The sequence below is a fragment of the Girardinichthys multiradiatus genome, chromosome 5, assembly GCF_021462225.1.
Source record: "Girardinichthys multiradiatus isolate DD_20200921_A chromosome 5, DD_fGirMul_XY1, whole genome shotgun sequence".
NCBI lineage: Eukaryota > Metazoa > Chordata > Actinopteri > Cyprinodontiformes > Goodeidae > Girardinichthys > Girardinichthys multiradiatus.
This window is the reverse complement of record NC_061798.1, coordinates 11,334,980-11,479,158: the sequence shown is the minus strand read 5'-3', so window position 1 is coordinate 11,479,158 and position 144,179 is coordinate 11,334,980. Positions and strand designations below refer to the sequence as shown.

The following is a 144,179-nucleotide window of genomic DNA, read 5'->3' as shown; positions in this document are numbered from 1 at the left end:
AAAACGTAAAGTGTAAATGTGAAAAGATATCCACATCTACCTTTAGACATCAATAGATGTCTAAAGGTAGATGAAGAGCTGTTAAGGGGGTGAAATTGGCCAGCAGACTTTGGACAAAAAAGTAAAAACAAAACAAAACGTGTCAACATGTTTTTTCTGGGCCAATGGCTGGAAAATTTTAAATAAAAAGAAGACAAAATAGCACATCCACTGTTTTGTGGACTGTGTGGCTGAATGTGTTTCAAATGTCCAACAATTGTCTAATAGGAATCACCAACAAACCAGGGATTTGAGAAGAAAAAGATCTCTGCGTTAGACAAATAAAATCATCATCATATACAGCATTTATATCTCACAACAAGTGTAGAATTGGTTCTACTCTAAGCTCCAATGGTGTAGATGGAGCCCCTCACCATGTAGGCTGAGTTTAGCCAATTGAACCAGGAATATTGCTCTTTCAGTCACGAATCACATATTTCATGACCATAGGTTAAGGTCAGAATGTAGACACAACAGTAAAGCTAAAGCTTTTTCTTCACCTCAACAGACCAGACAATTCCCATCCATCTAAACATCTCGTATTCCACCCTAACATTATGAACAAGAAAGTTGTATGGTTAAACTCCTTTGCTTGAGGTGGAGAATGAACTCAGAAGCAGAGAGAGAAGCTCAACTTTGCCTGACCCAGAAGCATGGTTTCGGACTTAGAGAAGCTTACTCTCATACCGGCCGCTTCACAAGCGTCTTACCAGATGCTGAAGGTAATGGCTTGAGTTGCAAATAGGACCACACATCTACAAAAAGCAGCGATACGAAGTTTCCTAACCAGACACCATCCTCTTTATGACTAAGCCTTGAGATCACATCTATGAACAGCACAAACAGTATTGAGGACAAGAGACAGCTTTGGTCAAACCAACATGGGAAATAAACTTGATCTTGTGCTGACAATGCAAATACAGCCCTAGCTTTAGGTATAGAAGAAGTAGACAGCCCTAAAACCGACTCAGATATCCCTTTGCTCCTGCCCTTCACAAAGTCCCTTGAGGGACACAATCGTTCCTCAAGTCTTCTCCAGATCCACAAAAGACATGGACAGGACCACCAAACACCAGCGACCCCTAAATGAATCATACCTTGGTTTGAGCCCCATGGGGGAAAAAACCTGATGGCAAAATACTTCTGAATGACATTCATGATGGGGCTTTATTAGGTCTCATCATGCCACCATGTTTTTGACCATGATACAAAAGCCCCTTCATCAGCATAAAAACGTGGTGTATCGTTCTGGCTGAAATATTTAGGCTTTAATCAATGTGGCTAGTTAACCAACAAGCAGACAGGCAGACATTCCGGCACTATCATCTCCTGAGGTCCTGTCACTAGCATTGCTCAAAAGATAACAAAGCAAGCTGTAAAAGAGGCGTGTAGTGCGTGCCACTGTCATACAGAACTGCACACTGGGCCAATGTAGCTTTAGTAATTAGCAGCAGTCCCTTGGAGAGTCTAAACGTCCAACTCTACAAAGTTTCAACACAGCTTTCCTACTGAAATCAGACAGAATTTTTAGACTGTTATGTTAGTTTATCTGTGGCAGTGGTTGCATCATGTGCAGACTGGTCCCTGAGTGATGCAACCCTTTCCCTTGGTGTGTAAAGATGACATACTTACAGGGTCGCAGAGAAGGGACACCAGAACTGTTTGAAACGGGGCAACAGTAAAGATAATATCCATTTTCCTTCAATATGTTTGAATGATGTGTAAATCATTCTCAGCTCCTAATTGGGTCCTGACCCAGATTCAAAACCAGATGCCTGAAGGCAACTGTGTAGCCCTACAATACAGCGTATAATGGCAGACCATTGTAAGAATAAGGTGTGGTGTGAACAGGAGCTGACATAAAGTATGAAGTCCTTCAAATTCAAACATGACTCAGTCTGGACCTGTTGCACCACACCCTCCCCCTGCCCTGCCCTGCCCTGCCGTCCCACCCATTCATTGACTCTCGGATTGGCTGAGGAAACCAAAAATTTTACCAAACCCCAGAGAAAAAGCCCACACCAACTCAGGCTGAGTCACCGAGGAATTTCCCGGATTGGTTTTTCACCAAAGACAGTAATTCTTACTTCCAGCTTCCTGTTGGAGATGTGTTGGAATCAACAAATCTAGGTCATTTGCACAGGGGCCTGCAGATTTCAGCATCGCTACAGTCACACCTTAAAACATGATTCATTTACACAACAACAGTTTGTTTTGTCTTGTGTTAGAATAACTATTGAATGTAATTTTCAAGTCAATCTGCTAATAAACTTCATTTATTTTCTTTATTAAATATTTATTATCTAATTGTGTAAATGTCTGCTATCATGAGTCCATATGCACAAACGTGTCATTCTTAATAACCAAGCAATCTGACTAACAAGACGACTGGTGAGAGTGTCCTGGAGGTGGACAGAACAGACAAATGTGGTGGAGGAAGTGAAGACAAAAGCATATCAGCAGCTGGAGGTTTGAAGTTTTTATCCGGGCGATATGTGAAGGATATCAGAATGGGAGCGTGGGTTCCTGAATGCATCTCATAAAGGAAGTTGAAGTCTGAGTTGTATGAGGATTGTGAAACTGTGTGTGCAAGTGTGTGATTACAGGCTGCAGGGCGATGAGTTGAGGTGGTGTTTGATGCTAGTTTCAGTAGCAGGCTTCAAACAAAATGTCAGTCAGCTTCTGTTTAAGTCATGCAAGCACTCTAAAACACACATACACATGCTTATCTGCCCACCCGCAAACAGTACACACACCGATGCACACACTTCCTGAGTCAGTGTGGTCTGCTTCTTCAGCTCCCACAAAATCCTGCCAGTACTGACCACTATCCAAAGTCCTCTGTGAGTGGAGACACAAATGCCAACCAATACATTAAACACGTGTGTGAATATATACATTAAACATATAACAATTATGTCTTCTATCTACCCCCCCTACCAAAATCTGCATTAATATATTGCATTAGCATCTTTTTTCCTGTGTTACTGTGTAACTTAGGAAAATTGCCCTTTCAAGTGTTCTCATTAGCCAAAATATTTTACTGTTAAGTACGCAGAGTATCATAATCACTAAAGTCAACTGGATGGAGACTTACTGTTTTGATGGCCAGCCTGTTTTTTTTAACACAGTGCATGAACACATGCACTTATCTTTTTTATTTTAACAATTGTGTCCTGGCATGTAGTAAATTTTAAGTCTGCAGTGACTTTATCTTTGAGTCCAGGTGGTACAAAACACATGAGTGGTTTGTGGACAGAACTAATAATTGTTTTGCCTTGTGTTTAGATTCGCCGGCTGAGGTGAAACACAACATACAGGAAGTGGAGGAAATACTTCAGCTTTGCACAGCTTTCTATACACTCTATTGTTGTATTTCCAAAGTCGAGTTGGTTGACCTGTTGTCATATATAACTGTCCAACTTTTATGTAAGATCACATGGTTTGCCATTGGTAGCCAATGGAAAAAAACTCAACTCTTATCCCAAGTCTTGTTCAAAAGCGTGTTTCAGAATCAGTTCAAGAATACAACTCGTAACAGTTTTGGGGGGTTAGGGTTAATGATGACTACTGTCTGATGCTGCCGCTTTCATTCCTACACCAAAGGCTGGCACCCAATCTCCAGCCTCAGCTCCCAGTATGTGAGACGTCCTTCATTTTATCAACCAGCTTTGTTTTTTCTTGAATTGTATACATTTTTTGTGGCCTTTTTCAGCTTTAAGGAATCTAAACGTGTTTTAGTGAAAGTTAAATTTAGTGACTGGTAAAAGGGGTGTCCAGATGTCCAGGTTTCATCCACCAACAGTATCTCGTTGGACCTCTGGATGAAAAACACAAATAGCCCGAATGCTGCCTGCGAATGATGCAACCCCTGAGTTTCTTTAGTAATCAATATTGGTGGTGTTTGTATTTACAGTGCATACTTACAGAGTCTGGAGCAGGCAGCACCCTCTGGTGTACAGCCATCCAAATTACCCACAGGTTTTACCCACATCATTTTGCTCCTACTTCAGCGGTACAATTGGGGCAAAACTGAAAGCGCACCAAAAAGAAGTTGTAACTTGTAAAGCAACATTTGTGACTCACGTATTCACTGATTTGTGTTTGTGTTAAAGGAAAAATAATTGATAAAACAAATTGTGAGAAGGTGTGTGAATTTATTTCGCACAATTTGTTTCAGAATATCTGGAGCAAAACTGTGAATGTAACAGTCTTTTGTGTGTAACTCAAAGAATACAATTTGTGCACTTATACTTAAGAAACTGAAGAGGTGTTTTGTATTTGTGAAAGACAAAAAACAGTCTACAATGACAAGAAAGTTTTACAAATTGTAAATCTACGTTTTCACCTGCTAACTTATTGCAGAACCAAAACCTGAAAAGGGTTTTGTCTTTGATCGGGGTCCCTATTTCTTTCAAAATGTTAAATGAATCAAGTAAATGCAGACTTGGGTGCACCGAGGTCTGCTTTTGAGTAAAAGTTTACAATTGTGGTCCTATTTACTATAAAATTAAAAAGAAATGATTATTAAAAAAAGGTATTAAGGTGAACTACAGTTGGCAAGCTACGTGCAGGATGTCTGTGAAGATACTCACTGCAATTTACCAGAGCAGATAGCCCAACAAATATAGTCTGTCACAGGTAAACACACAGGACAAAGAGCCATGCACACACACACTCACTCCCAATGGTAATCTAGAGAGACCTAGTTAGATCATGTTATAAAAAATACATACCTAAAATAAAAAATTTAAAGGACAAAATATAAAAGTCAAAGACACAACAGATGATATTCCAGAATAAAACGTGTAAAGGCCAATGTCTTAACCCTGTGGAACTCCACTATAATGCAAGTTTAGAGCAGTGGCTTCTAATCTGTTTCCTCCCATTTTTGTCCTTCGCGCACCACCCCCGAACTGACAACTTTCTCGGTTGTATACTTCTGCATGTGCGCATAAATTCATACAAGCTCTCATAAGCAGATGAACCATTTAAGAATGACTTGCTAACACATTGATTTCTCATACCTCAGTCCAAGGATTAAATGTCAGATGTGTTTTGTTGCTCATTACAGAAGACAATTTTTTTCTGTTACAAGAAGCTCAATACTCCACCATGCATGCAGTGAAGATGAGAATAAGCTCAAAACTCCATGTGGGGTCAGTCTGAGTGCATAAGCTTGGGTTTGGTGAATCCAAAACCTTTTGAAATCTTTCTTACAGAACATTTTCCCTCTCTGAATCCACATAAAAACAGATGAGTTGATCTCAGCTGAGGCTTGGTGTAGCCTCTATGATGAGATTTAAAACACATGTGGTTCCTTTAAAAAAATAGATAATCTGTCTTAGTGATAAAATGGATCCTAATTTCCTTGCAAATTACTATTATTAGTAGTATTTTGTACATGTTCGGGGCAGTCTCTTTACCACTGAAACCCCCGACTGGGATCTTTGGTGCACTGCTTATAGGTGTACAACGCCCACAGGTTGCTTTAAAGCACCCACCACAGCAGTCCAACACCATTCTAGCTAAAGGTGTAATCTAACCCACAAAGGTGCTGCCGAGAAACTCTACCATGCTTGTATGGACAAATAAGCCATTTCTGTTTCACTACACTTCTCATTCACAACAGTGAACTAATCAAACCTTTGCAGAACCTGGGTGCTGTGATAAGGAGGTTGTTTTTTTTACACAACCATCAGGAACTTTTAATGAATGTTGTGTGTGATCACTTATAGTCAGAGGTGTGTGGTGCATAAAGAAGAGACAAAGTCAGATGAGATATTCCACAAAGTGTTAATAATTATTTTAAAGACAGACAGCAGAACTTCTGCAAAACAAAGATAGGAAAAAGGACATCTGAAAAAAGAGGTGAAAACCAGTGATCAGAGTAAAGAAGAACTATAGATATTTCAAGTTACCGACAGCAAGCTATTATAGATCTACTGAGGCAAAGAGAAACAATTTTTTTCAGAGGACAGAGCAGAAATACAGAAGCAGCCTATTTAAGGGGCACAAAAAACAAGAATAAAGAAGTTGTCACCAAAGAAGCAGCAAACTGACATGCTGAAACTTTTGATTTGTTTTCCACAGTAAATCATTTTGGACCTGCAGCTCAGCACTTTATTTTCTTCTGTCAAACAAAAATACCTTTAAACTCAAGCAAAAAAAGTCCTCATAATTTCATTTGCTATTAAAGTACTTTTGATTTCAGGCCTTTAATTTTTTTTTATATGTTTTCAAAATAATCTTACTATAAAATCTTTTGACAATTAACATATAAATATTTAAAGTAAATATAAACTGAATAAAATGTTTTAAATTATCATATATTGTTTTTTTAAAGCCTAAAATGTACCTTTAAATATAGTCTAAAACGCAACAAAGTAAAAAAGATTAGTAACGATAAATTAGCCAAATTTGTGTGTGTGTGTGTGTGTGTGTGTATTTATGCATGTGTGGGTGCAGACCAGTTATTAGCCTAACATTTTGATTTACAGTTCTTTTTTACATTTTACTAACAGTAACAGAACAAAGTTTGTCAGTTTAAGTGTTTGATAAAAATTAAAAACTACTTCTGCAAATAAAAACAAAAACAATTGTTTAATAATTACTACTAATAAATAAAGTTAATGTTTCATGTATTCTGCGTATTTTCATTATAATTTTTCAAAAATATAAGACTGAAATTAGTATAATTTACTAACCTAATTGTTCTTTGATTTCAAATAACTTTTATCTTCAATACCATTTAATATAACTTTATTTGGTTTTCTAAAACATATTTTAACTACTAGCATAATTTCAAAAATTATTTAAAATGTTTACTCAAAAAAACTGATAATTTGAGCAATTTATTAAAACTAATAAGATCAATGTCAGTGTCTACAGTTAAACTAAAAGAAAACAAATGCATTCCAGGTTTATACTGAGAGCACAAGTCAACATTATCCTGAATTAGATCCTTCTTTATTTTCCAAGAAATGTCCTTTCTATCAACTGTTGCACTTTGTAACTGTACTTGGCAGAAACTGGCTGCTCTCAATCGATTCCAACAGGATGACACAGCACAGGTTAAGGAACATGGATCTGTTTTCCCTATCTTCAACTTATCTTTGTCTTAATGGACTTAACGGAGCTTGCACATCTGAAAATACTTACACTCTTAATCCAGTCAAATTTTTCGAGAGGACTCTTCAGCCAGTTTCATTCCGTTTTTATCAAACTTGGGCTTGCGCTTTGGCCACAGGAAATGGCGCCAAGCACATTTCTCTGAGTCACCCGGAGGGGGAAGAGAGGGCGGAGGGGGAAGAGGTGAAAGATGAAGAAGAAGAAGAAGGAGGGGGAGGAGAGACAGGAGGTGGCAAGTCCAGAGCTTCCCTCCTGCTCTTCCAGGCAAAGGGCCTACACTGAGCAGCAACAGGCTGAGAAAACCGTGCTCTATTGTTTCAGGGCCGCTGGCAACAAGAGCCTTCCTGAAACTCAGCAAACAGTGATCACACACATATGGGAGACATGCCAAAACACTGCTCCGTCACTCAGCTGCCAGGACGGTGGGGAACTATTGTGTGGGAAGTTTAGAAGGGCTTTAGGAGGAAATGTTGTTTCTCTGCCTGAAGGCAGAAAAAAATATTTTCTAAGTAGAAAAGGTAAAAAGTGTTTGAAAGGTATTAATTTATGGTATATCCCCAGCAAACTGATTAATGTGTCAACAAATATTAAACTCTAGAAAGTGGTGGAATTCATTAGCAAACAAACTTAGATTCATTTGTCCTGAGTCAAATATGGACAGATGCAGCCCTGGGCTCATTGAAGGGAATAGCCTGGATAACCAGGCTCACTAAAGTACAGTGCCTTGCAAAAGTATTATTACCCCTGTTACAACCATAAATGTGTTTTACTGAGATTTGATGTGATTGACAGATAGTACTGTACAACTGTCATGTGAAAGGAACATGGTTTTCAATATTGTTTAGAAATCGAAATTCGAAAAGTAAGGTGTAGATTTCTCTTAAATGTATACCCTTAAATGCAGTACAACCAACTGCCTTCATCTGCTGGAGTCCACTTTGTGTAATTTAATCTCAGTATATTTAGAGAACAAACAGCATCATGAAGACCAAGAGATACAGACAGATCAGGGATACAATTGTCAAAGTTTAAAGCCAGATTAGGTTTTAAATTAATATAATGATGAATATAAATTAATAAACCAAGGCGTGAATGGCACAGCTGGAAACCCAACCAAGACACCTGAACTCACAAGCCAGGCAAGGGGTAAGGAGTCAGAGGAGCAGCCTGGAGAAACATGTTGACTCTAGAGGAGCTGCAGAGATCCCTAGCGCAGGTGGTTGAATCTGCTGACAGGGCAGCTAGTTTGGCACTACACAAATCTGGCTGTTTGGAAAAGGGGCAAGAAGAAAAGGACTACTGAAACAAAGGCATGCAGTTTAAAGATTGCTTAAAGACACGTATGGGACACAGCAAATATGGAAGAAGCTGCTCTGTTTGAACAAGAACAAACTTGCACTTTTTGGCAAATGCAAAACAGTGTGTATAGGGGAACATTTAATACCGCACATGGCACTGAATACAACATACCAAAGGTGGAATATGGTAGTGGCAGCATCATGCTGTTGGAAAGCTTTTCCTTAGTAGGGAAAGGAAAGCTGGTTGATGATGCTAAATGCATCGCAATCCTGATAGAAAACCTGTTACAGGCTGCAAAAGACTTGACACTGGTGTGGAGGTTCACGTTCCAGCAGGAAAACTATCCTAAAGACATTCATGTGTAGTTTGGCCTAGTCAAAGTCCTGATATTAAATCATATTAAGAATCAGTGGTAAGAATTGAAACTTGATGTTCAAAGATTCTTTCCATGGTATCTAAGTTTGGGCTTTGAAAAAAGAATGCAACAAACGATCAGTCTGTATATGTGCAAAATGGCAGAGACAAAACCCAAAAACGACTATGGGTTACGTCTCTGCTGTAATGGCAGTGAAAGGTGGTTCTACAAGTGGTTGATTCAGGAGGTCTGATTACAGATGCACAATCCACCTCTTTTATATTTTATTGATAAAACATTTTAAAGACTATATGCTACTTTGTGTTGGTTTATCATTATTATTATTAATTAATTATTAATTATTTATCATTATTATTAGATACTATGCGGTGTTCATGTTTTACTTCTTCAACTCCTTACAGTCCTCCTAAACGATGTCATTTTAGTTGCTGTCATTGCCGGAAATTCCTGCGCTCTTCTGTAGAGAGCTGTCAGGGAGGTTGGGCTCAAATCGGGGGGAAAAGATGAGACCTTGCAGCTAATGGTGCTACTTAGAAGACATTGCCATGTGGTTTCTGAGAAGCATCAAAGCATCGCTGTCCTTCGAAGAATCGGTCATAGCTTATTTTAGAGTTATTTTCAGCTACTTGACATCTTACAAACAGTAACTCTGTCAAATGCAGAAGGTGGTATAAATGACAGATACATAACCTGGCAGGAGATGGAGAACAGTATGAAATGCAGCAGTGCAGCTTGTAAGGTCTCTTTACTTCTTGTCTTGGACTCTGTTCAAAAAGCCTGCAGGTCCTCATGACTTCCCCCCCATGGACCTTTCAGGCAGCTCCAATGTTTGTTTTCTACTCCAGCATGGGGACAGACTTGGACAAGGGTGACAGCAGGGTCTATTTTCTTCACCTGGAAGCTCTGGATTGGAGGGGAGGGAAACGCAAGACTGGTTTTGCCTGTTTCCTGGAAACAGTAAAGCTAGCAGGAGGCCCTGCTGTCAGGAAAAGGGGCAGAGAGTGTAACAGGGAGCGCGCAGAGAGACCAAAGCCTCTGACCAGCAGATAAACAATGTGTGTTAATGCATGAGTTGCCGTGTTTATGCCCCGGCCTGCGTTTGTTTATATGCATGTGACGGAGAGGATAATAGAATGGTAAAGAGCACGTGCCAAAGCCATAGGATTTGTTGATGCCCACGAAGATCTGTTTACCCCCGATGACCCGCCCTCCCCCAGAGGATGTAGAAAGCAGTGCCAACGCTCAGATGTACACACAAACCCACACGGACGAACACATCATCCCAGGCACATATCTCAGCAGACATAGATACAGAGCATTTACAGGCACCTGTTAAAAAAATATGGGGAGGCGGGGATGGGGTGGGGGTCAATTTCAGACAAAGTGTGCATATACAGTACCTTGCAAAAAGTATTCCCATTCCCTGAACATTTTCATACTTTCTCACTTTACGACCACAAACTTTGATGCATTTTTATTGGATTTTAAGTGATTGACCAGCACAAATCATACAAATCTGAAAAGTGTGGCGTGTGGTTGTATTCAGCCCACCTGAATAAATATTTTTTAGAAGCAGCTTTCGCTGCATTTACACCCGTAAGAATGTATGTTTCCTTTTGCCCATTCTTCTATGCAAGTTGGCTAAAGCTCAGTCGAATTGGATGCTTAATCATTCCATTGTACCTCTGGCTGTATGTTTAGGGACATTCTCCTGCTGGACAGTGCACCTCCAACCGGTCTTAGTCTTTTGCAACGTCTGACAGGTTGTCTTCCAGGATTGGCCTTCCATCTTCCCTTCAACTCTGTCCAGCTTTCCTTTCCCTGCTGAAGACAAGGATCCCTAAAGAATAATGCCGCCACGACCATGCTCTACTGCTAGGAGGGTGTGTTCAAGGTGATGGGCATACTGTGTATATTTTCTCCTACAGTGTTCTGCGTGTATGCCAAAAAGTTAAAATTTTTCACATTGGCTGTGCCTCTTACATTTTTTGCCACACAATGATTTGGATTTAGGCCAAAAAGTATGGCTCTGGCAATGTAAATGTAATTTCTCCTGACATATTTTTCCCCTTATAAAAATCTGATTTGTGGAGCATACAACAAATAGCTGTCCTGTTGTCCAAACAGATTCTTCCACCTGAGCTGTGGATCTCTTCAGATCCTCCATGGGCCTCTTAGGCTTCAGTTCAGGTGAACGGCCACGTCTTGATAGGTTTCTGGTTGTGATGTACTCTTTCCTTGTTTGGATGATGGATTAAACAGTTCTCCAGTTCTCTTTGAGATGTTCAAAGCTTGGGATGTTGTTTTATAACCTAACCTACTTTAGGATTTATTTCAGTGTGCAACACTGAATCAAAATCAGCTTAATTGGCCAAGATTGTGTGTACAGACAAGGGATACGGTTTTGAGAGCTCACAGCGTACATACACCAACTATAAATATATAAACTTCAGAGGAAATACAAAAAAGAATAAAAGAGAACAGTATGTATATGTACATGTATGTGTATGTACAACAATTTTTGTTAGATAAAGAAAAAAAAAGAAAGGCTGGTTGTGGTAGTGCAAATAAAGTGAACTGAATACAAGTATAATTTTTGTTCCACTTCACAATTATGTACTACTTTGTGTTGGTCTGTCACATAAAATCCTATGAAAACCCCTTGAAGTTTGTGGTTATAACACAACAAAATGTGAAAACGTTCAAGGGATATGAATGATTTTGCAAGGGGCTGTACCTCCATTTTCACTAAAAACCCCAGTAAGACCTACTAGTGAATGAGTGAGAGTTATTGAGGCTTCTCAAATCAATTCAGGGATATTTAGGTGAATTGCATTTTTGGAGGCTGTGGATGAGGAAATGAAACAGTATCAACCCTTTTTCTCTGAGCAATGGAGGCCATAGATGAGAGCAGGTTCAGGACTTATTTAGGGATTTAAAAAAGACAAAAGGAGACAGCTACAAAAAGAGAAAAAGTTGCTTTACTGCCATACAACAGATCAGACAAGGTTGAATAATTATTAGAAACCAGGGAAACCAGCTGAGGCTACCATTACTGAAAAGCCCAGAAGAGGCTTACAGCAAAAAAAAAAGAAAAGAAAAATTGAGTTCTAACTGAATGGGTTCACGTAATTTCATATTTTAACCATAATTGCTCTCATTATCGCAGCAACTTTTGTAAAATCCCTTTAACTTCAATAGGAAACCCCTCAATGATGGTCAAAATCAAACAGGTTAACAACTCCTCAGTGCCAGCTCAGTTTTAAAAGAATGAGATTGGTTCCATTAGTTTACATGCATGTAGACACAACGTCCATGCAAATTAAAAGGAAGAAATCAATCCACTCTGTTTAAAAATCTCTCTGGAGTGCATCCAGTCAACAAAATCACACGCCAGCCTAGCACATATCTAAGACCAACTGTGTTTGTCTTCGCTGATGACATGTGACAGACTGCGCTCAGCAAAGCATGTTGGAAAACAATCATACATCAACTCTTAGCATATTAGTAGGAATGCTCCACTTATTTCCATACCTTGTGGAGGCATAAGCTTTCTATCAAGGTTGGAATTTAAATACTGTAAAAAAGGGTGGATAGATGGGCAAACAGATGGATAGATGGATTGATGGATAAATGACAAAGAACTGGATGGGTGGGTGGGTAGATCGGGGAGGGACCCAGGGAATGGGAAGGGGAACAAAATCTAGAAATAAAAGTTTCCATGTTCTTTTTTTCTATGCTTCTCCAGACCCTGGAAATCATTACACATTTTTCAAGACATGATCAGACTAAATAGGTCTATAACAATGCTTTGAGAGTGTTAATGGAGAAGAATATGGAGAAGCATCAAGAAGGTGTTGCACTGTTTTTATAGACCAACAGAAAGCATATAACAGGTTGCTAACTGAGAAACTGTGATACCAAAATAAGTACCCAGGGGTGGCGTAGAGGAATGTGATGGTGATGCTGCTCAAGACAGTAAGACAGTAGTGAGGTGTGAGGTAGGAGTAACTTATGGGTTCAGGGTGGTGGTGTGATTACATCAGGAATCCGTTTGGAGCTCCTTTTTGCTCATAAAGCTGATGGACAGGTTAACAGATGAGGTCAGGCAGGGGTCCTTGTGGATTATGATGTTCACAGAAGACATTGTGATCTGTAGCAAGAGTGAGAGCTCTGAGGAGAGCATGTAAAGGTTGAGGTATGCTTTGGGGAGAATAGGAAACTCGGTTGAAGCCAAATCTCTGTGAACCAGAGAGAGACAGGGGGAATAGCAAAGGTGTAAGGGGTAGTGCTACTGAAGGTGGATGTGTTTTTAGGCCCAGGGACAAACAGTATGGGACCTGAATTCCTAACCAACAGTGAGGCAGACTAAATGGCATACATTTAATAAGAAAGTGTTTATTGTAGTCCTGAGAGATATGAGACTTGACTCTGACTTAACTTCTCAAAGACCCGAGACTTCTCAAAAATGAGTTGTACATCTCTGACATGCAGAAGGGGGACAGTTAATATGGAGGATAAAAAATGCTAGAAATGGAGCAGCCAGAGGGGTGGAAATAAAAAGGACCGCAGAGAGGGTTAAAAGATGTAGTAAAGGGGGCAATGCAAATATATTTAGGTTACAGCTAACCTGCAACAAGGAATGTCAAATAAACAAGTAACTGACTAAAAAAAAGAGTACTAGTAAGTTAACTGAAATAAAGCTTGCTCTCCCAGACATGAAACTGCACACACAAGAATGTGGGAGGCTCTGACTTCATCTCATTTGTCTTGTGGGTGGACAAACCTGCCTTTTCAAAGCTCTACACTTGAAATTTACAGCACTGTTTAGTTTCGTTCACCATTACACACGCACAAAAAACAATGACACACACACACACACACACACAGACACACACACACACACACACACACACACACTCACACACAAGAAGGCATATAGAAAAAAAAAGCTGTACAGATGAGCACGAGACTAGAATGTTAACAATATAGTTACTGTCCAAAAAATACAATCCATCCCATTTTACCCAAGCAGCATCTATCACAACTGTCAGATTTTTACTAGAAGTTCCTCTCTGCAGGGGTACTATCTAAATAAATGCATCAATCAGCAAAAACAATCTGACGAATCTATTTACAGTGCAATGCTTTCTAGAAAAAAGAACTTGCATTCTGCCATTCAAACAGGTGCTATTTTTGTCAAATATCTAAAAATCTATGAAGTCTAATCCTATCCAGCCTGAGTTGCAACAGTGCTGTGCTACTGTAGCAAGAAATTTTTAATCCTGTTACTCTAAAGTTTGTAGGAACACACTGAGCTCTGCTGCAGCAAAGTGACAACTATTCCAGCGTAAAGTCACCTATATTGGCAGATCTCTCATGTTACAAGTCTTAAAATTAGAGGTGTAAAAGGGCTGCCATTTGTATCTTCATACTTGGCCTCCAGGCATGAAACCAATAGCCCGTTACCTGAGTCTCAGTAGATGGCTTACAAGAGCAAATAATTTAGTTCCTCGCTGCTCCCCACTCACCAGTTCTATTTACTTCTCACATCTGCACAGGTCTACACAGACAGGTTTTTTACCTTGACTGTTATTTTTCAGTCACAGACCCCTTTTAGATATGTGCATGCCCACTGACTTACCAACATGCTCATCTGTCACTGTAAAAAGGAACGATCCGCTTCTGATGGCAATCACTGTTAGGGTACAATAATATGGCCCATTATAAAGCCTGGGCCTCATGAAATGAGTGAGAAACACATTGTCCTACAAAAGTATTCACATCCCTTGAAAGTTTTTAAAATGTCCTCAGATTACAGGAGCTCATTAATGAAAGAAGCAGTCAAGACAACCATGGTAACTATGGAGGAGATGCAGAGATCCACAGCTTGAATCTGCTGATGGGACAACAATTATTGCAGTCCACAAATTTGACCTTTTTGGAAGAATTACAGGATTTATCCCCCTTTTAAAATAAAATAAAAAAACAAGCAATGTAGGGGAAACAGCAAACATGTGAAACAGGGTGGTCAGATTAAAAGAAAATCAAAATGAACTTTTCAGCCTATGTGGTGGCAAACTAACACATCCTGAACATGCCCTCCCCACTGAAACGTGGTAGTAGATGCACCATGTTGTGGGGATTCTTGCCTTCAGCAGGAAAAGGTGGTCACATTTAATTAGAATATGGATGGAGGTGAAGGCAGAACAATCCTGGAAGAGAACCTGTTAGAGCCTAAGGCTGGGCTATGGGCCAGTTGCAGGCCTTAAGGTATAACACGATTTAAGACAGTTACGGTTTATCATTTTCCACATGTTCTGCCCTAGCACTTCTATGGGTTAGAGTCTTTTTAATAAAACCCCAGAAAAAGATTTTTCAAGAGCCACTTAGTTTTCTCTGGCTGTATAGAGCAGCTCTGCATTCGCCCCTACTACACTGGTTTCAGTGCACCACCATCTCTCTCCTTCCTCTTGTTAACCAGGAAGCAAGTTGTCTGTTTGAAAAGCGAAAAAACAAGGTGCTCCTCTCCATACTGCCATTTAGATAATGCTTTTTGAAAGAACAGTTGGCAAGCTAACAGGCTAAACAGACAAGTTAAGTTAAACAGCAGACTGAACGCTTACTAACTGGGCTAATAGCTTAGCTATTAGCTTAACCGGGCTAATAGCTAGCTTAGCTAATACTAGCTTGTAAGGCTCCCAGTGTTACTATAAAAACAACAGAGATATAATTTTTTGTGCAATATGTTTACTGCAAATGTTCAACTAAATTCAGAGGATGTTTATTCCATATTTGGCTTTAGTCTTCCACCACTGTGTACAAGTGTTAATTAAATCTTTTAAATGATGTACCATTTAGCTGACACTGATATTTGTCTAAATATCTTTAGCTGAAGTTAAACTTATTTCTGACTATGTATTTTTTGTGAACCGCTACAGGAGATCCTTCCTGCCCATAGCCATGAGCATCTACAATGGTTCTTTGAAAAACATGTATAATGAGCTACAACATATAATTTCCCTTTGAGATTAATAAAGCATTTATGAACTGAATTGAAGTTGCATTGAATGATTGTCATGAGTGCATGAAACCACTGACGCTGATTTTTGAACAGTGGTTGCCAACACACCCAGCTGTGTTCTCTTGTTCTCTGAATGTGCTTATGTATCAAAATCAAAAACACCAATAAATAAATGATACTATAACCGTTATTATCAGCAGCGATGTAAGAGAATTTAAGTACACCCTTTCATCAAACTTTTTGACAGGTGGGTGGGACTTCCGGTGAGGGTGGGATTTCCGGTTGGCGCCATGTGGGCGCCATGTGGGTGCCATGTGGGCAGGAGGTCACGTGGTCAAGCAGGTGGTGTGTCCAAGGGGGCGTAACCGTGGATGCTGATTGCTTGTCGTCATTAGGGGCGATACCTTAAATGAGTCAATTAAAACACAGGGGTGTGTTTGTTATAAATAGAACAAGACAAATATGGTATTATCGGAAACTGGCATCAGCACCAATTAAAAATAGAGGGGGTGTGTTTGTAAGCATCGTTAAACCTTGAATAACCCAATGAAAACAATAAGGCGTGCTTTAGTGTTTACTTTAAATACAGAGATAAAACTCTGCACTTTACATGCAGCATTCGTTGGAAAAAAGAACACCCGTTCAACAATGGCTGGAGTTAAGAGAGTTTATCGTCAAGCGGAGGAGAAATGCAACGTGTGCCAAGATGATGATGATGAACAAGCAACTGCATCATATACTTCCTCAACGGAGATACCTATCGGAATTCCCGTCATGACATACTCTACCGATGATGAGGATCTAACATCAACTTCAACAACCATGGTTGAAAATCAGACCTCGGGTCGGCCAAGAGGTATGTCAGTTCTGTGCGAAACCCCAGTGACCGTCTACCAGTATTCATCCCGTGAATTGAATGCTCCTAAGAAATCAACATACTACATCTGCAGGGTACAAAGACCCCCGTTCGACACTCTGCAGGAAGAATGGTCTTTGGAGCCATATGGCCTGGTTGGCAGCTGGGGTTATATTTTCATGTATGAAATAGGAGAGCTTTGCCTGTATCAATTGGATCAAGATGAGGTATTTAATGGATCACTGGCTCTGTGTACTCTCACCCACAGCGACTGGGCTGTGTTAAGGCTTGCAATCCCGCACCTTAATGATAGCCCCGAAACAGTCTCAAGGCAGGAGAGGGAGGAAGAAGAAGAAGAAAATGAACTGTCTCCTCGACCTGTAAAACGGGCGAGAATGTTTCATATACCATCCGATGTTGAAATAGCTGAGAGAGAACCTCTCTTTAGCGTAGTGTGGGGGTCAAAAACCACAGCAAATGGCCGCTGGTCTTTTCGGGCAAGCAGACGCAAGAACAACCGGACGAGTCCCTCAGATCTGTTTGTGTTGGAGGCTTTCAATCAGGACTGCGGCGTATTCAAGACAATGCTGGCTCTGCCGTTTGAAGCTTGGGCAGAGAAGATGAGTGAAATTGGACATCGTCTTTCCGACCTTTTCCACAAGTCACGAAGTTGGATCGATGTCATGTCAGTGAAAAAAACGCTGACGTTTCCTGTTTTACGTTTAGAACGAACCCTCTTCTGAGGACACACCCCTTCCTATGATATATATACGGGGGGAAAACTGCAAGCTGAGAATCGTATCATGAGAATGAGTGGACCGACACCATGCAGGGATCTCTACAACCACCGGGCAGAGATCCACTTCTCTCCTGAGCACGATGAAAGCTTCAACATTGGACCATATCATCCGCCTTCCCCTGACCTCTTCTCACCATCCACCTCAACATCCTCATTCTCAGAGAACCACTTCAGTCCTGCATCACCTACAGGATACAACATGAAATATCTACCGCTTTCTCCAGACCTCTGCTCACCATCACCGCTATTCATGGCTGAGTCTGTAGACGCGAATGTCCTGCCTGAAGACATGAAGGTGGTCGTGGAGGAGGAGGTAGCCACCGGCTACTCACCCTCTACCGAAGCCCCTACACAAACCCTGGAACCGATGGAGGACCCTCAGCCTTCAGCAGAGGATGAGAGTAACCAGGAGGACGAAATTGACGGTTGGTTCTCAACCACCCTCATCAATACGGTGAAAACAGCGATACTTCATTTATTCAACATAACCTCTTTGAACTATCTCAGAGAAACCTGCTATGGATGTATAACGAACCACCCGAGCCAGCGTCAACACCATTGCCTGGAGGTATTGGGGGAGGATTATTACCAAGTCAACTTTCAACGCATCGTACGACGACTCGTAACCCCCAAACTCATTCCTGCTATTCAGAATCTTCTGGTACTTCGACGCATACAAGCGGATGACTTCAGAGTGAAGACGATTGCCAAGACGGTTTTATATGAACTGAAATCGGTACAAGGCATCCACAGTGCAATAGCGCACGTTTATGATCGCATGGTCGATGAGAAACATCTCAAACAACTTACTCTGTTTCAGAGTGCTATGGACTGACAAACTGATCTCACATGTTTGATGACTTGTTGTTTCATTTTTTTTTTTTTTCAGTATTCCAGTACTTTAATTAATCTGCATTATATGATTTTATTTCTTTATTCTTTTTACTATTAAATACAATTAAAGTAGGAACATAGTAACCTTTCCCAAAAGTGTTGTTTAAAAGCTAGTAGTGTTTGAATTCATCTGCATTAATCTGCATTTTATCTGATTTTGTTTTTTGGTTGTTTTTTTTAAATATTAAATACAAAAATAAAATAAAAAAATAAGGATAAATCTACCCTCCTGTGTGTTTTTTCTCATTATTTAACAAGTAATCGGCAGAGTGAGCATAAGGAAGAGATGGCAGGAAGACGGCTGATGAAGAAAGTATATTATAGCCCTTCAAATCTGGGAAGTTTTGGGGGTGTAGATAGGCTGAGGAGGGTTATGCAAGATGAAATGGGAAAGAAGGTTGCGGTTGAAAAAGTTAAAGATTTTTTATCAGGAGAAGATACCTATACTCTACATAAACCTGCAAGAATAAAGTTCCCGAGAAACAGAGTTTTTGTCACCAGACCATTGAGGCAGTTCCAGGCTGATCTCTGTGACATGCAAGCTCTGGCCATGGAAAATGATGGTTATAATTATTTATTAACAGTCATTGACATCTTTTCAAAAAGGGCGTATGTACGAGTTTTGAAGAGGAAAACAGCCGCTGAGGTGGTAAAGGCATTTGAATCAGTTTTTACAGAAAGTCAGATCCCCAAAAAACTTCAGACTGATGCCGGTAAATAATTTTTTAACAAGAAATTTAAGGTTTTAATGGAGAAACACGGTATTGAACATTTTGCCACAGCGAGTGAAGCAAAAGCTTCAGTGGTCGAGAGATTTAACCGCACATTAAAAACAAGGATGTGGAGATATTTTACAGCTAACAATACCCGGCGGTACGTCGATGTACTGCAAAACCTAGCTAGAAGCTACAACCATTCCTACCACTCCAGCATTAAAATGAGCCCTATGGAAGTGACCCCAGAAAATGCCTTTCAAGTGTTTCAGAATCTGTATGATGTCAAGTCCAACAGATATTGCAAGGACTCAGTGACAACGTTTAAACAAGGGGATCTTGTCAGAATATCCAAGGTCCGTGGAGTGTTTGACAAAAAATACGAACAGAGTTTTACGGATGAAGTGTTTACAGTGTATGAGCGGATACCCCGATCTCCTCCTGTATACAAACTCAAAGATTTGGATGGAGAACCTATCGAGGGTTCCTTTTACGCTGAGGACATTCAAAAAGTAAAAATATTTAACGACAAGATGTATCAAGTGGAAAAAATATTAAAACGACGTACGGTCAAGGGAGTCAAACAGGTTTTTGTAAGCTGGAAAAACTGGCCTGAGAAATTCAACAGTTGGATCAAGTTTGATGAACTTCGAAACGTATAAAAAAGGTTTGCACTAAACCTCACAGTTGACACAGCATCATGAACCGTCAGGTAGAGGATGATGGCTTTTACGTTACTCTTCCATCTAATGCTAGCATGGAAGTGTTTAAAAATAATACCAGTTCAAGTTTCCGTGTAAATTTAGCTCAACATATTGATTTAGAAGGCCAATGGATGGTTGCATTAGCCGAGATTTCATACCCTCATACATGGCATAATTTACCGGATTATGATGCCTACTTTGAATGGAGGAAGTTTGGTGATGTGGAGATCAATACGCAAAGGATCAGAAGTGGCTACTATAACAGCGTTATTCAACTCGAGACAGAGATGGAAATGTTTTTCAAAAAATTGAAATTGGGTTTACGCATTAAATTCAGCAAAGTTCAAAAGAGATTTGCATTTCAAGCAAACAGTCCATATGAAATACGCTTCTTCAACACTAGCTTATATGATGGGCGTGAAACCAGGGGAATGGATTCATGTTTCTGAACCAAAACTGGCTCCTTTTCTGGCGGATATAAAGGCTGGTTTCTATCACCTATACTGTTACAGCGACGTGGTCAGCCCACAAATAGTAGGCGACACTTTTGCACCTTTACTGCGGACCGTCAAAATACAAGGCAAATTCAGTGATATGATTACTCAGACGTTTAACCCCGCCCACTACCTTCCAGTCTCCAGAAGACATATTGAAAATATCAATATAGAAATTAAATCGGACCAAAATGTTCCTGTAAATTTCGTCTATGGAAAGACCGTCATAAGACTACACTTCAGACCGGTGATATCACAACGTAGCCTGAGATAAATTTTATTTGTATAAACTATTCCAGAGATATGTATATAACCTCTAAGACTGATTGGTTATCATTCATATTACGCTGGTCATTCAACACTGCATCAAGCAAGCAAGAGAGAACATGGCACAGCTAAGTCTGAGACGTGATCCAAATCGCTTTGTAAATTACTATGTAAGTCAATCAGGCGGTAATCTGCCAGGGTTTTATGGGGCCCCGGTCATGTACGGACGCGGAATTGGATCATTATTTCCACAATTATTCCGCTTCGTATCCCCTCTGGTTAAAAAAGGATTTGCAATTGCAAAACCCCATCTTAAAACGGCTGCATCAAATATCGCTTCGGATGTCATCGGTAGAGCCGTGAGTAAAATGAGTGGTTCTACACACATCGACGGTCAAGAAGGTTCAGGAATTATGGTTTTATCCAAAAGACCCAGAACAAGACCCCCTGGTGATCGTTTAAGGACGGTTAAAAAACAACGACAAACGCAAAAAAGGAGATCAGTCGCAGCTGACAAACGAAGAGGAAGGAAGTCATCCGCAAGTTTTGATATATTTAAATAATGGCTCTTTTACATAACAAATCATCAGAGTGCACGCTGGCAGAGTTGGACTTATTTTCTGCCCCGATGACGCAGCTATCGATCGAAGATAAAATTTACACCGAGATCCAGCCTTTATCAGCAATCACTGATGGAGGCCCGATCGAGTTTTTCATTCCGGGAGACGGAGAAAAGTATCTGGATCTCAACGATACGCTGTTGCATCTCAGAGTGAAAATTACTAACGAGAATGGAACAAACCTGCCAGATGATGCACCTGTAGGGCTCATCAACTACCCGTTAAACACCATCTTCAGTCAGTGTGACGTCACTCTCGGAGATTGAATGATTTCACAATCCAGCGCTACACATCCATATAGAGCCATGATTGAGACATTGTTAAACTTTTCTGAGGATTCTTTAAAAATCCAGTTTAGCTCTGGTCTTTTTTATAAAGACACTGCAGGTGCTCTGAACTCTATTGTTACAACTAACGGCCCTAACCAAGGTCTTAACAGCAGAGCAGGCTTTACGGCAAATTCCAGGGAGGTACATCTCCTAGGCCCCCTGCATGCAGACATATTTTTCTGTGAGAGACTTCTTTTAAACTCTGTTGACCTCAAAATTAAACTTACAAGAGCCAACGATGCCTTTTGTCTCATGGCAGCAAGAGACTCCACTTACAAACTCAGGATATTAGGAGCATCTCTTTTTATCAAAAAAGTTACTGTCTCTCCAGCTGTACGACTGGGGCACGCTTCAGCTTTAATGAAGGCAAATGCTCTGTATCCACTTTCACGTGTGAATGTAAAAACATCACTGATAATTCAAGGGTATGCAACCAAGAGAATCTTTTCTTAGGCGTCTTTCCCAAGTATGTGGTGATTGCGTTACTGGATCATGATGCTTTTACAGGAACACGCAATCTCAATCCGTTTGACTTTAATCATTTTGATATGGAATATTTAGCTTTGTGTAAGGATAGCAGACAAATTCCAGCTAAGGCCTTCCAGCCCAATTTTAACCAAGGTCATTCAGTGAGAGAGTATTACAACTTGTTTACAGCTACAGGATGACATCTAAAAGATCTTACGCTGAGTATAACACGTCAGGAATTTAATCAAGGATACTCTCTATTCACATTTAATCTTAACCCGGGTGAGGACACAGATGCTCTATCTCCAGTTTCCAGTGGAAATTTAAGATTGGAAATGCGCTTCAGAAACCCGTTGCCTCATACCACCACGCTGATCATCTACGCTTGTTATGATTCTATTTTAGAGATTGATTCAAAGAGGCGTGTGCTGGTGGATTATTATTAATCTAATCAGGCATGAATAATCATGAAATTGAGAGCCTGATGCGTCATCTGCTGGGAGATTTGTTTTGTGGTGTATGGCCGTGCGACCAGCTGCCGCTGCTAGCTGACAAATTCCCAGGGCCGGCCTACTTTATTGTGAACACACATCCTTCACACATGCCGGGAGAACACTGGTTAGCTCTGACTTTGGATGAGAATGGTCAATCCAGCTTTTTTGACTCTTATGGATTCTCTCCGGATTTCGAGTTCTACCCATCAAGCATCGTAACATTTTTAGAAGACAGATCCTCAAAAATATTGTATCATAATAATCAGCTTCAAAACACTCTGTCCACTGTGTGCGGTCACCATTGCATTTTTTATCTATGTCATAGAGCGTGCGGATTATCAATGCAGCAAGTGTTGTCGAAATACAACGGAGATGTGATTAAGAATGATTTAATGGTATCTACCTTTGTGAAAAAATATCAGAAATGTGTCGTTAATCAAAGTTGTACATTTTATACTCACGGAACATGCTCTTTGGAGATGTTTCTGGATTGTTATGGAATTTAAATTGTCTTATTTTTTTTTTTCATTGTTTGTTTTTTTTTTTTCTTCTTATGATTTTATATTTGTGTAATGATATCATATGTTAGTGTGTGAAGTAGAGAACGAAGTTAGACTTGAAAAATATAATCAATAAATATTTTATTGAATAAAAGAAATAGGCTACATGTTTCATTTTCTTATAACGGTTTATGGTGAAAATGTAATCCATCGGGGTGGTAGTGTCGTCTTACGAAGAGACCTTTTTGATCTCCCATCAGCATTTTTTGGATCTTCCAGCTCAGATCTCGACCAGTAGGGAGAATGAGTTATCTGCCTTCTTCTTCTTTTTCTTCTCTGCTTAACGCTGGGGGGTGTACCCCCATTTTCAATCGATGTACCCTCTGTTTTGAAACGTCTATATTCTTCACGAGCATAAGGGTTAATGACTGAAGATATAGGGATGTTTACCTCTGACAAGGTGTGTAGAAAGTCAGACCATCCTCGGGTTTGTGATGCTCCAGATTTTTTAAACGGAAGCATGAGATTTTTCAACAAATCAATCATGTGGGACCCTTTTATAACATTTCCTTTAAATACAAATTCACCTCGCGAAGTCCAACTCTCACTTCTTTCGGATAATTTCTTCAAAATGTACTCGGCATTTTTACGGTTGTGTTTAGGAAGGCTTTTCAGTACTTCCGTAAGAACCTGATCCTTAGGGGCCTCGTCCTGCCCTGGGCCTTGTTTTTCTTGGGACCGCTCATGTTCAGGAACCTCTGTGTCACGCTGCAGCATTAAACTGACCTGCTGTTTTTCTTCTTTGACACCTTGCTTAAGTAAAGTCAGATACCTCTGGAGAAGAGCATCGTATCTCTTAATTTTTTCATAAGAAGTCAAACCCGGCTCGTTTAATATCGCTCTCATTTCAGCATCCAAATTCTCCTCCGCCGTCTGTCTGATGGACGTGTCTGCCTGGGTCAGACGCTTGAATTGATGAGGTGAAATGAGAAACATCTTCTGCGATGTTCTGAGAGACATTATCTCCTGATGATTCCACCCAATAGATCACCGATCAAGGGTGCAAGAGCCGTTAAGATGGGGAGAATAAAACCACCTCGTTGCTTTTTGAGAGCCAACTGTTTAGTTTTTATCCCAGTTCTTTTATCACCCAACAATCTGATGATATTTCTTTGTTTCTTCAATTGTCGGTGTTGAGAGGGTGATAGTTTAATGTTACCTTTTAGGATATTCAGTGCAATCTCGCACAGAGCCTGAATAAAGTCGGGAGAGCAGTGTGCGAGAATATCTTTACGTTTCTGTGGACAGGCCTGGTACAAAGCTCTGAATAATGGTAAATTCCTTTTTATACGCGCAGACATGATGACTTACTTTGTTCTGGGCACATACACAGCAGGCCACTGCTGAGGAAGTATCCCCGTTCTCAGTCTGAAATGTTCTGGGCAGGTAGGCGTAAAATTGATGATTAAATATCCATGAGCTTCTCTCGTTGCGTCTTCAAAACTCTCCAAGAAGAGACCCTTTTGAGATGGAAACATTTGGCGGGCCAGTATATTCAGCTGCAGCTTATCTCTCGGGTTCTTAAACAACACCATATAATTACAGTTCAAACTAATAGTGCGACTGAACTTTCCCTGATGAAAAACATTCTGAGTCAACATCATAACACTCATATTATGATGGTGACGAAACTGGGTAAAGACCTTCATCACGTTTTCATCATCTGAGGCTTGAGCAATAACATCGTCTAGAATAATCAGATGATTCTGATCAGGAGGAAACAGGTTTTCATCTTCAAAAGAATGAGGCAATCCTTCCACAAAGGTAATATTTTTATTCATCTTCTGCAATTCAGCATACATGGGTTGAAAAGATGTGTAAATCCATACAATATTTTCTGGAACAATATCCATGACATGATTACAGTTTTGTAAAATACTTTTTACAAAGAAAGTTTTCCCGCAGCCGCTGGGTCCAACTATCATACATGAGAAAGGTGCTCTAAATCTAGGATCAAAATCAATCTCCTGTAAATCCATGTGACTTTTTATTTTATTTCTTCTTCAACTCTAATAACCGAAAGGCAGAGTTGTCCCGTCAGAAAAAAGACGTCTCTTATCATACACCAGTCGAAACTTTTTAAGAAATGTCGCGTTTGTCAAACGGAATCTCTTTTTATCCCTCCTGATCGTGTGTTGAGGGATTTCAATGACACCCTCACTTGACCCCTGTAAGTAGCCCTCGACCAGCCCTTTGATGCTGTCAAAATTGACCCTCTCGCTGCATTCATGCGTCTGAGTGATGCCTTTAGCACGTATCATTACATTTTTACGGTTCTTGGTCTGGTATGCATAACTCTTGGGTCCTGTCGATGCAAACTCCGAAATGCTGTCACCATCTAACTCGTCAGTAAGATCACCCAGATAATTCCCCAATTCCAGAGGAGTTTCACCACTTTTTGTCACATAAATCAAACTGTCCGTGTCAATATAAATCAATCTGTCCTGTAACTTCTCCATGCTGCTGAGAAGTTTTAAACGTGCATAAGCGGTGGTGAATGCTGCAATAAACACATTATTTGTCTTACTTGGAGGAGAGATGACACGTTTACTGAAATTCCACTGCACTACACACATTTCAGGGTTGAAAAAATGAAAATAGTTAACCCTGTATTTACTCGAGAACATGAAGCTGAAAAAGTCTTCAGGGTTAGTGATGACTGTGGTCTGAGACAGATCACTTCTGTGCGCAAATTTCCCCCAAAAACTGTTTAAACACAATTTTGCAACCTGCCTTTTGGCAGGATTCACCTCGATTTTCTCAGGGTCTAATTGGATGCCCTGATGCAGTTTGTAGTCGCTTATATACTTTGACTTACTCTCCTGATCCACTGCTTCAGACGGATAGCCTGAAGCCTCCTGCTTACCCTTTAAAAAGCAATGAATGTAACCTTTAAAGATTGTATCACTTCTCTTTTCAAAATGCCACACCTCTGTGATTTTAGCAAGACGATAACTACACTCCAAAGCTTTACAGAGTTCTACACTCACCCAAACACCCGTCAGAGCTCTGTCCTCATCATTATGCATGCAGGGACCTGACTGGTTATTTATTAAGGCGCATGTGCGGCAGAGAGTGAACACAAGTTTACCTTGGGATGTTCTGTAAGGTAAAACAGGGAACAACAAGTTACGTGGTGGGTAGACCACAGCTTTGATTATACCAAAGTAGCTGCTGGGGTCATCAAAATCTTTGTAAATGATGGTGGGGTGTCCGAGGGGAAAAACGCAGTTGGCGTTTACATAAGGATACAGAGATGTGTAATCCACATAATGTACAGTTTCATCCGGTTCCGCTGTGTACCTCAACTTCATAGGACAGGTGCGTCCAGCATACAGCGCATCCCGGGGGGATAGCGGTTCGGGTGCATTAACTTTCTCAAGAAAGCTGATCACCCCTGGGTCTGATTTTTTCATTTCAATCCACTCATGCTCCCATATGACTTCGAGACGAAGGCCGTACACAGTTTGTAACACCTTGCTTCTCTCAACAGTGGCTGCGTAAAACTGTTCAAATGCGACCCCTCTCAACGGACACTTGTCATGAGGCATGTAACACTTTTTACAGCCGTGGAAAAAACAGCCATAAAATTCAAACGCAACTTTGACACCGTTAATCTCTGCATACCCATCCACTGAATATGGGCCGATTTTCTTTTCACCCCTATTTAATGCATGCTCGATAAATATGGCTCTGCTGTCTGCAATCCAGCCGAGCTATTGAATGGACGTGCTGGAGAACGTTTTACTGCTACGTCTGTAGTCCAGAGGTGATGGAATGGCTAAGGTTTGAGGAGGAAGGAAATTGGTTACAAAAACCTTCATGCAGGCTGATGCTATTGTGATACTTTTAAACGGATCCACACTTGTCTCCTTAAAGAACTCGTCTCTGAATTTTAAGCATCCTTGAAAAAGAATTTCAACGTCATTTTTACAATAAGGAATAGCTTCTTTCTTAAAGTCAAAGACCTCTTTGCTCGCTTCTCTGTACCAGCTGCTAAACACTTGTTGGTCTTGAAGACTCATGCGTTCTACAGCGTAGCAGGATGGAGGAGGAAAAGGCCCCACATACTGGAGACGTTGTTCAGAGGAAAATAGGTGGGGAAAAAAACCCTTGCTTTGATCGGTAAAGCCTAACGCTTTCGGCATGGCGCTAAGCTTTATGCACATAAATGACAGGCTGTCAATGTATTTTAACCTGTAATCAGGGTCGGTTAAACAGAGAAGTTTACTTCCTACCATGACGAGATGAGGTTTAATCCCTAACTGCAGCATTGCTGTGAGAATCAGGTAACCATCGTACCCCCGCGCATTGTGCGCTATTAAGGTGAAGCCTCTGTACTTCGGCCTCCTGAAATGCAGGAGAAATTTTTGGGTGCAATTCAGTCCATAAGCGTACCATTTATCACCTTTCAACGTTTTAGCACAGACCAGAAAGGGGGTATGCACGCCGCTCTCATTGACGAGGCATTCGAAATCATAAAAAATCAGTTTATCATCAAGCTGATTAATTGCACTGCAAGGCAGAATGTAACACTTATGATCATCGCATGTAATGTCTAGGCTGGGGGGGTACATTTTCACCGCAAATACTGCATTTTACATTACACACGTGTGGTTTATTCGGTTTACTGATTGGAATAACGTATATCCGTTTGCATACTTTACACAGTTTTACCAACTCACAGTCACTCATAGGCCTTTCAGCACTATTTCTGATGCGCGGTTCCCTGTGTCTGCTGAAACATGAGGAATTACGACAGATTCTTTGACAGCCTGCACAGCTTACAGGATTGCTAATTTCTTGCATACATTTATATGTTCGACACACTGGACAATAACCTTCACAATGGTGTGTGTTTGCATTCTCATAGCTGGTGTAACAGTAATTACAAATATATCTGCACCCCATAAAACCTTTGAGATTTTTTATCCCATAGTAATGACCTTGAAATAACAGCAAAAACAAAGGGTTTGAACGATCAGGGAAACTGGTCTCAAATTTACACAGAGCAGTAGAGGCCGTGGTTCTGTGAAACACTACAATTTTTCTCTTCAGAATGGTTTCAAATTTACCAATATCACTAAAAGTAACTGCTGTTTGCTCGTCAAGGCCTGCCTGATGCTGCCATCTCCTCCCCAGTTCTACAGCACGGTGATCCGTGAGCTCAGGATCAGAGACGTGTGCGAGGCTGATTGCAAAACATAACTGATTACCGGTATTGTTTATAATATACAAATGACGCATTTTCTTATTAAACAGTTCACAGTCTAACGTTCCTGCAGCTTTACGCTTAGAACCTCCTGCTGGGTCATTAACAACCTGAAGAACAAATTCCATGTTATTATCTACAGGTATATTTGCATTCGATTGTACTAAATCGTCGAGGAAGTTTTCGAAAGCAGGCAGGATCATGTTTCCATCATCTGTAACAGTAAATGTGATGTGACGATTGAGATTTTCACCCACTAATTCCAGTTGCACAACGTCGTTACGTCTGGTTAACGATCTCACAGCGTGGGCTAATTCAATTATAATACGCATGATGTCTGTATAGAATGCTGCTAAATCTGGAACGTTACTTGGACAGGGCGGCGGTATGGTAAAAGGTCTCCTTATTTCATGGTTATTAAAATGTTCACGTTCAACCACGGCTGGAGGGTTTCGTCCTATTTGATCAGAACTAAATGCTACGTCCGTATTGAAATGACCCCCGTGCTGATCTGCGGCGTGTGACGTAGAAGGATTCTGATGACTGTCAGGTGAATCATTTTCCTCAATGCTGCTGTGTGGAGATGGTGCTCTATTTAAATCTTCAAGAGCCTGATTGATTACGTTTAAAACGTCACCGTGCCGATCTGCGGCGTGTGACGTAGAAGGATTCTGATGAGTGTCAGGTGGATCATTTTGCTCAATGCTGAGTGGATACAGAGCTCTATATAAATCTTCAAGAGCCTGATTGATTACGTTTAAAACGTCACCGTGCTTATCTTCATTTATTACATTTTCACTGTTAGCAGGAGATGCATTTAAAACGATGTTATCTGCTACTTCTGCATTAATGGGAATTTCGTTAAGTTCATTAACTAAATTTCTTATTTCATCCAGGGCAAGTCTGATTCGGTTATCCATTTATATGAAAATAAGAAAAAAATTTTTTAAATAAAACTAACCTACAGAAAAAAAAACAAAAAAAAGCCACAGTGATCAGTTCAGTTTAAAATCACCTTGATGTCACCAAAATGCTTCTTTAACAGAATCTGACATGCTGCCAGAAGCGTTAACGAAGAGGCCGTATTACGAAGATTCCGTGAGGCTGTAGAGACTGTCTTCCTGCGCTGTCCGTTTCTGTGACCAATCTGTCCTACCGTCAACGTTACCTCTGTAAGGAGAATGAACAAAAAATAAATAAATAGATAATAAATATATATATATATATTGAAATAATCACATTAAAGCTGAAAAAAAAACAAAGGAATTCAAATTAATTCAGTATGTATGAATTAAAACGTACCGTTCATTAAACCACTCGCTAGCGTTGCTCTGCTATGTAGCGCAGAGAGTCGCTGTCTTTTGGCCGGGGTTAAATATTCTGTAAAAACAGAAGACAATAAAAGTTATCTTACGCTGCGCAGCACAGCGTTCATAAATAAAACGAAAATAGTTTTTAAAATACACAAGTTTTTTTTTTAAATCTTACTCCGATTCTTTGTGGTAAAACCTCCAGATTTCGCTTCTTGTTGAACTGAAACGGTGCCTCTCTGCTGAAAGCTGTCTTGATCTTTGAAAAGCGACCTTCTGGTGGGCGGATTCAATGTGGCATCTTTGGATGTATCTGTAAACAGGTTTATATGACATTTTATTGAACTATGCTTAAAATACACACATATATATATATATATACCTTGCTGCTGCTCGACAGCTGTGTCTTCCACAGAGCTCTCAGTCGCATCTGTAAACAGTTTTTATCTGAGGTTTAAAATACATTCACTCTCAAAGAAAAATAGTTAGTTCTTAGGACTTACTTTCTGGTGGTGCCGGTAACGTATCCGGTGTGTCTTCAGGGGAAATGATGATAATTGACGGAGGAGTATTCAAAGAATCAGTTTTAATTTCTGTGTTAGAAGAAAGTTCAGATGTTGCGGGTTTTTTCTTGTTTGGAAATAATTCGCCTTCTCAATTTTGACTGTCGATTCCAGCCACTGAACCCTCCAACTTGATCATTCGCGTTTACCTCTCTCATCAAATCTATAAATTGAAACATTGTCAAGGGTTAACTATAATATATATATATATATATATATATATATATATATATATATATATATATATATATATATTATTGCATTTAACATTTACTTACCATAATCTGATTGTGTCAAGATGAAATCATCAAGGTCATCAGCGGTGGGTTCTATGACAAAGAAACAAATATATATATATATATAAACAATATATATATAAACAAAATTAGAGAACATTCACATGCATTTAATGATTTCTTAAAGATGAATACTTACTTACTTACTTTTAAAGATGTCATTGTACTTTTGTGAATTATCAGAAGTAGATTCCACAATTTCCGGGTTTCCTGAAATATTTACCGGCATTTTTTCTTGTCAGTACTGGTATTTTCAATGTAACAAGTGTTATGGTTCAAAGACATTCAGCATTTGAAGACCCTGACACTGAGGTTAGCCAATGAAACAGAGCCCCCGGACAACATTTACTCACAGTATTTATACCAGAACATGACAGTGTTATCTCAACTGCAAAGACTCTATGTTTTAAGACCAAAACCCTTCTTGAGTTCAAAGGTGATATGGTTATCTAAGGAACAGACCTAACTGCCCTTCCTGACATCGCCCCTAACAGTTGGATATAGAATAACTGTAACCCCCCTGAATAACCTTTTACTCTTAGATGAAAAAGTAAATGTTTTAGAAAAGCTACAGGTAACTAAAATTATCATTCATTTTTCCTAAAATGGAGTCTCTCATGATTCAAAAACAAACACATCATTGCTAGAGTCAATTTATAACTTGGAAACAGTATACTGAAGTTCTTTTTTTTTTCTGTTAATCTCATATTCGTCTTACCTCTTTCAGCTGCTTTTCCAGTATGTTGATGCAGAAGCTGAAGGTTTTTCTCGTTCCATCGATGTAGTGAAGCACAATCTTTTAATTTACTTTTTAGGTCTTTTCTATTTTGAACTGATTTAGACTGGCTCATATATTCAACAAAATAGGTCCTGCTGTAAAAGCAAAATGAACTTACAATTTCTGTCAGGTTACACAGTTCATTTTATTAGGATTTCATATAATAACACCCTTAAACACACCCCTGTGTGTTTTAATTGGCTCATTTAAGGTATCGCCCCTAATGACGACAACCAATCAGCATCCACGGTTACGCCCCCTTGGACACACCACCTGCTTGACCACGTGACCTCCTGCCCACATGGCACCCACATGGCGCCCACATGGCGCCAACCGGAAATCCCACCCTCACTGGAAGTCCCACCCACCTGTCAAAGTTTGATGAAAGGGTGTACTTAAATTCTCTCTGATGTAATAATTAGAGCTGCACAGCATGTCACCTTGCAGTTGTGATCGCAATATCTGTGTGTGCAATAGTGCAATCAACGGGAATGCTTGGATGCAATATTTGTTAGGATTTAATATTTTAAATGTCTTTCCCTTAAGTTCTGCATATCTGTAATGTACACTGCTCAAAAAAATAAAGGGAACACTCAAATAACACATCCTAGATCTGAATGAATGAAATATTGTAATTGAATACTTTGTTCTGTACAAAGTTGAATGTGCTGACAACAAAATCACACAAAAATCATCAATGGAAATCAAATTTATTGACCAATAGAGACCTGGATTTGGAGTCACACACAAAATTAAAGTGGAAAAACACACTAGAGGCTGATCCAACTTTGATGTAATGTCCTTAAAACAAGTCAAAATGAGGCTCAGTATTGTGTGTGGCCTCAACGTGCCTGTATGACCTCCCAACAACACCTGGGCATGCTCCTGATGGTCTCCTGAGGTATCTCCTCCCAGAACTGGACTAAAGCATCCCCCAACTCATGGACAGTCTGTGGTGCAACATGACGTTGGTGGATGGAGCGAGACATGATGTCCCAGATGTGCTCAATCGGATTCAGGTCTGGGGAAAGGGCAGGCCAGTCCATAGCTTCAATGTCTTCATCTTGCAGGCACATTCCAGCCACATGAGGTCTAGCATTGTCCTGCATTAGGAGGAACCCAGGGCCAACCACACCAACATATGGTCTCACAAGGGGTCTGAGGATCTGGCAGTCAGGCTACCTCTGGCGAGAACATGGAGGGCCTTGAGGCCCTCCAAAGAAATGCCACTCCACACCATTACTGACCCACTGCCAAACCGGTCATGCTAAAGGATGTTGCAGGCAGCAGATCGCTCTCCACAGTGTCTCCAGACTCTGTCACGTCTGTCACATGTGCTCCGTGTGAATCTGCTTTCATCTGTGAAGAGCACAGGGTGCCAGTGGCGAATTTGCCAATCCTGGTGTTCTCTGGCAAATGCCAAGCGTCCTGCACGGTGTTGGGCTGTGAGCAGAACCACTCCTTTATTGAGTGTGTTTTGCTAATCGCCAAAGATTTCCCCCTGTTGTCTATTCCATTTGCACAACAGCATGTGAAATTGATTGTCAATCAGTGTTGCTTCCTTAGTGGACAGTTTGATTTCACAGAAGTTTGATTCACTTGGAGTTATGTTGTGTTGTTTAAGTGTTCCCTTTATTTTTTTGAGCAGTGTATTTAGCCAGTTGAATGGACTCATAAGGGCCACGCAAGGTGTATTTCTTTAGCGGCTGAGATCCAAAAGCTAATGAGAAATTAAGCATTGCTAATGAAAGAAAAGTTTCCTCAACATAAGAGATAATTGTAATCAATATCTTTGTCGCAGTTTTTGAGAACAGTATTGCAACCAAACATATTTAGTAAATAATGCGGCCCTAGTAATAATTGTAGTTTTTGTGTTTCAAATAAAACAATTAGATCATTCTGCTTTTGTAATTAATCTGTAATGTTTGGAGAAACGAGTTTCACAACGTTACCAGAAACCTGAATAGTTCTAAAAGTTTTATTAAGAAACAGAAAGCAGGATCTGGACACGTCAAGGGGATCCGGAGCTCTAAGCAGGAGAGGATTAGGTTAGTGGCTGGTTTGAAGTGGAGAGCAGAATTAACTTTGAATGATGCCATTAACCTTTTCAGAGAGCGTTTGGTCCGGAGCGAACTTCTGAATGACGTGGACAGCCTAAGATGAAGTCCGACGTTACTTCCGTGTTTACAGAGTTTACTCCGGAGAGACTTGGAGGTTCGGGGAAAATCCGTGGTACAAGCGGGGGTCATACACAGAAGATCAGAAAGAGTAACCAGGTTAGGAGGAGCAGACTTAACTCATGGTCGGGGAGAGCAGGCGAAGGTCGAGATCCGTGAGTCAGATGACTGAACAAATCCGAGGAGGGCGAAGACAGGAAACGTGAATCCAAAATCCAGAAGGGCGGTCGAAATCTGAGAGGCAGATGACTGAACAAGTCCGACAGGGGCTGAGGCAGGAGACGTGAGAACAAATACCAGGAACAGGATCGTAACGAGGCAGGCAAGAAGAGACATGAATGCTGGACAACTACTTGGCAAAAAGTGTTCATAAATCTGTCACTGAAGCTGTGGGAGAGTGGACCTTAAGTACTGAAAAGAACAGGTGAGTGGCATGACGCTGATTAACGTTTTCTGTGACGGGCGGGGAGAAACAATGAGGAGATGATAAACTGTGACATGACTTGACTGGGGCAGCGATCAGACGTGATTCATGACATAATCTCTGTGTTAAAACCATTATTATTATTATTATTATTGGGCAACTGTGGATCAGTGGGTAGTCGTCTTGCAATCGGAAGGTTGTGGGTTTGATTACAGCATCTGCTTGTCACATGTCGAAGTGCCCCTGGGCAAGGCACTTAATCCCAAATTGCCTACCGGTAGGTATCGGTGTATGAATGCGTGTGTCTTAGTAAGTGTGATTGGGTGATTGTGGCTATAATGTAAAACGCTTTGATTGGTCAGTATGATTAGAAAAACATTATATATATTCAGTTCATTTACCATTTTATTTATTTATAAAGAGCTTTACAGACCAAAGTGATGTACAGGTGAAGATAAAATAGAAGAAAGATAAAAATAGTATAAGACTGTGAGACAGTTTAGCAATAAAATACAAGGTTGTCAATATAAGTAATAAAATCAGCAATAAAAGCCATAGAAGAAGACTGACCTAATGGTCGTACTGTCTAGAATCAAAAGCCAGTTTAAAAAGAGTAATTTTCAAAAGAGATTTTAAATAATCTAAAGTTCGAACAGACCTCACGGAAAGATGGATATTGTTCCAGAGTACAGTAAAATGGTATTTATGTGTTAGAATGGCCCAGTCAAAGTCCAAATCTAGATCTAAATGAGTCTTTGGCAAGACTTCAAGATTGCTCTTTATAGATGAGTTCCATCTAATCTGACTGAGCTTGAGCTACTTTGCCAACAGAAAGCATCTTTAAAGAAGAATGAGCAAATGATGTCTCAAGATCAGTAGAACTGATTCGAACAAACTAAACCACTGGAGGCTGTAACTGCAGCAGAAGGTGGTTCTACAATGTATTGACTCAGAGGAGGAAACCCATGTCTAATTTTCCTTCCACTTCCCAAGTACCACTACTTTGTGCTGGTCAATTGACGTTGGTAGACGTAATGTAACAAAATTTGAAAAGGACCAAGCCGCGTTGAGACTGCATTTACATTGTACACAAGGTCTAATGATATATAATGAGCACGGCAAGGTCCAGTTTATACACATATCAAAATACACAAGAGATGTACACGAAACGGTGTGTTTGAAGGCAGAGTTAAACTCTGGCCTGATAAGTATGTAATTTATATGAATACAGAACAGCTCTATGAGTGAGTGTGCAGCCACAAAATTAAAGAAGGAAGTGCAAGTGGGACAGACGGCATCAGTACATTGTTCATAAGCAGCCTCATCTTCTCTCTTGTGCTCTCCTCCCTTCAGTCTCCTCTGTCTTCTGCCACTGAGGGGAAGCGAAGGAGGTCACCCACACCTAGAAGCACTCAATCAACCGGCAGGCGTCCTTGCTTGTCCTGAATACGGTGCCTGCTTCCCCGTTTGTCTGCCAAGTATACTCCCAGCCTGCTGCCACCTGCCTGGACCTGGTACCAGGTTACAGAAGCACAGAGATGCAGCTCCATGAGAAACAGCTCAGTCTCAAAGCTTACTTGCCAAGGATTTTATGTGGTCTTTCAGGTGAAAATAAAAGGCAAATGTGCTTAATTTTCTTCTTTAACCATTCAGGTCATTTGATAATAGAATAATTGAAGCATATACATGTTAGAAATCTGAGTTTTTACTTAATAAGATTCACGAAAGCATATTTAAAACTGCATCATTCTTTCCTTTGCCAACAATGCTGGTATTGCTCATCAGTTCAGTGGCTTCTTAGATATACAGGGGTTGGACAATGAAACTGAAACACCTGGTTCTAGACCACAATAATTTATTAGTATGGTGTAGGGCCTTGTAGGGCCTCCTTTTGTGGTGTCAATTCGTCTTGGGAATGACATATACAAGTCCTGCACAGTGGTCAGAGGGATTTTAAGCCATTCTTCTTGCAGGATAGTGGCCAGGTCACTACGTGATACTGGTGAAGGAAAACGTTTCCTGACTCGCTCCTCCAGAACACCCCAAAGTGGCTCAATAATATTTAGATCTGGTGACTGTGCAGGCCATGGGAGATGTTCAACTTCACTTTCATGTTCATCAAACCAATCTTTCACCAGTCTTGTGTGTATTGGTGCATTGTCATCCTGATACACAGCACCGCCTTCAGGATACAATGTTTGAACCATTGGATGCACATGGTCCTCAAGAATGGTTCGGTAGTCCTTGGCAGTGACGCGCCCATCTAGCACAAGTATTGGGCCAAGGGAATGCCATGATATGGCAGCCCAAACCATCACTGATCCACCCCCATACTTCACTCTGGGCATGCAACAGTCTGGGTGGTACGCTTCTTTGAGGCTTCTCCACACCGTAACTCTCTCGGATGTAGGGAAAACAGTAAAGGTGGACTCATCAGAGAACAATACATGTTTCACATTGTCCACAGCCCAAGATTTGAGCTCCTTGCACCATTGAAACCGACGTTTGGCATTGGCATGAGTGACCAAAGGTTTGGCTATAGCAGCCCGGCCGTGTATATTGACCCTGTGGAGCTCCCGGCGTTTCTGGTGGAAACAGGAGAGTTGAGGTGCACATTTAATTCTACCGTGATTTGGGCAGCCGTGGTTTTATGTTAAGACCATGAGACAGTTAAGTGCATATAGGCAGTGAACCTAGACCCAAACAAAAATACTAGCTTTTGAAATGCTGCAACTTCAAATCACAAAATAGTACTTTTTGACCTAAAAAATTGGACACCATCCTGAACACCATTCCCTCAGTGAAACATTGTGTTGGCAGCATAATACTGCTCAGACGCTTTAATTCTGATTAAATCCCAAAAAGAATCATTCAATTTTGTTGTCATGTGATAAAATGCATTGTGCCTAAGAAAGGCTTAGCTTCTCAAAAATGTCTTATTAATGTCGTAATTACTTTTGTCAAGTAGCTGAATTACTTTTGGGTTTGTATTTTGGTAAAATTCTGCCCTAGATTTTTTGTCTTCTGCTAGTTTTTTCTAATAGTGGTAAAGCTGTTGAAAAGAAAATGAACCTTTGGTCATCTATTTTAAAGCAACAGATTTTCAAGCAAATACATCATTTGATTGCAATAAAGTGTCGGCCCATGACTCGGTATCGACCTGGATTGGTATCAGGGACAAATAGATTATTGAATAAGACATTCCTTATCATCCTACCTCATCCTTCCTCATCAAACCTACCTGATACACAGTAATCAAGCTGAAACTGGTTGATCTACAGCACCAGATATGGCAGGGGTGCAAGTTTACACACAGGAGCACAGATATCACTATCAACTGACAGTTGGGTCACATGTTATGTGCTGCTGGATGGGCCCTTCCCAGTCGGAAAGTTGGTTACGACTATGGATGCAATAGCAGAGATGGTTCAGATGACCGCAGCTAGAAAAAGCTTGGAAACAGAACACATGGGCTGAGGCAAACGAGGCAGGTCAATGGGTTAAAAAAAAGGCACATTTTTGTGAATGGATGGCAGACATGTTGACAAATTTTGGACTTAATCATGTATTAGCCTGTTTCAGTTGGGAGATGAACTGTGTGCGTGTATGTGTGTGTGAGTGTGTGTGTGTGTGTGTGTGTGTGTGTGTGTGTAGGTATGTGTGTGTATGAGAGAGAAAAAAAGGGAGAAGCAGACAGAGACAGGAAAATGAAAGTGATTCATCTTTAAAAGGGCATATTCCTGGTTGATGTATGGTGTCTGTGTGAGTGTGTTGCACAAACGGGTGTGGGAGGTGTTAGCTGGCTAGCTACAACTCATCTTACTTCTCCACAGAGAAATGTGAAGACAGAGGATTCTGGATTCTGCCTGTTGATCAAAGACACCAAGAAGCTTCCAGTGCTTCCAAATAAACCCAAACACACACACATGAGTTTTAAAAAACAGCACGTAGGCTAACGGTAGTAGTGATTGCTCAATGTTTTCCAATATGGACCATGGTCAGTTTAATGAAATATACCACCTGTGTTTGAAGATGCAGTCTGAATCAACTGTACAGCCTGATGCCAAGCACACCTTGCCAAAACAGTGACATTCGTCTGTCAACAAGCTAGATCGTATTAGCATTAATGTCAACACTTGTCAGCAGCCGTACAAACAGGAGACGGGTTATCCAAATAAACACTGCTGATTTGATTAACTTTCACTTGAATAGTTAATCCTTAAATCCTTGATACAATCATTATCTAATATAAATGAAATTAGAAATTACAACTGGATAAGATATGTTAGTTATACTGCTTTGTGGATCTACAGCAGGCCCAGGACTGTGTCCCTTGAGGCAGGTTTTGGGAGTGCTGCAGGCAGTCTGGCATGCTTTGAATGATTTTCTCTTTGTATATTGCAATGCAACAGCTGCGTCTGCATTCTTTGCACAAAGCCCAGCTTTTTACCAGTGCCGGTTGACTTTGGCAGAACCGACCCATTCCACTGTTTGTGGTGTTCATGGATAGTCGGAATCCCATGGTCTATTCAGTGGGAGGAGACCGTCTGGTTCTGCTTCTCAAAAATGAAACCTCTGGGTCTCGTCTTTGAGTTTTGCTGATGATGTAGTTCTCTTGTCATCTTCAAACCCAGACCTTTAGCGTGCAACGGATTGATTCAGGTGGCTGGGAAAAAAAAGAGTCAGAACCTAAGACAATGTTTCTCAACAGGGTTTTTTTTTTTCACCAAAATGGTTCCAGTGTTAAACTGGCGTGGCCTTAGTACCGGTTCTTTGTGTTCCACCACCCAAAGCTCTGGTAGTGACAAAGTGGTTCTTTTTTAGCTTCAACTCTCCAGGAAAGAGAAACATAAAGTGGATTCCCCATAAGCTTGATGTGAGATCATGAAGACCAACAACCATGTAAAACACCATGAGCACGTGGACCGGTTACCACCACCTGATCTTGGATAAGGGCAAGGTGATGGTTTGACGATAAACAAATCTACTTCAACAAAATGTTTCAACCCATACTAGATCTATGGGTTACAGATTTGTTTGTATTTCAAGGCAAAGTATATTTAAATGCCTGCTAAGGCTACAAATACTGGTACAAAAACTGGGTCAAAGTCTAGCAAAATTGTGCAACAAAAGATACCTAGGGATTTACAAGAAGGTGCTTTCAGGTCACAGAAACCTTTTTGTTTTATATAACTTTAAGAGGTCTCCGCCTCTTATTTGTGTCCATACTGGTGATACTGCAGATCACTGGGGTTCAATGGGGTTCTGTCCAGGGATTACCCCATCTCAGAGTAACAAGTGCAGTGACTGAATGGTGAATTGTCTCGAGCAGTACTAACCCATGAAATAACAGTGAAGAGACCAGGGCCGCTATTCGTTGGTTAAACATACAAGCATTTCTAGTCAATTAAACAGATGTACAGTGACAACATGAGCAGCATCAACAGCTAATATATTGCTTTTATCCATCTGAAAGTAGACATGAGAGACGCTCATAAACTGAGGGATCTGGTGAACATTTGCCAGACAGAGGGGGAAGTTACTCCCAGGTCATAATGGAGCATGCTAACACACCTCTGTTAAACAAGGCTTCATGCTATAAGTGAATCAAAAGGTGCTTCAGAAAAATATTAATTTAGGATTGTTCACACTTATGCAACCAGGTTATTGCAGCTTTTCTATCAGTTAATTCAGTCTTGCTATAGAATCACACTGGATAAATGTCACAAAAACCTAGCATTTTAACAGGGGTGTCTTTATATCCACATGTATTTAAAGGTATGCTTTACCAGAAAGCCACACTACCAAAATCCACAACTAACGTCTCAAACCTATAGTGCAAATGCAGAGGAATGAGCTCACAGCAAATGAGCTGATACACAATAGAGAGATTGCAACATAATTTGGACTCATCATTCAACCGCCGGGAGGCGTTGACTTTAAATTCAGCACTAATATCTGTGATGCAAATTGAACTAGAGGAAGAAACGTCTGAAGGCAGATACTCCTTCAGGGAGATCCCCACTCCTTCCATCTCTCGGTGAGAATTCTGTCATCTGAAAGTCTCATCTTATACAAACGAGGTGCTTGTTTCTGACTGAAGCCCTTAACAGTTTCTTCTGTCTAACTCAGCCGTAAGTCTCATCCCGGTCTGATACCAGATAACTGCTTGAGAAGGTGTGAGAGAAGATGTCAGGAAGATAGTGAGGGAGAGCACATGTAGGAGCCCTGGCAGAGTCCCACTCTTGCTCCTCCAAAGACTAGCAGAACATCAACGTGTTAATTCAACAAAAGCACAGCCACAGAGTGCAAGCCTCTTAATAAGCAGTGAGACTCTCCGTTTCCCGATGTCTTGTCACTCCACAGCTTCCACTCAGCTGACCCCCGATTCATCTGGTTTACCTCCTCTCTGCCATAAAAAGATGCTTCCCTTCCTAGATTTACATCATTTCTCCCACCTGTCTATTTATATCCTCCTTTTTTGCCATTTATCTCTCCCTTTATCTGTCACAGCCACCCCCCACCCCTCTCTCTCACACCATTCATCTGTGCCTCTGTCCTTGTGAGCGGTAGGTCTGCAGGGCGCTTGTTATCCAGCACCTACCCGGACATTCCTCGACTGGAAAGCCAGACAGGCAGCCGTGCAGATAGACTGACAAAAGGAGGCCAGAGAGGAGAAAGGAGTGACAACCAGTCAGCTACTGCAGCAGGACTGACAGGCCGAGGGGGTGTGTGTGAAGAAAACAAAGCAACAAGAGGGAAAATGTCTCAAGAGCCTTGCAAGCTGCTCAGGTAGACAGGAGAGCAGTGTGGGGAAAAAAGGCAGGAAGTGTGTCTGAACAGTACTAAACATGACGGATGATAGATACAGGTGGATGAGTGGTGGACAGACAGGTAGGTAGGCAGAATCACCAGACAAGCAGGTTATCACAGGCCGGTGATGCGTAGCAGCCGGCTGAGCTACAAGCCCTGCATCCCAACAGGGTAGATGGTCAGCAACTGCATGGCTGATAAACACTGCCTCGGTCTGGGCCTGCTGCAGTACTGCAGGCATCAACTGTGGGCGTGTAAAGGCACTCGGCATGGTGTCTGTGTCCCGTTATTCACATTATCAGAAAAAAAACAAAAATTAAAAGATGATGTGAATGCGTTTAATTTATTCCTACTGCTGCTAAAATATCAGTTATGATGTTACCTATAACATGTATTTTTGCTATTTTGATTCTAACACACAGAAGCAAGAATATAGAAGAAAAACATGCTAAATTCAGTAATAGGTTTCAAGCACTAAATGAACAGATTATTCAACCTTTTTGTTCTCTTAGGCAAGCCAAATTTAGTTGGTTAATTAGTCAGGCTGTCTGCTGAGGTAGCTGGCCTACAGTGAACTACTTGACCATATGCCAATTCTAGCTTCTCAGCTGAAGTTATAAACCAGCGCAATCCTAATAAAAGTAATGGTTGGTACAGCTTTAGGGCCCATGTTGTTTTACAACTGCAAAGATGCCCAACCATCCAAATTTGCCTGTCTTTTAAGCAAGGCAAAATTTACTAGCATTTTTTTCAGCCAGATGACCGACAGCATGCTGTAACAAGTGGAGGAGGGGCAATGCTGCATATGCTCCATACATACACCCACACTCCAGCAATTTCTCTGGTAGAACAATTTTAGCAGTAAATGCCCCATAGATCACAGTCACAAATCACAACCAAGACAACTGCTTCAGCTGATTGACAGCTTACAATGTAAACAACATACCGATTAAATAAGATCCTGTGGTACAAGTTTATTTTTAAGAGCATTATATTAAGACATTTGGATGAAATAAGCTGTGGTGATACAGTTTATCTGGGAAACTTCAGTTCTGAAACATTTTAGGTCTAACAAACGAAAAACTGAAACGCCTGGAAACAGAAAAGAGTACCCAAGAGTAAAAAAAAAAAACACTGAATCACATCAGATGACCAAAAACAGAAAAATAAAAAACAGAAATAAAAATAGAAATGAGCTACTCTAATGTGTAAGTCCTCCCTGGGTTTAAAACCTCTAACCAACATCTCAAGGAGGAAGTGCGGAGAAGAGTTTGATTCCCAGAAAAAAAATAGTTTTGACAGTTTCTGTTTTGTCTGTATGCTGATTTAATGAGCCTGTTTAAAGAGTTCAGTTAGTTTTAGTTCAGAAATGGACACTGGAATGCTATTTTTACCAGTGGCAGGGAGCTGCTTTGCAACACTGACTGCACGACACCAGACTGTGTTCACATGTAGCCGATTCAGACCGAGTAATACAATGTAGTACAAAGTTTTCTGTTGTACTGTTCCTTGATTTATGGGGGATGAGACTTTATAAATTTGCCAGACTGCTGGGGTTAATCAGATGCCAAAACATAAATTTGCTTCCCCACTTTTAAAAACGGGGGAGCAGTTGTTCCATTTGCACAATATCGGAAAAATGTTTTCTTGTGACCCTATTGCAAGGACAATATCAGCTGTTGCTCTTTTGTTTCCTTCATCACAGTGTCCCCACCACACTTTGTGAGCCTTAGTATCTCAGCCACTAAAAATATACACCAAGTAACATGACAGAATTGTTCAGAACCAGAGTTGAATAAGTGCTTTATTTATCAAGACAACTAAATAGCTTTTATGTAGTTTTGCTGATCCCAACTTTACAGTCAGTTATCCATTGCCAGTGTGAATTTCTCCCATTGTTTTCTTTAATGCGGCTCTCAGTCCCACTGCCCCAATCCGATTAATAGAACGGAACGTGAAGTAGCAAACAGCCATGAATGATTCACGACCCACCCATCAGGTATAGATGGTCCTGAAAGATAAGAAGCAAAAAGAAATACGGCATTCGTGTACTGTCTACGGAAAGGTCTTTAAATTACAAATTGCGTCCCTGCATGGAGGAAGTCTGGGACAGCTTTAGAGGTGGCACAGAGATAGATGAGGGCAACAGCCATCAAGTGAGCAGCCAGAACAGCTGGGCAAAACACCATGTACAGGATGATGAGGAGGAGGATGATGATGATGATGAAGAACCTCTGCTGGACCCCCTGCAGTTTGCTTACCGAGCAAACGGGTCAGCAGATGATGCTGTAAACTTAGGCCTACACTTCCTCCTGCAACACCTCGACCACCCAGGGACATACGCCAGGATCCTGTTTGTAGACTTCAGCTCGGCCTTCAGCACCATCATACCAGACATCCTCCACCAGAAGCTCACCCAGCTCAACGTCCCAACCTCCACCTGTCAGTGGATCAACAGCTTCCTGACGGACCGACAGCAGCAGATGAGACTGGGGAGCATCTTCTCCCAAACCAGATCAATAAGTACTGGTGCCCCCCAGGGGTGTGTTCTATCCCCACTCCTCTTCTCTCTCTATACAAATGACTGCACCTCAGCGGACTCGTCCGTGAAACTCCTTAAGTTTGCAGATGACACCACTGTAATTGGACTGATCCAGGACGGTGATGAGTCTGCATACAGACAGAAGGTGGATCGGCTGGTACACTGGTGTTGTCAGAACTACCTGGAACTCAACCCACTCAAGACTGTGGAAATGGTTCGGAGAACACCACCCCCATAAACCCCTCTCACCATCCTCAACAACACTGTATTGGCCGTGGACCACTTCAGGTTCTTAGGAACCACCATCTCTGAGGACCTGAGATGGTCCTCACACATAGACACTGTTCGAAAGAAGGCCCAGCAGAGACTGTACTTCCTGAGGCAACTCAAGAAGTTCAACCTTCCACAGGAGCTGCAGGTCATCTTCTACACTGCCATCATTCAGTCTGTCCTGTCTTCATCCATCTCAGTGTGGTTTGGCTCATCCACAAAACAGGACAGGTCCAGACTGCAACGAATAATCAGGACTGCAGAGTGAATAATCAGGGCTGACCTTCCCTCCATCAAGAACTTATACAGGTCTTGGGTCAGGAAAAGAGCTGCTAAAATCTCTGCAGACCCCACACACCCTGCACATAAACTGTTCAGAGCTTTACCTTCATGCCGCCTCTACAGAGCACTGTTCGCTAAAACCAGCCACCACAGAGACAGTTTCTTTCCCCAGGCTGTTTCTCTGTTGAACATCAATAGAGTACAAAACAACAGCATACAGATGTTGCAAATGCACCTTTTTATTTATATATGTGTATATTGTACATTGTAAATATGTATATTCTGTAATGCAAAAACAAAACCAAAGAGCAAAGTGTACCGGAGTCAAATTCCTTGTTTGTATGTACAAACTTGGCAATAAAGCTGATTCTGATTCTGATGATAAGGGTTATTAAGCTCAGTTGGTTTAGGAAAATTTCAGTCAGGGCTGTTCACAGCCATAAAGATGCAGTGTCCTTCACACATATTGGCTCCCCTGGTAAGAATGCTTAAAAAACCTTGAAACCTATTTATTTCTGACAGCATTACTTAAAGCTCATACTGAAACAGCTTTGACTTCGAGAACATTAATGCAGAGAGGAAAACTATATTTTTTCGTCTTCTCCTATAACATTTCACAAGCTTGTAACATACAGAGAGGGGGATCTTTGATCAGTCTTTGATCGTTCCTCTGCAGATCAACCAGAGTCCTGGGTCCTCTTTTATGCTGTTCACTGTTTTTAGCTCATCCTGCAGGTTTTTTTAGGATTTAGGTCTCAGATGGTCAAGCAAGAGAGTTGATTTTGTTTGTTGAACCATTTCTGTGATGATTTGGCCATCCATTTATTCAGTTAATGATGCCATGCACTCTAACAAGGTTCTTCAGTTCTTCAGCAGAGAAACAGGCCCACACCATTACAGATCCTCCACCATACCCAACATTGGCCATTAGAAGCTTTTCAGCATATTTTCGCCATATTCTGACCAAAACAGAGTAAAGTTAAAGTCCTGGTAAAGTTTAGCAAACTCCATACATTTATGTTTGTGATAGGACATAAAAACTCTGATTGGCATGTAAATAGCATCTACTGGTTATGATGGAGACTTGGTGACCCCAAGATGTCAGCCATGTTTGTCACAGTTCCAGTTTCTTCAAATGTTTAATTACTGAAGTGACTGTAGATGTGGGTGAGTTTGGGTGAATAGCCACTTTCCTGTAACTATTTCCCTGTTTTATGATAATCAGCAGGAGTTTGCATGTTCTCCCCCGTACATGTGTGGGTTCTCTCTGGGTACTCTGGCTTCCTCCAACAGTCCAAAAACATGACTGTTAGATTAATTGGTCTCTCTAAATGGTTGTTTGTCTTGTGTGTGTCTGTGTTGCCCTGCGATGGACTGGCGACCTGTCCAGGGTATACCCCGACTACCGTCTGTAGACCATTGGAAATAGGCACCAGCTCCCTCGTGACCCTTTACGGAAGAAGCGTGTATAGAAAAAGGATGGATAATCAGCATCTGCCTAACTTAAATGACAAATGCTCGTCCTCCCTATTTTGCTGAACGGCTACGAGAAACAGGCCACGGTTCGTATAAACACCCTTGGGAAAATGAATGGGTTACATTAACTTCATAGGAATTTTTAGGGAGGTGCCAATCGTGGCAGCATATGATTTTGCAGTGATTTTGCAATGAAAAATGTTTAGATTATTTCATTCTAAATTACTTCTCTCTGTCCAAAACACCTCTTACGTGAAGCATGCTGAGGAAAAGTTGTCCGGGGCAACGATGTTGAAGAAAGCATCCACAGTGAACAAAGGGTTAACTTGCAGCTAACCTCCGTAGCTGTGAGGTGGGGCGGCTCATTCTGCAGGCCAGCCAATCTGCATGTTACTGCTGTAGCCACGGTGATGTGGTCCCGTTGTCCTTCCTTCAGACCGGGAAAAACTGCTCCACTCGGCGTCGTAGAGACAGGGTCAAGACAAGACAATACACTCTTGGATCCAGTTTGAAGAGTTATGTCTGTTTGCCAGCAAAGAGACATTAGCACGTTGAGTCCCTCCGTCCAGTTCCTCTGGGGACCTGTGCGGGAGAGGTCAGTTTGTTGCAAAAGCAGGGTTTTTATTCAGACGTTGACGTCACGTTAAGTCCGCTGTTATTCCCTGTTCTTGGCTGTGCTGGAACTAGGTTAATACGATTTATTTTGAAAGTTCCAGAAAAGTTCTTACTGGCCCTTCATGTTGTACCCATGGCTGGTACCCAACATTGAGCTACTGCTACCATGTACTCTCTTTGTTTTGTCCATTGAAAGTACCCCTGACTCCATGCTTCTCTGTTAAGCTTTTTTTCTTTACCAAACAGAACCATTAACAGACCTATTGCTGCCATTAACTCTTGTGTTTCTCTCCCATAAAAAGAACTCTTGAGCCAGGCCTTCCTTGATTGTTGTATCTGCGTCCTGTACTGGTTCTATTGGAGGTCTGTGACTGGTTCTTCTCCACTGTCACTAGATGCTTGCTCAGGACAAGGGATTGCTGCAGAATCTTTGGTTTGATGCAGCCAGCTGGTCTTTAGATACTTTAAATGCATGTTACCAACTGACAGCTCAAGAGAATCTGATTGTTCATATTGTAATCACAACTGAATTGGGCTGTGTTATTGGATCTGATCTTTGAACATATATATATATATATACAGGGGTTGGACAATGAAACTGAAACACCTGTCATTCTAGTGTGGGAGGTTTCATGGCTAAATTGGACCAGCCTGGTAGCCAGTCTTCATTGATTGCACATTGCACCAGTAAGAGCAGAGTGTGAAGCTTCAATTATCAGGGTAAGAGCACAGTTTTGCTCAAAATATTGAAATGCACACAACATTATGGGTGACATACCAGAGTTCAAAAGAGGACAAATTGTTGGTGCACGTCTTGCTGGCGCATCTGTGACCAAGACAGCAAGTCTTTGTGATGTATCAAGAGCCACGGTATCCAGGGTAATGTCAGCATACCACCAAGAAGGACGAACCACATCCAACAGGATTAATTGTGGATGCAAGAGGAATCTGTCTGAAAGGGATGTTCAGGTGCTAACCCTGATTGTATCCAAAAAACATAAAACCACGGCTGCCCAAGTCACGGCAGAATTAAATGTGCACCTCAACTCTCCTGTTTCCACCAGAACTGTCCGTCGGGAGCTCCACAGGGTCAATATACACGGCCGGGCTGCTATAGCCAAATCTTTGGTCACTCATGCCAATGCCAAACGTCGGTTTCAATGGTGCAAGGAGCGCAAATCTTGGGCTGTGGACAATGTGAAACATGTATTGTTCTCTGATGAGTCCATCTTTACTGTTTTCCCCACATCCGGGAGAGTTACGATGTGGAGAAGACCCAAAGAAGCGTACCACCCAGACTGTTGCATGCCCAGAGTGAAGCATGGGGGTGGATCAGCGATGGTTTGGGCTGCCATATCATGGCATTCCCTTGACCCAATACTTGTGCTAGATGGGCGCGTCACTGCCAAGGACTACCGAACCATTCTTGAGGACCATGTGCATCCAATGTTTCAAACATTGTATCCTGAAGGCGGTGCCGTGTATCAGGATTACATTGCACCAATACACACAGCAAGAATGGTGAAAGATTGGTTTGATGAACATGAAAGTGAAGTTGAACATCTCCCATGGCCTGCACAGTCACCAGATCTAAATATTATTGAGGCACTTTGGGGTGTTTTGGAGAAGCAAGTCAGGAAACGTGTTCCTCCACCAGTATCACATAGTGACCTGGCCACTATCCTGCTAGAAGAATGGCTTAAAATCCCTCTGACCACTGTGCAGGACTTGTATATGTCATTCCCAAGACGAATTGACGCTGTATTGGCCACAAAAGGAGGCCCTACACCATACTAATAAATTATTGTGGTCTAAAACCAGGTGTTTCAGTTTCATTGTCCAACCCCTGTATATATATATATATATATATATATATATATATATATATATATATATATATATATATATATATATATATATATATATATATATATATATATATATATATATATATATATTTTGGGGGGTTTTTTTGTTGTTTTTTTTTCTTAGGTATAGTGTGTAATGACTTGATTGGGCAAACAGAGGCCAATCAGAACTACCAGAAAAGGCCCTCGGAGCAACTGGACCAGTTTGTTTAGCAGACTTTCTTTGTTATTAATGTCATGTCAATGTGGACAAAAATATTTTCGATGCTTACTATGACCATATTCCACCTATCCATCAAACTCTGTCCAGGTGTTTTTTTGCATAGTGCTGAAAGGCTCCTAGTATTTAATGTAACTTAGTAAAAGTAATCTAATGAAGCATTTATCTAATTTACTGCAACTAAAGTGGTTTTACAGCCGTCATACATTCAAAAATACAATGCCCGTACCCTACAATGCACACAACAAATCGATCTTCCTTTTCATCTTAGCTGTAAACATGAGGCGGTATGATGCTGAGCACTTCTGCTCTGTAGTTTGTCTTTATGAGATTGGGGATCGCGGTGTATAACTCGAGGACAGTTAAAGCACGTGTTTTTCTCAACCGTTCCATCAAGTGAGTCATTCAGCAAAAACACCCTGCAATAACTTCACAATGAAAGCCAGGAAGTGAGTTTACCAGTAAAGTGGGGAGAGCTGCAGTTCACCATATGGTGGAAATTTGACTCCAGGCGAACGCGTCTCGATTTCAATCAGTCTGACTCAGCATTTGCTTTTCCTCTGCACCCCAGATGTGGCAACGATGCCGTTTATAACAATCCACCAACAAATCCTGACACATGAAGACATAATTGCAACAGAGAAATTCCAGAAAGATCAGCATCAATATATATCCAAAACTATGGCTCAGGGTTAGGAGGTATAAGTAACAACACCCTGGAGCCTTGCGAGACCTCTACATTTCATCACATTTAACAAACACAGTGCTTGGTGATGAGGCCATCATAACCTTTAGAGTACATTCACTACTGCCAACTATTTCCACAGACTCTGTGTACTCTTCACCCAGATCTTTGAACTCTGCATACTGTCTCAGTAAGGTGCAAGATTTCTTCACTAGGAGCAACAGATGCATCTGAAGAGTGGCATCCATTCATATTTGGCCCGCTGAGTTACTACATTGTCACTTTTTGCTTATGTGTCTGACTGCTCTACACAACCAGAGACTTACATTTCTGCCCATTCTTCTTTGTAACAAAAAAGTTAAAGCGCTCAAGGATTGGGTGGCAAGGGCATGCAAACTGCAATTTTCCAAATTCTCAATTAGATTTAGGTCTGGACTTTGACCGGGCCATTCTTACATGGATATGTATGTTTAGGGTTGCTGCCCTGCTGGAAGGTGAAAGTCTGCTCCAGTCTCACATTTTTTGCAGCATTCAACATGTTTCTTCCAGGATTGCCCTAGACTTTAACTGGTTCACTTACATAAATGGGCTTTGATCTAATCCACTGTCCTGTTTTTAGCTCCATCCAGCTTCCCTGTCTCTGCTGAAAAGCCTCCTCATAACAAGCTGCTGCCACCACCATGTTCACCATGGACACTGTGTGTTCAGGGTGATGTGTGGTGTTAGTTGTCTGCCACACAGCTTTATAGCTCAGTTTTGTTCTCATCTGACCACAGCACCTTCGTCCACATTAGCCATGTCCTACATCGCTTGTGGCAAACAGGACTTCTTATGAATTGTTATGGGAACATCTTTCTTTCTGCCAGCTCCTTGCAAATGTAAACAGAAGATAATCTATATATGACCAAAACAAAAACAACAAATATTTCCTGAAAGTGAGAAGAATTAATTTCCCAGAAGTCATTTGTTGTTGCCGGCACTGAGCAAGTAAATTAAATAAATCTGCCAGGCTAACTGATGCCACCTTTCCAAAGCCCAGCTTAGTTTCCATCTTTTACCAATTTTAACAACTAGTCGACTGCACATTATGGTTCCAATTTACCAGAAACCTCCAAACAGAGCATTTATCTTTTGTATCGGTAGGTTCTGACTGTACTCAGCCCACCACCGATTTATCCTGTACTCACCAATATGCTGTTACAGCATGAGTTTAAAACAAGGCACAAAAAAGAAAAGGCAAAGAATAACTGCATTAAAGACATATGAAAAAGCCATGACAGGAGGTGAGTCACAGAGGAGAGGAAACAGATTAGGTTTTTTTTCTGAACTGCTTGTACTGTTTCTCGTGCACTGTGGGAGGTCTTCCACGGAAAAGGACAGGGATGCTGTTTATGGGCAAAAGATGTGAGACCAGAGACCTTTCTTTGCCAGTTCACTTAAAGGCACAACTGAACCATGCGTCAAAATGGCCATTTGTTTCAACTGGACTGACACGAAGCCTGACAGCCATTAATTAATACTACTTTCCATATAGTCTGAGCAATGGGTGATGTTTGATACATTCAGAACAATCTGGGGTTTCTAGGTCAGGAATAAACTATTCAAATATTCCAGGATTTAAATAGAGTAAAACATGTAAATACAGTATTTTGAGTAGCTGAAATTTAGAAAGATTTCACAATTTCCATAATTGAAATTTGAATAAGACTAAAGGAGGAGGAGTTTGGAAAGGTTCTCATGTGAATGTTGGGTTTATTTAAAAAAAAAAAAAAGGGCAGCAAAGAAACTGCTGTGTAAAAAGCTAGATGACCTACAGCTGCTTGTGAAAGTATTTCATTAGATAAATGAATGGGAGAGATCAACACAAAGTAGTGCACAGTTGGAAAGGGGAGGAAAAGTCCAAAACAGTTTTAAAATAATTTGAATCATGTAGCATCCAGTTATATTCAGCCCACTGAGTCGGTACTTTGTAGAAGCATCTGTCGCTCATGGCTCCATCAGCTTTAAGCATCTAAAGCTTGAAAACTTTGTCCATTCGTATTAGGATCAGTCAGATTATAAGGAGGGTGTCCGAACAGAACTCCAAAATTGACCACAGAATCCCAATTGGATATAGCTCTGGACTTTGACTGGTCCACTTACATGAATGAGCTTTGATCAATCCACTGTCCTGGTCTTTGTTTCATTCTTCTTCCCTTCAACTCTGACTAGCTTCCTGTCTCTGCTGAAGTAGTGTATCACCACAGCATGATACCGCTACCACTATGTTTTACAGTGACAATGTTGTGTTCATACTGATCTGCAATCTACCAACTACGATTTTTGGCCTCATCTGGCCAGAGCACCTTTGTCCACATGCTTGCTGTGGCCCCTATATTGGCTTTTAGCAAACTCTCTGACTGCTAACAGCATTTAAGGAAAAATAACATCATACTAACAGTAAAACATGGTGGTGGTAATCTGATGGTCTGAGGCTGCTTTGCTGCTTCAGGACCTGCTGTAGTTGACTGGACCAGGAATTCTGCTAACTAGCAGAAAATCCTAAAGGACAATGTCAAGCCATCAGTCATCTAAACGACACCAGCAAGTCCACCTTTGGATGCCTTAAAAAAAGCACAAAAGGATGATTTTTGAGGAGTGGCCTAGTCAAAGTCCAAACTTAAATCAGACTGAGATTCAGTGGCATGACCCTAAACAGACTGTTCATGTTTGAAAACCCCCTAATTTGGCTGAATTAAAAGAATTCTGCAAAGAAGAGTGGACCAGAACTCCTCCACAGTGTTGTAAGACTCATTGCCAAGTATCACAAACACTTCGTGCCATAGCTTTTTTTCCCCTTAAAAAATGGAATCATCATTTGAAAACTACATCTGAAACATCTAAGTGTGACAATAAAAAAGCAAAAACAGGACATCGGTAAGTGGGCTAACAGTGTTTCACAGCTCTATGTAAGGTTTTGGATGCCCAGAGTTGGATTAACCACAATTTTTAAAACAAACTGCACATCCGGAATGCGGGTCCTTTGCTTAGCAACTTAAGTTCAAGCTGACCACGAACCTCCTCCGCGTTTCAATCGGAGTCTCTTCATGTGCTAGACCTAACAGACCAGATCAAGAAATTAATAGTCACACTTAAAAACAGACAAAAACGGTGACTCACGTTTGGGAAATGAGTCTTTAAATGTGGAACTGATTACCATCACCGCATGGGGAAATCTTTACAAGTAATACATAACCAAAGTGCTGGTAGGTCAGAGCAATTTATAAAAATAACGTGTAAAAGTCACTCGGTGAAGTTTGATTGTATTAAAAAGCTGCACAGGCGCAATGTAGCAGTGAGGATGTCGAGTGACCCTGCTCATTTCAGCCCAACGTTGTGTCAGTTTATTTGGTCAAACAGTGAACGTAGTCAAGGATCCGTAAAGGGGTGTCATCATGCACCACGATTACATGACAGATGGTCTTTCTCAACTCTGGAGCTCTAATACCAACCCCAACAACTCGGAAAGCAGAACTACTCCAGCTGCTTCCAGCACTCGGAGTGGAAATCCTCTCAACCCTGGAGCGATACACTTTCTTATTCTGAACGCTGCTTAATTAAGATTTATGAACGTGCAACAGAGTTGCAGAGTAAAAACTGAGCCCATCACTAACAGATGGGCTGTGTGCACAGCCCGAGTGCTCTTGGAGGGGGTTAAGTTAGGGGAGAGAGTTACAGGCAGAAGCTTTAAAACAAAAACCTGTCACATGGATGTGAAAACAGCAGGAGTCACCCCCTTCACGTCCAAAGAGAGAAACCCGATTACACTCAACAACGGATCCATGCTTCTACCAGTTACAAACATTTCTTATGCTTTCAAAAATAAAACAAGCATGTGCAGACTCTCCTTTAGAGCAGATTTGAATATCAAGGTGTGAAAAGTTTACAAAGTAGATTATCCTCAATAAAATAAAAAAGTGTCAGTGCAGGCAGATTTCTGGGAATAAATGCCTCAAACACATATGCACATGGTCACTAATATTTAGACAAGTTTCCCCTCTATGTCTTTATGTATAGAGCCCTGCAAAAGTATTCAACCCCCTTCATCTTTTCAACATTTGGTCACATTACAAGCTAATGTGTTTTTAACAAGATATAATGTTATAGGCCAGCACAAAGTAGTGCAATATAGTAAGGTGGAAGGAAGTGGATTTAAAAAAAAATCTGAGTTTGTCATGCATTTATCTTCAGCCCTTTCACTCTGATACACCTGGATGGATCCAGCATCGTCCTGTGGCGATGCTTCCCCCCACCACCGTCAGGGACAGGGTAGCTGGTCAGTGCTGATGGGAAGATGGACCGAGCTAAATACAGGGCAACCATGGAAGAACACCCGTTAGAGGTTGCAAAAGACTTGAGACTGGGGCGGAGGATCACCTTACAGCAGGATAAAACACAGCCAGAACAACAGCATGGTTTAGACATGAATCTAACTGAAAATTGAGAAAATAAAGTGTAAATACTTTAGCAAGGTACTGTAAGGATGAGGGGTACGATGCTAAAAACTATCCTGAAAAAGCGGTTTCAAAGCATCCTCTACAGGGTTTTACTGCATGCTAAAAATGCGCTAAAACAGTCTCAGATCTCCTAACAATTATGACACATGTCAGCAAACTACCCCAGGACAACGACTCTTTACTTCTGGGACGTTAAACATTAGCCTCCAAACTCACTACTACATAGTATCTGTCCACTCAGTAATATGAGCAGCTCTGTGATGATCCAGCCCCCTTCCTATGAACAGGTCTCTGTGAGAGTATACAAAGACTGTAATATACATCCATATCATCATCATCCTCATATCATCACCACTCCTTTCGGTCACACTTGCCTCTTACTTCAACAATGGAAGCCAAGTTAAGGTGTGGAGTAGATCAAAAGCAGCTGTGGCTCTTTGATAAAGACAGATCTGATGTTGCAGTCTTTCTGTTCATACTTGAAAAAACAAAGCTACTCTAAATTCTGACCCAGCACGTAGTAATGGTAGAGAAACCACAGTTTCAATCCAGTCTGACATGGGGTCTGTGAAGGTTATTGATTTACAACAATGAGACTGCCTTGATCTGCTCAGTAGCAATCCCACTGTAAGTTGCGTTGTGAATTAAAGAACGGGGGGGGGGGCCGAGCAGTGTGTGCAAGCAGGAGCCTGTGCCTCTCAAGCCTTTAAGAATGAACCCATTGAACTCCCCAAGGTGTGTGGGAGCGGTCTCAGAAAAATCTAATCATATACTGATGGCACCATCTAGTGGCTGGCAGTGGCAACCGCAGGTAGTTAATCGATCACATTTGTGGCCAAAAGCTTTGAAACAGAAAGAAATGTTGCTTTCTGCAAAGATTACGGCTTCAGTTTTTAATGATGGCTTCTTCCATTAGGTCTAGGTTGATTTAAAAAGTGATCAGATGAATTCAATTAACTGCAACTAAAGAATGAAAATACTTCTTTTGATAGTGCATTGTCACTTTACATTACAAGGTCTCACAAGCTAAGAACATTGCACTCAAATCCACTACTTATCCAATCATCAAAAGCATCAAAGAGAAAGGTTCAAGTTGTTGCGTCCAAGAAAGTCCAACAAGTGCCAGGACCGTCTTCTAAATAGGATTCAACTATAGGAATCAAGTTGCCACCTGCAAAGAGCTTGCAGGGGATTGGCGGCAGGCAGGTTTTTGTGTTTCTTCACGCACAGTGACGCAGAGAATTTTGGATGGTGGCCAGCTGTTAAGAAGGGGAGCAGAAGTGGCTTTTCTCTGATAAAAACATTAAGAACTGACTGACATTCTGCAGGAAATGCTAAAACTGGACTGCAGAGGACTGGGGGAAAGATGATGCCCCTTCACATCCTTTGGAATTCCTGGACAGGAATAAGAATAAGTTCAGTATCATGCTGACTGTGAAGCACCTTCAAACCCATTCGTGTGTGGGGTTGCCTCTTGTCCAGGTTAGTGGACGCTCGTGCAGTTTTGCCTAAAAACAGTGCCATGAATAAAGAATAGGATCAACACCAGCAGTTGCTTTGCCAAAGGATCCAGGAGCAGTTTGGTGACAAAAAAAGCAACTTTTCCAGCCCGATGGAGCTCCTTATGCCAAGGCAGAAGTGAACCTGGGAAGAGGTCCCCTGCCAGCTTTCCACTGGCCGGGGACCTATTGCTGGGCGCATTTGTCCCATCTTGTTGTGGGCGGGGCGCTCGGTGGTGTCTGCCCTGTTGTGCCCTGGGTAGCGTTGCGCGGGGCCCTTGCCTGGCCGTCGTGGTGCGCTGTGTGGGTGTGGAGCTCACCTGGAGCTCACCTGCCTCACGGGGAGGCAATTCATGGCGTTTGGGTTCGGGGCCATGCGCTCGATATCTGTGTCCTGGTTGGGGGTGGCCCTGTGGGGAAATTCATGTTGGGGTTCATTGGGGGTGGGGGGCTCATGATCAAAATGTATTTGGAGGTAAGGACTGTTTCATCCTGTGGCAGCTCTGGTTGGCAGGCTATTTTGGACCACATAGACCCCTCTTTTGTACATGCTCCCCTTCTTCGGATGAGAATGGGGGTCGTTGGGGACTGGGGTTGGGGCGGGGGGTTAGTATCCGGGCTAGGGCCGCTCAGGTTCAGGCAGCAGCCCAGGTTAGCGAGCCCATGTTCAGGTGGTCTGGGGGCTGGTTGCCCCTATGCGGTATCAGCACCTGGACTTGGGAGTATAGCGTATGTATGGGGAGTGTGAGTGTACGACATCCATTGTTTGTCTTTACGTTGGGTGCGTGGGTGTGAGTGTTTTTATGTGTACGCATGAGGGTGGGAATGTGAGATTGTGACTGTGTGCGTTAGTTTTTTGTGTCAGGCTGGGTCTTGGACTGCTCCCTCTCCTGGATCAGTTTAGGTTCCCCATCAAATATGGGACCTATTTCCTCCCTGCCACACTACTTGGCGGTGGTTGGTGTCTCTGCCCGCTGGTGTACTTGTGGTTCTCGGTGTCCGGGGCTGGGTGGTGCTTTGGTGTATGCCGGCTCACTCCCGGTGGCTGCTTACCAGGCCCCCTGGGCTCTGTCGGGCCTTTGCTTGGGTAGTGTTATGTCTCGGGGTTTCAGGTCTCTGGGTCCATGGCTGGATCTGCGCGGTCAAAGACGGCTGCCGGCGGGGCCTGTGGGCTCATCGCTGCAGCTCCCTGGGGCTTCTGGACTGTAGCTGCTGGGCGGTTCCCCTGGGACTCTCCCCTGCTCTTCTCTGGGGGGAGGGGGGGGGTTCCAGGGGTTGCTGTGCTCTGGGGGGCCTTTCGATGTCTATGACTCAGATCTCTTCCGTATCGGTCCCAGGTCCAGGTCTGTGGCTCGTTACACTCGCTATTGCATATTTTTATACAGAAACCTTAAGCACGCTCACACTCTGACCCACAGGTGTTTAGATTGAGGTGTTAAGAGATACACAAATGTTCTATACTGTGCTGCATTTACCACTAAATACATCTTGCATTCATAAGTACCGAGCACTTTTTCAGTAAAAAAGCTGTTAATATGAACGTTTCTGCAGGTGTAGAAGCAAGCAGGGTGTTATCTTGTATTCTCTTCATCCTTTTTCTTCTCCATTCTTCTTTTCTCCCCACCTGTCTCTTTCATGCTTATTTTTTTCCTTTTCGTCTCCGTGTCTGTAACAGTTGAAATTAAAGCTGCAAGCAGCATTGGGCGGCCCTCGCAGCCAAGCGCCTGTGTTGCGACCGCGGGAGCCTGGCACCGCCTCCTCCATGCCACTGAGGAGCCCGCCGCTCGATTCCACACCTTCCCAGTAGGTGGCGCTGCAAGCCACCTTTCATACATTCTTTGGTTATGTTAAGTTCTGCTCTGGCAAGAAATGTTCCAAATTTGTCTGAAATGCAACCTTCCCGATGGAAGTTGCACTCACTTGTTAGTGGGCGGGGCTAAAATAATGTCAATTGATCGTGTCAACATGTCCAACATTGATCCATGATGATGTACACTAAATTTCAAGTGGATCTGATGATGTATGAAGGAGATAGAGCACTTGTAATGTCCTAGGGGGCGCTGTTGATCCAAATTCCAATGTAATCCACTAGAGGTGTTTGGGGGCTGACAAAGATCAACCATATTTATTTTGGAGTGAATCGGACCATGCATGTGTAATTTAGAGCCAAACGTATGGCTGTGGCGTGACATCAGACTTCGCCACACCCTCATAGCCACACCCTCCAGCTAAAGCAGTAGCACTAGACACAAACTTAGACCATCATGATATCTGTGACTTGGGACAGTTTCATGTTGATTAGGTGGAGGGGATCAAACATGGACCACACTAAGTGAAACATTACACTTCCTGTTCTCAGGGGGCGTGGCTTCGATGATGTCAGCATCTGATCAGTGAATATTGTTCAGGGCCAGAGGCAGATCAATCTTAGAAGGTTTTAGGTCTCTGACTTTCCTTGTAGGAGCTATATTAATTTCGTGATTTATGGCGAGAAGTCATATTTTGAGGCGTGGCCACGCCCTCACGCTTTCATGTATCAAAAAGCTTTTGATAACTTTTGATCCCCAGTGCCTTAAGAGTATACTGAGTGATTTTCAGGTCTCTAAGTCAAAAGCTGTAGGAGTTCGCTCAGACACGTGGGCTGGAAACAGCAAAAATGGGGTCAAAATAACAACTTCAACCCAAAATGGCCGACTTTCTGTAGGGTTTGGACCAATCCTCCAAGAGACTTCTTTGTGGGTCCTGAGAAGATACATACGTGTACCAAATTTCACAATCCTCGGTCAAAGCATGGCTTGGGGCTGATTTTTTAAAGTCTTGCAGGGGGCGCTGTGGAGAAATTAGGCCACTCCCACCAAATATGTCATCAGATTTCTTTGGGGGACTGTACTAGGATCAATCATATTGATTTTGGTGCAGATCAGATGATCTATGTGGAAATTATGGCCATGGCGTGACGTCTGACATCGCCGTGGCGCCATGTCCACACCCTTTTATGAAAAGTCACTGTGCTTCAAATGAAGTTAGACCCACTAGTTATCTGCCTTCTGACAGTTTCAATTTGATTAGGTCAAGAGGGTCAGAGAGGCACCTTTCCAAGTGAAAAAAGTGACTTCCTGTTTTCAGGGGGCGTGGTTTGATAATGTCATTATTTAACCAGATAGGATTGTTGGTAACCTGAGAGGGATCAATAATACCAGATTTTGTGTATTTCAACCAATTTATGTGAAAATTATTGCTGTTTGAAATTTGCGGCGAGAAGGCTAACTTTGAGGCCCGTTCCCGCCCCTTCAACATGCTCAAAAACTTACAATTTTGATAACTTTTAATCCCCAATGCCTTAACTACATACTGACCAAATATGAAGCCGGTAGCTCAAAATTCCTAGGAGTTTGTTAAAGTTTGACATGTATGAAAAGTGAAAAAAGGCCAAAAATGACACTTTGACCCAAAATGGCCGACTTCCTGTTGGTTTCAGGGCATACCCTCAGGAGACTTTTTTTCATGATTTGGGGAGATCTAGCTATGTACCAAATTTCAACTCTCTAGGACTTACCAGTTGGCCTATCTCACTTTAGGGGGCGCTGTAGAGCCGTTTGGCCACGCCCATTTTCAAATCCATTAGAATACGTACATTTCCATTGGGGGACAAATGTCTGTGAAGTTTGGTGAGTTTTTGAATATGTTAAGGCCTCCAAAATGCCAATTAATTTCCCGGATGAATAATAATAAGAAACGGAGCTATAGGCCTTCGCAGCGCTTAGCTGCTCGGGCCAAATAATCCCACAGCAGTTTCCTTTATAAATATCAAGCAGAGCTTTAAAGTGTTAGCTGTAATGCTCCACTTGTGAAAGTAAATCTGTTGGGCTTTTTTTTGGCACTCAGACAACAATTCTGAGCGCTACTCTGCCGGACAGGACACGGTTAAAAAAAAAAAAAAAAAAAAAAAAAAAAAAGTGAACCCAGAAACTCAAGGATGAAAACATTTTTGACCCATAGCAAGAAAATCCTGTGTTCAACTATACCTCAAAGCACTGATAAACCATGATCGGATCACTGATCAGAACTTGGACCAGACGCTGATATCAGGTATTCTAAAACTATACAAGAAATAACTGCTGCTTTGCATACCCTTATGGCATTTCTCAATAAAAACATTTCAAAATGTTTATTAAACTTCAGTACACCCCAACAAGATCCAAGAATTGAAGCAGTGAAGTTTGTGAAAACCAACATTTCTGTCAGTTTCAAAACTTTGGGCTCCAACTGTGTAAGGTAGAATATCACAAAGAGAGGACACTGTTGAGGCAAAAACATCAGAGGAGAAATTTGAGGAAAATCTGATTTATTCTAGCTAAGAAAATGAAAAGTAGAGCATGAAGAAGCAGATATGTTGGTGGTGTTACAGAGTTGAACCAGATTTCCACTGGAAGCCGACTTTCCTTTGTTAAATTAAAATACCACCTTCATGTCTGTTTTTGACGAACGTGTGCTGTTTTATAGACAATACAATTGATCGCTCTTCTCAAATCAGCCACCTTTAAAACAAAACTATTAAAATTATATTTAAAAATATAAAAAGAGCAAGAATAGCAGGAGTCTGGTAGATAACTAAAAACATTTAAGACCACAAAGGCAAGAGCTAAATAAATGATTATTGGGTTAAAAAAGAAATAAAAATCCTAACTAAAATGATCAAATAGAACCTAGAATAAAAGAACCTGCCTACAACTTAGATGCTTTCTTACAATTTATAACTTCAAAGTCAATTAACGTATTTGATGCTGAAATTAGAGTAAATATTTACCTTTCAATTTATGAAACTGAAGCCCTATTTGAAGAAAAAAAAAAAAAACGCTCATATGGCAACTGTTCTATTTGCAGTTTCTATCCAGGATCCCCAAACAGGGTCAACTTTAAAATAGCTAAGCCCCCAGATCTTATTCGATGGCAGTTTTGCCTCAACAGTCTGGCTTACTCCCCGGCATCTGCAAACTGCTCTGATTCAGCAGGAACGCGGCAGCATCTCCATCGGATGGGGTGTGCGTGGTGCACGGCGGGGCTGTAATTGGCCGTCGCTGGCGGGTTGACCGAGTCGCTCTGCCGAAGTGTCAAATCCTGCAGAGAAAAGTGGAGCACGTCCTCTGGACCTGCAGAAGGCACAGGATGCCAGTCAGGGCCTAGACATTTAACTAAAGTGTTGATCTCATTATTTCAACAGATTTCTTTCTTTCCAGTGGCATAATATCTGATAAGGCACAACATCGAGACAGCCTTAATGTTACATACTAGGCCCACACACACCTGATTATCCACATAATTGAAAAAGGGTGTGTGCAGTGAAATAGTAGGGATCAGATCAGCAATTAACGGGACCCGAAATCCGTCATGATAAATTATGTAGCTAAACCAACTAATGAGTAGTCATAATATTGTGACTGGTCAGTTTGTAGTGACTATACACTGATGTAGAATTGAATTCTGAAGTTTAGAGAAAGGCTGTTTTACCATAAGGTGCGGCCTCTAAAATCATCTTTTCCCTGTTTTTGAAAGTGGCCTCTAGGATCTCTTCTTCCCAGTCCTCTTCCTCCTGCAACGGCATCACGAGTGGCGTATAACCTCCTAGATCGGTCATGTTCTTATCTCTGTAAAAACAGATTCAATAATTGTTGTAGGTTCTCGTTAAATGTCTGCATGTTTACAGCAAATAACAGTTTTTGCCAGCACATTCCTAAAAATCTTCAGTCAGGAGGACAGAAGGTGCTTTGGTGTTTAGCTGTGCTTCTATCAAAGAAAGATTTTGACTAAGCTGTGAACCACAAGTACCCCTGTTGTTTTTCTGTCCCATAGAAAGTACTCCTGGCTGAGTCCTTTGGTGGAAACACAAGCAAGATCAGAAATCCAACAGCAAAAAAATAAAAGACTATTTCTTCAACACTGTGTCACGGTCAGATAAACAAGCTGTACCATTGCCACGTTAACGCTTATGTTTTGGAGATTTGACTAATGGACCCAGCAGGCCTGAAAGTGTATGACTCAGTTAACAATGCTGACAGATGTCTGGGCTCACCTTTTCTTCTCGTTTCTGAAGTGTTTCTTTCCTCTTTGTTTCCTCTTGGATGCAGATAAGCTGGGATCTGGTACCGCTTGCTCAGACGGGTCGACACCACCAAACCTGGCGGCACCAATGGCTGCAGAACAGCCCAGCACATCTGTACCTGTGAATCTTCCAGCTGTTGCACCGGTAGCGAGTGGTGAAAATGTGCCCTTTTGTGTCGAGGAGTTCTTCCGGGACACAGCTCTGGTACTCTTACTGTTGTGGGAATAGTTAAAATAACCATTATTCTTGCGTGGTGGATAGGGGGGGTCCAGTGAGCCAGCTTTAGCGCTCTCATTGGCTCCATGTTGGCGGTCTGCCCTGCTAATCCAACCTGCATCAGGATTGTCTTTGCGGAGCAGACTGTTGGCCTTACAGGTGTTGTGATGAGCCTCCCTCCGCCTGCACTCGAAGCTGAACCCACACTGAGGCATCACGTCACCTGTCTGTCACACACAGTTCAAGGGTTCATTACACAGCATGCATAATCCCTGAAAATCTTTTAGCCCCCGTACCTTGTTTACAGATAAATATATATATATATCTAACTTATAATATAATGTATAGAGTAATGGTAAATCGGTTATCATTGTCGGCCCAAATTTTCATATTGATACATCCCAAAAAAAAATAAATAGAAAAATGGATCATATCAATTACTGGAAATATTTGTAAAAATGCAGCAATGTGGAAAAGTCTCAAACTATTAGTCTTCTTTAAATTTAGCAGCTAAGACGGATTTTCCTTTTGTTCTCATGTTTAGTAAAGTTCTTAATTATTTTCAAAGGAATGATTTAAGCCCCTCAACTTAAGACCATAAACACAATCAGATCAGTAAAACAATAACATACATCTTCTACCAACATTGAGGCCGTTAACAATTCATACCTGACCTAAAAACAGTGGGTCATCTCAAATGCACACACCCAGCTAACGTTAGCCAGGAAGCTGACCAGACTGCACTACTCCATTATGTCTGAGGACCCCGCTGCATGATGGCGGAACCAACGACAGACTTATCCTTTGCTGTCAGATCTCCCTTTCTCTTATTTATGCATTCGAGCTTCTTCTACTCCCAGCGAATGTGTGTTCTCCACTGCAGGAAACACCATCTGTCCAGAACGCTCTCACATACTGCCTGAGGAGGCAGATCTGATCATGTTCCTCAACCGGAACATTTTCTGATTTTATACAGTACCTGCTGCTAATCTGGACTGGGTTGAACAAGCTGTTCTTTTCTTGTTTGTCTGATATTCTGCTCCAGGGTAGCCCATCAGTGAGAGCTCAGTAACATGTGGAAGTATCTGCAGCTTCAGACACTGGATATGCAGAAAAGTGTTTAATGAGGTTTTCAGAAATAAACCTCTCTTTCTTGCTAAAGTATTTCCCTGTGAAAAAAAAAACAAACTTCATAACATTTATATTAAGGTTCATAGGTTTGATATTTATATGCTGGTTGAAAACAGTCCTGTGAGAAATTCATAGTAAAGTTCATAAAAAGTTACAAGAATTAAAATTCATAGAGAAGTTCAAATCCAGAAAGAACTCTGATTAGCTAGCTTATTTAAACCATGTCTACTTTTTTAAGAACCGGAACCGTTCGATCTTCAACGATGCCCAACCCTTTAACCCAGCGTTTGCTCAACAAGCAAATGGAGCCAATTTTATATGGAATCTTCAGGGGTTTTGTTACAAGAAACTTCTCAAAAAGTGTTATTTCTTCTAATTCCTCTCCCGCTCACCACTGTTCTCCATATGTGGATAAATACTCTCCATTTGGTTTACTGGAGGCCCAAAGGCTTACAATGACTACAGACCCATTCAATAAATTAGCATATTGTTGAAAAGTTCATTTATTTCAGTAACTTAGCTGTATAGATTAACTGCACACAAACTGATTTTGTCAAGTCTTTATTTCTGTTAATTATGAGGATTTTCTGCTTACAACCCAATGAAAATACGACATTTAAGATTAGAATATTACACCAGACCAATAACAGAAAACTTTAATACACAAACGTGGGCTTTTTAAAATAGTATGTTTTATAAATGCTTAAAGGCTATTTTGAAAAAATACTCTCAATGTGACAAACGAGCCTCATTTGTACACACATACATTTTTTGAATATGACTATTTTAATCTGTTCTTCCCCTTCTTTGAATAAAACACTGATTTAAAAACTTAATGTTGTATTTCATCAGGTTATCTTTTTCTGATATTAAAATTCATTTGATGAAACATTTAAGAGTAACAGCAAAGCAGGAACAGAAAACATTTGTAAGTGGCTCATTGTTTTGTACAGCACTGTACAAGTACACCTCAAAACATTTGGATACCGTTAAAACAAAAAATCTATTTTTTGTGACTCATCTGAGAAAGTGAAACTTGTATAGATTCATTAAACACAGACTAAATATTTCAAGCCTTTATTTCTTGTAATTTTGGTGATTATGGCTTACAGATAAGGAAAACCCAAAATTCAGTGTCTCAGAATATTAGAATATTGTGAAAAAGTTCAATATTGGGAAGTCAATCAGCTAATCCTAATCCTACACTGGGCTACAGATGTCCCATTCCTTGTGTCAAACCACTCCTGAACTGGAGACAATATCAGCCCATGTCTTACCTGGGATAAAGAGTCTGTACTTGTATAGCTCTTTATTCCCCAGAGACACCAAAGCGCTTTACACTACAATCAGTCATCCACCCATTCATACACATTGACAGGCGTAGTGCACATTGTAGCCACAGCTGCCCTGGGGCAGACTGACATACAATCGCTGCCACCGCGCCCTCTGACCACTGTCAGCACAGGTCACAGGACGAACCCCTACCATCATCCTTATGGTCGCCCCAAGGATAAGGTGAAAAAGAGCTCAGCTGTTGCTCAGTGGCCCAAAGTCCTCTTTTCATATGAAAGTAAAGTTTACATTTCATTTGGAAATCAAGGTCCCAGAGTCTGGAGGAAGAGTGGAGAGGCACCGAATCCACATTGCTTGAAGTTCAGTGTTTTCTGTAATCCACAGCTAATGTAGACATCTATCAGGAAATTTTAAAGCCCTTCATGCTTCCTTCTGCTGACTAGCTTTATGGAGATGCTGGTTTCACTTCCCAGCAGAAATTGGTACTGGCCCACATTGCCAAAAGTACCAAAAGCTGGTTCAATGACCATGGTGTTGACTGGCCAGCAAAACTGGCCTGACCTTAACCCCATAGAGAACTATGGAATATTGTCAAGAGGAAGATGAGAGACACCAGAACCAACAATGAAGATGACCTGAAGTCCGCCATCAATGGGTTTCCATCACACTTCAGCAGAACCACAGGCTGATCTCCATGCCACGCTGCATTGATGCAATTCATGCAATCGGAGGCCCAACCAAGTGCTGAGTTCATAGAAATGACCAGACTATCCGGAAGCATAGTATTTCTGTTTAAAATATCAATTTTTATTGATCTTATGTAATAATCTAATGTTCGGATTAATTAAAGTTTGGGTTAAGCCAAACTCATTATATTTTACATAAATAAAACCCTTGAAAATAATCATATTTATTGATATGTTTGTCATTAAACTGAAAGTTTAAACTTTTACGTATCCTGTGAACTTTTAGTAGCCTGATCTGACTGTAATGCTTTGAGGACATTTACAGGTCCTTCTCAAAATATTAGCATATTGAGATAAAGTTCATTATTTTCCATAATGTCATGATGAAAATTTAACATTCATATATTTTAGATTCATTGCACACTAACTGAAATATTTCAGGTCTTTTATTGTCTTAATACAGATGATTGTGGCATACATCTCATGAAAACCCAAAATTCCTATCTCACAAAATTAGCATATTTCATCCGACCAATAAAAGAAAAGTGTTTTTAATACAAAAAACGTCAACCTTCAAATAATCATGTACAGTTATGCACTCAATACTTGGTCGGGAATCCTTTGGCAGAAATGACTGCTTCAATGCGGCGTGGCATGGAGGCAATCAGCCTGTGGCACTGCTGAGGTCTTATGGAGGCCCAGGATGCTTCGATAGCGGCCTTTAGCTCATCCAGAGTGTTGGGTCTTGAGTCTCTCAACGTTCTCTTCACAATATCCCACAGATTCTCTATGGGGTTCAGGTCAGGAGAGTTGGCAGGTCAATTGAGCCCAGTGATACCATGGTCAGTAAACCATTTACCAGTGGTTTTGGCACTGTGAGCAGGTACCAGGTCGTGCTGAAAAATGAAATCTTCATCTCCATAAAGCTTTTCAGTAGATGGAAGCATGAAGTGCTCCAAAATCTCCTGATAGCTAGCTGCATTGACCCTGCCCTTGATAAAACACAGTGGACCAACACCAGCAGCTGACACGGCACCCCAGACCATCACTGACTGTGGGTACTTGACACTGGACCTCTGGCATTTTGGCATTTCCTTCTCCCCAGTCTTCCTCCAGACTCTGGCACCTTGATTTCTGAATGACATGCAGAATTTGCTTTCATTCGAAAAAAGTACTTTGGACCACTGAGCAACAGTCCAGTGCTGCTTCTCTGTAGCCCAGGTCAGGCGCTTCTGCCGCTGTTTCTGGTTCAAAAGTGGCTTGACCTGGGGAATGCAGCACCTGTAGCCCATTTCCTGCACATGCCTGTGCACGGTGGCTCTGGATGTTTCTACTCCAGACTCAGTCCACTGCTTCCGCAGGTCCCCCAAGGTCTGGAATCGGCCCTTCTCCACAATCTTCCTCAGGGTCCGGTCACCTCTTCTCGTTGTGCAGCGTTTTCTGCCACACTTTTTCCTTCCCACAGACTTCCCACTGAGGTGCCTTGATACAGCACTCTGGGAACAGCCTATTCATTCAGAAATTTCTTTCTGTGTCTTACCCTCTTGCTTGAGGGTGTCAATAGTGGCCTTCTGGACAGCAGTCAGGTCGGCAGTCTTACCCATGATTGGGGTTTTGAGTGATGAACCAGGCTGGGAGTTTTAAAGGCCTCAGGAATCTTTTGCAGGTGTTTAGAGTTAACTCGTTGATTCAGATGATTAGGTTCATAGCTCGTTTAGAGACCCTTTTAATGATATGCTAATTTTGTGAGATAGGAATTTTGGGTTTTCATGAGCTGTATGCCAAAATCATCCGTATTAAGACAATAAAAGACCTGAAATATTTCAGTTAGTGTGCAATGAATCTAAAATATATGAATGTTAAATTTTCATCATGACATTATGGAAAATAATGAACTTTATCACAATATGCTAATATTTTGAGAAGGACCTGTACTCTAAATCCAGCACTATTAGCTATTTTCAAATCGTGTTTTCAATATCCATTCCTCAGACTTCCTCTCAGGGTTTTTACCGTTTTGATGCAGGTCAGCGTTAATTCTCTTTTTTTTTTTTATCGTATTAAAAAGTAAAACCCTGTCATCTGGAATCAGAGTGATCGGTGATTGTTTTACAGTCCACAGAAGGTAAACTGGAAGCTGAGCTGGTTTCAGTGTAACCGCTGGAGTCAGCAGGCTAACATCCTCCATTAGCTAACATCAAACACCGGCTCCTCGCTGTAAGCTGAGGCCGCTCACGCGTTAGTCTGGTCAGGTCAGGTCAACCATCACACGGGTTAAACTCCCGGAAACAATAAATGATGAGCTAAAATAAAATGTATGAGTTTCACTAACACCGGCTTTTATCTGGATTGACTTCTTACCTGTACTGAAACCGCGGGCAGGCCTGAGCCCAGCGCAGCACCGAGCGGCAGAAGAGAGGGCGGAACAGAGTGACCGGTAGGTGGCGCCAAACTACGAAGAAATGCGATTACTTCCTTTTTCTCCATTTCAAATTACGTGTAACCTCTTTTCCTTGTTGTTAACCCTCAGCACTTCTGACCGTGAAGTTATTTTATATCGCTATATCAAATTTTTTGTTAAGTTTAATTTTTGTTTGGTTCAATTGCATTTTTATTTTAAACATTGTGTTTACTTTGTGTAGTTTTTTTCTATTTTTGATTTTATGTTGTATCTTTATCTGTCTCAGGATCAAATAAATTCTTTTTGTATTTTAGAAATTTGGTGTTTTTACGTTGTTTAAATGCTGTTTCTCTTGTGTTTTATGGCATTTTGTTTTAGTTGCCTAATAACTGTCCTTATTTCTATTTGCTTAGTTTAGTAGTTTCTGGTGTGATTGTCACTCCTGGAGGCAAAGCAATGAAGTGTTTAACCAGCCCTTAAACAAGCATATTCTAATATGCTTGCACGTTTTTCTGGTGTATCAATTTTGTACCAATTTTAAATTTGTTTTTTTTTACTTGTCAGTTCAGAGGTCCCTCCCAGAACAAGACTTTGAGCTAAAATGCAGAATGAATAGGGTTTGAAAATCAGTTTAGGGACACCAGCATTAAATCTGCATGCTGACTTTAAGCCATAATTAAGTAATATTCAAAGGAACACATTTGGTATGTTTCCACCTTGCTGAATATGATACACACATCCAAACATTGACCAATCCTGTCTCAATATAAGAGATCTTTAGAAAACCTTTCAGAGATGGCAGAATAATTCCGTATGTGTTTTCTTAATCTCCACTGTCTTCGGTATTTGGAGAAAAACTAAAACTTAAGTCAACATCACTGACAATAAATGAAATTACAATATCAAACTGTGACTGTACAATTCTGTCATGGACATGCGTAACTCCCTGGGAAACAATAAGTGCATGCGTGTACCTGTTTCGTGGACGCACACTCTTGTGACGGAACAGGGAAAGACAGGATGTCTGAAAGTAGGATTTTAGTGTTGAATTGCAATAAAATCCTTTGCAGTGGAGGTTGAATCGTTTTTAACTGTAACTATAAGTGGGATTGAGAGGTATTAAAGTGAGAAGAATCTCATGAGGCATCATCTCAACCCAAACATTTTTATTGCCAAATCAGGTACCCCAATGAGTAGCCCTAATAGAGGTTTAACAGCAACCAGACTTCAGTTTTACAGCTTGATGTGTTGGATTTTATTCAAAAATCATTTTATTCACAAGCAGCTATTGAAAGAACCGATGAGCAGGTCTTTGTAATAAGTTAATATTGCTCATAATGCTCACAGTTGAAGTAGGAAGACTGTTCACAACCATACAAAAAGCCAGTTTAAAGCAAAGTGAAAAGTAATGAACTGACTATAACTAGCAAAAATAAAAAAAATAAAAAACAAAAAAAAAGTAGTCACTGAATTAAAAAAAATAATCACTACACTGAAAACATAAGCCAGTTTAAGTATCATACAAAGCATTGTGCTACATGTCCAACAAGACACCTAGGCAACACGCTGGTTTCTCTTTGATAAAACTGTAGAAAATCGTCTTCTTAGTACCAGTCTTAAAAAGAGTGGTAAGTGGCACATTAATACAAATGGTTACTGTTCAAGTACAGCATTTACAAGCCAGAAGAAACAAATCTGACAGAAACAGAGTGTACCTTGAAAAAGCTGCAAGTCTAGAACAAGTTCATCTTGAAAAATGTCCTCAGAAGGCACAGACAGAGAAAAATGTGAGCCATGCAAAAGAAAACAAAATGCTTTTTTGTGCAAGGAAGCAAAACTCAAGTTTGTGAAAATTAAATAATACAGCAGATTGTGATTGTTCCTCCTTTACATTAAATGGATACTTAGGAAAGTTTGAAGTGAGTTCCTGTTAAAGGGTTCTAAGCAGGTATTATGTTACCTGTAGTAACTCTCATGGGTCTTCATTTGGTATAAATACAGATTAGTTGGTTCTGGAGGCTGAAACTAAGGGCTAGCCCGATGATGACAAAGAGCAAGGCGGATTTCAACAGCTTTGGGCCAAGGCCAAGAAAACCCATTTCAAATACAATTTACACCAATGCTATTGCCTAAACCTTCAAACCTTTGTTACGTTTGCTTTACGTGGCTATTTACAGAAAAGCTAACAATTATCTAGACGGAAATGCCGTTAGAAGGCTGTGCACCACCCATGATCTTCCTGTGTGAAACACATACCGGGAACTGAACTAAAGCAGTCAGGCTGTGTAAAAATTTATAAAAATTGGGCTCACTTTAACCAAAGTAATATTTTTGCCTATTGCACCGTTTTTCTTTTCTACTTGGAACTTAGTCTGAATGGAAATGCTTTACTTTACACATTCTGTTCTCAGTCTGTGTTTCACATGGGAAGGTCTTTGGTAATGCACTGGCTCCAACTTCCATATTCCATGTAAGTAATCATCAATTTTATCATAAAAAAAGAAGACACCCAATGCAAACATGATAATCGTTTAAAGGTTTTATAAAACAGTAATTGCACAAGATTATATTTGCTTTAAGATGGAAAAACTCTAGACTGGCCATTAGCATTAGCCTCTGGGACCAACTAATCTAGGTTTATACTAAATAACCAGGAGAGATCGATCTGCTGCAGGTAAGAGATTACCTGTTTAGAAGCTTTTATCAAAATCTCACTTCAAAAATTACAAGTTATCCCTGTAAAGCACTCCTTGTTACAGTACTAAATACTTCACGTGTTTAAACGTGTTACAGAGATTTAAATTACAAATGCCCTTTTGGCCACACAGGAAGTGAAACATTTAGTTCTACATTCATTATATTTACAGCAGTTTATTAATTACACAGAGCAAATCAGGGCGTTATGTAAATAACATATGTAGCTAGAAGGTGGCAATGGGGTTGCTGATCCAGTCTTCGGTACCAAAAAGTGAGTCTTCTGTGCACGCTCACATCTTGTTTGTAAGTCGATCTCTCCGGGCGTCTATCTGAATCAAAACAGCCCGTTACAGAGACCATCAATCACGCGGACGCAACTCCACCACACAAACACGTACATTCATATCAAAACTTTCCTGTGCAACATTGTTTGGGTATATCACTACCAAGTGGGAATCTTTTTCAGCTCAGGCTTTACTTTACAATTTAAAGACATTCCTTGGCTACAGCTTCTGTCGATCAGTCCAACACCTCTAAGCCAACTAAGGACCATTGTTCTGATTGATATGGATGCAATTTGTTTTGGAAGACGTGTTCTTAAGATTGAAAAAGATTTTAAAAAAGCATCTTTAGTGTACCTGATTTCACAAAAAATACTCTTTTTTTTCTGCAGGGTGTAGAGCCCAACATTCCCAACACTTTCTGTATTATTTGTTTTAACTTCCAAAACATTCCTTCTTTCCTTACCTTGTCTTTTCATAATACATGCTCGTCCAAATTAGTGATAATGTGCATTCATCCTCTCTAATAAACAGGTCAGGCAACAACGAGGCTGCCTTCATGTCTGTCTTACACAGGGTAACCGTCTTATTTTCTTTTTTTATCTGACTCTCTGTTGTTCCAAAAAGTAGACCCTACCAGTCATCCTGTTTTTCAATAATACAGCAATTATTCCATGAAGGTAAGATTTGTGAGACTGTTCTAGTGTTTATGCCCTCCAGATTAATTCCAGCGTCCTCCACTGACTGACTGTGTCAATCTTAAAAGCAGGTCGGGTTCAGGTTATTCCTGGTTAGAAACTACCAGCTTGTAACAAAAAACAAAAGTTGTGACAACAACAGAACACAGCAGCAGAGTATGAAAACAGTGCAGACTGAGGCGACTGAGTCACATTTGCATAACCATCAGCTGTTCAGCAGTCGCTCACTGAGATGAGTGCCTCAACTTCAGCGCTAAATCTCAATGTGTGGAGAGAAACAGTCTTCAGATCAAACAGCAGCGGGCAAAGCAGGTCCATTTACACAAGACAGAGTCCGGTCATCTTTGCCTTCCTCCGGTACAGAATCTCGGAACAGATAACTGGAACCATTTTCCGAGATTAGGATTGATGATTTCCACACCCAGTTAGGCGTCTGCTAGTCCTTTATCTCCAGAATGGAGGGGTTGTGGTCCAAGATGGACAGAATAATCTTGTCCATGTACTGCCGCAGGCATAAATTGATGTCCTCCTGCTCCTTCAGGGCTTCTATTAACTGTGGAGAAATGTGTATGTCAAACACATCTTAATAATAGTATATCAATCATCTATGATACTACCCAAGGATATTTATTGGCAAGAAATGGTGTCTTGATTTTATTCTCGGACTTAGGCTATAATCAGGGCAATTATCTCTCACACACATGCACCCACATCAGGGTCGTACAAGTGTATATTTTTACCATTAGTAATCTCTCCTTCCTCAAAAAGTATCTGCAATTGTTGCTGTATCTCAGTCACAGTCTGTCTCATGCAACAAAGTTAATTATGGAGCAGGGGTGTCTATCTCGAATCTGACACAAGTAAGCAGCCAGCCTGTTTGTTGGTATGCTGGAAATTACAGGACAGGTGGGGAAAAAGAAGAGAAGTATGGGACCAGGGTTCTAATCAAGGCATTTTGATGTGATCAGTATTGGTTTTCCTGACCAAACTCAACTCCTGAGATATATTAGTAGACCATGTAATACTGAATAAACGCAGTCCATCGTCAAGCTTAAACAAGGCATTGCTCTTTGGACTTTGTTTAGAAAAATGTCTAATCTTAGATGACTCGTACTGTTAACCAAGACAAAATAATATTAAAGAACAGCTAAGTGGGATATTTTAGACTTATACCACCATGCTGTGATATGTTCTAGAAATACAAGTGAGCCCTGAGTACGACATGAAAACAACCTAGAACAAAATCAGTAGTTATTAGCAAAAGAAGATGATGGAAATTAATTGCAACAGATGCCTACAAATGTGTTCATGCTCTTCATTGTCAGAAATAATATCTATACTGAAGTTTCACCTGATCTTTGGAGGCGTTATCTATCTCATCGGCTAGAGACTGAGCCTTGGTCTGGGTGGCAAACAGGTTCTTGGCTTCGTACAGGCTGATGCTGAGGATCTGACCATTCAGGTCGTCGTTTTGCTCCCTCAGCTTCTGGGTTTCCTAAAATATACAACCAGGGTAGGAGATAAGGGAGAGAAAGATAAGTGTGTGGACCATGCTTTTAAAAGCAGAAACTACTTTTATCTTAACACAAACACCAAGAATGCAGAGACTGGTCCCTCAATAAGCAGCAAACACAGCTAATGTGGACACAACACTGACTGGACATAACACAGGTTATGAGGGTTAACAGTTTCCCTGCACGGTGTGCTGTGTTACCAAAGCTTTATGACTAGGTTTGCATTAAACTACTGATGGGAAGCCAGTTTGCTGTTCCCTTGTTTTACCTTCAGCTATTAAACAAGGGAGCTGCAGTGATGACCCTCATCACACTTGGCCGAGTTCACTCTACTTCAGTGTTATTAGTTGTTAATTGGGACATCAAAGGTCACAGAGGCAATTTTACCATGAGCCCGGGGCAGCGCTGAGCCCCAGACAACACCAGGAGATGGAGGTCAGAGGGAAGAAAGTCCTGGGACGCACATTGCTGGACACACACACATTTACAGAGGTGCACAGTTAGGTGTGAGGGTGAGTTTGTCTTCCCCACAGATTACAGGAGGTGGGCCTATCAAGTCTAGCTTGATAGGTTTATTTGTTGCTTTTTCTGCTGCTATAAAATTGCCAATTCTTATTACACAAGCCATACTTTAGTTTTCCACAGAAAAGAAATGACATAATAAGGATGTATTAGGTATTTGTGCAGTGTTTTATATCCTGACCAGACTGCTCTTTATTCTCTCTACTCAATGGAAGTAGGAAATATTTGATTTTCTGTTTGTGTTTCGGGTTTATAATTAACTCCTAGGTTTCTAATAGCCACTAAAAACTTAATGCATAAAAAAAACCTAATCGGTAGTAAAGCTGGGGTTTATGAAGTTACAATGCAATAAAAAGTCATTTAAACCCATCTGCTGCCGGCTATCATTTAAGTTACTTTAGGTTATTTTTGTGTTGCTGTGCTGTAATAACCTGAGCTACATCACTGTGTGGCTCGTAATGAGATTCTACAAAACAGATGATCATGATCATCATTATGAGCTTTCCGGGGTTGAGCTGTACATGGATTTTTATAAGAATAAAATCTGCTATCTATAATTGGTGGTTTATGTGTGTGAGGGATTCATGTTCAGCGGGACTGAATCAATGCACGGTAAAACCAGCTAAAGAGAGGTTAAAAGAGGACTGATAAATGCACGTCACTGACCGCGGATGAGGTCCTATTGTAAATTGGAAATAATGCTGTTTGTTTCCTTAAATGCTCTTGCTTGCCTGAACTGCATGTTAGGGCTGGGGTTTTTCCGGGGTGTTCTATGACGCTGACTTTCCACGGTTAGTTTACCGGGACACATACCATTTAGCCCTGCTTATCCCCAACCTGTCTGCTGTGTTCCTTGATCTTCATGATGCTGTTTGTTTACGAGTTTTCTCTAAAAAAAAACGTCTGAGGCCTTCAGAGCTTATACGGAGATTTAACAATAAACAGAAGGAACGTATAGAACAACAAATGCAGAAGTCACTAATTACACAACCTTTTCTTTTGGGGTCTTGGAGAAAAGCCGCTAATTACAAATGCATGCCACACTTTTCAGATTTTTTACTGAAAAAATAAACATAATAAAAAAAATTTTTTTTTTTTCCTTCCACTTTGCAGTTGGTCTTCCACATACAGTTTCATAGGAAAAACATCGACGTTTGTGGACAAACTGCAAAAACCTCAAGAAGTATAAATACAAAACCTCTGTAGATTCGTTAAGTCTGCTTTGTGCTGAAGCTCTTTTTTGTGTTCTGAAAGTGGGATTTAAAACAGCAATGACTGAATCTATATTATTAGCAGATACATAGAAACACAATGAATACAATATACTACTCACATATAGACTATGACTGATATTCTCACAAATGTCAATACAACAGTGTTCAGCCTGAGTGAACTCTACTCCCAAGTCAAAATATCAGTGACTCAAGCAGCCCAGCGCTGCAGTTAAAAAGGGGATTTTAAAAGCTGCTAACAGGTGTCATTATTATTTATTGTGAAACCAGACATCCCTGCTGGTAAAACAGAAGAAATGTACCATTTAACTCCAGAGGAGAAGAGAGCACCACAGGTCAGTCTAGTCTTTGTAGTCATAAAAACGCTGTAAGGGCCTACACTGATTTATGAAGTTTGATAGTTTTTACTTCTCTGGCAGCACATTATTCTTTTAGAGAGCCTGAGAGGAAACTGAAGTAGAAAACAGTGTGGAAATGCTGGATTCTTCATGAAACAAGACTACTAATGGATTATTATAATAGTGCACAAAAGATTTTATAATGGAAGAATGGTGAAGGGAAAAGGGTGGGGTTTGAAATGAGCACGAAATTGTTTTGTGCGTCTCTTGCTTTAAAATCCACAACAAAATGTTAACAAAAATATCAAAAGTGCTCATTTCTATACACCAAAGCTCATCAAGCAGCTAAAACACTCAGAAAAGAAGCTGAATTAAAGGATTGGAATAAATGATTTTATCTTTACCTGCTTCAGTCTCTTGACCTCATGCTCGAGCTCCACCTCTCTGGTCCTGCTGGTAAAGTCTGCAAGTCCAGACGAGGAGCTGCGGCTCCGACCGGGCTTCTCTGCCTCCAGTTTGAAGAGCTGCAAGTGCTCCAGCTCTCGACGCAAGTCTTCTATTAACTACACAATACAGAATAGTTCTAATGATTAACATTACAGCATGTCTGGAAAGCCTTTTGTAGGCCTAGGAGCTGACAAAATTCTGCAAGAACAGAAAAAGAACGGAGACAACTGATAGATCAGCTGCTGAGCAAATATTGCACTTTGCTAGACTTTGTCTGATGACTTTAAACAACCCCTCCCACCTCCTGCATGGCGTCTTTTTCTTGCTGAAACTGCTCTCTGTTTTGTTTCAGTTTATCCATCATTTTTCTGTACAGGTCCATCTCATCCTTCAGCCGCAGACTAGTATCCTCCAGCTTGTCTGTCATTCTTTGCTTCTCCTGAGGGTAAAGAGACACAGTTCAAAGTTTCTTCTCTTTTATTTTAGTATTTTGTATTTATAATAAATGTAACTTATTTTAGTTAAACATTCTAACATCAGATCATGCATTTAATAACAGTAACCATTCGGTGGCATTAGGAGAACAAAGGTACACCTAAATCCCAGGTTAGTACAAGTATGGTATAACAGCAAAAAGGCAGGAGTTGTGTACAGGTACACACTCACTGTAAAATTCAAAACATTACATTTTTAATTAAAGCTTTCTCAATAGGCCATCAATCAAGACAAAATAAAATCGTCCTTATCAGGCAAAATAAAAGGCTTTACAAAACTGAATGACTTCTCCGATATGAAAACAGAAAAAATATGCTACGAAATGTTACACTCACTCACCTGCATTGACAGTGTTTGAACACTAGGTGGCACTTGCTAAGAATCTAGTGGCATTTCTTTTGTGTTTGGTGGTTCCTGGTAGTGTTATTTTAACCTTATCAGACCTTGCAAGTTATAAACTAGCAGGCAGAAATTTCACTTGATATGGGTGATTTAGAATTAATATTCTAACAGTACTATTATTACTATGGGGCTTGACATGCATCTCAGATTGCTCTCCATTGTAACTGAGGATCATCCGTAACCCGAAGCCCCTCTATGTAGCCACCAGTTAGGAGTTCATCCTCCAGTTTGTCATTATTTCTAGCTAATTTTGCATTAGTTTGGTGTGGAGTGCTTCAGATAATAGCGTAGGCCCTGTTTACAGGACAGCCATCCTTTAAAAACAGGATATTTTTCCCGATTCCGTAAACACATCTACATGACAACGTTTTAATTACAATTTCTGTTCACATGGCAACAGTAGTGATGTGAAAATAGCGTCTTTTCCCCAACACACCACTAGTTAGGGGCAGGTTCTTTGAATCTAAAAAACATGCGCAAACCAAGCTGCGTCTTTGGCTATGTGCCGAAAAGCAGAAAATTATTTAGAAAGACCTTGCAAGGAAAAGTGAACTTGGCTCACCTCATCAAGTTTTTCTGTCTGTGACTTGAGTCGACACATATTAATAGACATCTCGCTGTTCTCCTCTTCCAGATGCTTAACACTAAAAACACAGAGTACAGCAAAGACAAATATATGAAACTATAAATATACATAAAATACAAATAAATCATCCTCTAAATAACCTCAAACATAGTTAAAACAAATTTCCGTATGTCTGTACACTGTGGTCTGCCACTAAACACTCGATGGTAACCGTTTGTCAGAGTGAAAAAAGAGCTTCGTACTCTAACATCTGGCTAATGACAAGAACATTCAGCATAGATTTGTCCTGCATCATTTGGCTGAGGCAAAGACAGTTACAAAATACTCAGAAGCAGTGTTTAAAATGAAATATTTATATAAACATGTGATCTGTTGTGTTCCTGTGTAAACAAATCTAGCAAACTAAGTCCTATTTGCAACTGTCACTGGTAATAGTAGCTGCATGAAGAGGTTATTGCAGCATATTGCAACAAAGTGCATGTGAAGTACATGTCTAACAGTCGCTTCAGTGTGAGACTGCCTGTGTGTGTTTCTCACCGACTGGTCAGTAGCTCTATCTGTGTGTTCTTGTCTCTTTCCATTTTGGTGTAGGCTTCTCTGTGTCTTCTCAACTCCTCCTGGAGATTTTGCTCGGCGCGAGTCTCTTGGTCCTTCAGTTGCTCTTCTAGCTCATTTACCCTGACATGAAGAATTTGTCACAAAACATCACCTTTAATAAAAAATTCTGAATTGACAGATGGGTTCTTTTAAAATACTATAGTCCCCTTCTCATGGGATTAAGACTGACCCATAGTCTCCAAAACCATATAAATGTGGCGTGGAAAGTTTGGAAAACCTCCTTTGTTTACTTTAGGCTGACGTTTGAAGCCCATGAAGTATGATGTATTTTTATTTTTGAATTTATATCGGACGTTTCTTCTTTTTAATGTGAATTCTACCTTTATCAGTATGTTTTGTTCTTGTTTTATTTTACTACCTTATTATCTTTTGCTTTTATCAGTTGGTTTGGTTTTTTAACTTGAAAAAAACAGGAACAAACTGTTGGGAATTGTCAGGGTTTGCAGCAGAGTTGCTGCTACATCCGTAAATGATCTCACCGACTTGGAGAGGTCAGTGAAAAAGGCCAAACTGATCCTGGCAGATCCAGCCCACCCACTGCATGACGAATTTAAGCTGTTTCCATCAAGACGCGGATATATGCTGCCATGATTCTGGACGATTAGACTAAAACATTCATTTATTCCTACAGTGATTAGATATTTAGTAACAGTGTGATTTTGGTGTGTATGTTGTTTTGCTGCATTCTGTCTTTGTGTTTCACTACTGACTGTCCAAACAACTGCCTGTAGGGGATAATACAGAATCTTGAACTTGCCCTATGCTGTAAGATTACTCCACACTAGCTAGGATATTCCCTTCACCTTATCACAATCTGCAGAATTTCTTTCTATATATTTGCGAGTTTTCTGCCTCCAACTGTCAGTTTCGGTCTTCATGAAAAGGATGAAACACCATTAGTATTTTCATCAGTTGATCAGTGGCATTGCGGGATGCTGGTGAAGGTAGCTTTCTGTATGGTGCTGGGTGTACAGTTTTACCCCCGCAGCGCTCTATGAGGGTACCTTGAAGGGATCGGTCACAAGGAACCATGCACAAAACAACCCCAAATCTATGTGTTTTAAAATGAATATTGTGGTCACGCAAGGACTTTGATGTCCAAAGACTCTACAACTATTGCACAAAGATATTAAGAAACCCTAGACCAGGCCCATCTGTGTTCGGGCTAATTTTAATGTTTCAACGCAGTCTTAATGTGATGTGAGAGGGCCTTCAACTACAACTAAGATCTAGAGAACAATGATGAGCCGACCTTACCTGTGTACTAGTTGTGTGTTCTCCTGCTTCAGTTTAGACTTTAAGTCACTATTCATCAGAATCTCATTCTCGAGTTCAGCTACCTTCTTCTCAAGAGAACTCACCTGTCAGAAACAGATTGTTCAAATGTGTATTTAAAAGGGAAACATGTTAAAAATTCACATTCGTAATTAAAAAATTCAGGTTAATAACCTAAAACAATGCTTTACTCTAAAAATTAGGAAATCTCTATCTAAAAAGCATGACCTTCCACATGTTAAAGAATTGATATATTCCTTTCAGATTCTGGAAGAAAAGAAAACAATCATCATGGTTTTGTTCCTTTTACCAGGCCATTCATCCATACATAACATTCCTTCGTTTTCTGGGATTTTAATGCTACAGTTGGAAGATTTCTGTCCAAGCACAGATCTACATTCAACCTGCAGACACAGCGAAAGCAAATGAACTCTCACCTTCTCATTGATATCGATGTCACAGGAGTCAATGCTGTCTCTGAAAAGGTCTTCTGTACTGCCGTTACGGCTGCTTAGGTTGCTGTTATGGAGCAGCTGCCTGCTCAGACACACAGATACATGCACTTAGGGAATATGGAGAACCTTGGTAAGTGCTCGATTATATGCATTTGAGATTGCCATTCTATTGTATGACGTTACTTCAGCAAACCCCTTTCAAAGTGATGGGATAAACTCTGCTCCATTATAGAGAGCAGTAATATAGAGATAGGTGAGAAGAAAAAAGGAAAGAAGAAAGTGAACACAGACTACAAGCAATAAGAGAATAGATAAAGAGAGCAGTAAAGTGGTGGAGGTAATCAAACCAGACATGTACAGCAGAAAGAACAGGGAGATGGGGCCAAACCTTATTGAGTACGTAAATCAGGCCTGACAGGCCATTTTAACTCTGTCACTATAACTCAGTTTGTGTTCCTACAGTTAGGACAAAAGCTTTAATAGAAGACATCTCATGTACTGTAGGTTACTTAGCTGTTGCTGCAAAAGCTCCTTTCCAGAAACCAATATAGACTGTATAGAGCGGATATTATATTTCAAAGCCAGAAAACATAAATATCTAAAAAATATAAGATAGAAATAATCTAAATTGGCTATTCCACATTTTCTAAAGCAGATAAGTAATTTCAAAGCGCAATTTTTTGAGAAAAAGACTCAATAAGACCCAATGGGATTATTCAAATTTATTGGCAACACATGCTTTATCCTCAACCAACCAAATAATCTCTTTGTTACCCCAGGATACTGAAATAAGTGGCCTGAGAGATGAAAACACTCAACAGTTCATACTGTACAACTGACAGCTAGAAGGGACAAACTAGGCAGAGCATTGAGGCGATTGCAAGTGTTTGAAAGCGAGATTCTCAGGTAAGAAAAAGACACCTTTCACAGCAGTTTGTAGCTTTTATGTTTCCTCTGTTTATACTGATGTCTCCAGATTTCATGATTAGTTAAATAATCGCTTGCTGTATGGTTATAACTCATAATTAGCTGGAGTAGTGAGTGATATTTTTCAGTGTCTGAGCTGAATGAAAGAGAGAGCGCTTGACTAACAAAGCTGTGTGATTATATGCGAGTATTTAAATTTCCATCCACCATGTGTAGCATTAGCTTGAAGTGCCTTTTAGGGTTGAAAACATTATGTTGTTACGATTACAACACATTGATTATGCGTAGAAATGTGAGACTTTCAGCTGCTTCCTCTTGTGCTATGGAAAAAAGGAGCACTTAAATTGATGCTATTTTGGTGACAAAGTTGGGAGAAAAGGGAGAGTTGGCGCCAGTGTGTCAGAGCAACAATGCTGGTCAGAACCAGAGAAGAAATTATTTTTATATTCGGAGCTGCAGTTCTTGTTCACAGCAGTAAATCACCACTGTGGAGAGATGAAAGCAGACTAGGCTCTCCACAGAGGGCTTCTAAATCCCTGGGTGGATCCCAGTCTTTTTGGTGTTTAAGCAACCACCTCTCAGACAATGTTTTTCATTTCTAATCATCACTTGACGCATCACTGTATAAATCTCCACTGTTTAAATTCGCATTCAAGCTTAAGACTTTGCTATCACTGCCTTCCTGTTGGGTGGCCAATGTTTTTTACATATTTATGCTAAAGTACAGTGTTCTAAATGTAATTTTATCATGCAACAACTTGTGGCTTTGTTCTCGCCTGCCTTGTGCTCCCCTGTTTTCTTTTATTCGTAATTTTCTTTTTTTTTTTTTTTTTACATATTTTTGGGATTTCTCAACTTCTTGCAGAAAATAAGTCTTATGTTTGAATCCCTACTGAATGGTGCATGGTTGTCCAGGGTAGTCAGTCCTCTCACCCATTGACAACTTAGGATTAGCCTTACTGACCCAGACCCATATGTGATGGATGGATGATATTTTTCCCTGCTTGTATTTTCTCTGAATAACTAGCTAGTGTTTAACTTTATTAGCGGAGACCTAAGTAATAAAGCTGCCCTAAGTTGCTTTCTTCCTCTGTGTGTTGGTGGTTATGTCTACAAACAGATCAAACACAAGCCGTGCAGCTCATTTAAGCCATAAACACACCACTGCATGACCTGTGGTTCAAACAAGCACACATACATGTGTATATATATAGACATTGCTGATTGACCTACCTTCCAAAAGCAGTGCTGGAGATTTTTCTGCTGGGACTATAAATGAAAAAACATCACATTAGTTTAGTTTAATTTATTAAAAATATAAATAATCTGTCTGAAAAACAAAATATTGATAAACAGAAGGTACTTATTTAAACACAAGATCCATTCTCACCATGCTTTTGGATCTAAATTAACCTCCAGAGAACTGGCACCATTCAGAGATATTTACCAATCATCTTCATTTTAGTTTCAGATACATCTTTCTTTTATTATTTCCCTTTTATCCGGACAAATGTTTTCGTTTTTCTGTGCCTGACTCATTATTCATAAGAGGAATGTAGGTTCAAGCAGAAGAACCATTGTGGGTTTTCAGAGGACAAAGAGGACAAACTTTGCAAAACAAGCAAGTAAATACTTTGACAACCATTACTCTTCTAATTTGACCATTTCCCGATGATTGAAATATATCAGTCCATTGTGAGACTGTGTGTGCATTACTGTTTTTAGGTCAGCTGTGTGGCTATAAATGGTGGCCATGGATTATGTTTCCATTAATAGTTGACCTGCTACAATGGCTGTTGGGGTAAGCACCGGAGAGACAGCTTTACAGAATAATCAATTAACGCCTGTGTGTGTTTATGTACATTTGCAACACAGCAGCCCGTTTAACACCTTTGTGACAATACCTTTATTGTGCTATGGAAAAAAGGAGCACTTAAAGCAAACAGTGACTCACCAGTACAATATTAGAGGAATATACTGGACCGGAAAAGACTTGCAGAGTGCCTAAAATAGTTGGCAACATCTGTTTCTGCTTACTTAGACATTAGGGTGGATGGATTCTGTCGTGCATGATCCAATTATTGTGTTTAATATGCCTTTTATTGCGCTTCAAAAAACAAAAATTACACCATATGTCTGCAGACATGCCCGAGATTATTACATACACTTCAAAACATAAACTTTAATCTGAAAAGCCAATAAAATAATGCATTACTGTGAATTGAAAGGAAAATGATACAAGATTTGAAAGTTTTTCAATAAAAGGTCTTAAAGGTGTGGTGTGCATTTGAATTCAACCACATTTACTATTAGACCCCTAAAAAAGTCCAGTGAAAAATAATGCCTTCAGAGATCATCTAATTAGTAAATAGTTTGTTTGTGTGGAATTTATCTCCAGTATAAATCCGGATGTTCTTTAAAGGCCTCAGAAGTTATTAAAAGAATAGTCTGACATGAACTTGAAGTCAGAAGAAATACTTCAAGTTCATGTAATAATAATTCAGTTTCTGTTCATCCGGATGGATGAACTATTCTTCAGAAACTTTAGTGACTTTAGTGGTTGTCCTGCAGACACAAACCATGTAGTGGATGCTTGTACTTGTTATTTTTTTAACTGGACTTATGAAGTTATGACATAAAGTTATGACATTTGAAAACTGCAAGAATATGGTGATCTATTTTATTTTTTTATAACAATCCACAATTTTTTTAGGTAATTGCCTTTTATTCACCGAGTTTTGTACTTTGCGGCAGGTTATATTAACACTTTTTTTAAAAGTACTTGATTTCAACTAGAAAATACTTTTGTACAAAGCAAAAACTAAAATTTCCAATGATTAGGCCTTTAAGGAACTTTACATATAATAGTGTCATCACTTCTTTTAAAGTCTGATATGATGTTGACTAGTTAACACTCCATAATCTTTGTCTGCTAACAGTATTTGTAAATTATTTGTAAATAAGTCAGAACCTTCACAAGGTTGGTTATGGAAGCAGCCATGTGTTACCTGTTAGCCCGGAGGTGTTTGAGGCGAGCGTCCAGATCATTGAGCAGGTTGACCTTCTTGCTGCACTGAGAACAGTAGACATCCATTAGCTCGCTGGTGTACTGATGACGCGCTTTCCGAGGTGTCTGCCCTGCGCTACAAACACAAACAGAAACACACAAACTTTTACTTTTCCTGAAAAACATAATTCAGGTGTTTTAACAAGTCATGGCATTACAATGAACAATGAAGTATTCTCTCTCTGCCACCAAAGTGGCAATAACTCTTATTAAATGTTCCACTTTTGTTTTTATTGCAGCGTTTTATTGTGGTCATATGCATGCATAGCTCTTTAAAATTGAGCTTAAAGTCAGCTTGCAAAGTTTAGGTTGAAAAAAATGATCTGCGTTTAGAATCTTTCTACATTATGCTTGGCTGTCAGGCTCTTTTAGGTCCAAAATCCTACATGATAACTAATGGGAGAAGGATGTGAAGAATAATCTGATGAGCAAAAAGCCAATGTTAACTTAAATGTCGCATTTAAAAAAAAGAGAACCAAATTTTATTTGATTCAAGGGAATAGTTTACATTTCATTTGTGGAAAGTAGACATATTTTTTAGAAATAAATGCATATCAAATTTCTATCTGCTGGTGGTGCTAGTGTCATCCACTTCACACAGGAAATGTAATAAAAACAACAGAAGATACAGCTCACATGCATGTACAGCTTTGCTACTCTGTCCATGAGTAAGAAAGTCAATGATGATGATTAGTGAAAGATGTCAATAGCTACCAAAAACTGAAGGGATTATGCATCATTACCAAAACACTGCTTCTCATCCTGTCACATATGTTGGCAAATCTAAAAAATTTTTTATATGTAGGTCTTAACTTGAACAAATAAAATTAACTTTGTGAAACGTCAACTAGGTATGAATGTCACTTATGAAGTAACATCAAACAGTGGTTGGGTCATTTTCTGTGACATTTGAGCAGCACAGTACATTGTAAAAAAAAACAAAAAACATTCAGCTCAAAAAAGACTTACACAATATACACGACATACACAAAACCAAGATTCTCAAACGTTTGCTTTCACAAAAACAGTAAAGGTTTCACAGATCCCAAACTGTAAACCTGCACCTCCTCACCAGCCTGTAAAAGAATCTGTAAGGTCCAGGGATTGGTAAAAGTGAGAAAATTCACACCTTCAGTCAAACACGTCACACAGTTGCACTGAAAAAAAAAGCACAAAGAAGAAAGTCCATCTCATCAGGGTTCTGTTGCTGCTTCGGTGTTCAAATGTAGTTGTGCGCCTGCACCTCTTCACTACTCCACGCAGCCCCAGGAGACATTTTCAAACTCTTTCGTCTTCAGATCCGCCCTCCTACTTTGTTTATCCTCTACTTCTTCTTCCTTTATTCAAATGTGCTGCTCTTACGTTACATCCTCTCTTCCTGGTTGTGGTACTCTGTCCCGGCAAGCATTCACACAGCAAGCAAACCGCTCCAGGGTCTAAATAAGTTGTAACTGTGCCAGGGTACGGTTCTCTGGTCCATTTCAGGGTCCGGGATGGGTTCACACCGGCCTGATCCACCACAGGAACTGGATCCTGGCACAGTACAAAGCGTTCAAAAGTTTTGTGTGAAGGCACTGTGTGGTGCCCTAATTTAAAACAAATGCTGCCTTTTGTGCTTTTATAAACACAATAAAGATTTCAGAAACCTCAATTAAGAATAGAACTTTCCAGTTTAACGTAGACCAGTCTGTGTTTTAGACTTTGAACTAGAGATGATTGAATACAGTCCAAATTCAAGTAAGAACTATAAAATAGCTCTTTACTTTAGGACTATTAGGAAGCTCCTGAGCACTTATTAACTTTAGCATTGTTAGCGGCTACTAGTTAGCCAGTTTGGTATTCTCTTAGTGCTTGCAAATTGTTTATAATTAGTTTGTCTCTCTGCTTCTTTATACTGTGCATACCCAAAATGCAGCCACACAAACAATTTACAGGCAATTAGGGCTTCTTCAATGCTTCGAAAACGAAGTGTTGTCGGCCATTAGTTGAATCTGATGACAGAACAGTACAATTCAAGAACTACAGTACTTTTCTTAGTTCAAAATAAAACCCTCAGACATGGATACAGGGTATTAAGCTTTCTCAAAACATTTTTAACCACAAGAAAAATATAAACAGGAACATTTCTGAAAAAGAAGAGTTAAAAACACAGTTTTAATCACATTTTTGACCTGAATGATGAAAATGCTAATCGTTACCTAATATGGAAGATGACTATGTGGGATATAAAAACTTACTTTGCTAGCACACCGAGATGTAAGGATGGGTTGGGCTCCTTTTTATCCATTAGCATCCATAAAAACATGTTTTTTATTTGCTTGCTTGTTAGTTTAGTTGAAAATCCACCAAATTATTGTGCAGCCGAGTTTTGATAAGGTTAAAAATAGTGTGAATATACACAACCCAATCAGTATCTGTCACATCTCCTGATGCCAAAGCAACACCACTTCGCTTTCAGGGGTTCAGGATTTCGCTCAGAAATGCACCACAAAGTCCACACTAAACAGATAAACATGCTGCCAGCATATTTACAGGTGTAAACAATACATACTGTTTTCCTTGGAACCAGCATAAGGCAGGTAGGGACAAAGGAGCAATTGTCAGAGTAGGAAAAAGCAGTGATGCCCTCTTAACTGCAGTGGCCAACGACTGTTATCCAGTGAACACAGTTGCTTCATTCAGTATTATTATATTAAATGACATAGGACAATAATCCTTCTCAGCCCATTCCAGTTAATTTGTAATCATAAAGAACAGAGTTTAGTAGAATGCTGTAAATACCACAACTGCCCCAGGAGATCCCATGCTGTTTGTTTACATTATCATTGGTTGGAAAAATATTATAAATTAAAATTATAATGAGCTCTCAAAACATGAAGACACCACAGAAACATACAAAAACACCTGCAAAAGGCTCATCTCATCTGACATAATAACCAAAATTGCTACAAATGACACAACATACCACTCTGGGTCGCCCAGGCGGTCGGCTGCTCTGCCAACTCAATTTTATGTTTGGCACATAGAAGCACCACTGCAGCCACTCATACAGTACAGACCAAACGTTTGGACACACCTTCTCATTCAAAGAGTTTTCTTTATTTTCATGACTATGAATATTGTAGCTTCACACTGAAGGCATCAAAACTATGAATTAACACATGTGGAATTATATACTGAACAAAAAAGTGTGAAACAACTGAAAATATGTCTTATATTCTAGGTTCTTCAAAGTAGCCACCTTTTGCTTTGATTACTGCTCCACACACTCTTGGCATTCTGTTGATGAGCTTCAAGAGGTAGTCACCTGAAATGGTTTTCCAACAGTCTTTAAGGAGTTCCTAGAGATGCTTAGCACTTGTTGGCCCTTTTGCCTTCACTCTGCGGTCCAGCTCACCACAAACCATCTGAATTGGGTTCAGGAGGCCAGTGGCCACACCTGTGGAGGCCAGTTTATCTGGCTCAGCACCCCATCACTCTCCTTCTTGGTCAAATAGCCCTTACACAGCCTGGAGGTGTGTTTGGGGTCATTGTCCTGTTGAAAAATAAATGATGGTCCAACTAAATGCAAACTGGATGGAATAGCATGGTGCTGCAAGATGCTGTGGTAGCCATGCTGATTCAGTATGCCTTCAATTTTGAATAAATACCCAACAGTGTCACCAGCAAAGCAACCCCACACCATCACACCTCCTCCTCCATGCTTCACGGTGGGAACCAGGCATGTAGAGTCCATCCATTCACCTCTTCTGTGCCACACAAAGACACGGTGGTTGGAACCAAAGATCTCAAACTTGGACTCATCAGACCAAAGCACAGAAATCCACTGGTCGAATGTCCATTCCTTGTGTTCTTTAGCCCAAACAAGTCTCTTCTGCTTGTTGCCTGTCCTCAGCAGTGGTTTCCTAGCAGCTATTTTACCATGAAGGCCTGATTCACACAGTCTCCTCTTAACAGTTGTTCTAGAGATGTGTCTGCTGCTAGAACTCTGTGTGGCATTGACCTGTTCTCTAATCTGAGCTGCTGTTAACCTGCAATTTCGGAGGATGGCGACTCGGATGAACTTATCGTCCGCAGCAGAGGTGACTCTTGGTCTTCCTTTCCTGGGGCGTTCCTCATGTGAGCCATTTTCTTTGTAGCGCTTGATGGTTTTTACGACTGCACTTGGGGACACTTTCAAAGTTTTCCCAATTGTTCGGACTGACTGACCTTCATTTCTTAAAGTAATGATGGCCACTCGTTTTTCTTTACTTAGCTGCTTTTTTAAAAAAATAATACAAATCCTAACAGTTTATTCAGTAGGACTATCAGCTGTGTACTGTATCCACCTCCTGCACAACACAACTGATGGTCCCAACCCCATTTATAAGGCTTGAAATTCCACTTATTAAACCTGACAGGGCACACCTGTGAAGTGAAAACCATTTCAGGGGACTACCTCTTGAAGCTCATCAACAGAATGTCAAGAGTGTGCGTAGCAGTAATCAAAGCAAAAGGTGGCTACTTTGAAGAACCTAGAATATAAGACATATTTTCAGTTGTTTCTACTACTTTTTTGTTCAGTATATAATTCCACATGTGTTAATTCATAGTTTTGATGCCTTCAGTGTGAAGCTGCAATATTCATAGTCATGAAAATAAAGAAAACTCTTTGAATGAGAAGGTGTGTCCAAACCTTTGGTCTGTACTGTATGTCCAGACAAAAGTATCAACGTTGTTGTAATGCATCCCAGTCTGTGTCAGAAACCATGCTTGCAGTATTCTGGCTGTACGTCTCCTCCCTGCCATCTTCACCGCGGGAAACCTATAACGCTGTAGTGATTACATCTAGGCTTTACTCTTCTCATTATGCTGCCCCGTCTGTGATTTATTTCAAAACATGTGCGCTAACTGTTTAACCGCTCTAAAAATATCATTCTTCTGTCACAAAACACACAAAAGATTGAAAAGAGGCGAACAGTGGTGAGATAAGGTCTTTGCGGATTATCTGTATTTTATATGTAGTTATTATGTCTCTAATATATACTGTGACATAACTACATACATAGCTGAATGAACACCAGCTAACTGAGGTCTGAACAGACAGTATGGTCTTCACTGCCAGCTGTAAATGCTCGTGCCTTAAAGAGTCAACTTGTAACTGAATAAACCAGGATGCATGTTAGCATCACCTCTGAACAGGACCTTTGAAGAATTATTTCAACAGGCGACAAGTGAAAATCATAACTAGATTTAAAAAAAGGCTACAACTGTTGCTGGGAGGAGTATCTTAAAATTGAAATCCAAACACTTGAATCCTCATTTTCTTTTTCAGGCCTCTCTTACCTTGATGGTACAGATGAGCCGAGGTCGGAGCAGCCGTTAGTCCGAGACTCGTCGTCTGGAGAGGGACTGCTGGGAGCGTATTCTGGTTCCTCCCCCTCTCCATAGTCCTCAAACTGCTCTTCGTTCAATGAGGCAGAGGAACGTGTGGAAAGGTTGGAGGTTACAGAGATACTAGCCTGAGCACACCTGTAAATGGGGAAAAAAGAGCAAATACAAACCTTTACTATGGACCCTCATCCCATTACCAAGCAACTCAAACAGCCAATGCATGTTGCACTCTGATGGCACAGTTAGTATGTCAATCTAGAGACGTCGAAGGAAAATGTCTTCAGTTTGAGAATCTAATGTGGAGAAGTAAAACTTAAGACAATAAAGCTTGAAAGAAACCAGATGTTTTAATAAACTCCCAGTACAGCACAGTGTGACAACAAAGACATTTCCCTGAATGATGACTCCAGTGACACTACAAGAGATAAAACAGAGGTTAAAAAGCTCTAACAGTGCTTACTTGTCCCCAGAGAAAAAGAGATCTCCCAGTGCGTCTTCCTTGTCCACAAGTCTGGTAAGACCGTCTGAAGAGTCAGACCCCGGGGAGCTTTCCACAGCACTGTCTCGGTCTGACTCCTTCTCTTTGCCCTCTTCTGCTACCCCCTCCTCAGGCTCCCCCACCTCTTCAGGGAACAACTGGCACTCGGGCACAGGAGAGGTCAGAGTGCACATGATGACCGGGAAAACCTGCTCCTCCTCACCAGCCTGGAGAAAGACCACACGAAAAGTAAAATTCAAGACATTAAGAGAGACACATAGTTGTTTCTGAGCTTGATTAGGACTGTTGCCATTGTCTTGGTGAGGCAGCAAGGAACTCTTGGGATCATTATGGATGACAGCCAGGTTGAATCCTGTTTTAAGGTAGATTCCCATCTACATTCGTTCACTGATCAGTCAGTAAGCAACACAAGGGGTCCTTGGGGAAGTAGGAGGCCAAAGGCATTGGGTCAGATGTCACGGGTCCCACTCTGTCTTGTTTGTCTCATGTAAAACAGCACAAATCTGTTCTAATGCACCACTGAAAATCAGTCATCTCAGCATGACTGAACAATGAAACATTCAAGAGGCTCACTGGGTGGGGATCAAGACAGCAGAAGCTGTGATGGAAAGTAGAGGACATATATTAATGAAAGTGGATGAATGTGAAGCAAAGGAATAATGAAAATGAATGAGAAAATGAGTTAACATCAGAAACAAAAGAGGAGGTTGTGTGAATATCAGGCAAGAGAGAGAGTGCTATAAAGGAAATACATACAACACAGGAAGAAGTTACACACAACTAAAGAAAATATTTTAAACAAAGCATATTTATTTCTTTCCAAACCCCCATTCTTGTCCACAGTCCAATTTGTTTTACGAAAGCAAATACAAGCCTTCACTGTGGACTGATGACAGATATTTCAACAGTGGTGAGGATGGATTGTAATTGATATTTCAATATAATACAAACAAAAAAAATATATAATTATTCAAACATACTCAAAATTGATACAAACTGACCCATTTATATTTGTCCAAATTGTTGAACTTCTTCCAGCAGCAGTGCTGCAATTACAGAGACACTCAGGTCCTCTCCTCCCTGAGCTGCAAGAAAGTTTTAAACCCTAACATGGCGAGTGCAGCCAGAAAAAAACATATGTGGATGGATGGTTTGACAGACTAATAAATCTATGAATGGATGATCAGCCTTAATGGACGGAAGTGACGCATGCATACAGTAATGGGGGGAAAACCAGATACACAAGTGGGTGGATTAATAGATAGAGGGATGGACAACTATATAGACCACCTGTCAGATGGATGAGACATTTACAGGTCCTTCTCAAAATATTAGCATATTGTGATAAGGTTCATTATTTTCCATAATGTAATGATGAAAATTTAACAATCATATATTTTAGATTCATTGCACACTAACTGAAATATTTCAGGTCTTTTATTGTCTTAATACGGATGATTTTGGCATACAGCTCATGAAAACCCAAAATTCCTATCTCACAAAATTAGCATATTTCATCCGACCAATAAAAAAAAAGTGTTTTTAATACAAAAAACGTCAACCTTCAAATAATCATGTACAGTTATGCACTCAATACTTGGTCGGGAATCCTTTTGCAGAAATGACTGCTTCAATGCGGCGTGGCATGGAGGCAATCAGCCTGTGGCACTGCTGAGGTCTTATGGAGGCCCAGGATGCTTCGATAGCGGCCTTTAGCTCATCCAGAGTGTTGGGTCTTGAGTCTCTCAACGTTCTCTTCACAATATCCCACAGATTCTCTATGGGGTTCAGGTCAGGAGAGTTGGCAGGCCAATTGAGCACAGTGATACCATGGTCAGTAAACCATTTACCAGTGGTTTTGGCACTGTGAGCAGGTGCCAGGTCGTGCTGAAAAATGAAATCTTCATCTCCATAAAGCTTTTCAGCAGATGGAAGCATGAAGTGCTCCAAAATCTCCTGATAGCTAGCTGCATTGACCCTGCCCTTGATAAAACACAGTGGACCAACACCAGCAGCTGACACGGCACCCCAGACCATCACTGACTGTGGGTACTTGACACTGGACTTCTGGCATTTTGGCATTTCCTTCTCCCCAGTCTTCCTCCAGACTCTGGCACCTTGATTTCCGAATGACATGCAGAATTTGCTTTCATTCGAAAAAAGTACTTTGGACCACTGAGCAACAGTCCAGTGCTGCTTCTCTGTAGCCCAGGTCAGGCGCTTCTGCCGCTGTTTCTGGTTCAAAAGTGGCTTGACCTGGGGAATGCGGCACCTGTAGCCCATTTCCTGCACACGCCTGTGCACGGTGGCTCTGGATGTTTCTACTCCAGACTCAGTCCACTGCTTCCGCAGGTCCCCCAAGGTCTGAAATCGGCACTTCTCCACAATCTTCCTCAGGGTCCGGTCACCTCTTCTCGTTGTGCAGCGTTTTCTGCCACACTTTTTCCTTCCCACAGACTTCCCACTGAGGTGCCTTGATGCAGCACTCTGGGAACAACCTATTCGTTCAGAAATTTCTTTCTGTGTCTTACCCTCTTGCTTGAGGGTGTCAATAGTGGCCTTCTGGACAGCAGTCAGGTCGGCAGTCTTACCCATGATTGGGGTTTTGAGTGATGAACCAGGCTGGGAGTTTTAAAGGCCTCAGGAATCTTTTGCAGGTGTTTAGAGTTAACTCGTTGATTCAGATGATTAGGTTCATAGCTCGTTTAGAAACCCTTTTAATGATATGCTAATTTTGTGAGATAGGAATTTTGGGTTTTCATGAGCTGTATGCCAAAATCATCCGTATTAAGACAATAAAAGACCTGAAATATTTCAGTTAGTGTGCAATGAATCTAAAATATATGAATGTTACATTTTCATCATTACATTATGGAAAATAATGAACTTTATCACAATTTGCTAATATTTTGAGAAGGACCTGTAAGCAATAAAACAGTAAAGAAGGTAAAGAAATACAAATATTTCTCCAAACTTTTTTTCTCTAGTTATCCAGACCAGGAAAAAACTCAAAATTCCATATTTTTCAATTCACTGTAGAACCCTATAAACAGTAAAGAAAACCTCAAAATTCACAACAACTGACAAAAGTTATGAAACCATTTTAAGCAAATAAAAAGAACAGAATTTGAATTTAAACCCAGTTTTATCAGTTACTTATCAAATTAGACAGAAAAAAACACAACACTAAAATAATGTGAAGACATAACTCTGAAACAGTCATTTTCTAATGTTTGCTTAACTGAAGGTCAAATAGTTATGTGCATCCCCTCCCATTACCAAGCAACTCAAACAGCCACTGAAGAGCATTTTTACATACAAGTCAACAGTTGAACACAAACGGGGGCTGTGCTTTGTAACAAAGGGGCCGACCGGGGCTCTGAGGCTGAGTCACAGTGAACACAACAAAAGAAGAAGAAGAAAGGTCCTTTTAGCATTCCTTCCCTGCAGCTGAGAAGGACACAGTGTGTGTCGAGGTAGCGGACCAATCAGAAAACTGCACAGAAACTGCAATGATGTCAGAAAATGTTCAACTTGTACAATATATGCTGCAAATATTACAATCACCAATATACATTCTGACAAAAGCTGTGCATAACGTGTTCAGGCACAATAAACATCACATTAGAACTTATTTTAGATGTTATTCGATTGTATTATGTAAACTTTAGTTCCCTACTAAAGCCTGCATTTAAATCCTAAATATTGTTTCATGAATTTTAATCCTCTTGGGTAAAGCCTTTGACATCAAAGAGAAATTATAAGCAGTCAGGGTACAGATACATTGGGCCAAAGAATGAGGATGATTCATGTGCAGAGCTCATAATTTTCTGACTGCAGACTAAGCATACAAGATTATTATTCGTGATCGTCTCGTGCCGATCTGGTTTCGAGCTGAAATTGTGCCAGTCCTGCTGTTTTATATCATATCACTACATCAAACTTGTTCCAGGATCCTGACTTTTCCTTATCAGACCCATAACCGCAGCAGCTTTAACTTTTACATCCCCTTTCATGTCAACACCTTTTAGCTCATCACTGAAGTGTGCCGAACATATTTGCATTACTTATTGAAATATGATATAAAGATAGCTGGAATACAAAGTTACATCCAATTACTGGTGAAGAATTACCCCACATTCTCTCTTGTTTTCTCCAAACTGTAGATCCCCAACATATCTCCACATACAGTGCCATTAAAAAGTATTCAATCATACAGGCTCCTTCTGTTTTTATTTTTTGTCACATCAAAAGGTTTCAAATCTGAAACAAAAATAATAGTAGCCAAAGATAACCAGAGTAAACACAATATGCAGTTTCCATGCAACAGTTCCATTTATTAAGGGAAAAAGGGAATCCAATCAAACTTGGCCATAGGTGAAAAAGCAACTGTCCCCTAAAACTAATAACTGACTGTGCTTCTCTTGGCGGCAACAATGGTCATCAAGCATTTGTGAAACTGGTCTTTCACATCGCTGCAAAGAAGTCTTAGCCCGCTTTCATCCAGGTCCTGAAGCAGAAAAGCAGCCTCAGACCATCACTCTACCACAACCATGTTTGAAAGTCGGTATCAATCAATCAGTCTTTAGTTATAGAGCACCTTACACACCCAAAATGACCAAAAATTAGAATAAAATGAATGTAAAAATGACCAATAAGAGAAACATCTACAATAAAACAAATGAAAGAATAGAAATTAATTATAAATAAACAAAGAGAAGAACAACTAAAACTATGAAGGGTTAAAAGGGACAATTAAATGAATATTTTCTGAAATAAATAAATGTGAATGTACTGTGAAATAAATAAATGTCCCATTAAACAGTTAAATGTATTATTTATGTATTTACTACATCATTAAATATTGAAATATACAATTAAATAATGCAATGCACAATTAAATAATTAAATGTCCCGTTAAATCCTGTTAAATATACCTTTTAAATGATTAAGTTAAATATTTAAATGTAAATTCTTAAAACAATTGTTTAAAAATACATAACTATTTCACTCTGTATTTATTTATTTCATGGCTCCCCGCAGCAGTGTCATAATGAAATTATTCAAATTGTCAACTTGATGCAACAAACTGTGTTTAAAACAAATCAGCTTCCACTTGCTCTAAAGAGAGATAAATGTGCAGATTATCCACAAAACAATGAGAAGACATACCATATTTCCTAAAATGGACCCCAAAGAAAACATAAACAGTGAAAAAACTCTCGGTCCCAAGATGGAGCCTTGAGGTAACCCACAATTCAATGGGGCCTCGGAGGAGGAAAACTGACCCAATTAGACAGAAAAACGTAAGAGCGAAACCTATTAAGAACTGTGCCCTTAATACCGACAGACTGGTCCGGACGGGATAGTAAAACATCATGGTCCACAGCGTCAAATCAAGCAAAATTAAAACAGCAGAACCTCCCAAGCCTGCAGTTAAAAGCAGACCAATAAAAACTTCAAATAGTGATGTTTCTGTTCTGTGACACAATTTAAACCAGACAGAACACTTTGTGTTATCCCATGTAGCTGTAGCTGGTTCTGAAGTTGGAGATAAACCACCTTCTCATAACATTTTAGAAAGAAAAGGCCACATAGAAAGAGGCATGAAGTTTGACAGAACATTAGGAACTAAGTTGCTCTTTTTAAGAAGAGGATGTACCACCGCATGCTTAAAAGCAGCTGGGATAAAGCCTAAGGAAAGTGAGGTGTTGATTAAATTAACAATGTAGTAGTCTCAGAGGGATACTGTCGCCTGAAAAAAATGTAGGCCTCAGCTTTCTGACAATCTCTGGACACTTGGAGATAAAAACAAGTACAAACTGGTCTAAAGCAGCTAGAAAAACAGGCGGTATGGCAGGATCAGGGGTGGAATAAGAGGGTGAGGACCAACAGCACACACTTTATCATTAACAAAACATTAAAAAAGATTCACAAAGTGAAACAGAAGGAGCCAGGTAAGATGAATCACAAGGATTCAGAAGAGACTTCAGTGAGTTAAAAAGAAAAGTTCTCAGACACAAACTTAGAAATGAACTGAGTCTCTGTACTTTTACCAGCAGCCTGATACTCAAAGTGCTCGTGGGAGATCATTCAGCCATGGCTCAGTAGCTGCTTTACAGCATCTAGATTTAAAAGGAGCATGTGATGTTCTTTTGCCAGACTGTTGTGTTGGTTTTACACCAGATGCAATGGGAAGCACACCTTCAAAAAGTTTCACTTTTTATATCATCAGTTTACAGAATAATTTCCCAAAAGTCTTGAGGATCATCAAAATTTTCTTGGGGGGACATAGGAGAGGGACCTTTGTGCTAATTTGGGTCAGTTGCATTGGAACTCCCCAAACATTTTGCTCAGACTCTTATTGTTGAATCATGACGATGACTTTAAAACCCTTTAAACCCCTTTAAAACCCTGCAGGGCTTTAAAGGTTATATTGGGTTTATTTCGGACTCTTGGATCATCGATGTAAAGGTTTTGAAATAAACTAACATTAGACTAACCTGCACCTGCACCTTCCCCACATCTACCTGAGTAAAGAAAGCTCTCAAGACCTTTCCCTTGCTTATAAAAAAGACAAAATCTGCCCTTTGGAAATATGTATAGGAACAAAAACACAGACAGTCATGTTAAAATTAAAGGAGCAACAGCCACCATCCTGTTGAGTTAATTGCAAATGACTATGAAACTTAGCAGATGTTTATTCTTTTTTTTTGCTTTGGTTTAAGTACCAAATCCAAAAAAACAAAAACATGTTGAAAATTAGATTATAACAACTCCAACAGTCAATATGGTATATTATCTCCAAGAAACTTAGTAGTTGTCCTACTAGAAATTATTTGTTTGGAGGCTACAGTACTCGATGCAGCCGTCACGGGTTCGAGTCCCGGCTTGTTGACCTTTGCTGCATGTCATCCCCCCTCTCTCTCTCTCTCTCTCTCCACCCCATTTCCTGTCAGTCAACTTCCAAAATAAAGGCCATTAGTGCCACAAAGTAAAAATAAATAAAATGTTTTTAATCAAAACAATTAAAACATTTATTTTGTTCTAAATGTTTATGTTATTAATAGGACATGTTACTGTGAAGTGTCGTCTCTGCAGTCCAGATATTGAACTGTTGGCAGTAAGTTTTCACAGCAGCACTGTGAGGATCATTTTCTTTGATTTCTCAAGTGCATTTAACAACATTCAACCTGATTTGCTTTGTCAGAAACTCAACAAGACTCAGGTGGAGGCCTCAACAATCTCCTGGATCAAAGACTACCTGACAAACAGACCACAGTTTGTGAGACTGAAGGGTTGTGAGTCTAACCAGGTAGTCAGCAGCACGGGAGCACCACAGGGGACTGTACTCTCACCATTCCTTTTCACTGTGTACACCTCGGACTTCCAGTACAAGACAGACTCCTGTCATCTGCAGAAATACTCGGATGATTCTGCAGTCGTGGGTTGGATCAGAGATGGACAAGAAACTGAGTACAGGAAGGTGGTGGACCGCTTTGTGGCATGGTGTGGAAACAATCATCTCATCTTAAACGTGACTAAAACAAAGGAGATGATTGTAGATTTTAAGAGAAACAGGAATAAGTCAAACACTATTTCTATCATGGGAGAAGAAGTGGAGGTCGTGGAGGAGTATAAATACCTCGGTGTTCACCTGGACAACAGACTAGAGTGGAGATGCAACTGTGAAACCATCTACAAGAAGGGACAAAGCAGACCATTCTTCTAGAGGAAGCTTAGAACCTTCGTTGTTTGCAGCAAGATGCTGCATATCTTCTATAAGTCTGTTGTGGAGAGTGTGATCTCTTCTGCCATCATCTGCTGGGGAAGCAGCATCAGAGCCAGGGACTTAAAAAAGCTCAACAAGCTGATAAAGAAGGCTGGCTCTGTTCTGGGGACTCCTCTGGAACCTCTGGAGATCATTGTACAAAGAAGGAAATGAAGAACGTTATGGAGAATCCTGAGCATCCTCTTCATCAGACTGTCCTACAACAACAGAGTGTCTTCAGTTAGAGGCTTCTTCAGATCTGCTGTAAGACAGAGCGCTACAGGAGATCCTTCCTGCCCGCAGTCATCAGCATCTACAACGGCTCTTTGAAGAAACCTGCATATGAGCTACAACAACATTTAATTTCTCTTTGAGATTAATAAAGTATTTTTGAATTGAATTGAATGTAAATACTGTGAAACTGTGCTTATCAATGAAAATCCTACACTGGCCCGTGCCAAATGTGAGCATCAGCAGCTTTACTCAATTGAAATTTTAAAGCAAACTGACACTGATGGACAGTGGCACATGTATTTGTGTACGTTTGTACACTATAAGCAGCTCTGCATCGGACTGATGAGAACGATAAAAAATGTATATCCTGTGCCTGTTCACAGCACGAGGGCTCCACCTGCCACCACATGAACCTACAGACTGCTGAGACTGATCATCCTGCCACACAGCATCAAGGACTGCAAGTGGTTTCCAACTCTAGGCAAGATCTGCTGTGCTTCTAACAAGAGTGATGCTGCTGGAGCTCTTCAACCAGGTAAAACATCTAAAGCTTACGCTGATTAATTATACTCAAAAAAGAAAAACCCTTCCAACCTAAATATGAGAAAATTCCACCCGCCAAAGCTAAAGTTTAAGAAAAATGTTGCAAATTTGTTATTAATCTACAGAAAGTGAAAACCGGGCATATTAGGCTGTTCAAAAAACAGCAGTTTCTGCACTTTTTTTTTCACAAACTCAAACATTTATTGTGTGAACTGAAAAATAATTTAAAGATAAAAATGTTACGTGAATTACTGACCCAATATTTAGTTGTCTAAGAAATTTGCTTCCGAGATCAGCTTCACTTCTGTGCTGTATGGAGTCGACCAACCTCTGCCACCAGATGTTTCAGTTCAGGGCGTTTGGACTACAATGCACAATTCCTCTGCATTTTTTGGTTCTGCCTCAAAAACAGCATGCTTGATGTCATCACACAGGTTTTGTACAGGGTTAAGGTCTGGTGACTGGGCTGATGGCTCCACTGCTGCTAACTGGTGTGTTTGGGGTTGTTCTCTTGAACCATTTCAAGATCATCTAGAGAACAATGCTGCTAAAATGTTGCTCCTTTTCTGGTTAGACCAATCATTGTGCTCTTTGCTTATGTTCTAATGTCTTCAGCCTGTCTTCTCAGGACTTTGCAGGAGCTTCTTGCCAATAGATTGGCTTTACCTCTGTCACTATAACAAGTGTCCGCTGCCCTGGTCCGTAAATAAAAGACACCTGCTACACTCACCAATTAATTAATTGGTGTAGAAATAGAATTTCTACCCAAAACAGCGATTAATCAGAGATTTTGCACTACAGCAACTCTATAAAGAATCTTGTTGAACAAATGTATCTTAGCATTAGTACTCTGCATTCCATTTCTTTCTCCATTTATTCAAGTTTAAAAATATTGTTCTCTGCTGCTGCTGAGTCTGACCTAGTTAAATTGAAAACACACAATCGTTCTTTTCCAACAGCAGTTCCTACACTCTCAAGTAAGCCCATTACCACAGCAGAAGAAGATAAAGATATAAACACATCCAAGTTCCTTTTCTTTTAATTCTACCTGCAAAGTGGTTGAGCCATTTCAGCTGTTTTATTGTAAAACTTTCAGAATCTGTCACAACACATTACAGCTGGTTTCCTCACATGTCACAATCTGTTGAATGCCTCCTGCTACACATCATGTATGCTACGAAACACGCAGAACTATTCTTTAACACCTCCAGAGGTCGTCCTTTTGCATGACAGGGAAACAGATGAGCTGCATAAATAGTTAAAGAAAAACAACAAAGCAAAAAAGACAGGAGAAGGTCACCTCACTGGGAAGGAGGAAATGCAAAAGCATGCATTATTTACATTAACTGATGCTAGTGTAGTGAAAGAAAAAGACTGAAAATGACAAATTCAAAAAAGGTTTTCGAAAGAAAGGGGAGGAAGTAGGAGGAAACACACAAGATACAAGTGCTGCTTAGGTTTCTTTCTATGGTGCAAAGTTTGGTTTCAGCTGTGAATAAATACTGCAAAACATTAATAATGGCTTCCAATGAAACTATGCAACAATGATCCTGAAAGTCACCATGTTGAGTCATGTCATTTTTATGCTTCAGTAGTTGAGCAACATTGTGGAGGATTAAAGCCCTGAAAACACTGAGCTGTCAATGTTTTATGTACAGCTGTTGCTGCTGCTACAGGGTTAGTTACCAGGCAGGACGACAAAACAGAGTTTTCTCAATACAAGTGTGTGTAGTTGCATAGCAGAAAAACAGGTGAGTGTCAGTAATCCAGCACAGTTACACAGACTGAGTCCACTAGTAGTAGCAACAGGGTTTTACAGGGGATGTTTTGCAACAGCTGAGGACAGTGTTGCAAGTCATCACTATAAATAACCATCTTCGCCACAGTGACATTGTATATGAATCAACAATAAAAGCTGTGCTTTCAGTTGTAGAATCCAGTTCAGTTCAATTCCTGAAAACACCCCCGTGGCCGTGCCAGCCCCTATTCATATTCATTAAACTTTGTCACATTTTGTCACAACCCTACCAGTCCCCGCTACTCTTAAACCCCGAAATAAATAGTAAATGGTCAACGGCCTGTATTTGTATAGCGCTTTATCAAGTCCGAGGACTCCGCTTTACACTACAATCAGTCATCCACCCATTCACACACACATTCACACACTGACAGTGATAAGCTACATTGTAGTTACAACTGCCCTGGGACAGACTGACAGTGGGGCTGCCATACAATCAGAGCTACCGAGCCCATCAGCAGGCAAGTCGGGTGAAGTGTCTTGCCCAAGAACACAAAATCTGAGATGGACAGTGGGGGTTCAAACCGGCAACCCACCGGTTACAGGCCGAACCCCTACCACCGTAGCCCCATAAAGTCATCAAGTAGTAAATAGAACCCAACTTTGTGTAATTTAATTTCAGTATGAATACAGCTGTTTTGTGAAGTCTTTAGAAGCTTGTTGAAGAACATTAGTGAACAAACAAGCTGTTCATGGAGACCAGAGAACACAGCAGACAGGTCAGGGAGGAAAGGCTGGAAAAGTTTAAAGCAGGGTTAGGTTAAACAAAATCACAGAGCAATGTTCAATCAATCATCACTCCAAACCTACCAAGACATGGCCGTCCACCTTCACTCACAGGCCAAGCAAGAACAGCATTAATCAGAGAAGCAGCCAAGAAGCCTTACACTTGTAGAGGAGCTGCGGAGATCCTCTTCAAGCTTTTGGCAGACTGGCAAGAAGAAACTCATTGTTGAAAGAAGTCACACACCATGTAGGGAACACAGCAAACATGTAGTGCTCTGGTCAAATGAGAACTTCTTAGCCTACAACCCTTTTGTTTAAACTCCATTAAACACACATTAAAACTCCAGTGACGACTGTGAGTATATTATGGATCTCTAAGTTAATTTAATAGGATGTTACCTTTTTCTGATTCATTGAATCAATGGTCAGAAATAACACACAAAAGGCTAAAAATAAGACTGTCTGAAGTCACACAACATTCAGACACATTGCTCACTGAAAAACATAGGAAAGCTGGGAAGCAGGGAAGCTTTCAGGAAAAACTGAAGCAGGCATACAAACTGCACTCAGAAAAGCTTCAACTGTAATTTGAATTGAGATATTTTCTTCATGTGAAAAGCCAGTGCAAGCCACCACAGTACCATGCAGGTCACACATATATGTTTAGCCAATGACCTGGGGGTTAACAGTATAAGTATGGTGCTTTAGTTCTCAGAAGGGCTAATCCCATCATAGTATTGCGTATCTTGTGTTTCAGTTGTGAAAAGATGTGGCTCTAAAGCTTCAGTAGGGAGTTCTGAGGAAATGGTGGACTGAAAATTTTAACAAGCACACCTTACAGTTCCCTACTACTTGCTCTCGGCTGTGCTACAGCCCTCCCCTCCTAATAAGCAGGGCTACCAATGACAGCAGATAAATGGCTATGGCACATTCACTGGTAGGGACGAAACATCAACGATATCCTTTACATGGACTATGCCCACTACTGCCCTTACTACAAACTTGATCCTTAATTCATTAGCACAGCACCATTAGCACAGACATTGGACTACTGAGCTTTGCAGATGCTCTATCTGCAAGGATGAAGGTTGGCTGAATCTTCATCTGGCAGTCTGACTTTCTTTCTGGTTAATTTAGCTCTTAATTCTTGACCACTTGGGGACACTCATATTTGTGTCTAGAGAATTGAACCTTCATCCCAAGATGATCAGATGACTAGTACGTATATACACTAAAGAAATGTCACAGCATAAATAATTTACTTGTCCTTATCAAGTAGCAAAATGTACATTTTACAGTCTTCATCCGACACTTTATAAAATGGGAGAACATGCAACACACATACCTCAGAGATGTTTCACACATTTGTAAACACATTTAGATCCACTGAAAACACATAGTAAATATACTATGATATAAAGCAAGATAAAAAAAGGTGTGACTGGAATTATAAAGTACAACTTCATAACGATCAGTTTCTCTTAAAAAGTATGTGCATCTATGATTCCAACATGGCCTAATACGTTAAAATTTAAACACATCTGGCATCTAAAAATACAGACTCACGACCTACTTCTGCTTCTGCTCACATCAGTTTGGTCCGTGCCGAGTGCTGCAGATCAATATCAACTCACTAACCTGCAAATCTCGCTCAGTTAAGAACTATGTGGATGGCCATGCACTACCGGGAAATATATCGATTCTATATAAAGATAGCAATGACATAAAGCTTACCAGACCGTGATTGCGACTGTCATAATTCACTTTAACTTGTTTATTAAGAAATGTTATGTTCATTTAAGATTTGCTGATTTTTTTTCCAAAAATATTAATGAGAAAAGACTCAAACATTTTGTTGTTTTGGGTTGATTTGCACCAGATCTATCAGAAATATGAAGTTTTTCCCTTCACCAGAAATACTGCAGTCTCTGAAGACTTCTAAAGCGCTGAGATATGTTCTGAAAACTGCCCTCAGAGAAGGCTGCTGGAACATTTATGTGGTGTGTGCTGTGAGCACATCTAGATTAAAAGGCATTATTTAGCTTGTATTGCTTTTAAAGGCATTTCTCCTGTTGCCAACCAGTTGTACAAGTAGTTGGGACGATAACTAGTCATTTTGTCCTCTGGTCAGATGAAACAGGTGTTTAGCAAGAAAAACAGAAAGGATTTAACAAGGGGGGGAGGAGAGTCACATCTCTGTGAACGTACAGTCTTATCGGCTGACTGTGTTGAAGCTTTGATTTAGTGTGAGTCAGCAGGAAAAGGATTGAGCAGGAGATGGAGCTTGAAAATGGTAGGATGAAGGAGAGAAAAGATAGAAGGACTGAGGAAAAGACACAGGACAGCAGAATCTCCCTGTCCTCAGGGAAGGGAGGGAGCAGAGCGTCATGTTTACATAACTTCCAGGAGAGGTTGAAGATAGCCAGCCATCAAGGCCGTGCAGGGGAGCCAGATTCAGAAAAACAACAATTATTTGGGTTAGGCTGACACTTAATTTTCCGTCAGCCTTGAGATTCTCGCTGGTGCTTCTCAAAGGCGAATCCAAACAGCCAAATTCCGGGTCTTTCGCCAGATCCGAGCGAACAACTTTCTCCAAGATTTATCCCATTTCACCCCCGAGTCCAGGAACCGCAACCTGCCTGCGATCCTGTGTAAGGATCACATCCAGTCTGCGATTCAGCTCACGTAACATCTCAGTCTGAGTGCTGATCGCCCTGAAGATCCCATCACACGTGTCAGGCAGCCTTACAATTGCCAGAACAGCTGCTGACACTCTCCGAATTTCTCGATATGCCAGGTAACCGCTGACTCCAAAAAGCAGAAATTCTGATATCAAACATCCAATTATATACACATCTTCCACATCCTCGACTGACATTATCGACAAACACACAATCCTCCACTTCTGCCAGGAGTCCATTGTGTATCCAGAGAAAAACGTCCAGTCCGGACAAGTTGGGCTCTCCTTCACCCTGTCTTCTCCTCAAGAAAATGTGATCAATTGCATTGAGAGACCAGCTGACCAAATCTATAACTAAGAATTTGGAAGATATGCAAGAAGAGGCTCCAAAGACAAGACACAGAGCTGAAGCAGGGCAGATATGGGAGGGGGTGGGAGACAGAGAAAAAGCGTCCTCCTCCACAGAGAGCAGAAAGATGATAATATGAAGCTCTGGTAAAGGACAGCCTAGGAGCCTTTGCTGAACATTGAAGCCCACATTAAATTCAAAATCTACACAATGGCTAATTTTTTTTCAAGAACATATACGAGCAATTTACACATTCCACTGTGTATCTGGGTATTTATCACATTTTAAATGACAAGCAGGCCTACAAGAAAAACAGAAGAAGCTATAATAAAAATAAAACATTCAAGTTCAATTCATATGAACGTATATTGTGTTTCATGGCTCTTAAATTGGTATTGTAGTAATCACAATAATACTTCTGCCATTTACTGAGTTAATGACATAATATTTATTGCAGGAGCATAACCCCAGACTGGAAAAGGTAAAAAATAAATCCAATTTTTAATTTCAGTAACGTTATCCAGCGGAGAAGAAAATCCCAAGTCAAGAAAAGCACTTGTGGCACAATTATTGGAGCCCTAAACAATCCTTTTGAAATTAATGCAACATTTTTTTCAATTTGAACTTTACCCTTTTAAGCCGATCTACACCTTCAACATGGTGCCACTAACTGGCTGGCACTGTAACTCTAAAATGATGGTCTCCATACTAGTTTTCCTAGACAGGCTGCTACAGGACATGAAACATACCCAGCTTGTGTTTGTGTGCATGTATCTCCCTTTTGGATCCATATTATGATGCTCCTCGGCAAGGCAATGCTCTTGCATAAGCACACTCAGACATTACACAAAATAATGACTCATATTTTACAACCATCTAACTAAATCAACACTCTATGAAAATTAGGTTTCAGCAAATGTCTGACATGCTAACTGAAAAGAAACGCATCACTAGGAAGACAGAATGTTTTGTTTTACAACTCAGCCTGAACAGAACATTACACTATAAGACCATTTTTGCATTTGTGTCAGCCAGGTAGCTGCTTGGATTACCAGGAATGTTGCACTGGACAAAGGTCATTGTAGGGAGGTGTGGCAGGAGAAGCGGAAAGGAAAGATACTGCTGTCTGGACTGTTGAAGCTCCAAAGTTTGCCTGAAGAAGTTACAATTTTGGGATTTATGAGGAAGTTTTTGTCTCAGCCATGGCCATAACGAGGACAACGACTTTAGAGCGCAAAACCGCAGACTTCTGACCGCGGTGAAGTTAGTTTTAGGTTGGATGCTGATGCTCCCTGGATACAGCGGGGTCTTCCTCCCATTTGGTCCAATGCAGGCAGTGTGATTAGGCAGGCAGCTGCTCTGTACCTGCTCCCTCCTCCTGCAGACGGTGGTTCGCTTAAGGAACATGAACAAATTTCTGAATAAAATAAAATTGCTGTTTCATGGTGGTATTGTTTTGTATGTTTTAGGAGAAATGTTTGTGTGTCTGAACGGCTGATTTTAAGTGTAATCAGCTGGTTTAGGATGTTATTAAATACAGCGCCCCGCCTGCGTGTAATTCACAAAGCTGTCCTTTTTTCTTTTCTTTCAGCCTTCGGGCATGATTTATGATTTGTAAATAGTAAAATTATATTCCAATTTGACCCACTCCAGCCATTGTGGTCTTTAATATAATTTAGTCGCTCTGGAGTCTACCTCTTTCCCCCTGGTCCCACGGCCAATCAGTGAACAGCAGTCTGTTCGCATCAAATGTGGTCCCTACTCAGCCCCATAGGTACCAATACAGACAAAACTGTAATGGAAACGCTTGCAAAGAGGCCTGAGTGGAGTGAAGCCGGCCTAAATACAGCCTGTGGAAAAGGGGCATAAATGAGGAGGAAATTACTTCACCATCAGGCTGATGACAAAATTAAAACAGTAACTGGCAGTTAAACCCAGCAGATGTGTTTGAAACATTAACATATGTATGAGAGTATGAACGTGCATGTTCTAATGTGTAGGGACGTTAAACAAGAAGAACTTGAAATACGTACTCCTTGTGAGTGATTTAAGTGTCACTGATGCATTGTTTGTTAATGAGTGAAATCCAATACCAATGCTTGATTCTTGAGCGCATGACTGGACTTGTGAGCAAAATTCAGCCCTATGCTGCTTGTCTCAGTACTGACTGAACGTGTAATCCATCTGTCTAGAAAGCTGAAGGGTGTTGTCTCTTTTGTACTTTTAGTGTCATCAGAGGTTTCAACAAACTGCGCTGACGCTCGCTTAAGGGGGCCGTCAGGCAGCCCCCCCTCAGCCCTCTATTGATTGCAGGGATTTCAGGGTCCCGTTAGGCAAACTCAGCAGGTGGTGAAGCCCTAGTCACTTTTCAGCTGTTCCCTGGGAACTGTTTTGTGCAAATCAAACTAGAGAGAACTGAGAGAATGTCAGCCATTGTTCCCCTTTCACTCAAGATCAAAACCCACAGCTGTGTTAGTGGCTAGAACACCTCTATTTGGTCTACAGATTATTGTTTTTTTTCTCTGAGTGCCAAAGTGTTAAAAACTAAGGTACAATTTGTATTTGGGTCTTTGTTTTGCTTTACTTACTGCAGATTGACCTCCTTCCACTCAGTACATCTTAACACCAACTTAATCTAGTTGTTCTAGTCCTGGTGAACATACTGTACACTAACAAAGACACCAGCCCTGTTTAAGAAGACAAAATCAAATTATTTTGAAATCAATCGAGGCAAAGACGCAGAGTAAATCATTTTTCATAGACAACATGCCTAGGACTGTTTCAAGCCTGAAGCAATCACCAGCAAATCTTCTGCTCTGGTGAGGGAGACCAATCCCATTATGTAATCGTCAGTCACAGACTTGCTGTATTCAAAGTGACAGCGCTGTCTGACGTCACATGTTGCAATTGACAATACAAATATAAGGCTCAGCTATGCGGATGAAAGGACAATGCTTGAATGTTGTTGAAGAAGGAGCAATATGTTGTCCTTACTGCTGTTTATGCTGTTTATTAAAGCATACTTCAACTTGTTTTAAAGCTACTAGCCAAGTTTTACTGTTCAATCAATCAATTAAACTTAACACAAGCCACTGATGACATCATATAAGGCATGGGCAATTGATGAGAGTTCCTCTGAGTACATCATATTGTATTTTTCTTGTTTATTCCTCAGCATTCTTAGATTTTTAATCAAGTTTCTCCTTCAAACAGTTTGTTTGTGATATATATTAATAATAAGAATATTCTGTAGATTTTGGCAACAACAAAACAAAAGGTATTATGGAAGGAGGAACAGGATAATGTTTTCTGCGGAATTACCGCATCGCCTGATGCTTTGTCCAAAAATTATCCCCAGGCAGAAAGACTTTTAATGGGTCCAGTTGTACTACACCTACAACATTTACTCGAGTGGCAAACATTCACAGAAACAAATCAGAGAGCCCCTTGTGATGTCATTAAACTAAATTAAAAAAAGCAGAAACATCGGGAGGGTGGGGGTTCGTCTGTGCGTTTTTTAAAAATCTTTGTGTTTTGGAAAGAAATACACCACTGGGTAATATCTTTAAGATGTTCTGACACATGGTCAGATCAATTTCATTGCTAAGTCAATGAACATTCCATATCTATGATTGTTAGGTAGAAAATAAATTGGAAACACGTAAATATAGATGCAAAACAGTATATTTGAGCTCTAATCTGCTATAGTTTTACTCTAAGTTTAGAAACAGCATCACTGGGACACTCTCTAAGGGACAAGCAGGTGTTTATACCTTTGGTTTTGCTGCTAGTTCACAAACAGCCAAACACTCATCTACTCTGAAACTGTAGGTTGCTTTTGAAAATAAATGTCAAAGGCTTTAAATCTCTATCTCATATTTAGACATACAAATGCACAAAATCCAAACTGCAAAGTCACGTTTATATGAAGCATATTGTTTTTAAAGCCAATAGACCTGCTGTTATCACATTCATTCCTCTCTCTTCTTTCTTTCACAAATAATCTACCTTTACATGGGGTCCCAAACCTGCCACATGTCTTCTAATCACTCACCATCCTTCCCTGTGGTTCCCAGCAACACTAATTTTCAAATAATCCCATTACCATCAGCGATGATGCTGAACCGCCAAGTGAAACAGAACAGGAGAGGATGAGAGAAAACAACAAGAAGCGACTGAGGAAAGAAGACTGATGAAAAGTGAGTGGACTGAAAAGGTATATTAGGCTGTGAGAGCGATGAAACACCAACAGCTGAGCAAGGAGGGGCAGGCTGTGGGGCAGGGTCAACAATGTTTAGCAGCCACATTTAAACACACATTGTGGCCACAATGGACCCACTGCCCCCCTTTAACTCAACAGTCTCCCCCCAACAGTCACTGCTTTGCTCGTGTTTCTGCTAAAGCCCCCTCTAATGACCTGATTCTGTGTTTTGTTCCCATTCTGTCAAGTAATATTTCATCACCCCACGTTTCAGCAGGCTGGGTGCATTCAGGTGCCTTACCCCGTTAACTACAGAGGGGAGCCCATGTTCAGCAGTCTCCCTCCTTCCACCGGCCAAACCCTCATCCACTGTAGTCATCCACCCGCCCCGCTCTCAAGGGCTAAGTCCGCCGAGACGTCTCGACTCTCTCTAGACACACACAGGTGTTCCCTTCATAGGCCAGCGGAGTGGGAAGCAGTCGGAATAGTCCACAGAGTGAGTCCCCGGTGGTGGTATAGTCTTCAGAGAGGCAGAGGAGGGGTGCAGGACGTAAAAACACTGCACCGGCTGCCTCGTTTTCGTTTCTGCACGGACACAGAGTGCAACTGCCTTTCTCTGTTTCACACACACCACACACACTCTGCACCTATCACCCTCACACACTTCCTCTCGCCTGCTGACTTGCATTCACACAGTGAGCGCTGAGATCAGGCAACAGTTGTTGAAATGATGGCCCCTCCCCTCCCCTCCACTTCCTCCCCCTTTTGCAGGTGGTTGCCTAGCAACTGGCTGATGTGGGCGGGGCCTGTGAGGGTTCTCACATTGCTGCACACTCTGCTCAGGGGCTGCCGCCTACTCAGGCTATATTTGCATAGCAGGCCCTGCCTGTCCGGCTTTATGTCTGGCTCGGATAGAGAAAAGGCCAGTGCCTGTGTGGGCCGTGGGGGGGAGGTGATGGGTGGGCGAGAAACAGAGAGTCTACAGTGATGCAGCAGATTCCACAGCGTCGATCACACAAAATGGGAAAAGATCTAAATAGAGGCAGGTAATGGAAAGTGGTCAAAGGTTTATGACAGTCATTTTACACCACAATAAAACTTAAAAGCCTTTCAAAACTACTCATACCATCCGCTGAACTTTGTCATACTTTGACACAAGGGCGTAATTTGCAGGGGGGGTTAGGGGGGTTATAACCCCCCCCAAAAAATCTGATCCAGTCAATATAACCCCCCCAATAAAATAACATCATTCCGATTTACAAATATATCCTGTATGAATAACTTGTTTATTTCCTTTTATTTTCATTTGCCAGCAAAATAGCATCATCAACTGGTGATGTAACCCTCCTCCTCCTCCCAGAAACTTGGTATCACCCAACCCGCTTTCTCCACCAAGCATTCACAGTTTGCTGTACTTTTGATTCAGTCACTTTTGAGAGTGGTAGTACTCTCAAAAAAGCGCACAGACAACAATTTTTTACTGTTGGTCAACAACAACCCCTTGTAAAAAGCGCAAAAATCAAAATAAGGTAAATATATATGTATTGTTAGGTTAGTTTTCTCTATGCCGCTCGCAGACGCCTGTACATGCAGACACATGGCGGTGCATGTAGACTAGCTCCGAAATACGGTGGTACCCTGGTGCTTCGTTAGACCCGCCACCTAGACCTCTGGGGCTGAAGCTCTAGATGTTTTCAGAACAGCCCCAAATCTCATGAAAGAAGACATTTAGGAGTTTATGTCTGTTCAAAAGATACATTAAGCCCCAAAATGACAGACTTCACATTTTTAAAAAACAATCAGATTTGTTTCGATTGTGTTCCATATAATAACTTCCCGCTGTACCTAACCTGAAAATGAATCTAAGGGAAAAGAAGACAAAAAGTGGTTATTCGCGCACACACAGTACCTCGACTGCGCAACTGTGAGCACAGGCTCAGGAGGACTGGCAATTTGTTCATTCTGGAGAAGTCCAGAACGGCTGTTCGGTCCAGGAGCGTTGGCCTGCCTCATTAATCACCCGAAAAGTTATACTGAGCACATCAAACAGGGCTACAATAGGGGAGACGGCTGATTTCAGAGCAGCCGCAGAGCCAACCAGAAAGAGGGAGCCTGGTAGGTGTATTCGCCCAGGAACAGGTGGAAGAAGAGCGGCTTAACCCAGACTGAAGTTAGCGTTAAACCTGAGAGCTGGCTCAGAATGGGCTAATTGTAAGCTAGCGCTAATCACTGATTCACCCAGCAAGACATGATGTGGAGGTTCACTATTGAGCATCATCGGGGTCATGATGAGAGACTTTCACCTGAGCCACAAGTAAAGTTAAATGGTCTGGCCGTGATAGAAAACAGTAGGAATCCTCGCTGTGAGCTTCTAGCTGGATCTGCATCATGATGTAAAAAATATCTGATCCTTTACCTTGCAGCGTTCAGGAATATGAGGGTACTCTAAAAATTTTAAATATTTGGATCTGTGTTAGAAAAAAGATTAAGTAAAAGTAAACCTTTTATTAATTGCTGAACTGATGTGGAACAGAAAAACTTCAGAGTAAATAGAAAGAAAACAAGAAAGTTAATTAAAAGCATTTGAATTATATTTCTAAAACAGGAATGCCAAATATGCCTGAAATTTAACCCCCCCAATGCTAGACCCAAAGTTATGCCCTTGCTTTGTCACCTTAATAGGCCTACAATAAACCTTCATGTATTTTTTGTGGTGGATTTTATGTGAGAGATCGACACAAATTAGTTCAAAATTGTAAAGTGTTTGTATCATTTTGTATCCTGGCTCTTAAATAAAAGGACTTATAACTAACGATTTTGTAGAGTGCCTTGTAAACACAGTCACACCCCTTTAACATTTGTTATGTTACAACCACAAGTTGTTGTGTGTGTCATTGGGATTTTACAAGATAAGCCGACACAAAGTTGTGTATAGTTGTTAAGTGAAATAATAAATATATAGGCCCATCTTTTTAAATTTTTTACAAATAAAATTCTCAGAATTGTGGTATGCATATGTCTTAAGGCCCCCTGCGTAAATACTTACTAATTAGGTGACTTCTGATATTTTCATTTAAGGGTATTCCATTAAAAAGATGGTAAGTGCATGTAACACTTTCCAGGTTTTTGTTTGTAAAAAATATTTTTATACCCAGCATCCCTTAACAAAATTAACTCTAGGCCTTTATTTGTGCAATCTTGCAACTTGCCCAAAAGTGAGAAATTATGCATTACAGAAAAGGTGAGAGGCCGTACTCTGTTGCTCTTTTTCCATCAACTATTTAGACAATAAATAACTTTAATAATAATGTTATTATTATTAATGTTAGTGCTGAACGCCTTAATAAAGATCTCCAGACCCAGTTCATGCTCCGAGTTCCAAGCTGTGTGGCTAATTAGAGTTTAATTTAAAAGGTCAGAAAACACAACCTATTGACAGAAAAAAGAATAAAAATCTCCCTTGATGATTTTCTTATGTATAATTAGGGAAGTTAAAAACATTAAACTGAACATTATTGGAGTCTTGGTTAAAAAAAACTCAGGCTATACCAACATGAGATCAGTCTTTATAATAAATCTTTCAGAATTTACATGCATGTGGATAATTAGTGAGTCATATGATTTTTAACTAACCATACTTCTTCTTGGAATATTTGTTGGACTAAACATGAACAGTTAAACCAGAAAACTATATGTAGTCTTAGAATTTGATGTGTCATAAAACAAATGGAAACTCTGATGGCTCACTGAGTTAACTGTTTTCTTTGTGCATGTAGGAAAATTTAGTGACTGGATCTCCAAAATTATCCATATTTAAATTTTTTTCTGTTAGGTCTTAGCTCCACATGGAATTTCAGTATACCCTTCTACCTTTATTCATGTCCATATAGTTTTAATCACGCTGCTCATATTGTGCATACTTTATCAAATGCTCTTATCCAAGTTAGGGGCACCAGAACAGCTTAAAGTCACACAGAAACTTCTACATGAAGCATCCTGATTCAGCTTGTTCTGTTTAGCCAGTCCTTTAAATGGCAATTTGGATTTGAAGATCTACGTATATGGAGAATGCCTATTTATATTCACAGCTTATGACAAAAAATTGGAAGGCTCATCCATTCAAGGTCAGTTAAAGAGAGATTTAAAAGTGTGTTTTGGTGTATGCAGATTTGTGGATTATATGTTTGTAATCCATAAATCTTACAGGATGAACATAGACAGATTCATGGTCAGTTTGGTCAATAAAATAGTGAAGAGAACATGATGACTAGCAAGGCAAATGTTTTTTTTTTTTTAAAACATACCAACATGCTACTAAAACATTATTAAGAATCTATAGTAGTTTTCCTAAATTATTGGCAGGAAATCTACACTACATTATTTACTTTTGGGTTGGGTCAGACATTGATGTAAAAGGCTTGTGTGAGATACATTGTACAGAGATGTGGGTTTAAAAGATGGACTATCTGGGTGTTTTTTTTTTTTTTTTTTGGATTGTATTATAATGGAATAAAATTTTGAAAAAGTTTCTTACCCGTCAAAACCACAAGAGAAATAAAGGACTTAGATGAACACTAGAAGAAGGAAGAAAGACATATTTCAACAATCAGTTCAACGTCATTCATATAATGTATATTTCTACACTGGTTAAAAAGCCTCCAAACACAAAGATCTGGGTTATTAATGTAAAAATGGGCACGTCAGCATTCAGTGCAGCAGTAAAAATTCAACTGTTCTCACATATATTTATAGTGTTTGAACACAACACCCTGATGCACACACTTGCAGAAGTTGTAAAAAGCATAAACATATATTACTGACTCTTTACAGAAATATGTTTCTTAAGACTATCATATCTAACACTGAATTTGGGAGCATGTGCATTTTATTTTTAAGGGTGTATTCACACCAGGAAAGTCCTTTGGTCCGCTTGTTTGGTCCGGACCAAAAGCTAACTTTTTTTTTTTTCATTTGGTGCCGTTTGTTTTCACATTGTACTTTTTGCAAGTGAACTATTACTTGTAAACAAAGCCACGCGGGTGACAATCATTCTTCCCATTGGACAGAAATGACGGGGGCGGGACAGAACACAGACCCGGAAATGTAGGAAAACATCTGTAGACGTGCTGTGCAGCACCTCTGTTCTGCATATTTATGCCATTATTACAGCTGCAATATTATTGTGAGGGTGAAGAGCAGCTCATTCAACACAGACTTTGAGACGTTTTATTTATAATGTTGGAACCACGTCAGATAATGCGTGCTGAACGCCGACGTTCTCTACGTCCCTTGTCCCACAACAAGCCAGTAGCGTTGCTAAGCAACACACAGCTTATTAGGTATGATTACCTTACAACACACACCTTTGCTACCGGCTACGGTGGCTTTTTATGTCCAAAGAGACGTACGCTTTTTGTAGTCGGTTCGGATCGGGGCCGGTTGTATTCAGACCATAAGCGAACTGCACCAGAGTCCGTTTGGAAGCGGACCGAGACCACCTCAAAAAGTGGGTCTCGGTCCGGTTGTTTGGTCCGGACCAGGGTTCGCTTGAGCATATTCACACCTGCACAAAAGGTCCGGACCAAGAAGGGAAACGAACTCTGGTCCGTTTAAAGCGGACCAAAAGTGGCAAGTGTGAATACACCCTAAGTCTGACTTGCCTCTTTACTGCCTTCATAATGAACCTCAGTCATGTGCAGGAAAGTTAGATTTTTAGGAAGAAATTACTTAATGGAAAATGTGTTAGAAGCGTTATTGTTATCGCTTCCTACTATTTTGGTGTTTTCTGGAACTGGTGTTTCTTTTTTTCTAGAAAGATTTCTATTTTTTTGGAAGGGAAAAGTATTATTTACACAAATATTAATATCAGGTTTTGAGCTGAATTTACAAAAACAAAATGTCAACCAGCTTCATTTGATGTGAAAATCATATATATGCAGACTGAGGTTACCTGATTATTTTGAGGGGTTTTTATGTCTTGGATTATCTACAATCAAGTAGACAAACAATAAAATGAAATTGTAAGCTAGGAGCTGTAATATTGGTATTATTCTGCCAACATATGAAGGAACTGTTTTATATGCTGTAGAAACCTAATTATTTTTGGTTTTCGTATAGGCTCATTGTAGCATTAAACATAAAATTGAACTTTCTTGTAAAACTTTCTTTCAGCCAAGCTAAGTTGTTCTTTATTTAAAAGGGAATCTGGAATCTATCTGCATTTTAGTTAATGCTTATATGCAAGGTAAAACTAAGGTCTTACCGCTTTGTTAGTGGACTCAACAACCCTTGGCAGCAGCTGACAGCAGCTGAGCCAAAATAAAACCCAGCTAGTTAAAAGGAAATGTCAGGGATCTTATCATCTCACCATCTCCTACTTACTTCCTTGCTGAGATGTTTTAGCTGTGGATTTCATGACTTGTACTTTGCTCCTGTCTTTGTCGAGGGATTTTTAGTTCTGCATGCAGGACGTCTCATGGTGATAGAACGGTGAGGAAAACATCCTGAGAAGAAAGATATATTATACTAGCAAAGGCAATGAAAGCTAATTATGTGGAAAGGAATGCACCCCTCGCATTTCTTCCTCTTTTGAACTGTTTCGTCCTCACTTCTCGAAGAAGTTGGCTGTGGCTCAGCCACTGGCCTGCCACTGTTTGTTTACTTGCAATTTGTAAGAGGGTTGGCCCCCTTCCTCCTTCCCAAAGAGCCCGTTTACTATTCTGTTCATGCCTACCTGTCTCATTCATATGAGAATCCATAATTCTGGATTAGCCAGCTTGTTTTGACACATGCTTTCAGAAAGTGTTAAAGCTGGCCTAGGCAGAAAATAAAATAAAAAGATGCAGGCCTGCTGCTGCAGTTCCCCCATCTTTTTGCAAACCCCCTTCAATTAGATGTTCAGTGGGAAACTGAATCTTATATATTTTTTGTTATACTGATAACATAATAGATTTTTTTTATTATGTTTGAGCATAATCTGTTTTCTGTCCTTACATTTTCCTGTAGTTTTCATATGTGTGATTTTGCTGTAGCAGATTTACATTGATTTAAAGCTTCACCACAGAGGTTCCAGCAAGGGGAACATTTTGGGTTCAAGACAAAACAGACTACATTCATTGCTAGGTACTGGGAAAATTAGAATAACAATGTGAGATTTGATAGAAGTAAGGGTTTGATAGATGGGAAACTAGACTGGAAGTGCACTGCCTTGTAGATAATGAACAATCTTCTATACTGTTGTTCCAGACATTTAAGTTTGGCGTAAATGCACTGAGATAACGCTTGTGATCTTAAGGCTGCTAGGTCACACTCACAGCAACACTCTTGTGGACGTTTTTACGAGCGGGACAAAGCTCAAAGTTATTGAGCTATTTTCAGCATCAGTAAGGTGTTTCAAATAATAATAGTGAGAGGAACCATGAATGACGTAAGACGCTATTCAAAAGGAAAATATTTTCTATGCTTCTAGCTGTTTAATGTCTTCGCAATTTTGTAATTTTTCAGTTTTGGTTGTTTCATGATATCAATACATGGGAAATGATTTGTCAACTGAAGAGTTAAAGAACTGACCCGGGGCTGACTTCAGTAGACAACAGGAAGGCTGTATGTGTTACAGCAAAGCTCATCTGTGTTATCCTAACATTTCAACCTTTCTTGTTTGACTGCTGGAAATGTATGTCCATCTTTCTCAGAGTGAATGAAAGGATCTACATTCTTAGGGTATACACACAAAGAACGTGGTTTTAGTAATGCTAGTTGCCCTAAATACTAGTGTAAGATGTGTAAGACTTCGCAAAACGTAAACTCCTTCATCATTTTGTCTTTGTTTTCAAATAATACTGTTTCACAACATGTGCTCTTACATGGTGTGACATTGCCTCTGCTCCTTATATAGTGACTGCTCACTTAAAGGAAATGTGAATGAGGTAGTATTCTTTGAAAATTGCTGTTTTCTTGAATAACACCATTAGAAGAGCACTTGTGGTCTAATGCTATGTTTCTATAAAATACCACATATATCTGAATGCAACCTCAGGAGACACTTTTAAGCTGAAAGTCACATACAGGTCACCAGAATAACATATGAAGCAGCAACTCCTTTAAGAAGTTTGTTGCTACCTTCAAACGCTGTAGATCATCAAAGCATTTCACAATGGGGGCTGCTTGAAAAGGTCTGCAGGACTTTTTGAAGCGTACATTAAAATTTCTGCCATCCCTCACTTTATACTGTATAACATATGAGATCCTTAGTTGTCACATTCAGGTTATTCAACATGCTTTAATATTGAATAGCCTGAAGTACTTTCTGTGGTTCCCAATACGTATTTTTAATTAAAGCTGTTTAACAAAGAAAAGTGGAAAATAAAAACTGTTGTCAGGCATGTTTCATTGACAGAAAGGGAGTCAGAATTCAGAATCAATGTGTCAAATTTAAACGTATAAACACATTCATGAGCAAATATAGCAAATAGCCACATTCTCTCCATATTTAACTAGATTTCACACGCAGAAAGGACTAACTCAAATGATATAGCTGCCAAGAAAAAGGAGGTCAAACAGAGAGGAAAGTGATCAAGTCACACAGCAAGCGATGGCCAAAGGATGAAATCTGCGGCTTGATTTTTCTGGTTAGTCTGAGTTTTGAGCTTCATAGAAAACCTTTCAAACAGGTATAGATAACAGAGTAGAACCGGCAACTTTAGAACAATATTTAAAGAAATGAGAAAGATATGAGAAAACATCCAATGCTATAGAGACATTTGGTGTACTATTTCCCTACGTAATAAATATTGTATTTTTGGTACTTCTGCTGAAGTGTGCTGAGCACCTTTTCATGGAAAAACAGCAGATCACTGATCAAAAACCCTGGAGGAAACACGATAAAGCGAAAAGCTGCACATAGTCATTTATACAATGACAAAAACCACAAACGTTTTACAGTAAACAGTGGAGTAGGAGAGACTTCCTCAAACTTGCAAACAGCATTTATCTTTGTGACCCGTGTCAGTGGCACAGGCAAATGTAGCAAAAACAGAAGCCCTGTGTAGCATAGGCCTCTGGTGTTTCATCTCTGGCTAGGTCTTATAGGGACATCCATTTTTTCTTTTGATATGTATAATCCTGCTTTTTTTCCCATGATTTATAATAAAAAACAAGTAGCAAAATATCCAGTTACACAGAACACATTCTGACAGAGTCCTACTGCTCCTCAGTTAATAAATGGGGCATTTCCTGCGGCATGACATGTCAATTTATTGGCAACTATTTGACTGTAATATGAGTTAAATCAGCTACTGGGTCAGTACTGCCTGCAGGGAAAACTCTCACAATGGTGGATGTATCGATTTCTGCCCACATGCTGGGAATTCAGTTTAATTTTATCCAAGCGTTTAACCAAGTCTCAAAGAAAATACATCAGTTAGCAGAAAAATTATGACCACTATAAAGTGAAACAATAAATTGCCTCCATAACTGTTATTTGTTAGCAATTCAGCAAACTTTCTTTAAAGTTTAAAAAACTTGGACGTTTAGTAAACTGACAACAGTTGCATGTATTAAAGCAACCTCACAACTGTAGCCTTTTGTGGGATGTTTCTGCTCTGATAAGTAGACCATGAAAGAAAAGCTGGTGACGTGGAGACAGGATCATTGGCAGTCTCTGATGCTGGGCAAGTTATTCGATCCTAAAAAGAGCTACTCTTGTTGAACTTCCTGAAAAATAATTCTGTATGTTCTAACAGAAGGTACCAGAAGACAATGCACCACAACATTTGTTGAACAGGTCACTGCCTAGCTGCAAATTTGTCAATGTGAGGATTAAAACAAGGCTATGCAGCAACAAACTGAAGCTTTGCTGGTCTGAGAAATCATTTTGTTCATTGGGATAGTTGGGTACATTGCTTCGCTGTGAAAGACAAGAAACAAGTCAGCGCCAAGGGAATAGTGTGATAGCATTCATGTGACTGGAAGAATAACATATTCAGCCTCCACATTTCAAGTAGTGCAGTGTTAGTGGTTAAGGGTTAAAAGTGGAAAATATGATTGAGTACAGGAAAATAATGCAAATCCAGCTCACACTAGTGTTTGCAATCTGTTCCCCATCTTGTAATAATGTCTAAATAATGGTGACCCTACCTGCATGTTAGGCCTAATGCCTGTTTTAATGAAGTTTAAAGCCTGTCTATATAAATACAATTGACATTTTCTTTTTGTTGATAAATTATTTGAATTCTTTGATAGCGAAGCACTATGTGACACTTAGGCGTATTACTTAATCCCTCTTGAAAATAGGAAAGACAAGAAAATATGCAATTAGTAAAGCAAGTAGTTCAATAAAGTATAGGTTTAACAAGGGTCAATAAACTACCCCGGGGGCCAATTTAAAGCATGAATGTGTTCCAACAAAGAGACAAACACACAGACCAAAAAAACAACAACAGATGATCAGCAAAGCACAAACATTTGAACTCCACAAAAGCACTGCAGCAGTATTAGATTTTAAAGACCTTTTGGTGGTTACATGGGAAATTTGCAACCTGTTTACCATTGCTGTCATTAGTTCACACTTCTTATTCATGGGAACACAAAGAATTGGTGCCACCTGTGAGGGTTTTGGGTTTTACTATGTCTCATCCTGTTGAAACTGTGGACACAAACTTAATCTTTCTTTATGGAGATGTTGTAACTCCTAGGTTGAGGCCATCTGTGAAATTATGCTGCTAACTTTATGTCATTAACACGTCTTCCTCCAAATGATTGGGGAATCCTTAAACCAGCTGCAGAAAGGTGTCGTTTCAGCAACAATGACAACCCAGTCCGGTCTATGATGATACAAACCGCGTAAAAGCAACCATGTGGTTAAATAAATCTCTTCGAAATAAGTTTTATTGTTGCTCTTTTGCTTATTTTTAAATTACCGTATTTTCTGCACTATAAGGCGCACCGGATTATAAGGCGCACCTTCAATGAATGGCCTATTTTAGAACTTTTTTCATATATAGGGCGCACCGGATTATAAGGCGCATAGAATAGAAGCTACTGCAGTCAAACGTTTGACTGGGGTTGCGTTATGCATCCACTAGATGGAGCTGTGCTAAAGAGAATGTCAACAAAACAGTCAGATAAGTCAGTCAGTCAAACTTTATTAATACACTACAAACCAGCGTTCTGATAACTCCATTCACTCTCATGGTAAGGTCTCCTCTACATAGAATCCTATTGAATAGAGCCAACCACATGTTAGGAATGCATTGGAGTCTATGAAGTTGAAATCAAACGTTAGTTAAAACGTGAAAGGGAACTTTTCCCCGATTCAGTAAACACGTAAAAGAAACAGTTTGATGCACTAAATCAAACGTTAGTACATTCACAATATAGTAGCGTTAACTGTTGAATTCTCTCGCTGCTGCTCTATTCCCATGTTCGACTGCGTAGCTGACAGCCTTGAGTTTGAACTCAGCATCGTAAGCGTGTCTCTTGAAAGGTGCAATTTTGGGGTCGTTATACACACACAAGTAGTGTTGGACTAGGAGTAAGCACAGTACAGGTGTTTACCGCTATTACTTCGGCGACACCCCTGACTACGGTAGCCGTAATGCTGCAAGCGGTGCGGCTTTGTAGTTTACCAGTCGTACTGAAACATTTTGACAGAGCGCCGTGTACAACCAGTATGGATCAACCAATTAACCAATTGATCCATATATAAGGCGCTCCGGATTACAAGGCGCACTGTCATTTTTTGAGAAAATTAATGGTTTTTAAGTGCGCCTTATAGTGCGGAAAATACGGTATGTTTTCTAAAAAATATTCAAGCAATAATGTACTAAATGTAATAATCAATGTAATTTGATGCAGGTTTTCATATAGAAAAGATTGCTACGCCTCCAACCAATTCAAATTAAACCAATTTAAACTCATAAAGGCAGATGAAATTATGTAAACAATATAAAGTTACTTAACAAAACTGTGAGATGTGGTCACACACAAGACCACTACATTAAAGTATCATATAAAAGTGGTTCTATAGGAAAAGCAAGTTTTTACACTGCATTATGCACCATTTTTGTAGCTTTTAAAAAAAACCAAAAACAATAAAATGATGTACATGATATATCAGGTCAAGACCGAGTGAGATCAAAAACAAGATATGTACCAAAAAAACTCCTCTGCTGACGACAACTGGAAGTTTTTTCTGTGTGGAAGTTGTCACCGAAGGAATAAGACTTAAAGTCTTCTACTATCTGTGTGGGTGAGTCAGAGAAAGCACGATAGGTGTATAGGTAGCTGGCCATTTTGGTTGTCTGTCATTTCGATCTTTTGCAGTTTTGGTCTATTTACGTTTTTGGTACAAAGATAGTCTGTCTGCCACTCTGCCACAAGATATCAATTTGTACCTCTCTTGGGAACATTTTGTTGATTTAGCAAATGGACAATATGACCCGGCGCTGAAATCAGCAGTTAACAGCAAGGCTATACTACATCGAAATTATGGTTTTGCTACAACTTCACTACCGTCATATTGTGTTTGTTATTTTAACTTCTGCTTCAATTTCTGCCTGTCATGAAACATCCTGGGCTTGGAAATGTTGGGAGCCTTTGTTATAATCTCATCATTAAGGTATTGGTCTACATGATTTAGAGAATACACACAGACTGATGTTTACAGTTAACAATTCTAACTGTGCTAATCATGCTAATTGCTAATATACAGGGGTTGGACAATGAAACTGAAACACCTGGTTTTAGACCACAATAATTTATTAGTATGGTGTAGGGCCTCCTTTTGCGGCCAATACAGCGTCAATTCATCTTGGGAATGACATATACAAGTCCTGCACAGTGGTCAGAGGGATTTTAAGCCATTCTTCTTGCAGGATAGTGGCCAGGTCACTACGTAATACTGGTGGAGGAAAACATTTCCTGACTCGCTCCTCCAAAACACCCCAAAGTGGCTCAATAATATTTCGATCTGGTGACTATGAAGGCCATGGGAGATGTTCAACTTCATTTCATGTTCATCAAACCAATCTTTCACCAGTCTTGCTGTGTGTATTGGTGCATTGTCATCCTGATACACGGCACCGCCTTCAGGATACAATGTTTGAACCATTGGATGCACATGGTCCTCAAGAATGGTTCGGTAGTCCTTGGCAGTGACGTGCCCATCTAGCACAAGTATTGGGCCAAGAGAATGCCATGATATGGCAGCCCAAACCATCACTGATCCACCCCCATGCTTCACTCTGGGCATGCAACAGTCTGGGCATGCAACAGTCTGGGTGGTACGCTTCTCTACACCATAACTCTCCCGGATGTGGGGAAAAACAGTAAAGGTGGAGTCATCAGAGAACAATACATGTTTCACATTGTCCACAGCCCAAGATTTGCGCTCCTTGCACCATTGAAACCATCGTTTGGCATTGGCATGAGTGACCAAAGGTTTGGCTATAGCAGCCCGGCCGTGTATATTGACCCTGTGGAGCTCCCGACGGACAGTTCTGGTGGAAACAGGAGGGTTGAGGTGCACATTTAATTCTGCTGTGATGTGGGCAGCCGTAGTTTTGTTTTTTGGATACAATCCGGGTTAGCACCCGAACATCCCTTTCAGTCAGCTTCCTCTTGTGTCCACAGTTAATCCTGTTGGATGTGGTTCGTCCTTCTTGGTGGTATGCTGACATTACCCTGGATACCGTGGCTCTTGATACATCACAAAGAATTGCTGTCTTGGTCACAGATGCGCCAGCAAGATGTGCACCAACAATTTGTCGTCTTTTGAACTCTGGTATGTCACCCATAATGTTGTGTGCATTTCAATATTTTGAGCAAAACTGTGATCTTAACCTGCTAATTGAACCTTCACACTCTGCTCTTACTGGTGCGATGTGCAATCAATGAAGACTGGCTACCAGGCTGGTCCAATTTAGCCATGAAACCTCCCACACTAAAATGACAGGTGTTTCAGTTTCATTGTCCAACCCCAGTAGGATGCCAAAGATAGTTTAAACTGCGAAATCCATAATCCTTTGGTCCTTGTTTTTAAACAGTCAAACCCGGTCTTAAAGCGACTGGTCAAATACCACACCTCACTTCTGCTGCTCATGACATAAACAATAAGTAACCGCTCACAGCTGGAAGGCCACAAAAAATATGATAAAACATTTAGAAACAGCTTTTATAGAAATATCTAAATCAGCTAAAACCGGTATTGGCAGTTCCAAGCTTTGCAAAAATCGGACATCGGAAATTGGCCACCAAATCTCTGATCGGTGCATCTCTATCAGGTATTTTATGTTCTTATCAAAGAGGGATCAATCATGGCTGTAACAAACTACAGTAACTGCACAAAACCAGGACAGAGTCCAGAGCAGGGCCTGTAAATTAGTGCATATTTCTAATAGTAACATGGAAATTTCCAGCTATGTAAATGCATGCCTAATGGCACGGGCTTCATGTCCTTCTTCCAGATGCTCCTGGCAGGAGGTGACCTCTGTCCGGTGGTAGACAGTCTGGTTCAGTGGCCACACAAACAGAAAAAGAAACTCAAAGTCTTCACAAAGTCGGAATAAGGATACAGTTACTTCCAGGGATAAAGAACTAGTTGAAAAGGAACAGCTTAATTAAATGCCATGATACCACAATGTGCAGCTTCCTCTCTGGCTCCAGATTTTTTCTCCTGTTGAATACAGTCCTCTATCCAAACACTGCCAAAAGCTACAGATGTAACAGAATGCACTGAGCTCACATCAGTAATCAGATGTTGCCCTAAAACAGTTAAAACAATGTGATATATATACTGAAGCTCTGATTTTCAATGTCTCAAATAGCAGGATCTGTGAAACAAGTACACAGACACACTGCTAAACTAGGCAAGGTATTCAAAATGCAATGGAAAGCATTCGTTATTAGAAAGTGAAATGAGAAGACAAAATGTGTGTTATTTCGTATCATGACGCTAAGAATCTGGCGCTTACAATATCAGGATAAAGCATAAAGAAAATACAGGGGTTGGACAATGAAACTGAAACACCTGTCACTTTAGTGTGGGAGGTTTCATGGCTAAATTGGACCAGCCTGGTAGCCAGACTGGTGAAAGATTGGTTTGATGAACATGAAAGTGAAGTTGAACATCTACCATGGCCTGCACAGTCACCAGATCTAAATATTATTGAGCCACTTTGGGGTGTTTTGGAGGAGCGAGTCAGGAAACGTTTTCCTCCACCAGTATCACGTAGTGACCTGGCCACTATCCTGCAAGAAGAATGGCTTAAAATCCCTCTGACCACTGTGCAGGACTTGTATATGTCATTCCCAAGACGAATTGATGCTGTATTGGCCACAAAAGGAGGCCCTACACCATACTAATAAATTATTGTGGTCTAAACCCAGGTGTTTCAGTTTCATTGTCCAACCCCTGTAGATCAATGCACAGAAAGGCTTTAGGGTGAGACTGTTAAAAAACATGGTCAGATTATACAAGATTTACTTATGTATATTGGACAAAAATTGAAAGAGAAACAAAGGAATATATGGTCTAAGTGTGAATGAGCATTATTTTAGTTCATTAGCAGTCCTCCTTTATAGTTGTGCAGTTCCAGCATAATCATGTCAGCTGGATGCTACTGTGTCCTTGGTTGGCATTGACAGGACTGCACAGCCTTGCTTTGATTCCACTTTGAGTGTTTCTGTGTGTGTGTGTTTGTGTGTGTGTTAAGTACTGTATATGAGAGACTTTCTATGTTTCTGTTTACCAAATCAGCTCCACACACAGGTGCAATAAATCTCTTTACCAATTATTTGATGCAATTAAAATCCAGAGAAAACCTGAGAAGGGCAACAATTAAAAAGAGGAGTATAAAATTAAGGTTTACAGCAGCGACATAGACATACGTTTTCATATTATTTTACACTATGTTTTTTTATTAATGGGATTAACCAGTTTTTGCCACGTTACAACCACAAACTTTGATGTGCTCCAATGGGATTGTAACCTGACAGACGAACACAAAGCAATGCAAAGCAAAGCAAATGGAAGAAAAAGGGTAGATGTTTTTTTAAATATTTATAAAAATCTAAGAGACTGGTATGTAAATATGCATTCATCCTCTTTAAAATCCAGATCAGCCAAGTGTCTTAAGTAATCATCCTATTAGTAAATAGAGTCTATGTGCGTACTATTTCACATTTGTATATATAAAGCTGTTCCAATCTCACAGTGAAGCTGGTAAGAGTTGATGGGAAGATGAATGGACATAATGGTTTCAGGCCTACCGTAAACTGGTTACTAGAAGCTTCTGGTTCACAGTTACAACATAGATGTTGTAATAAGATGGAGGGTCTGTCCTAATGGCTGCATAGGGCCCTGTAACATATTCAGGTCATGTATTTTTATACCACCCTCTTCTTTACTTCTGACTTTTATTTAATTCATCAATTTATTTTTACATTCCAAATAAACTCCTTCCCACACAAACATTTTGGCTAAATTAGTAACGAGAGAAACAGATACGAGGCATCTGCCTTTTTTCCATGTTACAAATGTTGATACAGTATTTCATGGCTTTACACCTGTTGGTACAGTGTCCTGTGAGTGTTATCACATTTTTTTCACCCCCTTAGTTGTCGGTCCATGAATTAGAAAAAGAAACGGAGGTAGAGGTTCACCTCCGAGCGGAACAACGACCCTAAATTGAAAGCCAGAGCAACAATGATGGTTTACATCAAAGAATGTTCATATGTTCAATTTATCGGTCAGTCTACGTTCCTACCCTCACCTATGGCCATGAACGTTGGGTCATGACCGAAAGAACGAGATCCCGGATACAAGCGGCTGAAATGAGCTTCCTCTGTAGGGTTGCAGGGCACTCCCTTAGAGATAGGGTGAAGAGCTCGGCCATCCGGGAGGGGCTCGGAGTAGAGCCGCTGCTCCTCCACATCGAGAGGAGCCAGTTGAGGGGGCTCGGGCATCCATACCGGATGCCTCCTGGACGCCTTCCTCGGGAGGTGTTCCAGGCACGTCCCACTGGGAGGAGGCCCAGGGGACGGCCCAGGACACGCTGGAGGGACTATGTCTCTCTGCTGGCCTGGGAATGCCTTGGGCTCCACCCAGAGGAGCTGGAGGAGGTGTCTGGGGAGAGGGACGTCTGGGCGTCTCTGCTGAGTCTGCTGCCCCCGCGACCCGGTCCCGGATAAGCGGAAGACGACGAGTACAAGTACGAGTATGTTCATATGTTAGGATTTTCAGATTTCTTTTTTAAAACCATATAACCTTTTTGCTAATACTTCACAGTTATGCATTTTTATCTATAGGTTTGTCATATAAAATCGCACTAAAGTTTGTGGTTATAACGTGACAAAATGTGAAAACGTTCAGGTTCTATGAATAATATTTACAGGACACAAACTGTTTGGACTTCCCTGCATATATTAACAATGTGAAACTGCTTACAATTATTTTTAGTCTTGTCAAATGTTTTAACAGTAGCATGTTGAAAGAAACAGGATTATTTCCCAGCTGCGAAAATAATACTTCATAAGTCAAATTGTATTGGAAATTTAAGTCTTCAGAAATAAAAGTAAGATAACTGTATTAGCTTAAATGCACCACATGTACAATTTACCTGAAATTACACTGAGAAAAACGTCCAGTAAAAAGGACAAAACCATTTATCCTTTGGTTGTATTCTATCATTCTATCATTTACTTTCTCATCCATCAGTTTGCATATGGTCAAAGAAAGTCCAGCAGCTAACATGGAGGTGTGACATTATAATTGTCATTGCAATTAATGACTTCCGTCACACACCAAGCAAAGCGGCCCATCCCCTGATCCATTATCTATGGTGTTACCCTTTAAGCCTGCTCTCTTTATTCACCTTAAATCCGTTTTATGTTTTCTTTTCTTTTCCTTTTTATCCTCCTGCATTACTGATCTGAACTCCTTCCTTTATTTCTTTCCAATTACATCTTCCCTCACACCAGTTTACACTTAAACCCACTAAATGGTATCCATGTTTTGCTTTATATTTTTATTTATAGTCCTCTGTGATTAATTTGTTACCAGGACAGCTCAACTGTGGGGACAAAAATTATAATTACAATTATTTTGGCAAATACTGAAATTACATGTTGGTCACTTAGAGCAAGTTTCAGGAACTGACTCTCCATCGACAAAAGGTAGGACACAGGAATTTCTCATTTATGCATTTTTTTTTATGGTGAAAGATTCCAAAAAATACAAAACACGGCAGCCAAACAAAAGTATTTATGTTTCTTGAACCATTCAACATTTTGTCAGGTTATAATAATTAGCATATTAATAAAACATATTAGTTAATCTATTTTGTTTGTGTAGTAGACCACTAAAACATTAAAAAGAAAAAGGAAAAGGATACATGGTTTTCAACCTTCTGCATAAATAAAAATCAAAGAAGCGTTTTCTGCTTCTGTTTTTTTATTCTCTCTTTACTCTGATACTCCTTGATAAAAATCCAGCGTAGTGCTGTTGAGACAAGTGTCCTCTACAAGTCATGAAGGGGACAAAGCAACTGTGAAAGAATTTACTCAAAGAATTTGACCAAAACAGATTTTATTTTGGCAACATGAAAAAACTCTGTGCAGCAAAACTGGTACTACCAAGTAATGACTTGAATATAAATGCACACCTGTCTGGTTTTTGTCATTACAAAGCTTTGAAAACAGTTTCCTTTAACCTCAACGTCACCATTATGTGTGACCTTGTGTCCCATTAGGTGACATGTGAAAAAGTTTGAGTATAAATACTTTTACAAGCCATTTTATGATTACTTGGAGGTGAAATCACATTATTTCCTTTTAATTTCAATATGACAGTAATTTTAGTGATTATTGTTATCTCCTCACATATTTAAAGTTAGAGCTTATGAAGTGCTAAAGAAGTGAAACAGCAAATCAATACAACCATGATACAGCTTATCAGCTGCCTTTATAAAAAAAAACAACCTAGCTTTCCCTTCAGATAGCTCTACACCCAGTGATGACAAGGTGCCCTGATTCTCACCTGATAGCTCACTCACTATGATTCTTATCGTATGTAAGAAGTGCTAATTGAAAAAATGAAAAATGATAAAATAAAAATGAAATAAACTCTAATAGCTGAAAAAAAAGACTGGGTCATTAGCAAGCACCTCAAAAATGACACTGCCAGCGTTTTTCACTGATCTCAAGATTAATTGTGAATCCAAAAGACAGCTTGTCATTTTGTCCCATCAAATCACATCATACTTGATGCATCCCAGTGTGGCATCACATTATGTAAGATTTCCATGGCTGTCAGCCATGGTATCAATCAACCGTGTGGCTTTTCATGTGGTCAGAGGGTTTCAATGTTAGGCACAGGTTGTTCAGAGATCAGATGTCCGCAGATGCAATCAAGCTGCATGGAGGCACTGTGTCCCAACTTACAAAGAAATGCATTTTGACATTTGCTCTTCAGATTATACATGCAGCTCTTCCCATAAATCTGACATAAAATGTCTCATTGTAGAGAATTTCCTGAATGTATAACACCCTGTCATCATATTCCAGCCACTCTGTGAATCACTATGTATACTCATGTTCGGCTTGTGTTTGCATAATAATACTCAGCTACTAAGAAACATCGTTTTCTGATCTGCAGTAGTTATAATAAAGGCTTGCTCACCAAGCAGTGAGGAAACAGGATGTACAAAATGAACTCTATGGGCAAACCAAACGCAGATCGTGAACTTAATCTACCACCCTCAAAGGTTTCAGGGTGCTGTCACAGCATTTAACCTACAGTTTGACTTCTCAGAGACAAGGCCAACAATATACAGCTGTGATTTAAAGCAGAATTCTGAATCCTACAAGACTTAATGCTTCATTTCTGTCTTTTAGTGTACTTGATGAAAAACTACTTGGATCACAGCACTGCTGGTATTAAAGGACACTACCAACTAAAACACGAGGACTTGTGTTTAAGCATTCAGTTCAGCCTTTTCATAATTTTGTCTCATTACAGATAAAGTGATGGATGTGATGGATTTTAATGTAGGGGTATCAAAGTAGAGCCTGCATCGCACCTTTCAGGTTTTTATTTACAAAATGGGTTTAAAAGTCAAAAGCATGGCATTCCTCACTTCATAACTATCCACAACTTTCTTTGGTTCATCATGTACAATTGTAATGAAACACATTAAAGTTTGTGGTTGTTCACAGGGTGTTAATAGTGTCTATGACTGAAAACACGAAACACATTGAAATCGGATGTTGACCTTCACACAGATTTCTTCTAACTCAAAAACAGAATGTCAAATGGGAGCAAGTTTTGAGGAAGGTCAAAGAGGATGTGCTCATGTTGCTTCTGCAAAACTGGCAGCAGCTAAAACAATGATTAACAAACATGGCCTTTGTACTCCTTCTATCTTTCTTTCTGGTTCCCCTTTTCTCCCTGTTTTTGTTTTACTGTTGTTCCTGCTTTGAATGAGGTTAGAAACTCCTGAAGTTTATCTCTGCTCCTGTTCTCGCTAGTAGCCTCGCTGCTTCTCTTGACTATTCTTTAATTAAACTTAAAAAGACTTCAGAGCAAGCAAAGTCATCTCCTCACTAATTATCAGAGGAGCTATTGTGTAGAAACTGAGGAGAGACAGAAAGGTGTAGAAAAAAAGGCAATGGGCATAAGAGGAAAGCAGTGATTAAACAGAAGGTTTCAAAGAAAACTGAACTAGAGAGAAGCTACTGAAAGCAGATATGCTCTAGACAAGAGCAGGAAAACAGAGTTCTATGGTTTCTGGAGGGCATTTATTTGAGTGCAGCAGTTCGTATCTTTCAGCTTATCATAAATATCACTCAACCGTCATCCTCGTTCATGTTCATTCATGTTCATCATGGCAGCAAACCAAAGAACGAGAGCTGTTACATTTTCAAACTCGGCTGATCCAACACTTCTGATGCTGATGAAGTATAAAAGACTCAGCGTAAAGCAAAAGAAAAACTCTTGCAGAGTACTAGGATCAGTTTTCTAATCCAACCCAAGGGAGAATAAAAATTATATCTCCAAACAGTATGCGAAAAAAAGGAGGCATAGATTATTGATAATGTTTCTGCATTGGCTAAGCAAATCTGGTCCTCAGACGTTTGGTATCTGGGTTTTGATTTTCAGTTGTGTGTATTTTGACCTCTTCCGCAGTGTTTATGATGTGTTCAGCTCTATTCAATTAGTCTCCTACCCTCAGCTTTTTTCTCTCTCTCCTCACTTCAGCTGCAACTAATTTCATCTGATTAGTTCACCTGGTTTCTTGGTCATCTTCCTTTCCCACTTCAATATTTAAGCCCTTGACAACTTTCCATTCTCTGCGGGATTCTTCCGTTTTCTGCATGTTCTCAGTTGTTCCATTTCCCCTACATTGTTCTATGCCCTGTTTCCTTCAGATCAACATTGTATTTTCTGTAAACTTCATTATGAAAAGACTCTTCACTTCATCCCTCTGCCACTGCATTTGGGTCCCTCCTAAAACCCAACACAACACATAGCCAGTTAAGAAGCTGTGCAGCACCCAACTGTATGGCTTTCTAATGGTTGCAAGACTTTACCTGCCTCTATATCAGTACAGTTGGCTAACAACATTTTCTTAAATAACCAGATTTAGCATTAACATTTGTGATTTTTTTGAATAAGTAAAATAATATTTATTTATTTATTTATTTAGATAACCCTAAGTTCACAGGAAATCAGCTTCAGTCATTTTTATGGAGTGATGTTATTTACAGTGGGGTGTGCATTTGTACTCAGCACTTGCACTCTCCAGTGCATTGTTCTCAGAATCACATGATTAGTAAACAAAGTCTAGTTACAATCTTTGTGTAATCTTATCTCAGTGTAAATCGAGCAGTTCTGTGAAGGCCTCAGAAGTTTCTTAGAGAACATTGGTCAGCAAAGACTTGAGAGTGGGAATGGAGGTTCAGTTTCCAGCAGAACAACAACCCCAAACATACAGCCAGAGCTACTGTAACATGGAATGGTTCAAATTACAGTGCTTCACTATATTAGAATGGCCCAGTCAAAACCCAGAACTAAATTCACTCTGTGGCAACACAAAATGAATATTTAGGCACTTTCCTCCCAATTGTGCACAAGACTTTAGGGGTTTAATACAAACACACTGTGACACAGGCATTATTATATTTTCTTTATATTATGCCAAAAGGTGCAGAAGTTACCTTCTGTTGCATCAAGCTGCAGAGCTGCACTGGTGCATCATCAGACTCAGGTTAGTAAAAATAAAACTATTTCACTAAACCGTGGTGATTAATGACTTCTTTTTCAAGATAAAATACAGGAAATATTGATAAAGTGAAATATAAATTCAACATAAATGCAAGATTAATAATGTGAGGTTGCTTGATCTTAGTTAAGGGAGTACTAAAAGGAGACAAGTATTATCTGATACTCCCCACATAGTTTGGATTTCTGTAAGCTTTTTTGATAAGAAATACTTTTTATTATTATGTATCATTTACTTCAAAAGTCCCCCGTTTTTATTCACTTGTGTACATCCCGTGTCTGTGCATGCTGTAGTGATTTTGATACACCCACAGTATTATTGTACTAAATATATTTTCTTTTTTCCTCTTCATGAAATATTCATAAGTTGTTTTTTTAAACATTGTTGACCCCATTGATCTTGATCTGTGCGTCTTGCTTTTGTATCCAAGCTGAGACACACATAAGTATACAAAGATATTGTGTGTAGCTGAAAGATTCAGCAGCAGGTGCTGGAGTGAATTCTGGTTCACTATGACAGATAGATTATACCAGTTCCCTAAGCACCAGGGAGGATATTAAAACAGTATATAGTTTATAAAAGGGCATGTATGACTTCAGGTTTTCAAGAAGACAAACGGTATAGAAGAGCAGAGTAACAAATCCTCTTCTTCAACTCCTCTTACAATAATGGGACTCTTCTCATGTTTCTTTGTCTTTTCCTAACCCTGACATGCACAAACACCTACCAACACAAACACACCTCCACAGGGTTCCCCAGGGGAGCTCTGGCATTCCTCTTTCTCCTGCTATGGCAACACTTCATCACTCAAGTCAATTTGTTTCACAAATTTAGCCATTTGCACTACTGAATGCAGCTTTGCAAAAAAGCAAAGGGAAGAAATCATACAATGGATGAATGTAGAAATCTGATGAAACACAAAGGACCTTATTCAACTAAATAAACTTTCAAAAGTGGTATCTATAATATCACTTCCAATATACAGTGCTATGCACAAAACATGTTTCACATTTTATTACAACCACAAACTACAAGTATTACTTTGGGATTTTATGAGATAGATGAAGGAGCAGCAGAGATCCACAGTTCAGGTGGAAGTATTTGTTAGCAGGACAACTTTTAGTTATGTAGTCCACAAATCCGGCCTTGATGGAAGAGCAGCAAGAAGAAAGCCATTAATAAAAGGAAGCCATGAGTGGTCCTGTTTGCAGTTTAAATCTAGCCACAAACCAGGTAGGGAACAGAGAACACAACATGTGGAAGACGAGACAATAATGGAGCCTTTACCAAATACATAAAGTAATCCTAGACCGGCCGTTCCCAAGCAGAAACAGGTTGGTGGCAGAATCATGCTGTGGGGATGGTTTTGTTCAGTAAGTACTTGTCAGAGTTGATGGATGATGGATGGAGCTAAATACAGGACGATGTTTGAATGAGCATCCTTTGTTTTCATTTTGTTCAAATCATCTGAACTCATATCAAAAGTAGCTAATGACATTCTTAATTAAATGTACTGTGTTTTTATCTGTATGATTTGTTTTTGTTTTGGTCTATTTTATCACAATTTAAATATATGCTCTGTTTTCATGAAGCACTTGGTGATTTTCATCTGTAAAAGGAATATGAAGATAAAATGTTATACAAATTTTACTTACTACAAAAGACTTGAGACTAGGGTCAAGGCTCACCACCCCACAGGACAGTAACCTTACACATACAGCCAGAGTTATAATGGTACGGTTTAGATCAAAGCATATTCATGTGTTAGCATGGCCCAGTCAAAGCTCAGACATAAATCCAAAGACATAAATTCCAGACATAAATCCAAATGTAAATCTGTGGAAGGGATGCTCTTCATCCAAACTGACTGAGCTTGAGCTATTTTGCAAAGAAGAGCAAAAATGTTCAGTGTCTAGATGTTCAAAATTCATAGAGACATATAACAAAAAAACTTGCAACCGTGGTTGCAGCAAAAGCCGGGCCTGACTCAGGAAGGCTCAACACATATGCACACCCCACTACAAACCTTACAGTTATGTTCTACTTTGTGTTGGTCTATCACAAAAGGCCAACAAAACAAATTGAAGCTTGTGATTGTGACAAAATAAACAAGTTTAAGGTGTATGAATACATCTGAGAGGCGCCGTAATAGCTAAAACTATTAAAAGTCAGAGGGACTACATGCAGACTACACTTTCTGCTTCTTGCTTTAAAAAGTAATTTTTTTGACAAATCATTGGTCTGCAGCAGCATTTTCATGCTGGAAATGCTATTTTCTTTAAAGGGAGCACAATACTGCAGCTATAACACCAGGTCCCTGTGTTTTGTTAACAAACTACAGGCTGATTCACCCTCAGAGGACATCAATTGTGTATACAGGTCAGCCTGGGTGTAAACTTCAAGCAGACGTCAAGCTGCAACAAAACAGAAATGCAATAAGAACCAATAAAGATTTGTGATAAAAATTGATTTAACTAGAATTAGAGAGTAGTGGTGCATATTGTCAAGAAATGTCATGGGAGACAGACTTAAAGATAAATTTGTTGTTGTGTCTTTACTTTGCAAAAGTAACATAATCTGAATATTTATATGGAGGAGACAAAAACATATCTGCAAGGACTTTCATTTTTATTGACATTTCAAACATTTAAGCACACGCAGGAACTAAACCTGTGACAGCAAGTCGTAGCTACTGTCTACTGTGCAGAGAAACCAAAAATGCAAATCAACTGCCCATCAAATCCCGCCTGGCGTCGTGACGTTTGTGACAGAATATCACATGAATACGCTGTTTGATGGGGAAGTACGCAAGTGAAACAGTGTTCAAAAAAGGAAGTACTGCATTTTAAAGTAGGCAGCAATTGTATTGCATTTCACAGTGTAAATATTTAAAGAGCACTTCTCAGCTGACATATTGAAAATGTAAACTGCATCTGTTGAGGTGAAAACCCCCAAAACCCTCCAAGCTTTTCAAAACTTGAAAAATACATTACTTATATAAGAAATAATTTCACAGAAAGAATGAAATTCAGAGCGACACTAATAACTAAATAAAATAAACTAAATGAAAGTGAAATAAGGTGTTTTTGATACTGTTTTAGAAGTCATTTTGTCGATGCTAATCTAATATGAACTTAATATCATAATATATATCAAATAAAACACGTCCTTCTAGTATAAGATAATTATCTCCGTGGACACAGATTCCAGTTAGATATTTAGTCCAACAAAAGAGTGGAAACAAACACCAACAGGATATCTAATCTAACAGATGAATTAGGCATACTGTTTAATCAGAGTAAAAGTAAGAAGAAACTCACCTTCCGTTCCATTATCTGCAAAGATTTCAGTGGAACAAATCCATGATGACTCTGCTCAGTGTATCTTGGTGTTTCTGTTTGGAGTCTGCAGCTGAACACTACCACCAAGTGGAAACCACAGTGCAGCACAAACTAAGGTGCTCTTATACTGGCTATCAGACGAAAGGCAAAACCCATTCTCTTCCAGCAGGACTTTACTCATTTTTACACAATATTAACAGGGTAGATCATCACATGGACATCCTAATTAATGAGTAATTAATGTGGGAATATCCAGTCTCCTCCTCTCTCCTGCTCTCTGTGTCAGATGTTCAGTTACTCCTCTGCCTCCTTTAGTGATAATGGGACGTGTAATAAATGTAGCATTTTTGTAGCTTTGGAGGCGAGGGTGTCGGAATTGGAGGCCCGGCTCCGCGCTGTTGAAAAACCAGCACATAGCGGAGGCCCCTTAGCCAGCGCGGAGCCACCGAGGGTAGCTCCCCGTAGCTGTCCTCCAGCAGAGCCCGCACAGCCGGGGCCTCAGGCTGGCTGGGTGACGGTACGTAGAAAGCATAGTCCTAGATCCCAGCCCACAGGTCACCACCAACCCGTCTGCGTTTCTAACAGATTTTCCCCGCTCAGTGACACACCCGCTGAGAAGCCAACTCTGATAATTGGCAGCTCCATAGTCAGAAACGTGGCAGTAGAGACACCAGCGACCATAGTCAAATGTCTGCCAGGGGCCAGAACGGGCGACATCAAATCATACCTGAAACTGCTGGCTAAGGATAAGCGTAAATTCAGTAAGATTGTTATTCACGCTGGCGGGAATGACACCAGGTTACGTCAATCGGAGGTCACCAAAGTTAGTGTTGCTTCGGTGTGTAAGTTTGCCAAAACAATGTCGGACTCCGTCATTTTCTCTGGTCCCCTCCCTGATCTGACCAGTGACAACATGTTTAGCTTCATGCTGTCATTCAACCGCTGGCTGTCTAGGTGGTGTCCAGAAAACAATGTGGGTTACATTGATAACTGGCGAACATTTTGGGGAAAACCTGGTCTGATCCGAAGAGACGGCATCCATCCCACTTTGGATGGAGCAGCTCTTCTTTCTAGGAATCTGGCTGAATTTATTAGTTCTCCAAAACTCTGACAACCCAGGGTTCAGACCAGGAAGCAGGGTCGTAGTTTAACACTCCTCTCTGCAGCTTCTGTACTGCTACCCACCCATTACCCTATTAAGACAGTGTCTCCCCCACGGCCAAAATTGAATAGATTAAAAAATTAACTAAAAGGAGGAAATAAGGAAAATCTAATAAAAATAAACACAACTCAGACCGAAAAGAAAAATAAAACAATGAAATGTGGCTTACTGAACATAAGATCTCTCTCTTCAAAGACTTTGCTAGTTAGTGACCTGATTTGTGACAACCAGATTGATTTATTTTGCCTCACAGACACCTGGCTGCAGCAAGAGGATTATGTTACTATAAATGAGTCAACTCCTACTAATTATTTAAATTTTCACATTCCTCGAAATACTGGGCGAGGACGAGTAGGAACCATCTTTCAGTCCGATTTATTGATTAGTCCCAGACCAATCAATAGCTACAACTATTTTGAATATTTAATCCTTAGTTTTCCTCATCCAAATTGCAAAGCACTAAAACCACTTCTGTTTGTTGTTTTCTATCGTCCACCAGGCCCTTACTCTCAATTTTTAGATCAGTTTTCAGACCTTTTATCTGATTTAGTGTTAAATACAGATAAGGTTATTATAGTGGGGGATTTTAACATTCATGTTGACACTGAAAGTGATAGCCTAAATATAGCCTTTAATGCTATCTTAGACTCAATTGGCTTTGCTCAAAACATTAACAAACCTACCCACCTTTGTCTTCATTCTTTGGACCTTGTGCGACATAACAATATTTTCTCATAACCCTGTCCTGTCTGACCATTTTTTAATAACCTTGGAGTTTAATTTAACCGAGTACTCCACACCTGAAAGAAAATTTCATTATAGTAGATCATTATCAGAAAATGCTGTAACAACCTTTAAAGAATCTGTTCCACTCTTGATTTCCTCATTATCACAGAAAAACACTGTGGAGGGCAATAATTTTGTTTCCCCTTCACAAATTGATTCTCTTGTTCATAGTGTTACTTCATCATTGCGTGATGCATTAGACAATGCAGCCCCCTTGAAAAAGAAGGTAATTATTCATAGGAGGCTGGCTCCATGGTTTAATTCAGAGTTGCGTACTTTAAAGCACAATGTTAGAAAATTGGACAGAAAATGGTGCTCTACACACCTAGAGGATTCCTACTTAATCTGGAAAAATAGCCTCCTGTTGTATAAAAAGACACTTCGCCAAGCTAGAACAGCTTATTTCTCATCATTAATAGAAGAGAACAAGAATAATCCTAGGTTTCTCTTTATTACAGTTGCTAAACTTACACAGTCATAGCTCTGTTGAGGCATCCATTCCCTTAGCTCTCAGCAGTCAAGACTTTATGGGACTCTTCCAAAATAAAATAGATTCTATTAAAAATAAAATCTTTGATATACTCCCAAAGATGATTCCTTCATCCTCAGCAAGTGAGACAACATTGGAAATAACTGCAGAACCTGAGTTGTGTTTGGACTGTTTTGAACCTGTGAAGCTTCCTGAGTTATCAGAAATATTAGCTTCATCTAAACCTTCATCTTGTATGTTAGACCCAATCCCAACCAAATTATTTAAGGAAGTGTTCCCTCTGATTACCAGCCCATTTTAGGTATGATTAACCTATCCTTAGTAAATGGATATGTACCACAGGATTTTAAGGTAGCTGTAATTAAACTTTTACTTAAGAAACCTTCGCTTGATCGAGATGACTTGAAAAATTACAGACCTATATCCAATCTTCCATTCTTATCTAAAATTCTTGAGAAAATATTTGCTAATCAAATGTGTGAGCATTTACACAGCAATGACCTGTTTGAAGAGTTTCAGTCAGGCTTCAGAGCTCATCATAGCACTGAAACAGCTCTGCTGAAAGTCACTAATGATATTCTTATGGCCTCAGATAATGGACTTGTGTCTGTACTTGTCCTGTTAGATCTCAGTGCTGCATTTGATACAGTCAATCACAAAATTCTCTTAGAAAGGCTGGAATATGCTGTAAGGATCAGGGGAACAGCGCTAGGCTGGTTTAAATCTTATTTGTCTGACAGATTCCAGTTTGTTCATGTAAATGATAAATCATCTTTAAACTCCAGGGTTAATTGTGGAGTGCCACAGGGTTCTGTACTTGGGCAAATTCTCTTTACTATATATATATGCTTCCAATAGGTCAAATTATCAGGCAGCACAGGATAAATTTTCACTGTTACGCTGATGATCCTCAGCTTTACTTATCCATAAATCCTGATGAACCCAACCAGTTAGATAGACTACAAGCATGTCTTGAAGACATAAAAACCTGGATGACTTTAAATTTTCTGCTTCTAAATTCAGACAAGACAGAAGTTGTCGTCTTTGGACCGGAGTCTTTAAAAAAGAAACTGCTTAGTCAATCACTTAACCTGGATGGCATTAAATTGACCTCTGATAATAAAGTTAAAAACCTTGGTGTTATTTTTGACCAGGACATGTCATTTAAATCCCATATTAAACAGGTTTCAAGGGTTTCCTTCTTTCACCTCCGGAACATTGCCAAAATTAGAAATATCCTGTCCAGGAGTGATGCTGAAAAATTAATCCATGCATTTGTTACTTCAAGGCTGGACTATTGTAATTCGTTACTATCAGGATGTCCACAAAATGCAGTTAAAAGCCTTCAGCTGATTCAAAACAAGAGTTCTGATGAAAATTTAAAAGAGAGATCATATTTCTCTTACTTTAGCTTCCCTTCATTGGCTCCCTGTTAAATCCAGAATAGAATTTAAAATTCTCCTCCTCACATATAAAGCCCTTAATGATTTAGCTCCATCATACATCAGAGATCTGATTGTTCCATATTTTCCTAACAGAGCACTTCGTTCTCAGACTGCAGGTTTACTGGTGGTTCCTAGAGTCTCTAGAAGTAGAATGGGAGGCAGATCTTTTAGTTATCAGGCTCCTCTCCTGTGGAACCAGCTCCCAGTTTTAGTCCGTGAGGCAGACACCCTGTCTACATTTAAGGCTAGGCTTAAAACTTTCCTTTTTGATAAAGCTTATAGTTAGAGTGGCTTAGGTTATCCTGAGCTATCTTCCTTATTTTTTACCTCCATCTTCTTCCCTCCCTGTTGGATGGAGTAAGGGGGAATCAGGTTTAGCCTAAACCGGCTCAGTTATGGTTGAGGTGCAAACACACCCTCCATTTCTGCTGTATGATCCCCGCTCTTTTCCAATGGTTACGGTCAATCTGACAGAGAGAGGTATCCCAATCATTGTGGTTTTTAGTATAACAATGGCCATCAGTGGGCTCTAGATGGACACCCTGTCTACTTTTAAGGCTAGGCTTAAAACTTTCCTTTTTGATAAAGCTTATAGTTAGAGTGGCTTAGGTTATCCTGAGCTATCTCTGTAGTTATGCTGCTATAGGCTTAGGCTGCTGGAGGACATAATGACCACTTTCACCGTCTTCGCTACATTCTCACACTACTCTCTAATTCTGCATTATTTGCTGTTACTTCAGTTTTTAACATTATGTTTTCTCTCTTTTCTCTTCCTAGAAGCTACAACTGGCCTGGCTCTGTGTCTGCCTGTGACACCTTTCTGGAGAGGGGCATTGTCCAAGCTTCTGCTGGCAACAACTTAATGCTCACCCTCTACCGATGATCCACATAGCCCTGTCTTTCAGTGTTTAACCCTTTCTCTCTCCTAGACATGGCAGTTGACTGAGCTTTTACTGTGACTAACTCTATGTGCTCTCTTTCATACTCTAACCTTGAAAACTGGCTCAGAGTTTTTCTGTTCTTTCTTTCTAGGTGAAACGACTAAAGGAGCTACATCCATTAACATTTACTTTTCCTTCCCATAGAAAGTACTCCTGGATCAGTGCTTCTTTGTTCTCTTTGTGTCTCTGCTCTGTTCTCTCAAACCCCCAGTCGGTCGTGGCAGATGGCCGCTCACACTGAGCCTGGTTCTGCTGGAGGTTTCTTCCTGTTAAAAGGGAGTTTTTCCTCTCCACTGTTGATACATGCATGCTCAGTATGAGGGATTGCTGCAAAGTCAACGCCAGTGACTGTCCAGGAGGAGTGAATGCTGCAAGTCACTGACTCGATGCAATCTGCTGGGTTTCCTTAGACAGAAAATCTTTTTATCCAATTTGAATAAATAACTGAATCTGACTGCACTGTTCAATGGTTACAATTAATTGGAATGTATGAACCTGACTGTTATGAAGTGCCTAGAGACGACGTGTTGTGAATTGGCGCTATATAAATAAACTGAATTGAATTGAATTAATGCAGGGATAGTTAGCGTTGCCTAATGTTTTCAGAGTGACTGACTTATAGACCATTCCGTTTGCTATTTCGTTTATGGGAAATAGTTACTTTCTTTTTTCTGCTATAAAGTGGCTAATTTGCCGATAAGGATGCACATGAAATAAATAACAATCCATTTGTTCCTCATTTTTTCCTTTGACTATTTAAACGTATTCCAAACTTCTTAAAACTTTACTGATATTTTGTTACTTTGGTCTGAAACCTGATTAATGTTGAGAAGGAGCAAGGATTGTAGTCATTTTCCCAATGGGAAGATTTGCTTTGTCTAATGTGTGTTTTAAAATCATCAGAAGTATAAAATTGCAATCCTGAAAACAGTAAACTTTGTTAAAATGAAGACTATAAATATCTGGTTTTAAATCATGCTCTAAATCAGGGAAATTGTGCTGTGCCAGCTGCCTGTAAAACTAATGTAGGTTATCTACTGGGATCCATAGTATATTATGTAGTTTTGAACTGTTGTATGAATAATCTGCTATTTAATCCATATAATGCAGCACAATTACTTTTCTAGATCAATATCTTTAATAACATAAGACAACTTACTTCATCACTGCGCCTTTAGCCAAATAAAAACTTAAGGGGTATATAATTCCATGAAAGATTAAAATTAAGGGGAAGTGAAAATGAAACCTGCACAATTATAGAAACTGACACCTTAAAACATTAGGAACAGAAATTAAATGTAAATAGAAATAGAAATATAAACCTGTGTATGTGTGTGGTTTTGTTTTTGTTACATGATGAGGTCCATTTTCTGACACTGATGTGAGGGGTGACTGCTCCCTGAGAGGACCAAAGCCAGGTCCCCATGAGGCAATATGCTATTGTTGGGGTAGGTGTTAGGTGTGTGTCTGTATGTTTGTGCATATCAGTGTTTGTGTGCACATTTGATAATGCAGATTTTCACCTCCCACTTCTCTATAATGTCTTTAATGACAGTCTCCCTATGATTCATCTTTATTTCCAATAATGTACTCAGGCTCTTTACAGAGATGAGCAGAGCTGCTTAAGCCCTCAATATCTGCAGCTGCATAAAACATAAACATAATTTATTTGTCATAATTTATTGCCATATCTTCTATCTTTTCAAAATGAATGAATAAATACATAAAATGTGTGATTTTTTTCAATATTGAAAGGCATCACTCCTAAACACTTTGTAAGTTCAGTTTGTATAAAGTTTAGTTCTACATTTTAACCCATATTTGTTTTTTATTGGTAGATAGTTCTAAAACAATATTCCAGGCATGGGAGGTTATTAACCAGACAAATATATCAGCAATACAAGAGTTTCATGATTTTAGCATCCTACCTCCCAAAAACACAATAAAGGCTGTATCTCCACTAGCATCACAAAACTAAAAATGATTCTAATATCTTTTATTCTTAAAGAATTTAAAGAATGTGAATCACACTTTGCCTGTGCAATCACATAAATGGCCCCAGAAGAAGAAGTAGCTGGTTTAGAAAATGGGTGGATGGGTGGATGGAAAAAACAATCACTGGCCCCTTTGCCAGAAAGAATGAAGACAAACATCAGGATTTTTTAAATAAGGTTCTTTAGAGAGATTAATTGTTTTGACACCAGAACAGAGAAGATGTTTGGCATAAACCGTATAAAACAATCCAGGAAAAGAGCCTCATGCTAACTGTGAATCTCTCATACATGAACCAGTGAGGGACAATGAAAACCAGGCAGCTAAAATACTGAGGGAAGTGGAGCATGAACCAATGAACTGGGAGAGGAGCTAATCAGGAGAATGTGAGACAGCTGGGGACCAGGGATGCAGGAGAACTGAAGGAGAGTGACTAATTAACAGAGAAGAGCAGGAAGTGCAAGGAGGTCACCAAAACACATCTAAATGAACTGAAGCAAGTAAACAATGAAACTAACTAAACAACATAAACAGGAGAGAACCAGATCTAAAAGGAAATGTAACTAGACATCTCTAACACTGGAACTCTGGAAGCAACAAAACTAAACAGAAGGAATCTAAAAAACATGAATAAACCCCTTAAGAAAAAGGAGACACTATTGGTAAAAAAAACAAAAAAGGAACCTAAGGCATAAATGGACTCTATAACATAGCAATGACCTAACACATATTTGTATATCCCCTGAGTTCTGGATGAAAACTAAAAGAAAAAAAGTCTTAGGCCAAGTCAAGCTCACGTCTTGATGCCATGGGATGATCTGAAACAAGCTGTACACGCAAGAAACCCCTCAAACATCTCACAGCTGAAAGTGAGGAGTGGGGCAAACCTTTCTCAGACTGATGTAGAAGACTGGTAGATGATTATAAGAAGTGTCTTATTGAAGTAAGGCCAATAAAACGGGACAAGCACTAACTACTGGGGAGTAGGTTCTCTTAACCTTTTCCTCAGATAGATTTCCCAATTTTGATTAGATTTATTATGTATTATTGAGTGAAACAGGGATATTTTGTTCTGCAATTGGCAATAAAAAAAAAAAAAAACATTCATATGTGAATATTTATAAAGAAATGAATGTTTACAGGGCTTCCTAAGTTTTACACATGGCTGAGTCATTATTGAAACTCTATGTGCTTTTAAGGGCACAATAAATGGGAAACAACGAATATCTGAGCATGAAATTGGGAATGTTTTATGTGACTTTGGAACCTGGAACAAGGTACCATGTGACACTTAAGTGAGTCGTAATAGGTCAGGTTTACAAAGGCAGCCTGTGGGATTTAATTATATGGAGCAACACTTGCAGTGAAACTAAGGACCTCTTCACATTTTTGACCTATTTAGAGTAAAAAATGGAAAATATAAATTCTATAGGCCACCCAAATGTAGCTTTCTCCCTTTTCTCTCTGTGTACAAACATCATACTTCAAGTGTAAGGGTGAGATAAATATTTTAAACTGTCAATATTAAAACTGATGAATGCTGTACAATAACACTACACAGTTCGGTATAAATATAGAATGTGTCATTATACTGTACAGGATCTAGCAGCATGCATGTCTTTGAGTTATCACCTGCATTCATTTTCCATTTCACAGGTCAGTGAAACATTTCCCGGAGGGGGTAATCAGCGCCTCCACAATGTTCCTGCTGCTAATCACCTCCTCACTGGGGAGCCAATCAGAGAAAATGTTCTGCATGCTGACATGCAGAGACCCAGCAACACAGCAACAGGAGAAGTACATATGCATGGATATAAACCATAGGAATCACATTGTAGGTGTTTTAGTCGTGCATGGACTTCCCCTATAGCTGTGTTGCAGAGTCTCTGCATGTCAGTGATGATGACATGCAGACACTCTGTAATATCATCATTGGTAGCTTTCTCTCTCATTTTCAGGCCAGGACATGGACATTTCCTATGATTATTTTTATTTTTTAAATGTATCACTGACCTATAAATTATATGCATAACAGAGAAATTGGAACACGCCTGTTTTAAAACGAAATATTAAACAGTTTATTTCTTTAATTTCTCTATGAAAAATACAAAGGAAATATCAAAAATACAATTTCAAACACAATGTGATTCCATAAGAACTCCTCATTGAAAACGTAGTATACAGTTAATGATAGGTCAGGTTTTAAATATTTTAACACCTGACCCTAAAAATAGGGCAAAAAGTAAGACCATGTCCCAACACTTTACTTCACGATGTTTCTCAGGAATGAAACAACACATTATTCACAAAATATTCTACAAAATCCATCAAATTTACTCCCAATTTATATTTGCTCTTGGGATATTTACAGTGCCCTGCGAAAGTACCCGGCCCCCTTGAACTTTTCAACCTCTTGCCACATTTCAGGCTTCAAACATAAAGATATAAAATTCGAATTTTTTGTGAAGAATCAACAACAAGTGGGACACAATCATGAAGTGGAATGAAATTTATTGGATGTGTCAAACTTTTTCAACAAATAAAAAACTGAAAAGTGGGGCGTGCAATATTATTTGGCCCCTTTTATTTTTGCAATAAGTAGGCTCCCAGTCCCATATTTCTAATTTTTTAAAAGGTTTAGTCAGAAATCACCTAGAAGGGTTATTTTTGCCTCTACTGGAGAGAAAGAAGCAAACAGTTTTAAGGACGACTCCGCCATCTTTTGGCACATGTCGGTTACTGCCAACTTGGTACCAAGCAAGCTGAAATGAAATGTCATAACTTTGTTGATTTTTTTCATTATTTGTTAATTTATGTATCTATTAGTTACAATTTTTAAAATGATTATTTTTCTCATGTGCTTGTATCTAACAGAGGTTTCCTACTTTCATTGCCTTATAGTTCTGGTAGTCTGTACAACTAATTATTGTAAAAAAAAAAAAAATCCAAACAAAACAAAAATCAGATGGTGGCAATAAGACTTAATGTGATGAAAAAAATTATTGCAAGACCTGAACACATCTAATGTATATTTGAATAATAGATTTTGCAAACTTCAACACTACACATGTACAGGTTGGACTACCTCTTTTGATATATTTTGTATGATATACAAAGAAAATATTAACATGCAAAGTTGTAGCGACTACAGATGGATCTTTCAGTGGGGCATCACATAATTTATAAAATGAACATTTTGGATGATTTTATTGAAAATAGGAACATGCCTTTTGATGCCATGTGCTCATATGCAAGACAAGTTTATTTATTTAGAACCATTCATACATATGCCTAGCAAAGTGCAAAATCAATACAGTGATGTGCAAACATTTAAACGGCATGAAGTTACTCTATATTTTTCCTGCATGGAGCTGGAGTTTGATTTTCTAATATTTCTAAATGGTTGTAGTACTTCACGCTTACCACAAGCCTTTGAAAGTTCTTCTTAGGACTTTTTTCACCCATTTTCTTCTGTCCAGTTGTGAGAGGCAACTTAAAGCTGTTCCCATCTGGATTAATTCTGCCCAATGTTCAGACTCAACAGCAGAAAAATTTAGAGATCAGGAATTGTCACCATAATTGGCAGCACTATATAATGAATGGAAGATTTAACAGGGTTCCTACACAGACAAAGAATGGCATTTGATTATTGGATCTTTAAGGTCTGGATGAGAATGGAAAAGGAAAAAAGTATGGAAAAATATTTGTATTTCCGAATTTTATTCTCCATTCCATCCTCCCACCCATCCATCCATCCATCCATCCATGAATCTGATTAAAGCAGAAATATCAAGCAAGAAGTTAAAGTGAAGTTTTTTAGTGCGAACTCATGAAACAGAAACTCATGGAATCTAAGGATTAAAATGTGCACAACCACTGATGTAAAAATACTGCACATGCTTGCAAAACAGGAGACTTGTGAAATCAGGGGATTTTCAGAGTAAAAAAAAAAAGTCAGATGACCCTCACTGAAAGAAAAAACAGTGGACACATGAAGAGTGACAGGAATTCACAGGACTTTGCCAGTGAATATTTAACTGGATGAATGAAGTTGCTTAACACACAAAAATAGCTCAAATTAATTAAAAAAAAATTACATTTCCAAAACAACTTTTTTTAGCCAAATCCATTGTGCCTTTTTGTTTTTTTTTTTTTTTACAAAAGCTTAAAAGGAATTCTCAAAGCGGTTTTTTTTTTTTTTGCCACAAATCAAATAAAAAAATAAGCAGGAACAAATCAAATAAATAATAATAATAAATCTAATATCTTTGTGAGTTTGGACAAGTATAAGAAAGTCAAAAACCCATTTTTATTGCATTTTGAGACACATTTTTAGCCGGATGGAACGCATCTCTTCACCATATATGTAAAATGACGTCATGGAACGACAAAACCTAGGTTGCAAGCACACTGAGGGTTGTGATTTCTGTCTTTACCATCCTTAAAAAACACAATTTTTTTTTTTTTGCTGTCTTATTTCCTTTTGTTGGAAATGTGCCTAAACATTTAGCTGCCAATAGGGCTCCATGGTGAAGCGGTTAGTAGCACTGTTGCCTTGCAACAAAAAGATCCTGGGTCGACTCCTGGCCGGGGGTCTTTCTGCATGAGTTTGCATGTTCTCCTTGTGCATGCATGGGCTCTCTCCGGGTACTCCGTCTTCCTCCCAGGGTCCTAAAACATGACTGTTTGGGTAATTGTCCTCTCTTGATTGCCCTTAGGTATGAATGGTTGCATGTGCATGGTTGTCTGTCTTGTGGGTCTCTGTGTTGCCCTACGACCTGTTCAGGGTGTTCCCCACCCCTCGCCCGTAAACCGCTGGAGATAGGCACCAGATCCCCCGTGACCTTGAAAAGAAATGTATAAAAAAAGAATGGATGGATTTTGCTGCTGAGTTTTTCTCATAACTGTAAAAAATAGTGTCAATAAACACGGACCAATCAGTATCCATCATGTCTTGTAAGCAGAAAAACATGTGACAACTCCCACCACAAATGTAAATAATTCATAATGTTACCCTACAAACGAACATTAAGAAAGAAGTGACAGAGGGGTGAGTGACACAGAGCCATGCGTGCACTTTACTGGCTGGCCACCGGCTATGTTATCAAGTAAGTATGTTTACAATTGCTTCATTCAGTTATATTATAAGAAACAACGAAGGTCAATAATCATACCGAGCCGATTCCTGTTGTGAAATGTATTCATAAAGGACAGAGTTTAGAGAGTATGCTGTAAATGCCACAACTACTAAAGGAGACTCAAATACATTTATTTAAGGTCTCCAAACATAAAGATACCACAGTAAGTACATTTCTCAGCAAAACACCTATAAAACGCTAATGTCATCTTAAAAGTTTGTCAAAATTACTACATATTACAAGACATACCAATGTGGACGGCTGCTCTGTCAGCTCGATAAAATACACCTCATGTATCCAGACAATAGTATTAACATCCTCTTAATCGCTCCCTGTGTGTCTCCTTGAGGTACCCTGGCTGTAGTTTGCCTCATTTCTCTTTTTTTTTTGCATAAAACCATCAGGCTGCCGTAGGAACAGCCGAGTTAGCAGGTGCACTGCTAACTGCTAGTTTGCTAG

At 40.1% G+C, this 144,179-nt stretch overlaps 2 protein-coding genes across 5 annotated transcripts; both read right to left on the bottom strand.

Moving 5' to 3' along the window:
- Window positions 1-58,921: 58,921 nt before the first annotated feature.
- On the bottom strand, window positions 58,922-66,528 carry LOC124868772. Its single transcript, XM_047366345.1, has 4 exons — window positions 66,381-66,528; window positions 60,664-61,132; window positions 60,102-60,238; window positions 58,922-59,743 (listed from the first exon to the last, which is right to left on the bottom strand). The coding sequence occupies exons 2-4, from the start codon at window positions 61,122-61,124 to the stop codon at window positions 59,568-59,570; spliced, it is 774 nt and encodes a 257-aa protein (XP_047222301.1). The 5' UTR covers window positions 61,125-61,132; window positions 66,381-66,528; the 3' UTR covers window positions 58,922-59,567.
- Window positions 66,529-67,569: 1,041 nt separating this feature from the next.
- On the bottom strand, window positions 67,570-131,772 carry LOC124868410 (rab11 family-interacting protein 4B-like). Of its 4 annotated transcripts, none has more exons than XM_047365645.1 (14): window positions 131,746-131,772; window positions 87,808-88,052; window positions 87,300-87,485; window positions 81,916-82,050; window positions 80,141-80,176; window positions 77,963-78,062; window positions 77,508-77,611; window positions 76,170-76,310; window positions 75,609-75,690; window positions 74,451-74,588; window positions 74,107-74,265; window positions 71,998-72,078; window positions 71,448-71,591; window positions 67,570-70,649 (listed from the first exon to the last, which is right to left on the bottom strand). In XM_047365645.1, exons 1-14 carry the CDS (start codon window positions 131,755-131,757, stop codon window positions 70,533-70,535), a joined length of 1,680 nt encoding a protein of 559 aa, XP_047221601.1. In that variant the 5' UTR covers window positions 131,758-131,772; the 3' UTR covers window positions 67,570-70,532. The 4 variants fall into 4 exon arrangements, with proteins under 4 accessions (XP_047221601.1, XP_047221600.1, XP_047221602.1 ...); XM_047365644.1 differs by lacking the exon at window positions 131,746-131,772 and adding an exon at window positions 106,450-106,855; XM_047365646.1 differs by lacking the exon at window positions 131,746-131,772 and adding an exon at window positions 106,002-106,019.
- Between the last annotated feature and the right edge of the window lie 12,407 nt (window positions 131,773-144,179).

Excerpts from the sequence above, each read along its gene's own strand:
- LOC124868772 (XM_047366345.1), bottom strand. The coding sequence starts at position 61,124 with ATGCCTCAGTGTGGGTTCAGCTTCGAGTGCAGGCGGAGGGAGGCTCAT. Across the intron at positions 60,239-60,663 it reads TTCAGAAACGAGAAGAAAAG|AGATAAGAACATGACCGATC; the intron begins GTGAGCCCAGAC and ends CTGTTTTTACAG. Across the intron at positions 59,744-60,101 it reads TTTAGAGGCCGCACCTTATG|GTCCAGAGGACGTGCTCCAC; the intron begins GTAAAACAGCCT and ends TGCCTTCTGCAG.
- LOC124868410 (XM_047365644.1), bottom strand. The coding sequence starts at position 106,527 with ATGACTACAGTGGATGAGGGTTTGGCCGGTGGAAGGAGGGAGACTGCT. Across the intron at positions 76,311-77,507 it reads AACACACAACTAGTACACAG|GGTAAATGAGCTAGAAGAGC; the intron begins GTAAGGTCGGCT and ends TCTTCATGTCAG. Across the intron at positions 74,266-74,450 it reads AAAAAGACGCCATGCAGGAG|TTAATAGAAGACTTGCGTCG; the intron begins GTGGGAGGGGTT and ends TGTATTGTGTAG.